This window comes from Setaria viridis, chromosome 2, assembly GCF_005286985.2.
Source record: "Setaria viridis chromosome 2, Setaria_viridis_v4.0, whole genome shotgun sequence".
NCBI classification, from domain to species: Eukaryota; Viridiplantae; Streptophyta; class Magnoliopsida; order Poales; family Poaceae; genus Setaria; species Setaria viridis.
In genome coordinates, this window is record NC_048264.2 from 37,099,553 (window position 1) to 37,210,346 (window position 110,794).

The 110,794-nt window shown below is 48.1% G+C and overlaps 16 protein-coding genes across 19 annotated transcripts; 9 read left to right on the forward strand and 7 right to left on the reverse strand.

Annotated features, from left to right (window-relative positions):
* Positions 1–19,830: 19,830 nt before the first annotated feature.
* Positions 19,831–22,958, reverse strand: LOC117846568 (seipin-2). Its single transcript, XM_034727788.2, has 2 exons — positions 21,949–22,958; positions 19,831–20,368 (listed from the first exon to the last, which is right to left on the reverse strand). Exons 1-2 carry the CDS (start codon positions 22,882–22,884, stop codon positions 19,922–19,924), a joined length of 1,383 nt encoding a protein of 460 aa, XP_034583679.1. The 5' UTR covers positions 22,885–22,958; the 3' UTR covers positions 19,831–19,921.
* Positions 22,959–25,859: 2,901 nt separating this feature from the next.
* Positions 25,860–29,336, forward strand: LOC117845551 (uncharacterized). Its single transcript, XM_034726613.2, has 6 exons — positions 25,860–26,184; positions 27,229–27,428; positions 28,052–28,192; positions 28,269–28,349; positions 28,745–28,869; positions 28,946–29,336. Exons 1-6 carry the CDS (start codon positions 25,962–25,964, stop codon positions 28,992–28,994), a joined length of 819 nt encoding a protein of 272 aa, XP_034582504.1. The 5' UTR covers positions 25,860–25,961; the 3' UTR covers positions 28,995–29,336.
* Positions 29,337–30,265: 929 nt separating this feature from the next.
* On the forward strand, positions 30,266–33,442 carry LOC117845548 (transcription initiation factor IIB). The gene is made up of 7 exons (XM_034726609.2): positions 30,266–30,784; positions 31,487–31,511; positions 31,953–32,082; positions 32,184–32,314; positions 32,420–32,508; positions 32,927–33,003; positions 33,078–33,442. The coding sequence occupies exons 1-7, from the start codon at positions 30,432–30,434 to the stop codon at positions 33,209–33,211; spliced, it is 939 nt and encodes a 312-aa protein (XP_034582500.1). The 5' UTR covers positions 30,266–30,431; the 3' UTR covers positions 33,212–33,442.
* A 1,047-nt stretch (positions 33,443–34,489) lies between these two features.
* On the reverse strand, positions 34,490–38,010 carry LOC117845549 (triosephosphate isomerase, chloroplastic). The gene is made up of 9 exons (XM_034726610.2): positions 37,734–38,010; positions 37,606–37,632; positions 37,125–37,194; positions 36,328–36,451; positions 36,040–36,124; positions 35,823–35,955; positions 35,536–35,709; positions 35,226–35,308; positions 34,490–34,782 (listed from the first exon to the last, which is right to left on the reverse strand). Exons 1-9 carry the CDS (start codon positions 37,893–37,895, stop codon positions 34,726–34,728), a joined length of 915 nt encoding a protein of 304 aa, XP_034582501.1. The 5' UTR covers positions 37,896–38,010; the 3' UTR covers positions 34,490–34,725.
* Positions 38,011–38,985: 975 nt separating this feature from the next.
* LOC117845550 (uncharacterized) lies at positions 38,986–41,372 on the reverse strand. Of its 2 annotated transcripts, XM_034726611.2 has the most exons (6): positions 40,975–41,372; positions 40,317–40,437; positions 39,901–40,176; positions 39,686–39,751; positions 39,375–39,407; positions 38,986–39,294 (listed from the first exon to the last, which is right to left on the reverse strand). In XM_034726611.2, the coding sequence occupies exons 1-6, from the start codon at positions 41,250–41,252 to the stop codon at positions 39,202–39,204; spliced, it is 867 nt and encodes a 288-aa protein (XP_034582502.1). In that variant the 5' UTR covers positions 41,253–41,372; the 3' UTR covers positions 38,986–39,201. The 2 variants fall into 2 exon arrangements, with proteins under 2 accessions (XP_034582502.1, XP_034582503.1); XM_034726612.2 differs by lacking the exon at positions 39,375–39,407 and having other exon boundaries at positions 40,975–41,369.
* Positions 41,373–46,631: 5,259 nt separating this feature from the next.
* LOC117845414 (E3 ubiquitin ligase BIG BROTHER-related) lies at positions 46,632–50,595 on the forward strand. The gene is made up of 7 exons (XM_034726452.2): positions 46,632–46,969; positions 47,059–47,431; positions 47,513–47,562; positions 48,571–48,612; positions 48,716–48,837; positions 48,922–49,030; positions 50,226–50,595. Exons 1-7 carry the CDS (start codon positions 46,748–46,750, stop codon positions 50,277–50,279), a joined length of 972 nt encoding a protein of 323 aa, XP_034582343.1. The 5' UTR covers positions 46,632–46,747; the 3' UTR covers positions 50,280–50,595.
* A 2,347-nt stretch (positions 50,596–52,942) lies between these two features.
* On the forward strand, positions 52,943–54,473 carry LOC117846610 (uncharacterized). The gene is made up of 2 exons (XM_034727837.2): positions 52,943–54,094; positions 54,198–54,473. The coding sequence occupies exon 1, from the start codon at positions 52,943–52,945 to the stop codon at positions 54,089–54,091; it is 1,149 nt and encodes a 382-aa protein (XP_034583728.2). The 3' UTR covers positions 54,092–54,094; positions 54,198–54,473.
* Positions 54,474–56,936: 2,463 nt separating this feature from the next.
* LOC117846224 (protein XAP5 CIRCADIAN TIMEKEEPER) lies at positions 56,937–60,606 on the forward strand. Of its 2 annotated transcripts, none has more exons than XM_034727351.2 (12): positions 56,937–57,294; positions 57,771–57,836; positions 57,929–57,993; positions 58,095–58,207; positions 58,769–58,844; positions 58,946–59,022; positions 59,129–59,190; positions 59,290–59,421; positions 59,529–59,582; positions 59,952–60,017; positions 60,100–60,174; positions 60,295–60,606. In XM_034727351.2, exons 1-12 carry the CDS (start codon positions 57,130–57,132, stop codon positions 60,343–60,345), a joined length of 1,002 nt encoding a protein of 333 aa, XP_034583242.1. In that variant the 5' UTR covers positions 56,937–57,129; the 3' UTR covers positions 60,346–60,606. The 2 variants fall into 2 exon arrangements, with proteins under 2 accessions (XP_034583242.1, XP_072147613.1); XM_072291512.1 differs by having other exon boundaries at positions 58,772–58,844.
* A 143-nt stretch (positions 60,607–60,749) lies between these two features.
* LOC117846223 (uncharacterized) lies at positions 60,750–63,015 on the forward strand. Its single transcript, XM_034727350.2, has one exon. The coding sequence runs from the start codon at positions 61,168–61,170 to the stop codon at positions 62,638–62,640; it is 1,473 nt and encodes a 490-aa protein (XP_034583241.1). The 5' UTR covers positions 60,750–61,167; the 3' UTR covers positions 62,641–63,015.
* Positions 63,016–63,648: 633 nt separating this feature from the next.
* Positions 63,649–64,463, reverse strand: LOC117846486 (probable E3 ubiquitin-protein ligase ATL44). The gene has a single exon (XM_034727675.2). It carries the CDS (start codon positions 64,382–64,384, stop codon positions 63,812–63,814), a length of 573 nt encoding a protein of 190 aa, XP_034583566.1. The 5' UTR covers positions 64,385–64,463; the 3' UTR covers positions 63,649–63,811.
* Positions 64,464–66,755: 2,292 nt separating this feature from the next.
* LOC117843742 (uncharacterized) lies at positions 66,756–68,562 on the reverse strand. The gene has a single exon (XM_034724432.2). It carries the CDS (start codon positions 68,161–68,163, stop codon positions 67,147–67,149), a length of 1,017 nt encoding a protein of 338 aa, XP_034580323.1. The 5' UTR covers positions 68,164–68,562; the 3' UTR covers positions 66,756–67,146.
* Positions 68,563–70,313: 1,751 nt separating this feature from the next.
* On the reverse strand, positions 70,314–74,786 carry LOC117843741 (DNA-(apurinic or apyrimidinic site) endonuclease 2). 2 transcript variants are annotated; one of them, XM_034724430.2, is made up of 11 exons: positions 74,520–74,786; positions 74,045–74,153; positions 73,639–73,875; positions 73,431–73,516; positions 73,191–73,306; positions 73,011–73,091; positions 72,485–72,685; positions 72,233–72,384; positions 70,907–71,586; positions 70,641–70,734; positions 70,314–70,549 (listed from the first exon to the last, which is right to left on the reverse strand). In XM_034724430.2, the coding sequence occupies exons 1-10, from the start codon at positions 74,628–74,630 to the stop codon at positions 70,657–70,659; spliced, it is 1,851 nt and encodes a 616-aa protein (XP_034580321.1). In that variant the 5' UTR covers positions 74,631–74,786; the 3' UTR covers positions 70,314–70,549; positions 70,641–70,656. The 2 variants fall into 2 exon arrangements, with proteins under 2 accessions (XP_034580321.1, XP_034580322.1); XM_034724431.2 differs by having other exon boundaries at positions 73,998–74,153; positions 74,520–74,560.
* Positions 74,787–79,561: 4,775 nt separating this feature from the next.
* On the forward strand, positions 79,562–82,057 carry LOC117843817 (uncharacterized). Its single transcript, XM_034724533.2, has one exon. The coding sequence runs from the start codon at positions 79,803–79,805 to the stop codon at positions 81,726–81,728; it is 1,926 nt and encodes a 641-aa protein (XP_034580424.1). The 5' UTR covers positions 79,562–79,802; the 3' UTR covers positions 81,729–82,057.
* Positions 82,058–86,482: 4,425 nt separating this feature from the next.
* On the forward strand, positions 86,483–89,239 carry LOC117843818 (thaumatin-like protein 1b). The gene is made up of 3 exons (XM_034724534.2): positions 86,483–87,092; positions 87,202–87,898; positions 88,248–89,239. The coding sequence occupies exons 1-3, from the start codon at positions 87,041–87,043 to the stop codon at positions 88,492–88,494; spliced, it is 996 nt and encodes a 331-aa protein (XP_034580425.1). The 5' UTR covers positions 86,483–87,040; the 3' UTR covers positions 88,495–89,239.
* A 4,215-nt stretch (positions 89,240–93,454) lies between these two features.
* On the forward strand, positions 93,455–95,838 carry LOC117843819 (thaumatin-like protein 1). The gene is made up of 3 exons (XM_034724535.2): positions 93,455–93,840; positions 93,961–94,648; positions 95,210–95,838. The coding sequence occupies exons 1-3, from the start codon at positions 93,771–93,773 to the stop codon at positions 95,382–95,384; spliced, it is 933 nt and encodes a 310-aa protein (XP_034580426.1). The 5' UTR covers positions 93,455–93,770; the 3' UTR covers positions 95,385–95,838.
* Positions 95,839–102,799: 6,961 nt separating this feature from the next.
* Positions 102,800–106,519, reverse strand: LOC117844882 (protein NUCLEAR FUSION DEFECTIVE 4). The gene is made up of 2 exons (XM_034725707.2): positions 105,003–106,519; positions 102,800–103,484 (listed from the first exon to the last, which is right to left on the reverse strand). Exons 1-2 carry the CDS (start codon positions 106,196–106,198, stop codon positions 103,007–103,009), a joined length of 1,674 nt encoding a protein of 557 aa, XP_034581598.1. The 5' UTR covers positions 106,199–106,519; the 3' UTR covers positions 102,800–103,006.
* Positions 106,520–110,794: the final 4,275 nt, after the last annotated feature.

Genomic DNA, 110,794 nt, shown 5'->3' on the forward strand with positions numbered 1-110,794 from the left:
ACAACCCAAGATAGATGCTGGAGGTTTTCGATTCCATTTTCCACTTTTTTCGGTCTCCATTGAAATCATCAGAATTTGTGAGTTTTTGTTTTCATTTTTATAAAATATTTGCTTAAATTTGGAAAATTTAAATATTTAAAGTAGAGAGTTGCCAACGTTTTATTTTTTTAATAACGTAATGTAGGGGAACCGTTGGTCAGTGAAGCAAAAAAGATGTGCCGAGCACAAGAATAGATCCTAGGACGCCATCTTTTTATTTTTAATAACGTGACGGAGGAGGATCCCGTTGGTGAGTGAAACAAAAAAATGTGCCGAGCACAAGAATAGACTAGGACGCAACCTTTTTATTTTTAATAACGTGACGGAGGTGGATCCCGTTGATGAGTGAAGGAAAAAACTGTGCCAAGCATAAAAATGGATACTAGGACTTACATAGGAAAGCAAGCCGGACCACTAAACTACGCTTCAGCACATGCTCACAATAGCTTAATCAGTGTAAATAAAGATAATTTAATTCAATTTTTTAAATTTTCTTGGCCCAAATCAACTTTTTTTTTCGCTCCCCATTGAAAATCACGAATTTTGCGGTATCTCCGAGGCGAGGAGATGCGCGCGTCTAGCCATAAGAAGAAAGATTGCTGCTGCTCAGACTCAACAGGAGGAGGGGAGTGGCCGTTTCTTCCACGATGCTTCCCATTCCCTCCTCCATCCCTCCATAGCAAAAGCATTCAGGTGGGCGTCTATACTTGTCCTGCGAGATCGTACGCGACACCCCCTTTCGCTGGTACATAGAGGCCATCGTTGTAATGACCTTGACCTCAACTCGGCGGCGACGGTATGGACTTGTGTGCCACTTCAGTGACGAACGGCTCTCCAGGGCTTGTGGCTGTGGACTTATCGAATTCTCAGAGTTAGTTGCGCAGACTTTGGAGGATCAATCAATTCATGCCGCTCTATATATGAATAAATCTGCACAATGATCATGGTGCATACATATGACAAATGGCCGGCCTTCCGATTCTGTTCGAAGAAGTTCAGAAATACACTGTGCATAAGATTGAGCTGGAACTGAGAAGCTCCTGCTGAACTGGCTAGCACATCAGATGTATAAGTGTAGCCAGGAGGATGTGCGCATGAAGATGCTGAGAGAGAACGAGAACGACACCATACGCGCAGTAGCAGTACACACTTACGGTTCCCCTTAGATGATCAGCGGCAGCATGTTTCTCGTAAATAACGCTACATACCAGCAGAAGCATGTTGTAGCTGCGGTGAACCTTTACGCATAGAACTTCTTGGGTCCCAAGCCGTCGTACTTGCAACTTCTCCATGGCCAGACCGTCCACGCCCACCACTACTACGGCTCCTCTTCGCGTTCAGGGGGCCATGTCGCGCGCTTCCTCTCCGAAACCAAGACCCCCGCAGAACGAACAGACAGCTCGAAGCAGATACACACATCGCTGTTGGGCGAAGTCCAGATCCCCAACACCAGACTCGGCAGCAGAGTATCCAAAGTTTGCAGCCCTCTCTTCCCGGACGTCTGGGGCTGTTTGGATCCTTGAACTAAAATTTAATCCATATCACATTAAATCTTCAAAGGCTAATTAGAAGGACTAAACATAAGTTAATTATAAAACTAATTATATAGATAGAGGATAATTCGCGAGACGAATCTATTAAACCTAATTAATTCATGATTAGCACATGTTTACTGGAGCATCACAGTGTCAAATCATTGACTAATTAGGCTTAATAAATTCATCTCGCGAATTAGCCTCCATCTATGCAATTGATTTTGTAATCTAACTAGTATTCGATGTGACAGGGATTAAACTTTAATCCTAAAAACTAAACGAGGCCTTAAGCCTGTCGTTGGGAGGGTACGGACGTATCCACGCTTAGAGCAGCAGCAGCGCGTATGCGTTCAAGGAAGTAGCTCCAAAGACATGTCACCAAGATAGTTCAGCTTTATTTTGCTCCAGCGTGTAGCAACCCATGCCCTGGTACCAAGCTAAGGCCTATTTAGATACCCTGCTAAAGTTTAACATTTGTCACATTGGATATTTAGATGTTAATTAAGAGTATTAAACATAGGTTAATTACAAAACTAATTGCACAGATGGAGTCTAATTCACGAGATGAATCTATTAAACCTAATTAGTTCATGATTTGACAATGTGGTGCTACAGTAATCATTTGCTCATGATGGATTAATTAGGCTTAATAGATTCGTTTCGCGAATTAGCATAAGGGTTCTGCAATTAGTTTTATAATTAGCTCACGTTTAATTCTACTAATTAGCATCCGAACATCCGATGTGATACTGCTAAACTTTAGAAGTACCCGACGCCCATTGAATAAAAAACTCACGGATCCAACTTTTCTCCTCCCCCTTCTCTACCTGCTCAGCCAGCTTTTTGATCCAGAAAACATATTTTAATCGGAGCTCCCGGCGCAAAACGAAGCACCAGACCTAGGGTGCTGCTAGCTAGCATCCCATGCTCCAGCGTAAGCAGCCTCAGAATTTTTCTCCCCCTCCCCGGAGCACATTCATACCCATGCCTCAGTTGCCCAATCAACACCCTCCCCAGTTTTCCCACACCCATTTTATCCATACCCATCGGGTAATTATTACTCACTGGGTAATACTAGCAGCAGAAACAGTGTTGTATTCTCTTTGCGAGCTTGCATAGCCAAGCACGGCAAGATTGTGAACTGTTATTCAAAATCAATTAATAGAAGAAGAGGAAAGATATGGACACAACGAATCGAAACTCCAAGACACAATCCAGTTGAGGAACAAATCAAAACTTTGAATCACGACCTTTCCAAGTAAAATTGGAAAAACGAAAAATATTTTTTTAACGAACCGTACAAGATAGTGCGTGTTTCATGATATAGCAGAAAAATACAAGACTACAGCCCGGGAAGGCCATAGGCAGGAAAAGGAAAAGAAAAGAAAAATAAAACAGACTTGCTCGGTTGGATTGGGACATCAACGCGGGTAGCCACTCAAAATTGCCACACTTGACCGGTTGGATTGGGACGTCAACGCGGCCTAACCACTCCACTCGCCACGGTAGCACCCACCAACATTCATGCTCATGTATTCGCCGAAACCTCCAGGCGTGGTCCTGCATCGACAGGGAACCGATAGAAGCAGACTGCATTGCACCGAGAAGGTCACCGCCATGCGGGACCCTCTAATGTAGTGCCGCTGCAATGCCGCACTCCACTTGACAGAGTGATACCACCGAATCCGGATCTCTCGTAGGGTGCCTAGTAGTCGCCACCACGATAACACAACGCGCGGGGGACTCGCCACATCTCCTGTTGGACTCAACTTCGCTCCCGTCGCCTCGAAGAAACACCACGTGCTGGGGCCTCGCCACGCCCGCCATAGTACTCCACGTCACGAGTTCGTTTCTTTTGTCGTTGTCAGAGTGGTGAGCAAAGTTGCCCCGCTCTATAAGATCTCCGTCGATCAGCCAAGCCGTCGCTGCAGATCGACTTCGCCTCGTTGCTTCATCCGCGTAAAAGCATCCGCTACCATATCAGCAAGTCGGAGAAGTCGCTCGCTGAAAAACAAAAAATATAGCTTCAATGTAGAACGACAGCTAGTGATTCCTAGAGCTGATGCCTCCTGCAATCAGCCAGGACGGAATCCCAAATCCCAGCACCGCGGTGCTACTGCTTAGCGCGGCAGAGCTAATGCCTCCTGCAAGCCGACGAGCGACGCTACAGGGGAGGGGCGAACGAGCTCAGGACGGCGGGCTCGCGACTCGCGAGCTCTGGGCGACCAAGAGGTCCTAGACGTGCGCGACTGCTCGATGGAGCCGAGGACCGAGGAGCGGCCGCACGACGAAGGCGGTATGTATTTTTTTAGCGGCGGCGGTGCTATGAGCTCTGCTTGGGAAGAGGAAAGGCTGGAGACGATGCGCAAATACGGGGATTACCCTACCCACCGGTAAACTAAGGGAGTGTCTACTCGTCACTCGGGTGTTTTAGAGCTCCCAATCACTTGATTTTATTCCTCCGCCTGCCGCCCCCTTTGCCTCCACCCATCCTGCACGGGCCGCCGGCGCGGAGCTCCGATGGGACCCTAGCTCGCCCGCATCGGTCGCCTTACTACTCCTCCCACCGCCTCCGCCGCCATCGTCGGCCGGCGCGGAGCTCCGGCCGGACCCTAGCTCGCCCACACCGGCCGCCTTCCTACCCCTTCCACCGTCGCCTCCCACCACCTCCGTTGCCATCATCGTTCCCCCTGACCTAGCACCGCCCAACCGCCATCCACCACCTCCTGGCCGGCGGCGCCCCTACCGCCGTGCCTCACCGCCCCCGCGCTCGCCACCTCCACTAGACCGGCCAACCGCTGCCGGCCTTCCCTCTAGGGCCGTCGGTGAGCACCCACCCCGGAAATCCCGAACCCCTAACCTCGGCGCCTCTAATCTTGCCGGAATTTAGCCAGAGTTGGAGAAGAGCATGCAGATGGGGAGGAAGAGAAATTCGGTGCTGAGGAGCTCTAAAATATCCAGGTGATGGTTAGCTTTTCCCTAAACTAATGGGGATATCCATACCTTACCCTTTCTTCTATTGGGTAGAGGAACCTGTACCCGTACTTACCCGTTTGAGCGGGCGTGGATTTGGACGAAAGATACCCTTATCCAACGACAGGCCTACTCCCGTTCCCTCCATCCCGGCCTCCATGGCTACTTCTCATCAAACTCTCCCGCATCCTTTTCTTTGAGCATCCATCTCTCTCCTTGTCATTCAAGCGTGCTTATTGCTCCGGTGTTAAATATTCCCTCTGTTCCAAATTATAAATTATTCCAACTTTCTTGGAAGCATCTCGAAGTTTGACCAAATTTATACAATAAAATACTAATATTCATGATACCAAATAAGTACTATTAGTTTCTTCATTAAATATATTTCATAGCATATCTATTCGGTGCCATAAACCTTTATGATCCTCTCTATAATTTTGATCAAAGATAAAATGATTTGACTCTCCAAGAAAATTGAAATGACTTGTAATTTGGAACGGAGTGAGTAGGAGAGAAGCCTGTTGGGGGGCTTTGTATCTCGCACAGAGGATCTTCCACCATTTACATGCTCTGATTGCCTCCATCCCGGTGTATACGAATGAACTCAACCACTGCACATCATGTGCACATAATTGCTTTCATAATAGTGACTTACTACTTATAAGGGCTTGTGCACGTCTCTTGCAACTCAGACAGCGTATGGAAGAATAATGTGGAGAGGTCGTACAACAAAATGAACTAAATAAAAATAATCATACAACTCCACAGGTGTGGCCGTGTGGGCCTTCAAATCAAAGTGAGGTTTGACCGAATTAAGGAGGAATAATGTTGAGACATGAGTTGACAAAAGTACCACAAAACATTTACGTCGTGCCAGAAGTCTTTCTTGGCAATATATACTAATTCACAAAAAAGGCGTTTGTTGTTTAAAAAGTTGCAGGTTTTAGTTGTGCGCATAGTTTCACCAGTCCTGTTTTAGGGACCTTCTGCTGCAGTTTTTTTATTACCATTAAAATAAAACAAACAAATTAAATTTATTATCCATGAGTGTGGCTGTTTGAATTAATTGGCTTAGAGTATCTCCGATAGACTATCCATTTTTGCCTCTCCATTTGACTCTCTATCCAAGTTGGCAAAAAGATTCCTCTCCATATTGAGTTGCTCGTTCCAATAGATTATCCATTTCCCACCCTCCAAATCTCAATAGCTAGATTCCTCTCTAAAAATATACACCCTCCATCCACTCCAACAGTCTCTCCATTTCGCACTACAACAACCTCTCCATTTTGCACTCTCCATTCTAGCAATTACTGTGCGTGGGACCCACACTTTGGCAAGGCAAATTGACTTGTCAAAGGCTTGCCAAGTTTGGCAAGTGTGAGGGAAGTTTGTCAAGCTAGATAGGATGGAGAGCCAGATAGCAACTCTGTTGGATCACGATTTTTTTACTGTGGCAAGTCTATTCGAGTTGCTCTTATGAAACAAGGCAAAGTTCCTTCAGTGCTTTGACCACGTTCTTCTTGGGTTTACATTTTATTTTTCCTCTGGTCTAAAGCACATCAATCAACCAAGGAAAAAATAGGGACAGTGCTCATCTTCCTTTTCCCTCTGATCAAAATTCGGTCCTTCACATCATATGTTATCATCGTTGTACGTAACTCAATCTCCAATCATGTAAATAAGTCAGAAAAAGAGATCCATCATCATATGAAGTTTAGCACTTACAATTTTTTTTTTGACAGAACACGAGATAAATGTAAACTCTTACATACACGTAACCACATCTATCACTCCTAAAATACACGTATGCACACCTTATTCTTGTGAACGCGCACACTCACCGTATGAACACACACCTGCCCACCCTATCCCTATGAACCTATGAACGTTTAGGAGTAATGTGCTAGCGGATCTTGAGATTGACAAATCCACAAACATGCACGCACACCCACCCTAATGCTGGATGCACCATTCTGATCCTGAAGTCTAGTTCTTGGAAGTACTTGCAGCATTATACACACATCATTAAAAAAAATTTGGGGACATACCGATATGAGTACTCTACCGATATTCATCAGGAGTTGTGTTGTTTCAAAATAAAAGAACATTTACTCCGTCTTGGATGTTGTTGCAAAAATAGCCTCTTGATCAATCAAAGCACGAAGACCCAACACCCCTTAGCAACGCTACTTGCCTATCTGGTGATTGTAAGGAAAAACATGAAGACCCAACACCCCTTTGCAACGCTACTTGCCGATTACAGATCCGGTGATTGTAAGGAAAATGGACCTAGTTAAGCCATTAGTAATTTTGGTGATTGTGGGTCAATACTAACCTATGGACTAACAATGTTTGCGAGTATACAAGGTTTAGTCTCATGGATGCGAGTGATGGACTTGGGGAATCAAACAACAATAAGCAAAGGTCAAGAGGACATGCAAAAAAAAAACCTAGAAGACCTTAAAAGCAACCTAAGACATCATAGAAGAGAAGTCGGGACAAAGCACATGAAGACTTGAAGCGAATCCTATTGAAGACAGTGCACTGACGCATTCACCGATTCATACGGTGATGTGTCTAAGTGTCACCGAATCAGTCGGTGACCAAGGATCAGCAACATGGCCAAGGGACTGTAGTCAACGAATGATATGGCGTGAAGAATTCCAAATCATCGAATCAATTGGTGACAAGAAGACTGCAACAAGACTAAGAAGCGTGTACTGTGACCACTGACTCATTCGGTGGGCACAAGGGATCACCACCGAATCAGTCAGTGTGATCGGCTCGGCTCACAATCAGCTCAGATTTGGCTCTGTCTAGTTTGAAGCAAATAAAAGCCCTCACTGATTCATACGGTGGGACAACGGGCAGGGTAGCGATTGAGTCGGTGAAGCATGAAGGCAGCGACACATACATTGACAAGTCTAGCAGGGCACCGAATCAGTCGGTGACCCGGGCCCAAGTGTCAGTGTCAGTGGGCGTAAAAGCCCAATGGCTAGTTGAGGTGGCTCTCACCGATTCATACGGTGACACCTCCTGCACATCACCAAATGAGTCGGTGCTACGCAGAATGTTGCAATGGCTAGTTCTTGAGTTGGGGCTATTTATACCCCTTTGCCCGGCCATTTGAAGGGTGTTAGAGCTTGGAGAAGTTATGGGCTTAGTTCTCGCATTCATACAAGTGCTCTATCCACCAAAGTGCTAAAGAGAAGATTAAGGCAATTAGCATAAGGCTTAGATCTTGATTAGTGCTAGTTTAGGCCCATTAGAGCATTGCTTTAGGGATTAGTCTAGAGTTAGGTGAGGTTTGCACACCTTCTTTGTATCGGTGCTTGCGTACACCAATAGTTGTAAATTCGGGGCTTGTAAGTCTTGCGAGACCCTCCGACCGCGTTTGTAGAGTGGCCGCCGGTAGTTGTGATAGGGAGGAGAGGCCCTAGGCGTTTTGCCAAAAGCTCTACCTAGTGAAGAGCGGCAAGGAGCATCCGGGAGAGACTAGGCGGAGACCCACTTGCATGTGGGAAACGCCCGTCGGCTATCCTACGGAGTTACTTGACCGGGAAGCTTATGCTCTGGCGTGGGCATTCCCTTGAGAGGGGCTCCAACAACGAGGACTAGTGGAAAGCGTTGTTTTCCGATACCTCGGTAAAAATCACCATGTCGCCATGCCGGGAGTTTGCTTTCTCTACCTCATTTCCTTCCGCTTTTTTTCCCACTTACCTTTCCGCGTTACCTTTCCTAGAATTGCCTTGTGTAGTTTATAGGATTGGAACCTAGGGTGCAAACTTTTTTCAGTAGAGATAGCAACATATAAAAAAACTAGTGCACAGTGCACATCTAGATAGAAATTGGAATATGTTTTATATGTGCTTGGAGCCTTAGCTTTTAGAATACGCAATTCACCCCTCTTAGAGTGTCACGGTCCATTCAGTGATGAAGGTCAGCAAACCAGGAAGATCATCAGAACGGTCACTAGCTACTCATTTGTTGGTAACAAGTTCGGACTTGGGGAAAGAAAGTGGCCGTTTCTTCCCCAACACCTCCCGTTCCCTCCGCATCCATCCATGGCTAAGCTAGACTCCAATCCCCCAGACCCTTCTCTTTCGACGTCCGCGCCTCTCCTGCGCTCTTCTTTCATTAGATGTGATCGCTGTGCATGCAGCTGCAGTGCTGGGGTAAAACGGCAAGTGGGTTGAAGCCGATGTTGGGGCAGTTGGAGTGATGTTAAATAGGAGAAGCCCAAGCTAGCGTCCTGTATGTTGGTTATATTGAATTGCTTTGGAGGGGGTCCCTACCTAGCCTTATATATCCGGAGGCAGGGTTACACAAGAGAACTAGTCGGATATGACTACAAGAAGCCTACTCTGTTACAACAAGTATTTTCCTAATCCTTAACTAGTCTATGTTCCTTTCCATGTAGATCACGTCGTCCTGCAACGTGGTCTTCATGTCAGACACGAGTAGATGTTCAGCCCCACATCTAGGAATGTCGAAACCTTCTGGTGGGCTCATAGATGTACATACGACACATGTTATTAGTACCGCTTGGCTGGTCTGGCTAATACGTACTGCTTATTGCTACTAAAAAATCAAATAAAAATCTAAAAAAAATAATTCAGAAAGAGAGTAGCTGAAGAGTTACTCATTTTACTATCCATTAGCATTACATTATCCGTGATGAACAAGACGTGACAGCTATTTTCAGTAGATCAACTCGCTCTTTAGCTTTTTTAAAAAAAAATCGCGTTCAACAAGACATCTTCTTAACACTTACAAGAGACTGCAATATGATGTTCAGACTAATACACGGATCACTAGATAAGCTTGCGCTGAGATATCAAGAGGCGATGTCTTCTTGTCCAGCGAGTTTAGCAATGTGAACAACAGCAGCTTGCAGACAATTTGTAGTGATCGCAAACACATCGGAGAACTGTCTCTATGAAGTGCATGTGAGCGCTCATGAACTCACGCATGCATGGTTGACTTGAAGTTCACTTTGCCATCTGCAGATAAAAACTCTGCCTTTACCTGAGCACAATGGAAGAAGGTACATGACGGAGCAGTGTGCTCTGTTCTGGACGATCCCGTGTAAACATTATGTGCTAAAACATTATTTGCAATGCAATCGAACTGGGGTGCTTCTCTTTTTTTTTTAATGGAACACGCAGAAGATTAGGAGGGTGCTCCCCTGGAGTTCTCAAAAAAAAAGGAAAAAAATAGAAGAAGGTACATGAGATTGAAATTATCATCAGTTCATACAATGAGAACCCCAATGTAATGTGCCCGGTTCAAGATGCAGGCCGAGGAACCACAAAACACAAATCACTCCACTCCCGGTATCTTTTTAACCAGACATTTCAATAGAACGTCTCAATGCAGTTCTGGATTCTGATGCTCGAAGCAATTTACTTCAGTTTTGTGGTTCAGTTGTGAACTAGATAAGGGAAAATTACTACTCCATCAATTTTGTGGGGGCGAGCAGACTGCAGACGGGTCTTCGACTGAGATAATGGCGGACAAGCAGGGGAACGGTAAGCAAAGGCGCCAGAGGTGTGCTCCAGCGGTGCTTTGCTCACCGCCAAGCGGACGACCACGAGAGCTTCGTTGGAGGCAAGCGCAACACTCCGTGACGGCGTCATCCTGCGGCAGCGCTTGAAACCAAGCACAAAAGAATTGGGATACTAGGTTTGGCAGAAGTCTGACTATCATGGAAAAAATGACTTATGCATGTTTGGATACGAGGTGCTAAACTTTAGCAAGGTCACATCGGATGTTCGGATGCTAATTAGGAGGACTAAACATGAGCTAATTACAAAACTAATTGCACACATGGAGTCTAATTCGCGAGATGAATCTATTAAGGCTAATTAATCCATCATTAGCAAATGATTACTGTAGCACCACATTATCAAATCATGGACTAATTAGGTTTAATAGATTCGTCTCGCGAATTAGACTCCATCTGTGCAGTTAGTTTTGTAATTAGACTATGTTTAATACTCCTAATTAGTATCAAACATCTGATAGGTGCTAAAGTTTAGGGGGTGTTCCAAACACCCCCCCCTTAGTAGCATAACAATGTGGATCGAAGCAACATTGGGAGTGGCTGAGAAAATGCAGCACGAGTTGGGGGCATCATGCTGAAATCTTCCCAATTGCCCCTCATTCCCAATGGATCTCGCCAAATCTTCATTGTTATTGCTAGCATTTTCTCTCCTTCTTTCTATGTCTTCTTAATAGTTTGCTGCTATCTAATTGATGCATGCCCCTCTATCTAGGTGAACGTTGCAAATGGTGGTGTAGATGCTTACATTTTATACTTGCCAATAAGCTTATATCCAAGAAGATATCAATTATCAACATTATTTTTTCTAGAATAAATCCATATTTGGCACCAATATTGTATAGATATGGTACTTCAACTATCAATACTATTAAATTTTGACCGTGTAGATGCGGTCCTCAAAGGAAAGATACCGTGTAGATGTGGGTTCGTTGGATCTCAGCAAAATGAGCAGACGCACTCGACCCACTTCCATCCCGTCAACTCCATCTCGAGTCCATCCATGCACCGCAGAGGAGCTCACGGGGCCACCCAGGGGAGCTCCGCCGCCGGCCAGGGCGAGCTCAGGCTCCTCCGGGGAGGGTCTGCTGCCAACTGGGGCGTGCAAGCTCTACCCAAGGGAGCTCCACCACCGGCTAGGGAGAGCTTCGCCGAGTGAACTAGGGCCGCACGGTGTGGGGGCACGGGCGACGGCGGCCGGCGCGGCAGGTAGGGGTAGGCCATCGGGGGAGGACAGCGCGGTAGAGAGGAGGATGTGGTGGTGGATGGCATGGTGGGGAGGCGTTGCAAGGGATCGAAGGATGGCGCGGCAGAGAAGATAAGGCCGGCTAAAAGAAAAAAAGCAAAAAGAAGGAAAATGAGCATGACACGTGGGACCCGTTGATAAGCGTGGCTAATGATGTTAAAATGGCATCCATCCCAACCCCCTCAACCCCTCTAACCAAACAAAAAATTGGAATGGAATCATCCCGACTAGCTAAACACGAGATGGGTTGAACCCAACCTAAAAAAGTGGGACAAACCCAACCTATTCCACTTGGTCCCCAATTAAAACACATAGTATACAATACAAAGACTGCTATTATATTTCCATTCCCTATTAGAACTCATTCAGTCTACCACTACTCTACTCCCTGGAGCGAGGACAGTGGCAAGTATGTCAGCTGAATACAAGTAACAGACTAAACAGTCATTGCAGTTATAAATTATACTCAGTTTGATGGCCTTGGGCTGAGGAAGACCCATAGCATATACACATGTATGTCAGGGGTCTGGGCCCCTATCTGGGCTGGGTCCTAGGCCATCACACTTTTGGTGAATTGTTTTATTTTTTATTTTTATTTTCTGATTTTGCAAAAATAAATACCGGGTAGAAAAAATTGCAGAAGTATAATTATGTCGCCGATTGAAACGGCGGTAAGTAGGCCTACCGCCATGGGAAACAGCGGTACGTAGGCCTACCACCATGGGAAACGGCAGTAGCATTTTGAACTGGCGAAAGGACAAAATCGTGACGCCGCGTCAGCTACAGCAGGACACCGTGGCGCCAGCTCACGAAGAATGAGGCGAAAAGATGATACCGCTGGTTGAAATGGCGGGCGGCCCACCGAGGGAAAAAATTGCCTGGTGAACTAGCAGAATGCTGTCGACACCAGGGGCCCACGAGCCTTCCGCCGGTTGAATTGGTGAGAGCTCCTTCCACCCTTTCAAACGGCGGAAGCGGGTAAATCCCGCCGTCTGTGGTGGTAAGCGCCCCGCGCCTTCAAAAGGCCAAAACTGGCCGGCCCTGCCTTTGATTCAGGAAAAAGAGAAAGAAAGGGAGGAGAGGAGAGGATAGGAGGGGAGGGGAGTGGAGAAGAGAGGGAGGGAAGGGGAGGGGAAATTGAAGCAAAGCTCTGCTGGATCTGCGCTTCGCTTCATGTAATTTTTGAAATCTAGTAGTTTATCTTAACTCATAGTTAGTAGATGTAGTAGTAGCTATGATTTGTAAATGGTGTAGTAATCTAGGTGTACATATTAGTCATGGATAAAGATTAGTTAGTTGGCACAGTAGATTTAGCTTAGTTTACTTACTAGTAATTTTGGGTAAAGTAAATGTATTTTCTTGATATACTTAGACAACTCTAAAATTAATATTATTGACAATGCATGTTTTATGATTTTATATACTCTTTTAGTAATAATTAGTAATTATGTGTTTTAGGTTAGTTTAAATTAATAACATTTAGTAATAATATTTCTTGATGTCGTGTATGTTGACAAGCATGTCTGATAGTTTGTTTTTCCAAGTGTTCTATGGTCCAGGGGAGGTTAGATATGATCTGAAAGGGATAGATCTGTCTGAATTTAAGTCGTTCTGCAAACAAGTAACGAGAGCAAAAGAGAGGACTTGGGGATCAATATGCAACTGGCTATTTAAGACTTTCGAACTTGATAGAGACCAAGTTAAGTTGTTTGTCACGACTGTAGTGAGGTTTTGACCTAACATAATATTTTGGAAGTTGATACCACTTGAAGGAACCCAGAACTTGAGGGCTTATGTAAATACTGCTACTGAGCGCGGTTTACCGCTCATATTGTTTGTTGAAGTGATCCAGAAAGTTAGGTCTAGCAGTCAGTTTCAAGAGGAAGTCGGTGGTGGGGAAGTTAGAGCTGAGGAAGGTCTGGAGTTACCGGTGGTCAAACTGAAGAAGATACTGAATATGGGGTAGAAGAAGCAGATGCAGAGGATAAGAGGCACCCCGTGAACCAAATGATGAGGCTGATGAGGGGGAACACATCATGGGTTAGTTGAGCAAGTAGAGAGGGAGGGAGAAGAGGACCTTCATACCATGGATGATGACTCATCAAATGAGGATGATGCTAATCCTGTCTTATAGAACTGGTCAAGTTATGACCATTCGAACCTAGCAGTAAATGAAGGGGAAAATGTCCCTTGGAAGTATAGGGAGAATGAGGTCTGTGTCGATGCATTGTACCCTACTAGGGATGAGGTGAAGGCAGCTATAAATCAATGGTCAACTTTATCTTTACGACGATAGTTCAGGGTGGTAAAGAGCAGCCCGACAATATATGATGTGTGTTGTGTCAAAAGCAATTGCCCTTTTAGGGTGCACGCATACAAGGGCAAGTGGAAGGATTACTGGGGGGTGAGTAGATTGGTGGAGCATGAATGCGTGCTTGATGAATAGGAAGCACAACACCGCAACCTCACTTCTGATTTTATTGCTCAATACATGTATCCTCAAATAGTCGAGAATCCTAGCTATGAGCCCAAATCGATTATTTGTGCCATCGAGGAGAAGTTCCAGTACAAAATTAGCTACAATAAGGCTTACCGAGCGAAGCAGAAGGTGTTAGAGATTAACTGGGGTACATATGAAGAATCATATGATAACCTCCCTACTCTGTTGCTCACCATATGCCAGAGGAATCCAGGAAGCTACTATGATCTGAAAGCCTATCCATGTGCTCAGAATCCAGGCAAACAGGTTCTGCAGCGCTCATTCTTGGCCTTGGGACCTTGCATTGGGGCTTTTCAATATTCTCACCCAGTCATTTGCATTGATGGCACGTTTTTGACTGATAGGTATAAAGGCACAATACAAATAGCTATTGGGTCTGACGGTAACAACCAGGTGTTGCTGTTAGCGATCGCTTTTGTGAAGAAAGAGTCTAGAGATAGTTGGTATTGGTTCCTGGAGAGGGTTAAGCAGATGATTGTGAAAGATGTACCGAACATTTGTGTTATTCATGATCGGCACAAAGACATTCTACAAGCAATCGAACACATGCAGAATAGCAACGTGGAATGTCGTAGGACAGCGTAGTGGCCGGACTTGAAGAGTAGGTGGTGCCTGAGGTATATGGGGGCAAACTTTCATAGCCAATTCAAAAACAAGACCCTTATGAAACTATTTAAATGGCTATGTATCCAGAATCAGGAGAGGAAATTCAATCTACTTTGGAAGAAAATTGATGACCTTACAAAGAAACAATCTGAAGAGCTAGCTAAGAGGCTGGTAAACAGTGAGGTGGACCACCCTGTGTCTCTGGAGGACGTCGGACTGGATGGTCCAAATGTTAGGCGAAGATAGGGGAGGTCCATTAAGACATTCTCACAGTGGATTGAGCATGAGTCGAAGGAGAAGTGGGCACTACTATATGATAAGGGAGGTGCTAGGTATGGTATAATGACTGCAAACCTAGCTGAGGTGTATAATTAGATCCTGCGTGGTGTCAGGGAACTGCTCCTTGTTGGTATCATGGAATTCTTCTTAGATCGCACCATTAAGTATTTCAGAGACCGGTACGCGGTGGCCAATAAGTCAACGGCCGATAATCATAAAATTTATGGATACAAGATGACAGAGTACATGGACAAGGCGATCAAAAAGGCTCGTAAGCACTATGTTAAAGAAGTGGGTGTCGTTGAACACCGCTACGAGGTTTTTTGCAGGGACATGGGTCAATTAGGAGGGAACCTCCAACACAGGGCTCCACCCAGGAGTGTGCGACACCAGTTACAGACGTAGCAGGACGTCCGGCTCATAAGGTTGCCCTTCCAGAGCCTCTTACATATGACCAACTCCAGACCACAGCAGCGCAGCAGGCGGCAAGACATGGTGCTGGTGCTGTGCGTCACAAGCGATGATGTATTTAGTCCATAGGTCCTTCTTTATCTTTATGCAGATCATCTTTTGTAGGCCAGTGCAGACTACGATGTGTAGGCCGGTGGAGGCTATGATGTCCATGCTCATTCTTTTGCTTTACTATGATGAACATGGTCCCTGGACAAGGTTACTAGCATTCTATATAAGAAACGTCCAGGCATAGTTCGAACGCACTACTAGCACTATCGAACCAAAATCCAACTGTTGCAGTGAGTTTGTTTGTCATTATAAGAAATGTCGTCGTGGAGGGATAACCAACATGGAATTCCACCATGGAATAAGCGCCCCAAATGCCATTGTGGCTTCCGTGCATGGTTGCAAGTGTGGGATGATCGATTACCTCGGGGTAGTGTGGGATGATCGATTACCTCGGGGTAAGAAGGGGTGTAGATACTTCAAGTGTCCCGACATTGATGATGATTTCAAGGTCCGACCGTTCGTTACATTTTAAATTTATTTTCAATGTACGGGTACCTACAACTAATCACGAATCTACATGCAGGTTTGCACATTCATGGAATGGATTGATAGTAAGCTTTTAGGGGAGGTGGGCATAATCCTTCACCAGCTAGAGACCAAAAGGCAATACTATGCTAGGCATACATAGGCTCGAGAGGCGGCACATCTTGCTTAGCTTGAAGCAATAGCGATGCATCCGCCAACAACAGATCCGTTTGAAGTGCAAGGAGGATGAGCTGCAGAGGCGGCGCGAGCAGTTAGGAGCTCAAGAGGCAGCACTGAAATGGCAGGAGGAAGAATTCAAAGCTCGTCAAGCACAAATCCTCCAAGAAGAAGAGCGACATAGGAACATGAAGAAGCAGGATGGAGAATGTTCCTCAAAAAAGCAAGGACGGGGAAACTTCCCCGGTTCACCTAATAGATCATTAGTTGTGATCCACCAATTTACATTACCTAAGGCATGTTATCCAAGGCAAGGTGCCCTTTAGGTTTTTCATGTTGGGCGCCTCACATGCCATTGTACTGTTGTTTCTACTGTAATAACATTGTTTCTACTGTGATAACATTTTGCTTCAAGTACTCAGATTCCACCCTATTGTCAGTACACTGCTCTGGTGCCAGTACAATACTCAGATTGTGGCAATCCGCTGTTGACGTGAACCGTCACTGAAAAGCCTACACTATAGAATGCAGGGACCCTAAACATGAGCCTTTTCAAGCAGATAGGACTCCACACTTATCCCTACGTCCATAGACTTACATAGCATATATCTAAGCCTTTTCAGGATGATTGAACATGATGGGGTACTGAACACAGGGTGGCAACATGCATCTCTATCTCAACTCTCATTATATGGACCTCTCTCTCATATCCTTCCATAAAATTGCGTAGGAGGAAGAACAATGGCATCCGCAAGAGGGAGAGGTCGTGGGAAGAGGGGAAGAGGAGGTGATGCTCTTATTCCCACCATCACTTGGCCAGGTTCTTTTGGCCCAATGGAGTATGAGGAACCCCCTCGACGACTTCCCTCTGCATGATAGGGCTAACTATGCCGCTCCAAACTCCCTTAGACCTTATGATGACCGGCATAATGCATGGCCAATGTGTCACCATAGCGTGGTGCAGTTGTTTGATGGCTACAGTGATGGTAGCCGGCGTTTCTTTCGATGCTCGTATGGCTCGGTGAGTCATGTTATTACTTCATTACTTTTGCTAGACTTTTTTCTTCTAGAAACTAACATCATATTCAGTCTTATCTCGATGAAGAAAATTGCCGCTATGCAAAGTGGGTGGATCCTCCACTTCCTGAGCCAACCCAAGAGTACATCCACTACCTCAAGTGCAAGATCTTTGACCTCGAGCGTAGGGTGAAGGATCTTCAATTCGAAGTTGATGCAAATCCGTGGGCGGTTAACATCGCAGGTGACTTGATTTGTATCGATCCATGGTGCAAGTGCCCCTACCACCACAACAAGGATCGCCCACCATCACCGCCTTCCTCTGGGGGTGCTGGATACTTATGATGTTGGGCCCTCCCAGCTCTCGCAAAGCCAGTTCTACTAGAAAGTAGAGATGGCTCTATCCCCGGCTATTTCAATGATCTGAGGCATGTTAGGTTTAGCAATGGCACATGTTTAGGATAGCATCCATGCTGCACATGCCACTACAATCTATAATTAATTGTTTAGTCTAGAGTCGTTGATGTTCATATGTTGTGCACGAATTTTATTTTCATGTGTTGTAATTTCGCTGGAAACAACTATGCATTTCATGGCTGGGAGTTAATTCAATTTGCAATATTTCATCGAAGCACGCTCTCTCTCCAATTTGGAAGTTTCATATTGCAACCAATAATAACATATTCGGATATTTAATGCTTCTGATCTAACTTACATTTTCATATCTAAGAAAAAAATCATGAAATTAAAATAATAAAATAAAATTACTGAAACTTATAGCCGTGTAACCATCTTACAAGGCTATAGCCGCTCCAACTTGCTATAGGCGTGTCCAGCTCTTGCTACTGGCGGAAAGCAGGCATGAGGGAGCTTACCGCCGTTTCAAACGGCTATAGCTCGTTTGAACTGGCTATAGCCGTTTCAAACGACGGTAAGGTCCTGCCTCATCACCGCCACATGCCTAACCACCGATTCAAACGGCGGTATCTATTTTTATTCTTTTTAAACTGACCTACCGTCATTTGAAACAGCATCCGGCTGTATAGATCTAGTTGTGCTAATTTTTTACACGGGTATTTATTTTTGCCAAATCATAAAATAAAAAATAAAAAAATTCCACTTTTGGTACTAGACCAGATACGGCCCAGGCGAGATGTGCGCCAGCTCTGACTCAGCATGTGTCGTCTGCGGTGCTCGTTTCTTCCCCGACGCCTCCCGTTCCCCCCTCCATCTCTCCATGGCTACTCTCATCGCACTCGTGCTACATCCTTCTGTCCCTTTCTGTCAGCTTGCGCCTCTCCTCTCCTCTCAAGCGTGATCTTGCTTGAGGCTGCCAATAGATCAGATTGGTGTGTATGCAGCTGCATTTCCACTGTGAAATATATAGTAGCATGCGCAGGTGCATTAGTGCATTAGATCTTGCACGGGAGATCCTCCGCATTTACTTTCCTCTAATCATCTCCGGCCCGCTAGCTGTCTTATCTCAGCCTAGACCGGCAGGCTGCAGGAATTGAATGAATTCAACCACACTAATGAAAAACAAGCGTATAACAGTGCAGCATCAGACAAGATTTGAATTTAGATGTCGTGATCGAGTTGTGTGATAAGCCAAAAGAAAAAAGAAGGATCAGATGCAGCTACCATTCCAGTTCCACCATAATAAAGGAGCATGAATTTCGTTGATGCTTTGTTAAGCATGGCTCTAGCACATGGTTTAAGAAACAAAAACAGGTCGGAGATTGTTAAGCATGGCTCTAGCACATGGTTTAAGAAACAAAAACAGGTCGGAGAAACTATCATTTTCTGTCAGCTATGCCACAGCACCCCAGGAACCTGCTCACACAATGCTCATGCTCCTACGTAGGTCCTTGCAATCTGCTCATAGTCCGATCAAATACCATGCTTCCCGGACTCCACTAGCTACTAACTACTTCACCCACTTCATGGCTCTCAAAATTTCTAAGGCAAATGCCCAAGAACGTCAGGAAGCCATTGACGTCAATGATCCAGCTACACGGGAGAGCACCGTCGCAGTGACACGGGCAGCTTGCCAGGGGGTCCTAGGGGTGCTACAGGACAGGCTCGTTTCTCCCTCGACAGCAACCAAACAGCCCCGCCCCCGTCGTAGGCTGTAGCTCTGTTGAACGCAACCGCAGCAGGGACGCCAGGCTTCAAGCAAGGGCTCGTGCTAGAGCTTCCTGTCGCTCGCCTTGCTGAAAACGAAGTCGCGGCTGCATCTTTTCCGACGCCTCCCGTTCCCTCCATCATCCATGGCTACTTCTCATCACACTCCCACATCCCTTTTTTTTTTTTTGTATGTACCTTTTCTATCTGCATTCGCCACTCTCCTCTCAAGCCGTCAAATGACAAGTTTAAATAGGGTAAGGAATTGCTGCCTGCGTCACGTACCATCCACGTTTATGTGCGACGGTGGTTGGGTAATGAACGCATCACCGCGAGATTTGACAGCCCTGTCAACGCTACGATCCAGTGGCAAGACATCAAATACTTGCTGCATGCCTGCATCAGTGGCTAGTGGTCCATTTGCGCCACGTCAACGCGGTCTTCTCATTTATTTTGGAGTTGTACAATACACGAGTTAGGGATGTTTGTTTCTTTAAGTGACTCCCTAAAATTCCTATCATATTGAATCGAATGTTTAGATACTAATTAGAAATTCCTATCATATCGAATCGAATGTTTAGATACTAATTAGAAGTATTAAGTATAGACTAATTAAAAAATCAATTGCACAGATGATGAAGACTAATTTGTGAGACAAATCGATTAAACCTAATTAGTCCATGATTAATTAGTCCATGATTTGACAATATTATGCTACAGTAAACATGTGCTAATGATGGATTAATTAGGCTTAATAGATTCGTCTCGTGAATTAGCCTCCATCTGTGTAATTAGTTTTATAATTAGCTCATATTTAATCCTCGAATATTCGATGTGACATGAATTTTAGTCTGGACTAAAGATCCAAACACGGGTTAAGGAGCAGCAACATTATGCCCACTCCTGGGGAATATACAAGGTCTACAGCACACAAGTGTAAACAGCAATTCGAAAACAAAGAGCCCCATACTGCTCCAAACAAAAAGGGTCCATCTCCAGTTCCAGAGTAATCTCTTGAGAAGAGGGAGTTCAGCCTCAAGCTTCAGTGATGCAGCATAGATCTCCGGGATGCCCGCACCAGGACCAAACTCTGCTCTTTGTCCTAGGATTATCCTGACTCCCGTTGTTGGTTCCAAACCCTCAGTGATACCCCTCATTTTTAGTCTAATAACCTGGGATTCCGAGGAATAGCCAGACAAGAGGGAGACGCTTCGGAGAAATGTCTCTATGAAGTGCATGTGAGCGCTCTTGAACTTAAGCATGCATGGTTGACTTGAAGTTGAGATCACTTTGCCATCTGCAGATAGGAACTCTGCCTTTACCTGAGCACAATGGAAGAAATGCATGAGGTTGAAATCATTGTCAGTTTAAACAATGGAAACCCGAACATGATGTGTCCAGTTCAAAATGCAGGCCAAGGGACTGTAACGAAACACAAATCCTTCCACTCCACCACCACCACCAACAACAACAACATAGCCTTTTAGTCCCAAGCAAGTTGGGGTAGGCTAGAGTTGAAACCCAACAAGAGCCACAAATCAAGGTTCAGGCACATGAATAGCTGTTTTCAAAACACTCCTATCCAGGGCTAAATCTTTGGGTATATTCCATCCCTTCAAATCTCCTTTTATTGCCTCTTCCCATGTCAATTTTGGTCTTCCTCTGCCTCTTTTCATATTACTGTCACGCCTTAGGGTTCCACTACGCACCGGTACCTCCGGAGGCCTTCGTTGGACATGTCCAAACCATCTCAACCGTTGTTGAATAAGCTTTTCTTTTAATCCTTCCACTCCACCAATATCTTTTAATCAGGAATTTCAATAGAACGCCTCAATGCAGAACAGAGGTCATCAAGCATACTTCTCCTATGTTGTTAACGTCAATTCATCTACAATGCTTCAATTGGATATTCTTTTCTTAACAGTTAAACATTGTCTTCAAAGAGATGAGTATGTAGAATGCAAAACCCAACTCCGTATGACCTGTTGCAATGCAAACCCAGCATAATGTGTCCAGTTCAAAATGCAGGCCAAACCACAAAACAAAGTACGAACCATTCCACTCCCGGTATCCTATAATCAGATATTTAAATAGAACCTCTAAATGCAGAACAGAGGTTAAATCATTATCTTATCATGAAGTCTATGCAAATAGAAGATGCAATGCAGAAGCATACCTCAACCTACATAGTTAGCATTAATTCATCTAAAAAGCTTCAATTGGATATCATTCTTTTCTTAACAGCTAACGAATGTCTTCAAATAGACTCGTATGTAGAATGCAAACTCCAATTCAGCGTGACCTGTTCAAAATGCAGGTCACGAAAAGCAGAAAAGAACAGAGACCCTTCTAATCTAGGTATCTTCTCAAATGTTTTTGCAGAACCTCTCAAAGCACAACAGAGTTCACTATTGTTATCTTTTTCATTAGTCAAGTATGCAGCTATGAGACGAAATGCAGAAACATGATTCAGACAACATTATTGCCACCAATTCATTCACAGAGCTCCAATTAGATGCAATTCTTTTTCTCAGTAGCCAATGGACATAGTGTAACCAGGGGAGAAATTTATAGATGGGTGCATACAACGCAATACCCAGCACTACCATTGAAAATGCATGTCAGCGCTGTTGAAAACATAACACAGACCCTTCTAAAGCTGGTGCCCTTTTATCAAACATTTAAACCCCTCAATGAATGATATAATACACAAATGTATCTTATCATTAGTCAAGTATATTATGCAACTATGAGATAAAATGCGGAAACATGCTTGTCTACACACATAAATTCATTTATAAAATTTCATTCAGATGGCATTCTTTTCTCTGTAGCAAATGAATACTTTCAAAGGGAAACATCATGCAAAGCTGCTTTTCACAAGAACCCATAGCAAATATACCTGGAAAACACCAAGCCTCCGGTTGTAATCGGATTCTGGCAGCGTCAGCGATACCTCAAGCTGCATTCGCTGATTCGGAGGCACCAATCTCGGCACCGGCACAAACGCCACCGGGCTAGGCTTGGTGTAATCGAAATTCAGGGTCTCGGTCACCTGAACAGGCTTCTCCACAATTCTTCCCACCAAGAGGCCCCCTCCCAGGAATGCCATAACCAGCAGTGCACACAGAACCACACAGACGTACGCAGCCCAGAGCGACCCCCACACCAGCCTCTGCGCCACCTTCCCCACGCCCTCCCCACCTCCAAACCGCGCGGTCAGAGCGCCCACAGCGTCGCCAGCCACACCGAGCGCCCACGCCCTCGCGCGCCGGGCCAGTCCGAGCGGATCGGTCACGAAGAGGAACCACCATTGCAGCAGCCGGACCGGGAACGCGAGGCAACTGATGAGCGCGCTGACCTGGAAGACCACCGCTTTAATGACGAGCACGGCGAGATACTCGAGAATGCTCGGGGCCGGCGAAGGAGCACGCGCCTCCGCCTCAACATCAGCACCATTGGCCTTCTCGTGCGCTTCATCCTCCTCCTCTTCCTCGTCGGGGGGTGGGTCAGTGCGGGGGGCGGCGCTGGTGGCCTCGGATGCGTCGGGCTTTACAGGCTCGTCTTCGACGGCAGTGACGGTGGAGGCGGCCGCGGAGGCCGAGGGAGAAGGGGAGAGGACGGGGTAGGGCTGCTTTAGAATTTTCGCGCTTCGCGGGCGGCGGCGGAGCGTGGAGGAGGAGGGGGTGTGGGGAGGGGAAGGGGAAAAGGAAGGGGAGGGGAGCGAGTCAACCGCGTCGAAAAAGGTGTCGTCGGAGGCGGGTGAGGAGGAGGAGGCAGTGGCGGCGGAGGGGTCGCCGTCGTCCATCGGCGGGTGATCGGTGGGACGGGTGGCCATGGTGGTACGGGATTGGGGAAACGAAGGAGAGATTCGTGGGGACTGGAAGGGGGAGGAATCGTTGCCGGTGGCGGTGGGAGAAGATGGGCGAGTATTTTCGTTTACCACCTCGCTATTTCAAGTTATTTGTTTCTTCTTCTTTTCTGAAATATAGTATCTGGTTTTCCCAAAAAAAAAACAGATATCTACTTTTCTAAATTTAAATTGGTAAATTTGGTAAAATACTTAAATAATACTACTATGGACTAGTAGAGAGTTAGGGGATCCCTTTATTTCACTGAAAATGAAATTGCTAAGTTTAGCATGGTTTACACAACTCGTGAGCAAACTATGTGTTCACGACAAAATGCTATATGATGTAAACTAAATTTTTTTGTGTTAAAAGCGTTTTCGATGCTGCAATTCGACAGGAGGGGCTTAGCCCACTGTTTTCATTATATAATTGGATGTTGCATTGTTAAGAACTTAAGACCATATGCCCTCAAAAAAAAGAACTTAAGACCATATAAGACTTGTTTAAATCCATAGCACTTTTAAATCTTAGAGATAGAGAATGTAGATATTTCCACTAAATAGTCACAAAAGCAACAAGTGGAACCAAAGCAAAACAATGAGAGTTCATCCAATTTTTGAGAATCACCAGGCAATGCTTTGCATCAGGCCGCATAGGACTCCGAGATGCATAAGATCTCGTACCAGCTTTTCCAGAGAAGAATGACATGTGCCTATACTCCTTCCAAAAATCCCCTCTGCAATGCCACAAAAACTACTAACGGAAGAAGACGTTGGAGAAGAGAAACAGGGCCATCCAAAAATCCACGTGTTGGGCTAGCTCATTGCCGGCACGCCACCTCGGTCCTCTCGCCGCTCCGCGTGTCCTCATGTCATGCACGTCAGGGCCTGTTTGGTTTCGGATCTAGCTCCAGGCGCTCGAAATACGTTGAACGTATGGGAGCGCTGCCTGGTTTGCCAGGACCGCATCTAAAGAAGCCCTCAAGAACTGCAATTATGCGAAATTGAGCCCACAGTCTCATGGGCTTGCCCATCAAGACGTTCTCCAGCAGTCCAGCTCATCTGTGGTTGTTGGATTTAGCCCGTGTGGAGAGTCAGACACCAATACCAGGCCAATTTCACACCCATGAGGCCCTTGAAAACGAGTGGCGATGCTGATTTGATGCTTTGGCGATGCAATAGTAGCCACTTGAAGCATGTTCTCCCCCTCAAAAAAAAAAAACTTGAAGCGTGTTCTGTAATTGAAATAGTTGGTTCAGGATGTATTGTATGCTGTGTCTAGCTAGGCCCATATGGATCCCTCTGAATTTTGTAACAGCTAGCTGATGCTCGAGGCATTCAGAAACCAAGCTGATGAGCAGACGAATGGCAACCGGGCAACCACGCAAACGGATGCTACGGAGTTCGACGGTGCTGCTAGTGTTTTTCCTTGGCAGAACATATCACAACACAGATAATTTTTAGGATGTTGTTTGCCGGTTCGGGAGAGGAACCACTCTCCTACTCCAGAGCCGCTTCTTCTGTATCTTCAGAGCCTAGTGACATTGGGAGGCGATCGGGTTCATCTGTGCCAGAAACATAAAAACGATGCACACTGATACTAAGGCCCTAAGACAAAAGACCGTTCCACACAAATTCTCACGGATCTTCTTTGAGTAATCCATTTATCTTAGCTTGATGACGATCTCAGAAGCTCTATAGCTTTTGTAATTTAGCACCCAATTATATCACCTTGTCCCAAGAGGAATAGACGCGGCTCTGTTTGTTTGAGTTTCATAGTAGGTTCTCGGTGTGAAAAGTCAGAAACTCGTGCAGCTTTCGAAAAGTCATTAGCTTGGAAAAGCTGAGTTCATATGAGAAGCGGAAAAGTCCAGTTTTCCGAGCTTTTCATAACTTTTTTAGCCCAGAAAGCTAAACACATCTTCTAAATGCTAGTGCTGACTTTTCAGAAATAAAAAGCTAGCAGCAGCTTTTCAAAAACCCTCAAAAGATGCAGCTCAAACAAACAGACCCTGATGTTCATCACAGTTTCTTATGGTTAGCCACTTCATCTAGTGGAACTACAATTGGTTATATGAAAAAAAGAGAAAAGTTTGGAGGTAATTTGCCATAGAAGGTACCACATGTATAGCTACCATTTTATCTGAGAGGGAAAAGGAAAAATGAATGGTTACTAGGAGCAAAATTGCTATGAAAAACCCTAAAAAACAAGAATTAGCTATGTGAAAAGGAAGGATATAATAATCTAGACATATAAGTACTATTCTTAATTTCATGACAATCATTGTCTTTCCACTTGCGCCATCTATTTTGAGACTAACTTTGGGTGTTCTATATTTATCTATGATGGTGTGTTTGTATTGATTCCGTGGCTGGCTAGGCTAAGCTCAAGAGCGGGGCAACTTTGGCGTGAGCTTCTACGAAAAACTACAAATGAGTTGCCTAATAATTTGTGGCATGTCGAAACTTCATCAGGAACCAAACAACGACTTAAAAATGCGATTCAAACATTAAACTATTTCATGCAAGAAAAAACAATTAGGAAATTTTGACCATTTTATCTCGAAGGGACAACAAATGACTACTAGAACTATCTATGTGAAAAAAAAAGAGGAAAAGTTCGCGCATGCCATAGAGGGTAAAAACCACGTGACAAGGAATCTTAACCTCGCTCCTTTTTGTCGCTACCATTTTATCTAGAAGGAAACAATGATTCGTTACTAGAATTGGCTTTGTGAAGAAAAGACAATAATCTGTAGATAAGTTGCCGTGCAAGGTAAAACGTGAGTGAAAACATAAAAAAGAAAACTGGAGGGCCAAAATCTCCTCCAATGGCACAGGCCTCACGTTAACCCCGCCTGCCTCTCCAAACGGCAAATGACCAAATTACCGACACGGCCATAACTCCGCCCCGATCTATCCGTCGCCCCCACCAAAAACACTCGCGCAGGAAGAGAGAGAGGAAAAAAATAAGGCAGAAATAATAATAATAAGAAAACACTCCCGTGTTCTACGACCGCAGGTGGTGGTGGTGCGAACGCGAGGCGCCCGAGGGGGGAGACGCCATGAGGGGGACGAAGCGGCCGCTCGGCGCGGTGACGTCGTGGGTGCGGCGGCAGCCGCCCAAGGTGAAGGCCTTCCTGGCCGTGGTCGCCGGCATGGCCGCGCTCGTCTTCATCCGCTTCATCGTCCACGACCACGACAACCTCTTCGTCGCCGCCGAGGCCGCGCACGCGCTCGGCATCGGCGTCCTCATCTACAAGCTCACCAAGGAGAGGACCTGCGCCGGTTCGTTTCCGCCCGCCCCTTCGGCACCCGTTCCCGATCTGTCGAGATCGCCCGGCCCGTGCCAGCGTCGCTAGGGTCTAGGATTTTGTAGGGTTTGGCCAGTCGAATTAGCGTTTTAAAATACGGGGGGTTGGGAACATGATTTGCAATTTTTTTAACGGGGAATCGGTGGTTTAATGTAGTGTTCATCTAGGAGGCGGCAGGTTGGAATATTTATTCGATCTATTTGGTGCCTGAATACCCCTTAGCTTTAAGATAAGATTTGTTGAGAGGCTAGACGGATGTGTAGCACTGTTATGTTTTGGGGTTCTAATAATGAGGGATTTGGTGCTAAATTACTGATTCTGGTATATTTTGGAGCTGCAAGTCGTGCTTGATTACATTATGCTTTCATTTGACCAGGGTAATTGTATAGGCTTATTGGACCCATTTTGAGGATGGTGTAGTGTGTGATGGTGTTAGCTGTTTCAAAAAGTTCAAAGAAATCGACTGTTGAATCAGTATCGTGTACTTTCCAGTTTTGGTCTTTCTGGCACTTTCAGTATCAATCTGTTTATTAGATTTCCCTCTAGTGAATTATGCATTCTGTTGTCGTATCCAATTGGAGGATCTCTTCATCCAATTGTACAGATTTTATCTTGTATGCTGCAGGCATTTCCATTTTCTCATGGATTTTATATGGGTCAGTTGTGTAGCTACTTGGCCTGGTTTATAATTTAGATTTGAAATTTCCATTATCAGAGGTCTACCGATTTCATTCATGTGCGTGATATAAACTCGTCTGAGGTGCAGAATATTGTGTTTAGCTTGTGATTCTGTTACTTGGTGGACCAAGTCTTATGTTGATCATTTGTTGCTAGTTGCAACCTTACAATTTTCCCCCACTTCTAGCTGTGAAAATTACCCTAAAATTCACCATTCAATTTATATGATTTCTTCAGTATTGTCCGTTGTATGTGGGAAGATGGCCTGCTAATACTAGTCTGTCAGAATTTCCCTTTAGCCACTTTTTGAAGAGTCTTAAGAGCCATTTTCATCTTGCAGGACTATCCCTCAAGTCTCAGGATTTAACTGCGTTGTTTCTAGCTGTTAGACTGTACTGCAGCTTTGTCATGGAGTATGACATCCATACCGTTCTGGACACTGCCACACTTGTGGCCACACTGTTTGTTATTTACATGATACGGTTCAAACTGAGGTCAACTTATATGGTCGACAAGGATAATTTTGCATTGTACTATGTGGTAAGAATTCAACTCATATCTTGGTAATTTCTGGGTTTAGATCAGTAACTGTACTTAGCTAATGATTTCAATTCCTCATACCCTTCCATCTTTTAGGTCATTTGTGAAACGCTTTGACATTCATGTCTGTTTTGTTAGTGATTGGTTTCTGCTGCTTTATGTACTTTTTTTTTGTTACACGCTTCTGTGGACCATATCCGAATAAACTGGACTAAAGTCATGTTGTCCTATCTTGCATTGCAGTCTATGGTTGTTTTTTTTACAATTGATTTTTCATGCACCTCACATAAATCTAGAACTTTGTTTTACCACCTGGGACATTTATCTTTTTTCCCTTCCCTGGGTATTAATAGCTCTATTTTGTTTGTGTGGGTCTTTATTTTGTTGAGAGCTGCATCTCCCAATTTCATTGTAGCATCTTTTGAAGTCATGTAAAGCAATCAAATAGACATTGTGAGTTTATATTATATTTGGGATCTGAGGCAGTGCTTATGATTCTTCTGCTAACAGAAGGCGTTGAACATATATTGCCTAGTTTTATTTGATCTACCACAATATTGCACTACATCTTTGTTTTATATATGCCATCTTATTGTGCTTGGGCTTTTTTTTTTCCTTTGAAGGTGTTACCTTGTGCTGGACTGGCACTACTTATTCATCCTTCGACATCTCACAACATTGTGAACCGGATCTCCTGGGCGTTTTGTGTTTACTTGGAAGCCGTTTCAGTGCTGCCGCAGTTACGCTTAATGCAAAACACTAAGGTAATTTCACCATCATGCCCTTGGGTTCCCTTGATTGCAGGATAATAAGCTGACTTCGGTTTACCATCTTTTGCAGATTGTTGAACCATTTACTGCTCACTATGTATTTGCACTGGGTGTTGCAAGGTTTCTTAGCTGTGCGCACTGGGTTCTACAGGTTCGTCCTTCTCAATAAACTCATGAGCTAATAAATATGCAGCTGTATGATTTTGCAGCAGCATTCAGTTTTCTGTTATTGTTTTTTATACCTAGCAGAGATATTCTGCAATGTCTACTGTCATTCATAGGTGCGTTAGGACTATTATATTTACTGATGCTTGTGTTTTTAGGGTCATTTCTGTTGAATAATCAGATTTCTTGTTTTTTGGGTGGTGAGGGTTAAGCAAATGAAGCAAAATCTAGCGTTCACTGTCTTGTGGCTATTGAAGTTACCCATAGCCATTTAATACATTCAGAATTCCAGTTCTCTAGTGTGTTCATGTTGGTGAAATGCACTTAAGGCAAATGGTATTCAAACCATGTTCATCGGAAGCAAAAAATTCTGTGATGTAGGTTTTGGACACGCGTGGCCGCCTGTTGACAGCTCTCGGCTATGGTTTATGGCCGTCTATGGTGCTTCTGTCAGAAATCGTGCAGACATTCATCCTTGCAGATTTCTGCTACTACTATGTGAAGAGGTACATACAGTATGGCTGTTAAGTTTAGTTGATTGTTAATTTGGACATGATCTAATAAGTGAATGTCGTTGTACAGTCTGGTTGGTGGGCAACTGGTGCTACGGCTTCCCTCAGGGGTGGTGTAAGAAGTTCAGCAGGTTACAAATTCCGCGGTTCACCCATTCTTATGTACCCAGAATAACAGTTATGCTCTAGCCCCCGACCTGCATCTCGTGTCTAATGTGAGACCGGAGCCTCCTTTAGTTGATGTTGCAAGTTGTGACTATTTATGACAGAATTGCTCCGAGGGTCCTCTTAAAAGATAGGTTGTCATTGAGACTGTTTATAGTGCGCGGGCCCTGATACCTAGTTCTTAGTTTCTGTATCACTGTCGTGGTCGTAGAACCAGGTGGTTAATGGTCTATTTTGGATTATAATCTTAGCATGCTTTCTTATCTTTTAGCCCGCAAATAAATTGGGTTGAGCCATGCAGAACTTGCCATGTGAGAATCGTGGGACGAAGGTCATCATGTCGTATTCTCTTGACATTGGGATCATCAGGAGTAGGGATTCCTTCCTGGCCATCACTTAATATTTCAGTACTACTAACATTAATTTTCTAACCGTCTCCTAATGGTCTAGTTGGATATAGGATGGATAGCGGTTGCCTCATGCTTTCTTAGCTTGCAGAGCTCACACCGGTTCCGTTTGCAATTCCTTGTGTTTGTTGCCCAAACAGACATAGCAAAGTCCAAAGGCGTCAGGTGTGCATGAGCAGAAGCCGTGCTCCTCGTGCCGGGACCTCGCGGTCGCGCGGCGCCGTTGGCTGTTGCCCGTCGCGTCCGAAAAGTGAAAAGACGACTGCGATTTGAAGTTAAAAGTTAAAACTCCTGTATGACATGTGGATGTGGATGACTCCTCGAACCCTTCCTCTTTACGACTCGGAGCAGGGGAATGTCGTCGTGAAACCTTTGCCATCGCCATCTCTGTCACGGCAAAAGCACGCGCTCTCTCTGGCCTTGGCTGGAAGCTGCTTGCGGTGCGGCTGCCGCCCAACGCCGGAAGCGGCGTGCAGAGCTTCTCTCTCTGCGTGACGTCGTGAAATCGGTCGCCCAAGGCTTACCGGGTAGAAAAATCCAAAATACTAGGAGAGGAAGAGAGATCCTATCCAACGAAAGCCAACGCGGCAAGCAAGTCGGTCGGACCCTGCCTGCGGCCCTACGCCCCTTCCGCCCGGCTCACTCTAGCCGCGGCCGGATACCCATTCCCAGGCACACCAGCTGCATCGCACGCCACGGCGTCGCAGCCGCAGGCCAGCAGCAGCAGCCACCGACCGACGACCCAAACAGAAACCGGCGCAGACCAAGCACGAAACTCTCGCCGAACTCATAAAAGCCCAACCCAAAACTCCCCTCTGCCCCCGTCCGCCTCCTCTCCCCCTTCCCCCACTCCCCGACGCGCCCCTCCTCTCTCTCCGTGGGCGCCTCCCCGTCCCCCGCCCCCAAATCGCCCCCGCCCCGCACCTTCTCGGAGCGCAGCGCCGGCAGCGCGGGAGGAGAGGGGGGAGGCGGCGGCCGGGCGAGATGAGCGACTCCTTCTGCCCGGACTGCAAGAAGCAGACGGAGGTGGCGTTCGACCACTCGGCGGGGGACACGGTGTGCACCGAGTGCGGCCTCGTCCTCGAGGCGCACTCCGTCGACGAGACCTCCGAGTGGCGCACCTTCGCCAACGAGTCCAACGACAACGACCCCGTCCGTGTCGGCGGGCCCACCAACCCGCTCCTCACCGACGGCGGGCTCTCCACCGTCATCGCCAAGCCCAACGGCGCGCAGGGCGAGTTCCTCTCCTCCTCCCTCGGCAGGTGGCAGAACCGCGGCTCCAACCCCGACCGATCCCTCATCCTCGCCTTCCGCACCATCGCCAACATGGCGGACAGGTCCCCTCCTCGCCTCCCGTCCCGTCCCCCTCTCCGCTCCAATCCTCCCTTTCTTGCTGCTCCCGGCCCGATTCGATTCGATCGAATTATGTGGTCGTGCCAGTGTTTTGCGCTGGATTGATGGTGCGCGCGCGTGTGCGACGCTACCTGATTTGGGTTTTAGGTCCGGTTTCAGGGTTGGTTATGACTGCGGGGTCTAGATTTGAAACATCTGCTTGATCTAAAGTCGTCTAGTGCTTTGCTATATGGTGCCTGGGTGAGGTGCTGGATGATTTTCCCTTGGATCTACGGAAATTTCGTTCTTCCATTAACTGGGAATTGATCTAATACCTTTAATTTCAATAGGGAATGTCAAAAGTTTCATTTTTATTTGGCACACAATAGGTTCTAGTAAAATAGATGGGCTGCTTGCACTTCTGCATGATATTATGCACAGTAAAGCATTGACAAGTTGATCGTGATGGCATGGAGTACCTATACCTGAGGCATGTGATTGGCCTAGTGAAGGATCATTCTAGAGTGGGGCATTTAATACAAGTAAACAAATATCACAACATGTTTCTGATTTGGGTGAATAGATGCACAAGGCTCAAAGCTATGTTCGTCAATAATTTGATTTACTACCAAACCTGTGTGGACCTTTACCGTCATAGCATCTGGATTTCCACAACATGCTGACAGCGAATGATATGTCTTCTGCAGGTTGGGCCTTGTGGCTACTATTAAGGTAAGAAATCTTATGGCTATCGTCCATTATACAGTATTAATTTAGCTGCCTGCATTTTTTATGTAGCTACTTGGTTATACTTGCAAGTGCTAGCTGTGATTTACCATTTTTAGGTGCTGATGAAATGGCGTGTCCTGATAGTTGGCCTATTGTAAAATACTGATACATAACTCTTTGTATGCTCCCTTACTAGGAATATTTGTAGCCCATCAGATTACAACTAGACATTTTACAAATTTTGAGCTAGCGTATATGCTAAGAGTAGGGATCCATGTTCTGTACCATGGCTTTTCTTATCTTCCTGAAGATAGATACACGTAACATTTTTCTGAACACCCATTGTGTGATTGAAGTTGTTGCTGCTTCCAGCTTCCAGTGTTCGTTAGGATGGTAACTCACTGCTATGTAGTGATTATTTGTTTTTGTTTCTTTTTCCTCAAGGATCGAGCCAATGAAATCTACAAGAAGGTTGAAGATCTCAAGTCTATTAGGGGAAGAAATCAAGATGCCATATTAGCTGCTTGTCTGTATATTGCTTGTAGGCAAGAAGATAGGCCTAGAACTGTGAAAGGTACATAGTGTTCTGGAAATTAAGGACTTGCTGGACATTAGAATTCATAACCATACATGCATTAAATTCCATCGTTCTTGTTTTGTGTTGGATTGTTGCAGAAATATGTTCAGTTGCTAATGGAGCCACGAAGAAAGAAATTGGCAGAGCAAAAGAATTTATAGTGAAACAACTTGAAGTTGAGATGGGGCAATCTATGGAGATGGGAACCATTCATGCTGGAGATTTCCTGGTATGTTGGCCCAAATATATATTAGTTTTCCATTTTTTTGTCAGATTTGGTAATTATCGTAGTTCTTAAGTTGGTAGCTAGTAGCTTATAAGCTGACGATTGCAGAGGCGTTTCTGTTCAACTCTTGGGATGAACAATCAAGCTGTTAAAGCAGCCCAGGAGGCTGTTCAGCGCTCGGAGGAGCTTGATATAAGGTTTGGCATTTCAGGCTCTGCTAGCCCTGGTCCATTTCCATTTGATTGTGGTTAGGGCCTTCTGTGGCATGAAAGTTTAGTTTAGCTTTAAGATTGCTGCTTTGGTCTGATTATGGCTTTTGAATCACTGATGCTTAGCATAAACTTTGATCAATTTTAGTCAGGTGACCTAATGAATCATATATGATCAGATAAACAAAGTACTCATACATTCCATTAAAATTAGTTTATGCTCCAGGCTGCAGCACGTAAATCTATTACAAGCCATGATGCAGCTTAATGTTTTGTTTGTATCATCATGTATGATAGACATGCTATGAATCCTGAAATGATAATTCCAACTTGGTCAAATTTGTAGCGCACATTTCTTGACAGATGAAAAAGATATGCTGACACTTCCTTTCAACCTTTTGTGCAGGAGGAGCCCTATCTCAATTGCAGCAGCAGTCATCTATATGATAACCCAACTCTCAGAGGACAAGAAGCCACTTAAAGGTTTGGATTGGTGCCCTGTTATCTCTTCTTCGTATGACTGATGAATCGGTGATAACACTGACATTTTGTTGCAGACATTTCCTTGGCTACTGGTGTGGCAGAAGGCACCATCAGGAATTCATACAAGGATCTGTATCCCTATGCTTCAAGGCTCATCCCTAACACCTACGCCAAGGAGGAAGACCTAAAGAACCTCTGCACACCTTAGGAAGCTTTTTTCTTCTTTTCCTTTGTTACATAAGGAAACTTTTTTCTTCTTTTCCTTTGTTACATAAGTCGGGATTAGATTTGTCAAAGAAGAGTGAGTGATGTTGTCCCTGGTGACTGTACTGGGCAATGTGTCGCCGCCGCGGTTAACTTTATGTGGCCATGAGAACAAAAGTTGTCCTCATCAGATCGAATTTCTTTCCAGTGATGGCAAGTTTCGTACATTACCTTATCTCACCTACCTCCTGAGGCGCAGTTGTCATTTTCGTGTGCGCCCTGGGGTGCAACTGTAGGTAGCAACCAGACTCCTGATTTTGTTGAACTCTCATCTGCATCGTTCTGAAGAAACCATGATGCATCCATCTCTATTCAGATTTTGCACAAACTCTTGAGGAAACAGGGTGTGTGTTTCGGTTCATGTAGCGTTTGTCAGCAGCGGGGGGGTTGGTGGTGTTGTTCAGGTTCAGCAGCCGGCTATCATGCCGTGGGTCATGGGCTCATGGCTTGGTCGGCGGATCGTCGGATCCATCGAGAAAACGGGAAAAAGGGTGGTCTGCGAAGAACCCTCGTTTTGAGCGACGGACGCCCATCCGGTGGATGCGGCACAGCGGCAGCGCGAGGACGACAGGCGCGCGCGCCCGTCAGCGATGGGTTTCTTTGACGCACCAGTGGGGAACGCACTCGCCACTAGCTGACGGCCCTTGGGTAGAAGTTGGGTTGGGTGGCTTGGCAGCCTCACAGTTCACAGGAGTCGCATGGAGCGCGCGCCCGGGTCACTGGGGGTTGCCGAAAAGAAGCCGTCCATGGCGTGGGCGTCCGCCCGTTTAACGTGGACAGCCGGTTGCCTGGCTTGTCCGTCCAGTGGAGCCGCGCAACGTGCTCCAGTGTCGCCTCCAACTTGTGGTGGAGCCTCAGAGGATAGCTAACCAAAGCAGACGGGAACGCTCGTTCCGGGTTGCTCGTCCAGGCAAATTGCTCTTTGACCATGAACAGGTGCTTGATTCAGCTACCAAGTTAGGAAACAGGGCACCATTGGCAGTGACTGCCGACAGTCGGTTCTTATCTGAACCACAATCAGGTCGTAGCCTTTGCATCACTACTTCGACTGCTCAGCAGCTCTTGTTCCATCAAGTTGTGATCGTGCACGATCACGCGCAGGTTCTGTAGAGTTTTGCGTCGTACACTGGCGGCTGCCCAATCACGGCCCTTGGCATCTCGCCATGAACGGCATTCTTTTTGTCAGAAAGATCGCAGCACAAAACATCCCCAACGACACCAGTGAAGTAAATATTATTATTTCACGTAGTATGTTCCTGATCACTCGCTCACGTATAACTGAACTCCAGTCACATACAGAAGGTCTACGGGAACAAAAAATGGTGGCATCTTGCATTATTTCTGTCTTCGTGCTACAAATCAGCAAAACCAGGAGGAGGTGGCTGCGCACCATCACACGGAGCACCTCCCGCAGGCTTAGCTGCCTCTCGTGTGATCACTTATTTCTAACAGGGCGCATCAGGCTGCAACTTTCTTGGCAGTCACTGAGTTGACAATGGTGGCGAAATCAGGGCCCTGCGAACAACAAGAAATTGTTAAGCACTTAGCTGATAGGAGACTATATAACAGTGAAGGTTTTAGAACTAATATGCGGCATACAGAGTGGAGAGATGAATATGCACGCACGGTCCTACTCCCTCCGTCCCAAATTATAGGTCGTTTTGGCTTTTCTAGATTCATAAATGTTTGTATGCATCTATACATACACTATATTTAGGTGCATACAAACATCTATGCACCTAAAAAAAAGCCAAAACGACATAATTTGGGACGGAGGGAGTATTTAACACCACTGAGAACGAACACAAAAAAAAGGTTGCAGGCATAAACCACTACTGAACAGATATTGATGTAGATAGTCCGGTTAAACACCATTGAGATTTGGAAATACATAATAAAAGTTTTATTATGGGTTTAGGAGCTGTAAACATTCAAGATCTGATGTTAATTTCTCATACCTTCAGAGAGGCACCACCAACAAGAAAACCATCAATATCTTCTTTCTTTGCAAGCTCTGCACAATTGCCTGCATTTACAGAACCTGCAACAGAAACATAGGAAAATGATCATATCATAGCCAGTCAGACAGAACTGAAATAAAAACAACAGTATCAGTACAAAAATTTTAGCTTTAAGAGTTAATATTTCGTACTATAAATTAGTAAATCATGAATCCTAAGTTCCATCTTCCATTCTCATCAGTTTAGAAGGAAACAAATCAGAGAAACACATTGATTCTGACATGGTGATATGACATGAAAACCTAACCTCCATAAATTATTCGAACGCTAGAGGCAACATCCGGTGATACGTTGGTCTTCAACCAATCGCGTACAGCAGCATGAACTTCCTGGGCTTGCTCAGGAGTAGCAACTTTTCCGGTTCCAATAGCCCAAACGGGCTCATATGCAATTACAACATCGGCCCAGTTTGAGATACTATCTGAAAGCAGATAAATGTTGGTATCAACACCTCAAAGTCTCAAAATAAATCAATGCTCTAAATTCCTTCTCAAGAAGGCCTAAAAAATTTTAGTAAAGAACAAGAAGTTTCACCTGCAAAAGCCTTCATCTGCTCAAAACATACATCAAAAGTTTTCCCCGCTTCTCTCTCTTCCAACAGCTCTCCAATGCAGGCAATAACCTTAATATTTTGGCTCAATGCATATGCAGCCTTCTTCCCGATAAACTGCATCCGAACAACTTGTTATACAATCTGAAACTATGTTCTGCAAGTACGGATCCATTTGCATATGGTGAGTATAATAGTTACCTCATCATCTTCGCCAATAATATGTCTACGCTCAGAGTGCCCAAGAATAACCCATTGACAGCCGATGTCTACCAATTGTTCTGCACTGTAGTTTTTATAAAGGGAAAATTCTATCAGTGAAGAAGAAGTCAAAATAAATCCGTAGTCATCCATTAACTATCATATAAAGTTCACCCAATAATATAAATGCAACAAAATGCTGCTTTTGTTACAATTACTGTACAAGTAGCTGCAATCTCCATGTATAGAAAAGAAAAGGGTAAAAAAGTTTCAGCACCAATACCCAACCTGATCTCTCCAGTGTAGGCTCCTCCTTTCCCAATCCATACATTCTGAGCAGATACCTCAATGCGGCCAGTTAGTGAATTCTTGACCTGGTCAATATAAATGAACGGGGGTGCCACCACAACATCTGCAGTATTGCCATAACTCCACACATTAGTATGCTAGCCGAATTAATCCAAAAACAAGCAGCAAAGTGCCATAGTATATTCTAAACAATCATATCTACTACATGTGTCTTCCACCACGAGATACTTCGTTCTAGTGATAATTTGAAGGCTATAGGTGAAATTCCATCTAAACTACCATACAATTAAATTGCTCCTAACATGCAGAACCTTACATAGATGTTTTGTTTCAACAGAAGAGCCTGCAAACACTGAAGAAGTGTTTCCATGCCATATGGCACTCATACTGGATCAAGTTAGCTGTTCTTTAAGTTTCTTACAGACAAAAAGGATCCGCAAAGTCGCTAGCAAACCTTATCAGGAGCATTTAGCAAATAACTTGCCTCCTGCTTTCTTTCCCTAGAAAAACTTGAGAAGAAAATCTAAACATGTTGGAATTAGCGATGGATTTTTGCACTTTTGTTGTTAGTACTGTAAAGCATGTGAAGCAAATAAGTGGTACTAGTAAATAAATATTGCAAATATTCAGTACCGTACCCATATTAAAATTAATGGGAACCTATGTGAAATAAGAAAACATTAGAATACTGAATAGCAATCGAATGCATGCACCTGATGTGAACAACGTATAAAAAGGAAGATTGAGATATGAGAAGAAGAGACAAATGGCCTTACCTACATCAGCTTCAAGTGTAGCGGCATTCAATTCAGAGACAAGCTTGCTAATGGAGTCCTTTGTTCCATTCTGAAGTGAGGGAAAACAAGAGAGTAAAAAAAGACATTAAAGACCAGAACTGCTAAGATATTTGACTAAGCTAGGACATTAAACACCGATGACATTCCCTGGCTTCTCAATTACAAGTTTTCCAGAAAACGAAAGATGCAACATGCAAGAAAGTAAGAAACTTAGAAACATTTTCCATATATACCGAACAAAAATGGCTTTAGTAGGCCAAGTTAAGCTAGGCAGCAGAAATGCGATTCTATTTCTAGAAACGGCCATGTACGGAGTAAATCACGGGGTATGGGATGACGACAAAATCTCATCCCGGTCCCGTTGGAATGCCCAATGCGGCAACAGCCAAAAGATCATAGAGTTACAAAAGCATCATCAGTACTGACACCCCCAAGCTGCAGAAGCAGAACAGGCACTTACGCACTTCCAGTTGCCCCCGACGAAGAACTGCAAAGGAGACGCAGCAAGCATTAGCATGAGCGCAGAAATCACACGGGCAGATTAAACACGGCTAGTTAATAAAAACGGCCGCGGCGGCGGCGGCGCACCTTGCCGGATCCAGCCATGGCGACGACGCGCTGCGCGCGGCGGCGGGAGCTGCCGATGCGGAGCTGCTGCGGGGCGGCGGGGGCGGCCGCCGCCGCCGCCCGGCGGGGGTCGGCGAGGCGGGAGAGGTGGGAGGACGCGAGGGACGACGGCGCCGCGGCCATTCTCTCTCTCTGTGTGTGTCTCGCAGCTGCGGTTGGTGGGAGGAGGAGGCGAGGCTCGAGACTAGCAGCCGCCCTGGTGGGGTGAGACTAGCAGCCGCCCTGGCGGGGGGGTTCACGAGGTGGGATGATGCGCGCAGCCGCAGCCACCGGCCAGGGCAGGGAGGGACAAGGGAGGGTCGGGGGCGGGGTAGGCAAGGGACAGCGACCCGTGCGCGGGTCCGCGGCCACGGCTTTTTTGTATGGCCGCCTACGCGCCCTTATCGGCCCACGGATAGGGCACCAGGGCCCCGGACCGGATCCTGCCACGTTTCGCGCCCAGCGGAGATATCAGGGCGCCGCTGGGCCGGCCCAGCTGGACGGCGACAGGCCGTGCGTCGGCGTCCACGTGCGTGTTACGTTATTACGTACCAGGTGGGTGAACAGACCCCTCTCAAAAAAAAGGAGGTGGGTGAACAGACAGTCCCGGAGATAACGGTCCTAGCAGTTTTTCGCCGACGGTGATACTCCGGCGCCCGGCAGTGGCTGGGTGCGCCGTGAGCTGTGTTTCTTCTCCTTTTTGCGGGAGCTTTGTCTCAGATTCCTGGCTCATGAGCGAGACATGCCGTTGTCGCCCATGACTGAGATATGCCATGCTTTCTGAGTTTGTTGCAGTTGCAGTCATGACCACAAACGATGCCAACGTTTCGCCGTGAACAGTGAGCTAGCCATGGACTTGATACGAGTTCTAAGCTTTTATTTGGACATGTCGCCAACTTAAAAGCTCCAGAAGCAGAGAGTGTCGAGCTAGGTAGGACTGGTCATCCGGAGTTTGTCGGCAATTTTCTTGTCAATTTACCCACACGGTGCGCCGATGTACGCCTCATGATCATATTCTGACTGGGCAGAGCCCAACGGCAACAGCTTCAAACAGTTCCCGGCAGACACTACCCAGTTAAAAGTGGTCGCAATTACTTCAAAAAGACCTGTCTCCACAAGCACATACAACGATTAACGAATGGGATAACACACCCAGACAAGCAGGCGCTTGGAGAACAGTTAGCACCAACTTTGATTCGAAAAAGCACTTCATGTTGCATCTTGCTGCGAGAAATTCCACCAACAGGCTCTGGAGATCATGATTACTGCGGACAATCAAGTATTACTACATTGCAAGGAACACCATCAGCATCTTGTGAGACAAACATCTTCATAGTTTTTCTTTTTTCAAAGGAAATCTTCCCTAGTTGACTAGCTATGGAGTTCTGGCTCTGGGGTCAGGATGGATGCACGGCAAGAGCACTGCAACTTCATAAGCAAGCCCATCCTTCTAGCTCGCCATCTCTGCTTGCTTGTTATCTTTCTGGCTTCTCTTCCGCTTCCGAACCCTCTTTCTCTTTGCCTCGCCATCAGCCGTAGCCCCCTGCAGAACAGATGTTTCATCAGTGCTTGCGAGTAGTGATTATGGAGTTCAGACATCAGCTAGAAATCAAGATAATTTACATGTGTTAAGCTGTCTTCCATTCTGTTCTGTCTCTGCAACAAAGTTGATTTTACAATATGAGGACAAATAGATACTCCCTCCGTTTCAAATTATAGGTCGTTTTGATTTTTCTAGGTTCATAGGTGTTCGTATGCATCTAGACATACACTATATTTAGATGCATACAAACACCTATGAATTTAGAAAATCCAAAACGAACTATAATTTGGGACGGAGGGAGTACTTATGAAGCACATGCTTCGGCGGGGGGAGGGGGGGGGGGGGAACCATATAGCTACAAAACAAGGAAACTATGCGGCAAGGAAAATACCTGATTTTGAATAGCTGAGGGCTGGGGCTTTGGTTTCTTTTTCTTGCAGGAGAGTGGGTTAGGACCCTGCAAAAGGATACTTATTAACATTTTGTACAAGAAATAGATCTAGAGTAGCAAACTCGGCCACTGCTGATGCCTACTAGATAATAAACACCAAATACAGTCAACCACAAAACAAAAGATACCAAAAAGGCAATGACTGCAAATATAACCTTTGCTCTGTTCCTTTTAAACTTGCTTTTATCTGCAACACCAAGTGCATTTTTTACAAGAGAACTGATAGGCCTCTCATGTTGTTCTCCGTCACTTCCATTTTCACTGGCTGTTGTCTTTCCTTCTGATGCAGCCTTCATTAACTTCTTATACTCAGATATGTCCATATTGAGACGCTTCTCCTCGTCCAATTGAGCAAATTTGCGTTGCTGAACAGAGGGTTGCTCTATAAACAAGGAGTTCTTCAGTCCGTATATTACAGGAACCCCAGGAATCTACATGGAAGCAAACAAAGTAAATGAGCGAATTGCTTCGACCCAGACAAGATTGCAAAGTACATGGAAGCAAATAAGGAAGATCAGCATCAGCAGCAAGAAGAAGAAGAAGAGAGACAGCAGATGACGATTGTCAATACCTCTCTTAGCTTTTCCCGGAGATCAGCATCCTGGGTGGCAACAAAGAAATGCTCAGGATTTTTATCACCTATCAGTGATAGGACACAATTCACTGCACTGACAACCTTGTCATGCTCACACCTGGTAACACAAAAGAAATCCAGAAAAACAGAAAGTCAGTGCATCGAAATTAGGCTTATATTATAAAACCAATGCCCGTCTGATCCCATATGCAAAACTCAAGCTGGAACACAAGACCATGTCCAGAAATGGCACAAAACTAAAGGCACCAGGTACTCAATTGTAATTGTTATGCCAGTGAAATACGTGACACCTAAAACCAGTGAAAAGGTTCTGTGCCAAACAAAGGCCACCAAAATGCACTCTGAAGTGATCTAAATTCCAATTGCAGCTTAGGTTCCAGACAACAAAAATTGAGATTGAGACAAATTTGCTACACAGGCTCTACGATAGCATGCAGGAACAATGCAGTTTGGTTTTCCGAAGTATGAACCTGATAATCATATTCGTGTAAGTACATTTGTGAACTGAATAGCAAAATCAAATTACCAGGGCCTCAGAGCGATAGAGATACAACCAAGTTGGGAGTGATAAAAAAGAAAGAATGGTACTAGTAGCTGAGAAGGTGGCAATACTGTGGAAAGAAAAGGAACCCACTTGGTTGTGGCGAGAAGCTGCGCGGAGTCGAAGGATTCGGCATGTGACTTGCCAAGTCGCCTGAGCTCTGCGACGATGCACTTGGAGGTGAAGAGGGCTGGCGTCCTGGAAGCCGAGAGGAGGTCGCGGAGAGCATCGTCGGCCGGGAGGAGGCGCTGGGTGAGGAGGTGGTGGACGAAGGTGCCGTCGATGAGGACCTTGTAGGGCTCGCGGAAGCCGAAGCAGGTGGAATAGAACTTGACCGCTTTGCGGTTCTTCGACCGCTTCTTCACCCGCATCCTGACCGCTCAGTTGGGAGCAGACGGCGGCAGCCGGCAAGGGAGGGGACGGCGGGCGGCGAACAGGTCGGTGGAGGCGGCGGTGAACGGGCAGGAGAGCGAGCGAGCGAGCTAGGGCAGGGCTTTGCTTCAATCAATCCCGCGGCTTCTCTGCGTACTGGGCTAAATTGGGCCTCAAGGGAATAAGTGACATTGGAGCCCACTTAGAGTTCCATTTTCGGCCCGAATTGCAGACACGTTTTGAAGAAGAAATGGATATTTCTCGCAACATTTTTTCTCTTTGTGGACTCAACCACAAATATCCGCCTAACCAATTAAACGCACAAATATCCGCCTAACCAATTAAACGCACCAAGTGTACCGACAAATATTTTGTTAGTGAGGAATCAAATGTTAGAAAATTATTTTCTAATAGATACTTGAACGAAAAAATCCAATTCACACAATGACAAAGATGTATAATGGCCTTGTGCCCTGCTTGACTAACGACGAATGACTGATAAGGACCTTTTGATCTCATTTTGATTCTACAAATCAGCTAAAATAAGTTTTCTAAAAACTAAAAACACTAAGAGATACTTTATAATTGGATGGATTGTAAAAATCTGATCACCCATGTTATGATAATCCCACTATCTTCCTTCACCCTATTACTTTGATATTACAGACAACCACCTTATAATCTTAGGATCCAAACAACCTAGCAATTTATAATCTATGATCCATATCATTATAATATATACGAGATCCAAACATGTTCTTAAAATAAGTCGACATGAATCCAAAATGCAGAAATGATGAAATGAAACTTCAATTGATTTTCCGAGCAAGAGTCTGGGAGTTAATCACGAATTCATGAAGACTAGTGTTTTGTGAATTTGTGTTTACTCAAGTACCTTGGATTTTGTTTGTAGTTTCAGGTTTTGTTTGTTTTAACTTGGAAATTGTGATGCATTGCTTCTCACGGGCTAGTAATTATTTTCAAAGTAGAAGGAAAGAAATATGAGAGGGGACATATGGCTTCCCCTATTGATTTATCTATCTATGGCCAAGGGATCGGATTGTAATAATCTAACATGTGAATTGCTGCAATATGATTTCTATACTCCTAAGGCTAATCCCAGTGGGGATTTCATAAAGGTTTCATGCACATTAAATACAGTGACACATCAGCATATGTGATGACATAGCATGATAGTTATGAAGTGAGAAAGGGAAGGAGTTTCATCAGGATGAAACTGTGTATACACCGTTTCCAAGACTATAAAACTTGCATTGGGGGCTATAGAGTTTCATTTCATCTAACCATATCCAATCACATGCCTCACAATTAAATGTCATGGTCATCCTATGAAATCGTGAAATGAAACTATGCACTGGAACTCTCTGTTTCATTCATGAGAATACACCTCATGGGATGATATGGTATTCTTGGAAATAGTGCGATGAAACCTTGCACTGGGACTAGCCTAAAAACGCAAAGAGGCGACGAAACATCGTATGTCACCTTACCCTTCACTCCGTCATCCTGCGCTCCAAGGCGTCCGCGCCGTCCGTCGCCGTGAATCGCGGCGCGGGGAGCATCACCACCCTACGTTTCAAGGAGACACCCCCACCCGCGCCCTCGGACATCCATCGACGCGATCCAACGATTGTAGGCCATCAATTTTCCCCGCGCGTTGCCTCCCATCAATTCGTTCCTCTCTGCCACCACCACGACGCCCTAAATCGCCGACTCGACACCCTCCTTCGTCGCCATGAACGCCGTCCTTGACCGAGTCCCTGACGCCGTCCTCGACCGTAGCACCGATGGACAGTGTCCTCAACCGACGCCCTAACGACGTGCATCGCCACGCCTTCGCCGTGCCATCGACGTACCATCACTAGGAGTGCCTTCGTTGTGCCATCGACGTGCATCACCATCGTCGGTTTAATCTCTACGTAAATCTCGCTGTAGCCCCTGTACTTTCACAAGGAGTGGATGCGGTGGTGGCGGCCCATGACCCGATCCACCCGCACCGCCACAACCCATTGTGACATTCAAATTGAGATCCCCTTTGCGTCCTCTTTCTTTTTTTGTGTTTCTCATAGAAATCCGTTGCTTGTAGACCTTCCTATGTTTTCTCCGGCGAAACTCCGACCATGAACGGCGAAGCTCATTCATGGCACCATCGTGTGGTCATCGTCACCCTGGATGGGAGCCAAGAAGATGAAGATACGAAGATACGGCCTTTAGATTCAAAACCGACGGCTTAGATCATATAGGACTCATACCCCTTCGCGTGTACGTGGTGCACCGTAGACCATACACAAGCAACCCCATCCGCGGATTCTGTAGACCGAGTCCATGAGTCCTAGGATCCCACAAGTCCATCGCCGCTGCCTCCTCCTCCTCCTGTGCCTTCTTTCACTCCCCCGCAAACCACCGTACCAGTCCAAGCCCCCTTCCCCTCCCTCCTTCGCACCTGCATCGCCACCATGTCCTCCTCCTCCTCGGTCGCCGCCCCGGTCGAGCACATCGTGCTCCTCAAGGCCCGCCCGGAGGCAGTCCCCTCGAGCACCGCCGTGGCGATGGTCTCCTCGCTGCAGGCGCTCGCCACGCAGGTCCCGGGCCTGGCCTACATCCACGCGGGCCAATCGCCAATCACCGCCGCGTCAATGTCATTGCTTGCCAAGGCTCCGCTTCCCTAATCAAATGTGGCGGGCGGGTCGCGGGCTGACAACAATGAGACAATTGTGACGGCGGCCTATCTGGAGGAGCTGCTCATCGGGGTTAGCAGCCACGCCATGCTGCAGAAGCTGCTTCACGCGGCCAGCAAGTGCGAGGTGACCCTTTCGATATGCGCATGTGCCGCCATGCGAGGGGCGACAGCAGCTCGTCATGGCAACTACAGAGAGCTGCCGGTAGGTGCCGTAGGAATCCCATCTATGCACTTATCCATTTCTGTTGTTTTTGCATATCTCTATTTGACATGCCGTCAAGGTGTTCGATGAAATTGTAAGCATGATGCATGTGAGACTATCTATTATGTTGTTTTTAGTGACATGGATCGCCCAGCCCTTCTATTATGAAATTCTAAGCAGGAGGCAAATCGGAGCTGAGGGCTGCCGTCCTTCGCCTCCCGTGACCAAGATTGCCTAGCCCGACGAGATGATGACCGTCGCTTTGCAGTCGTCACGAGTGGGCAGCGTCGCCTTCCTGTCCACCTCGACATTCACCACGGGGGTTACTGCAAGGGATCGTTTTCTCCGAGGAAAGTAATCATACTTGAATTCCTCGATTATTGTCTGTTTCCACTGCATTGTGGCAAAACTTTGGACCTTCAGGTGACTACCACTACCAGCACCAGCATCATCGAAGGGAGGAGAATAGAGACTGCATTGAACGGTTGTGACGTGTCCAGGCATTGCCATGCTGTAAGGTTTCTTTAGTTATTGACGTGCAAGAATTTGATGGTGTTTGACAAACAGGATATGGCAATGAATATGACGATGTAGGGAATCCAGGATCCAATTTTAGGCTATTATCATAATTTGAATACAAGGTGAATCTTATTATCATTCTGATAATAGCAAGTTGGGTTGTTGCTACTGATGGGGTAAGAAAATAAATCTCCCACATAGTTGTCAATGTTATGCCTTTTCTTAGTTCTTTCTTGAAAAGAAAAGGTTTCCAGTACTGTTGAAAAGGAGTTGTAATCTGAAACCAGTAGCTATCGCTCATCTAATCATGCTTATTTTAATTGATTTTATTGAACAGAAGTTTAGATTCCTATATGACTATAAAGTGAGCATGCTATTGATCAAATCATTGCGAATTTTCCATCATGCTAATTAAGATCTCTTGAGCTATATTTTATATGTTCTAATCAACGTTACTTTTGTCTTGTGCAGGCAACATGCTTTCTACACCGCAAAACTAAGGTCCTGTTTGGTTTAGAGCTGCTAAAGTTTAGGGCTAAAGTTTAGTCCCTTTTAGTCCCTAAACTGTCAAACATGGTGACTAAAAGGGTCTTACCCTCCGCTTCGTCGTCCCGCGCTCCAGGGCGTGCGCGGCGTCTGTGAATCACGGCACGGGGAGCATCACCGCCCTACGTTTCAAGGAGACGCCCCCACGCGCCCTCAGACATCCATCGACGCAATCCAACGATTATTGCCCTGCTGAATCGAATGTTGAAGATTGTTCAAGTCGCCGTTAGAGCTTGCTAGAAATGAATACGATGTAAAGGTGATTAACTGTTATATATTGTTTGGGAATTGGTCACATGATTGTTCTTTTGCAAGTTGAGATAAAGAACATCCAAGCGTACTGTGCTTGTGTTAATACTCATTGCAAAGTCGTTTTTTGTTTCACATTGGATGCATTTCGTATGTTATTACTCATTCCAAGGTTGTATGACTTAATTAAAATGTAGTGTTGGAATTAGCTGAAACCTTGCAGAAACATAATGCACATGTCTAAGGAAAAAAATGCCTTATGTTTTTGAGTTCGTAGAAGCAAATATTTCACAGGATAATGTTTGATGCTTATAGATGAAATTTGTTTTGCCTGTAGCAACGCACGGGCACGATCCCAGTTAACGAAGAAAACTTGTTCGTTTCAATTTGTAGAACTACAACAACCTGTAAATCCTTAATTGCAACCTATAGGCTGATTGTTGGTATTTGTTTTGTACAGTATGTCCCGATTTCTAAGCATGTTGAAATATACCAAATCAAAATTGGTTCCAATAAAAACAAGTGAACTTGTGTCAAAGGAAAGGAAAATGAAATAAAACATTTGTGAACCCCAAGAATGGTACAATTTTTTTTTTTTGGCTTTGTTACCCCCTCAGATATCGGAGTGATACAGTTACAATCACGCCCTCAGCGGATTAAGTCCCGGTTGAACACTAACCGAAAATTTAGAAATCATAAAGTTTCTGCATTACGAATCAAAAATCATGAAAATACCGTTGGCCGAATTCGGCACGAACCTCCAGGTTGTCACGAGCAGCAGGAATGTTTGAGATTTCCCCAAGGTGAATTCTGAAAGCAATGGTCAGATACATCGAAGACACACGTGGGTCCAAGTACGCATGCCCCACAGGTCGGTGACATGACCTTCCAGGCCGAGTAGGTGAACCCCCACCCGTTCCCTGATGATGTTGTACGGCGCGGCTCCTCTCTCCGTTTCCTCACGGCCAGCAAAACCCTCTGCACTGAAGATAAATACCTACATCCAAGTGACCAGTGGGTCCAGGAAAGAACGGGCCCAACGTGTCACAGAGTAACACGCAAACAACTCGAAGTCGGTTCCGAGGCCCCGTCTTATTAGCTGAACCAGAGCCCCGGTTTAAACCTAAACCGCACGGGTAATCCGCCATCAGTTTACGCAAACGCGACATCATGATTTGATTATTTTCCCGTCGCCTCCCCCCGACTGGCTTAAACTCGAACTCGAGTCGCTAATCCTTTTCCTCGTCACGCCCCGTCTCCGAACCTCGCTCGCCGCCATGGACGATTCGAAGGGGAGCGGCGGCGGGGGCGATAAGCCCAGCGCCGAGCCCAACCCTAGCCCGAATCCGCCCCCACCTGCCGCGGCGGCTGCCGGGGCCGGGGACGACGGTGCCGCCGCAGCCGCGGCCGCGGCTGCGGCCGAGGCGGCGAGGCGGCCTTTCACGGCCCTCAGCCAGGAGGAGGCCGACCTCGCCCTCGCCCGCGTCCTGCAGGAGCAGGTAAGCGGCGGCGAGATCTCGCGGCCTCGGGGACCATTCCTAGGGTTCCTCGACCCCCCGCGATTAACCCGTGCTTCGGATCGGTGCAGGAGCGGGCGTACATGTTGCTTCGGATGAACGGCGGCGGCGGCGAGGGCAGCGACTACGGGAGCTCCGTGGCCGGGAGCTACGAGTACGACGAGGAGGCCGAGGAGGACTACGAGGAGGAGCTGGAGCACCACCTCCGCGTCCACCACCACGAGCACCCCGCGGGCGATGTTGATGGCGAGGGCGAGGGCGCCGAGGGCTCCGAGGGTGCCGAGGGGAGCGACTACGAGGAGGAGTTCGAGGAGGATGAGGAAGGGGAGCCAGAGGTAGATCCCGCGGACTTTGAGGACGACGAGGCATACGCCCGTGCGCTGCAGGATGCTGAGGAGCGTGAGGTCGCTGCGCGGCTTATGGCTCTCGCTGGTCTCAGCGATTGTGAGTACAAACGATTCGTTTCACCCCAGCTCAGTTCACATTTTAGTTGGTTGCCGGTTTGTAATTTTGGCTTAAGTGCAGGGCGAGCAGTGGATGTGGAGCATGAGGAGGATCATGTGAATGATCCACAGGTTGTGATTCATCTCTTATAGTTGATTAACTTTTACCTTTATTGAGAGGGAGAATCACTTGAGTTTGCAATTAATGGGTCTTGAGAAACAAAATGGAAAATGCTATTACCATCTCCTCTATTTGTTGGTTTCTGTGCATATAAACTAGTGATTGCTTCTTCTTTGATTAATGTAAAGACAGATGAAGTAAGTTCCATAGAAGTGAGCATGATTTGCGCCATATTTTATTGATGCAGTTAAAATAATTCTGATTTGTTGTTTATCGATACCATGATACTTCCCTTGTTAAATTGTTGACATTCTTTCCTACCTCAAACACATCTACTGTTTTTCTTTCAAAACCAATGCACTTTGATTGCATAGATTCTATGGGTCTGCCTTTCATTTTTAATTTCTCATTCATATGCTAGTTATTAATTGTATTTCTAACTTAAAACAAAATGATGTTGCAATGTGAATGGCGGCTTAAATGTTGATGGTAAAATAAAGCCACGCTAGCCTGATGCTTCTTTGGAAGTGGTCACGGAGACATTTAAAGTGCTATCTGTATGCGCCTGGAGTTTACCTTTGTTCTACCAAAAAAATAGCATGGATTCATTGCTAGTAAGTTAGATTGCAACTTTTTCCTTGTTTGGCTTCATCATTAAACGATAAGACGATAAGGATTTTTTCACAGTTACCTTTATAGTTCAGGACCTAAATAAGAAACCTTATCTAGTTTGGTGTTTGAGTTACCATGGGGTTTTGCTTACCAAGCCTGAATTATCTATCCTTCTAGCAATAAAATCAAGTAGCAACTTAGTATCTATAATTTTATGATACCTGGTCAGGTTCTACTATTTTTCTTCACACCTCAATCCTCTAGGAATTGTGGCATATTTCGCAACTAGTCCTACAATTTCAATACAGGAAATTTATGTCTTTACTTTCTTTCATACTTAATAATAATCAATCAGCTACAACAAATGATTGACAAACTACACTTCTATATGCTTTTATAAAACCCAGGAGGCATGGCAGGAGGTTGATCCAGATGAATACTCTTATGAGGCAAGTTGCATTTCTTGTTATCTTACCCTTAACTCCCGAAGCTCTTCATTTTGAAGCTCTAAATATCAATATGGCATGTTAATGGTTCTTGTATTGATTTCAGGAGCTAGTTGCATTGGGCGAAGTAGTTGGTACAGAAAGCAGAGGTCTCTCTGCTGATACACTTGCTTCTTTACCTTCAGTGAAGTACAAGGCACAAAATGTTCAGGATGGCAACACTGAGCAGTATGTGCAAATAATTGAAGTTTATAGCTTTGTAATAATCTTTGTTCTGTAGGCAAAGTTCTGATGTATCATTATTGTTGATAGATGTGTAATTTGCCGTGTGGAATTTGAGGATGGTGAATCTTTGATTGCACTTCCCTGCAAGCACTCATACCATCCTGAATGCATAAACCAGTGGCTGCAAATAAATAAGGTATGATGAACCTTTCTTAAGCTCCACATATTTGAATGGCTAGAAAGTTTTACTCACGACCTTGAATGCCACCAGCATGCACCTGGAGGAATTTTCGCATCACAACTAGGTTGCACAGTATTATTATGTTTGCTAGTCAGTTCTAGTCATTCTTTATTTTATCAAAAAGTTCAAGATCATTCTGTTGACCAGTATGCAGGCTCATGGTTATGTACCAATGCCATTCCCTTTTATCCTAATTGTGTAGCTGTTTTTAGTTGCACCCTTTGCGGCCTTGCACCTTTGTTTGCTATTGGGAAAAAAAAATGGTTGCAGATACAATATACAATTTCAATGGTATTGAGGAATGCAGTAACAGGGCACCTTGTATACATTTGAAATAACAATATTCAGTTATTTGCTTCATAGAGTAACACAGTAACATTTGAAAGGTTCAGCAAATTCACAAACCTTCGAAGCTGGTAATGGTATGCTGTATGATATCAACACTTGGGGATATTGTATATAGGTTTTGCGTGCTGTTTTGATAAATACTTCTATAGTTTTATATGTTCAACCACATTAATCTTGGGTACATTTGGATGTTAGTTAAACATCCGTACTCTTTTCAAATATAAGAATGGTTCAGGGACCTTTTGTTCTGCTTAAATCACTCCAGCCTGTCAAAGCATTTACGTCTTTCTATTAGTGTTTTAGCAGTAGTAGCCGTTTCCTGTTTATTCATTCATTGAGCTAATGTTTAGTCAGTGGTGAGTTGTTATACTCTGTTAATCAAGAAAACTTGGTGCCTTCAACAGATTTGTAAGTTTTATTATCCGTGGAAGCTGGCAAAACCGATGTAGTTGCTGCAGAACTGTAGTCAGGTCAAGTTAGTTTTCCTGTCAAATAGTCTGGCACAGTGACAAGCTGTAGGCTACAGCTGTATGCATATTGTTAGCCATTTCAGCATTCCTTGCTATGTCGATCCTTATCTTGCAATGAGGCTGTAGCTTTATACATATTGTTATGTTAGTCTGTTTAATCATTCCTACCGGCAGATCCTGCCATGTTGATCGTTACTGTGAAAAGTAACTCCTAGCATACCATCTGCTTTATTGCTATTTCAACATGTTTTACAGAAACATGATGTGAACACTTCTAACCGTAACAGTATCTGTTGGCCCAAAATTTTACAAAATATCTCTGATTATTGCAGGTATGCCCTATGTGCAGCGCAGAAGTTTCAACCTCAGGCAACAAGGAGGCGTAAGCGTGACCGCTCTCTCATATGGCCATTTTCGGCACTTGATGGGAATAACTAGCGGCGTCACAGTACCATCTGTATTGTTGAAACAAAAGCAGAAAAAACGTATCAGAAACATGCAAGGAGATTGTGTTTAAAAAAAACATGCAAGGAGATCAAGAAATATCTAATCCTCGTTTCTGTTTTTCTCCTGGCTCTGCTCATTGAACTTTCTTTGCCTTGCCGCTATGCTTTATGTTCCCTTGGGACGCCTTATGGCTGTTGTACGATCCATAAGATACACTAATTATATTATATATATTATATTTAGTCATTCTTTTTATTGATCCCATGGTCATCGTATATATCTATTTGTTAAATGTTGGTAAATTTTTTGCTTATCGCACACGTTTCTGCGTAGTGCATACAGGTTGAGTGGTCTCGAACAAGTTGACGTTGTGACTGTGTTGTGGCCAATTTGGGAGGAATCCAACATTATTGAGTGCTTTTACAAATCGTAGCATCAGTCTATGATACTCCCTCCTTACTAAGGGCTGTTTGTGAAGGTTTCTCCTAAAATAGCTTCACTGGTGATGTCAAAACTTGTTAAGAAAAAAAACGGATTTCACCTGACTTCTAGTTTATTTTTTTCTTTGATATGTAAAATAGTTTCATACTAGTGCTTTGATTTGTGCAAAATGGGTGAAACCAAAATTGGGATAAATCCTTCTAAACAGGATCTAATTACTACGAAGATTTTATTATGTATCTAGATATAATGTATGGCTAGTATATAATTAGTTAAATTAGATCGAAATATGGCCCACTGCTCGTGAATCCTACACTTATTAACTCTCCAACTAATGCACTGATGAGATATACTTTTATAAACTAATACACTGACATATTGTATAGATAATTTAAAATTAATGCACTTAGTTGTATAGATACATAAGATGAGATATGCATAGATAGTCTCAAATTAATGCACTTAGGTGTATAGATACATAAGATGAAAATCGATTGCTAGAGATAGATGTTTATTAGGATATGTCGTGGAACTATAGCTACCAGCAAGGATATTTTATAGAGATTTCTGTACGTAAGCACTCCTGAGATCAGCCTTGAGCATTCTTTAATTGCTGTGGACGGTGGAGTGCTGCATGGTGGGTACTGGGGGCGTCTCTTATGGATTTGGATACTAATTCAGTTGGTAAAAACAAAATTACCTGTGAGAATTGTCTTTTGTGGATGTGCTACCCCTGCCATTAGATTGGCATGATAATTGATATCGACGGCCAAAGCCTCACTGTGACTAGCGCTCAGTTACAGCTCGGTTACTTGCATGTGAACAAAGTGAAATTATTTAGCAGCAAGCAGATACATCAACCCGTGCAATGTAGAGGTGGGCGAGCAGAGCCTATAAAAGCAGAGTTTATCCCAGTTCACAAGAGCATCTTCACTTGCCCATTTTCCCCTTCTCTTCAAGAATATTTGCACAAAACACAGATCGATTTGGTCGAGCAAAAGAGATATCTGCAATCGGGTATGTTTTTGCTGTTGCCCTCTAGCGGTTTACGTTTTAGATCTCTATGATGTATTTTATTTCTACATCCATACGACCATAACATAACAGTAAGACTATTAAAAAAACTTGCGGGCACAACGGTCGGACGAACAAGTGTCCACCCAAACACTTCTCGTCTTCCCGCTTCTTGATATGATACGAGGTGGGGGTGGGGAAAACACGTCAATTTCTGTTTCTTTTGAAGTTTTCAGCTAATGAATTTCATGTATACCAATATATTTTTGTAAAATTCTTTATTGTCTTTGGACAAAAGCAAGCTTGGTTTTTGGAAAGATTGCTACGAAACTAAAATTTGCATACATTAAAAGCACGTACAAGTCTTGATCAAATATTGTTGACTAGGTCATCAAAGTTTCCGGGAATAACTTTTTTTCACGGCATCACCTCAAGATTACTATATTCACTCGAAATTAAGTGTACATTAAAAACACAGCAAAGTCTGAGGCTGTATACCGGTAGCTCTTTATTGTCTAGGAAGGAATGCAGATCTCGGCCTTTGGAGCTTAGGGTGACTCTTCTTACTTCTTCCTCTCTCGGCTCGGCTCCATTATTCGTGGGGAGGTGGGGGGCTCAAGCCCCCTGCACTCTAGTGGATCCGCCCCTACTACCGTAAGTTTGTTTGTCGATGTTCTCTTGCCACCGCTTCAGAAGTTTTTCAAGTTTGCTCTCTTTAAATTGTGTCAAAAAGCTCTAGCATTATTGTAATAAGAACTAGGGCACATGCTTCATAAGTTGTTCTGGTGCTCGAGAGATTCCTTTGTGTTCGAGGAGAAAAGAAGTGCTCAACGGTACTTTCTACCAACCAACTTATTTTTTGAATTATCGGTCCGTCATAAATTCTGAGAAATGTTTGTTTTGATGCAATTTTTTATGGGAGTTCTTAAACTTAGCCATCATCAGCGTGATTCTAAACGAGTTGAAGTATCTAGTGTTCTCTGTAGCAGTATAATGTTTATCACTTTTATTGTTGTTCTTGAGGGAAAAATTGCAGCGCCCTTACGCATCACGAAGAATAAGATTTTAGGGGAAAATTCTCTTTCTCGCGGTCACTCTATGCGTCTTCTTGCAGTCTCTAAAGAAAGCAGCTCTCAAACCCGGAGACATGGAGCATCAAGGAGGTTTTGGAGGAAACCCGTCGGGCCACTTCACGCCGTCTTTCCCGACTCCGGCCAACATCGGCGCTCAGGCAAGTCATCAGGCCCCTTTCCAGGCAAACGGATCCGAGCCTTTCATCAGTGGCGCGGGGATGCCGTGGCCCGGTCATCCTAATGCCAACGCGCTGGCGCCGCCGGCGGCGGCCGTGGCGCCCCAGACTTTCCAGCCCGAGAGCCACCCCTACTGGGCCATGCCGCCGGCTGGTGCGCTGAACGCGAGCCCGTTCCAACACTTCAGCGGCGCGGCGGCGCGGCCGGTGCGCGGCGAGGAGCTCGCGGCGCGCGTGGCGGCCATTAACATAAACATCTTGGCGTCCCAGCCTTTTCATCCCAACAACTACACCCACGGCGGCTGGCCGCAGCAGGCTCCGCCGGCTGGGGCGAACAGCTATGGCGGCGCCACGGGCTGGGCGCCTCCCATGCCGCACCCTGCTGGTTGGCAGACGAGCTGGGCGCCTCCAGCGCAGCAACCTGGTGGAGAGGCGATGAGCTGGGCGCCTCCAGCGCAGCAACCTGGTGGTCAGATGAGCTGGGCGCCTCCAGTGCAGCAGCAACCTGGTGGACAGGCGATGAGCTGGGCTGCTCCAGCGCAGCAACCTGGTGGAGAGGCGATGAGCTGGGCGCCTCCAGAGCAGCGCCGGCGTGTTCCGGCGGCGCCTCCGGCCAGCGGCTCAGCCCAGGCGCAGCCGCCGGTGATGATGACGAGCAAGAGCTTGGAGGAGTTCCTCATGGAGGCCGGCATCATCGACGAGCGGGCCGTCGATAACATGATCATTGAAAATCTCATTAAGGATCTGATGGGAGACGGGACGGCGGAGTCGGGCCCAGTGCAGCCTGGCGGCCCGGTGGTTAGCCTCGGGGGGTATGGGCAGCCTCCTCCTTCGGCGGCGGGTTCCTCCTCCTCTGTCTGGGCCGGGCAGAGATCAGATCAGGTTGGCCATCGCATGGTGCGCGCCCAGGAGGAGGAAGAGGACGACGACGACGACGAGGAGGAGGGCCGCGACCCAGAAGCGGTGGCGGCCAGGGCCAGGGCGCGGCGCAGCAGGAGGATGACCAAACGAAAGGAGGCCATTGCCAGAGCTCGCCCCGGAAACTAGCAGGTGCCAATTACTCAGCATCATTTCAGAAGCATTTTCTTTTTCTCTCGATCAGTTTCGTGTTTGGTCGCTGAAAATTGTGTTGCTGGTTTGGTGTCTTTTGCAGCTGCTCGCGGAAGCCAAGATGAGGATCTGGAGCGATCCGAAGTCATCAAGGAGCTGAATTCTTCGTCTATGCCGGCCGTCGCAGTTGTCTATTGCCATTCTGAATAATTTCTGTTCTAGTGTCGTCTTAAGTTATTACTAGCATAAGTTAGGGAGCCTTGCTCAGTTGAACTTGTACCTGCATGGCTCATGAACCTATGGCTGTTAAACTTCTCCTGCTTTTGTTACCTGGATCGTTCTCGATACTAGTTAAATCGCTGTAGCCTTTTACCTGCTATCCGGATAAGCAATGCACATCTTTGCTTTTGCTCAAATTCAAAGTATCGATTTTCCACCCCATTGGTGATGTGTAAACGGAGGGCTCGCCCCGCGTCGCTCCTGCGGACCCCGGCGGACGCAACCGTCGTGCCGCCGCCCCTTCCTCCACCTCCCCACGGCCGCACCGCCCCCTGAGCCAACCGCTGGGGCGCCCTCGTCTCCTCCTTCGTCCTATGGTGGCCGCGGCCGCCATGGCTCCTGGAGGAAGCCGCCGTGAAGCGGCACGCAGCGGGGCCGATGAGGCCGGATCCGGTGCCCACAACGGCGGATTCGCCGTCTCGAGCGGCGGCGGTGGCCTCCCCCAGGCGGGCCGGCACCCCCTGCCTGGCGTGGCGAGGGCCGCGCTGGGGCCGCGTGCCGCCGGATCCGGTGCCCACGGTGTCGGATTCGCCATTTGGAGCGGCGGCGGCGGCCTCCCCCATGCGGGCCGGCACCCTCTGCCTGGCGTGGCGAGGGCCGCGCTGGGGCCGCGTGCCGCCGGATTCGGTGCCCACAGCGTCGGATTCGCCATTTGGAGCGGCGGCGGCGGCCTCCCCCATGCGGGTCGTTACCCCCTGCCTGGCGTGGTGAGGGCCGCGCTGGGGCTGCGTGCTGCCGTATTCGGTGCCCACGGCGTCGGATTCGCCGTTTGGAGCGGCGGCGGCGGCGGCCTCCCCCATGCGGGCCGGCACCCCCTGCCTGGCGTGGCGAGGGCCGCGCTGGGGTGGCCAGGCCTCATGTGTGGGGGGGGCGTCGGCGTCTGGGCAAGTGAGGGGGTGGCCGCGGGTCGGCGGTGAGAAGCGAGACGGCGTCTGAGCAAGCAGTGAGAAGTGGAGGCTGCACGCGGAGGTGCTGCGTGTGGGCTATGGTGGTCGGATGGCGGGCTTGCGGCGTGGAGGAGGCTTGGTGGCACGGTGTTGCGACGCCCCGAGGAGATGCCCGGCAACGATGGGGCAGTGGCCGCATGCGAGGAGCGGAGGTCGAGTGGTGGCGCCTTGGGGCGGCGACCGTAGCGAAGGTGGAGGTATGACGGCATGGTGCGTGGAGGCGCGGCGGCGGTGCTGTCCCGGCTAGGCCGTGGCTGTGGTCCGGGAGTGCCGAATCGTGAGTGTGCAGCGAGGGGTTGGGATGCTCCAGGCGAAAGCACTCGCTGGCCTTTCGTGCTAGTGGAGATGATGTTGGTGCCCTAGGGCGTCGTTTTTCCCCGTTGTGGCGTCATGTTGGAGTTTGAACCCTGCTGCATGGGGTTTCTCTGGGTGAAAACCATATCCAGATCCTAGACGAGCGACGGCGGCATCATTGGCATCGTGCCCTCCTTGGAGGCGTTGTCTCTAAAGACCCGCCAACTCGGTTTGAGGTATTGCTGATCCATTGGTCATGGGCGGCAACAGCTGGTGGCGACAGGCCCGCCACGTGGACTGCGTCGGAGGACGGCGCTTGCGGCAACAGCATCGTGGGACAGCTAGTCTTGCATCGGACCGCAACGGGTTCCTTAGCTTGGCTGGGCCATCTGGTGTGGTACATCATCGGAAGACGGGGCAAGCAACTTCTTTGGCTCACTGACGTGGCGGCGGAGGTTATCTGCGCGGGTGAAGCAACGAGGCGAGGCCGACCTGCGGTGGCGACTCAGCTGATTGATGGAAATCTGGGGAAGCGGGGCAACATTGCTCACCACCCTGACGGCGACAAAAGAAACGGATCTATGACGTGGAGTACGTGTGGCGGGCGTGGCGAGGCCCCTTGCGCGCGGTGTTTTTTCGAGGCGACGAGAGCGAGGTGGAGTCCAACGGCGGATGCGGTGAGGCCCCATGCGTTGTTTTATCTGATGGTGACTGCGAGGCAACCTGCGAGAGGTCTGGATCCGGTGGTATCACTCTGTCAGGTGGAGTGCAATGTTTGCAGCGACACTTCAGCGGAGGATCCCGCATGACGGTGGCGTTCTCGTGTGGTGCAGTATGGTTCTGTCAGGTTCCTATCGACATACCTAGAGGTTTCGGCGACTACATAAGGGTGAATGTTGGTAAGTGTTGCGTAAGCTTCATTTCTACTACCGTCAGGAGGAGTCAAATCCGCTTGAGGGGTGTTTGAGTTCAACGCGTGTTGATGTCCCAATCCAACCGATGTGTTGTTTAGTTGAGCTGAGTGCTATTGCATGATGCGGTACGTGTTGATGACATAATCCAACCTGCTAATGTTTATTGTTGTTTTTTTATTTTGTTGTGTTCGCTCAGTCCGCACTTCATCTTCTTTTTAATATAACCAGCAGTCCTCTACCTTGTTCGTTTCCAAAAAAAAATATCTATTTTCCACCCCTGAATATGGATGTGCAAATTCGACGACGTGTGGTGAGTCGCCTGTTGGGCTGTCATGGGCCTCGATAAGACGTGGCCCAACTTAATAAGGGGTCAAGGTTAAGTCGGTTAGGCCCACCTACCTAAGCACCCGGTCGGCTCGCCGGTGCCGCAGCCGCGAGTCGCTCGCAACCCGACGGCCGACGCCAAATCCCTGTTCCTTCCGCTCTCACCGCCCCGGCGGCCGCCTCCGCCGCCCTCCGTCCGGCCGCGTGCCGCGACTCTACTCTGACCTAGGAGGAGAAGGTCGAAGGGCGTAAGGCTCCCTCACGGGAGGTGAGGAAGATGTCGGGGTTCGGTGATGGGTACGTGGGGACGGCGCAGGACGCGGTGAAGATCCGGCGGCTGGAGAAGCAGCGCGAGGCGGAGCGACGCAAGATCGAGGAGCTCAAGAACAAGTCCGCTGACGGGCAGCCCGGCCTCCTCCAGTTCGGCTCCAGCACCTCCGAGGTTATTGCCATCACGGCCGCTTTCCTGCCCTCCCATCTGCCTCGCTACCAAATCCTATCTAGATCATTTTTGTGCCCACGTAATTTGCCCACTAAGCCACGAATGCTTCTCTTGTAATCGCCTGTAATTTGACCGATTAGTTAGCTTTTCTTGAGTTAGCAAAAGCAGCTTATGCGTCTATAATCAACTCATGCGCGATGTTTACTCTGTTTAATTTACACCTGTACGATTCAATTTCGAGTAGCTTTTCCACGCATCACTTTTGTTGCGGGATTGACAGAGAGATAGTATATTACTATTATCTGTGTTTGCCATATCATAGGCTGATTTATGTCTTCAGTTCTACAACATATATATACAGCTATTCAGTTATTTAAAAACATATTTGATTTTTTGGAAGCAAAATGGCACTGCATATAGTATATATCCTCCTTGGGTTTGTTATGCAAACTAATGTTAAAAGCTGTTACATTCAGATTCTTGAGACTGCATTTAAGAAGGAAACAGTTGGTCTCGTCACAAGGGAGCAGTATGTCGAGAAGGTAATTGGCACTTCATACATAAACCAGTATTTACGGGCATCATCTTCTGAAAAACTGGGATTTTCCATCTCATTTATTGTCCGATTGAGCAGAGGGTTAACATTCGGACCAAGATCGAGGAGGAAGAGAAAGAGAAACTTCAGAAGTTGCAACAAGAGTGAGTTTGAACTTTGAATCCTAGTCTGATAGAACCACAATTATTGCTGTGTTGAGTGTATTCTTTACTTTAACCAAACAATGATGTGTTGTCTTTCTCAGAGAAGAAGAATTGCAAATGCAGAAAAGGAAAAAGAGGAGAGTGAAGGGCGATCCACGCCTATCTTTCTATGACGACATTGAGAACGGAAGTGATGAAGATGATTTTGAGAATCGTAAGCTCCCTCTATTTTTCCCTTACCTCATTTATGGTCACTTCTCACGCACATCTGTTCATTTTTTGATACCATCTGCTGTCTATTGCACTGAACGAGTTTTTTTGCTTTGTTTCACTATTTCTCTACTTTTGTGTGGTGATTCTTGTTTATCATTTCATATCTCATTTGCTAGCATAGCCAGATGTAGTTGATGATTAATATTAAAATGTAATACGTGTGTACAATTTGGTCATGTACTTGTTTCCTCCTTCCAATAATTTGCAGCTCTCAAATTCTACAAGCTTTTTGGTGAAGTATTGTGTTGTCTTGATGCTTTAGGCCAATGAGCATTCCTGTGTTTCTTTTCTTTCCGTAACATTCTTGAGTTTCAGAGCCAAAGCGAATTAAATGGGTATTGTACAGTGCTTAATCTAAAACAGCTTTGTTCTCTTTCAGTGTCACTGGCAATGTGTCTCCGTGTCTTCTGTCTGGACTTGTAAACTATTACTTGAAATTACCCAAGAATTATAGAATTACTCCAAAGCTAATATTAACATAAATTCTTGCTGTTTTGTACAGAAGAAACTCAAAAGAAAAATGGCCCTATCAAACTTGGAAAGGATCCAACCGTCGAGACAAGTTTTCTGCCTGACAGGTATTTCTCTTAGTTCATGACTAGCACTTAGGAGTGTAGTTGATTCTTCATTTCCAAGCTTTCTTTGACCTGCAAGCTGTTTGCTAAGAATGATCCTTCAGAGAGAGGGAGGCAGAGGAACAAGCAGAACGAGAACGACTAAAGAAGCAGTGGTTGTGTGAGCAGGAATTGATCAAAAGTATTGCCACATTCTGATAGCACTACTCACCTTGAATCAATCTATGACTTACATTTTTGGATAATTTTTCTTCCTATACGATTAACCATTTTATATCCCATTTCAGATGAACCTCTCTCAATTACTTACAGTTACTGGGATGGGACTGGACACAGGAGAGTTATCCAGGTTAATTTCTAACCATTACTAAACTAGCTTCTCTTGTCTGGGCTTGCGGTTTTGGGAGTTTGGACTATACGATTAAAACAAAGACTACTATGATGCCAGGTCCGTAAAGGTGACACTATTGGAGAATTCCTAAGGGCAGTTCAACAGCAGCTTGCCCCTGAGTTCCGTGAAGTACGGACAACGTCAGTAGAGAACCTACTTTATGTGAAGGAAGATCTTATTATCCCTCATGTACGCATACTTCGTTTCTTCTCTTGTAATAAGTTACTTGGTACATAGTTTTGTTTAGTTTCATTCAATCCTTTTCTTATTTCATGTTCCCTCTTTTCATTTGACAGCAACACAGTTTCTATGAATTGATCATCAACAAAGCGAGGGGGAAGAGTGGACCGGTAATTCCTTCTTCTTTGCTCGTGGATATTATTTTCTGATCAAATTTCTTGTTTGTTCTGAAGCTTTTTCCTAGATTCTTGGAAAATTTATGTGGTTCCTTTCTGCACTGTGTGTTCTCAACATGTGTACTCCTTGCCTTCTTACAACAGATCCTTTTTTTTTATTTCATCAAGGAAGACTAGCAGTTTATTCTATCTTTCTTAGCTTCACTAATTAGCCATTCTAAGAATATTGGAGCTGAAACCAAAATATTTTATAATCTAATTTGGAAGGGAAGAATTTTTTGCTTACTGATTCCTCTGTTTTCCAGATGATAGCTCTTCATGGCCTAAGAGTTTAAACATTTACTGACTGAATTCTATTGGCAGCTTTTCCATTTCGATGTTCATGAGGATGTTCGAACCATTGCTGATGCAACAAAAGAAAAGGATGAGGTGATGGATGTTTTGCAATGTCTTATCTGCATTTCCCAGTTTGTCATATGTTGCATTCTAAATTCATGTTTGATGACTGCAGTCTCACGCGGGCAAAGTTGTAGAGAGGCATTGGTACGAGAAAAACAAGCATATATTCCCTGCCTCAAGATGGGAGGTTCGACAACTCACTCTCTTATCTTTCATGCTTAAAATTATCCGTTATTCTGTTCACCAGGTTTCTCTTTGGTTTCACAGCAATTTCGTTCATTCACTAATGATTCGAATCGTCTTGCAGATCTATGACCCAACTAAAAAGTGGGAGCGCTACACAATCCATGGGGATTAGAGTGTACAATATCACAGACAGCTAAGTTATTTGTACTTGGGATGCCTGGAAAGAACACGACATGAGAATGAAGTGATGTGACATGAGTGGAATAGGAAGGTTATTAGTGTTGTTTGCGAGCATATACTGCTAAAGCTGTAATTGTGTCATTGTGCTATTTTACATCTTTTGATCGACTGTTGTCACCTAATATTTTCAATGTTCGATTCTACTCTATGTTGTAACATTTTAGTGAATGCCAAATTTTTGCATTTTTAGCTACTTGTTGCAAGTGAAACCTTTACATTTTTTGTCGACCATGTTTCCCATATTATTTTCTGAATGTTTGAGAAAATGTCCTGTTGCAAATTCATCTAACATACTCGATGATTGTCGTTAGTCTGCACTGCGACATCATTGACTCCTCATCTTGATGGATATATACTGTCTAGCTTGCCATTCATTGATTCGCTGAATGGGTTCACGCTTTACGACAAAATATGATAGACTTCGTTGGTGGCATAATTTAAGTTTCATCTTGTTTATGCATTAAATCAAACTAACGGCGCCAAAGCAAGTCATCCTGAATTGTTTGAAATAAAGGCATCCTTTCTCAATGCTGGGAGATGGCACCGTGGCAGCCTAGTAGATGAGTACTTCGCTACATCAACTGCACTTGCCTATCACCTAATGCCCTACCTGACCTGTGGAACAGGTGAGCACATATAAGAATGTCATGAGCCATGACCCCCAATCAGTTGCACTAAGCCACACTAGCATGAGCCATCTTAACTGACTGAAACCTAGACCAAACAGGATTAGGACTAAGATTCCCTCTGCTCCATGCAATGCTCACCTCTCTCCTACCACTACACTGGAGTTGCTCCACAAAGCTGCACCAAACCCTCCTCTACCTCGCTTCAAAAACCCCTACCCCTCTCATTGCCAGCCTCACCACACCTCGCCATGGCTTCTCTCGCCATCCTCCTCCTCTTGGCGCGCTTCTCCAGCTCCATCGCCGTCTCCTCCAACTCCTACATCTCGAGGAGCGCCGAGCAGCAGGTCATCGCCACCGTCGCGCCGGCCATTGTTCCTGACGTCGACGGCCAGAGCGCGCAGCCGTTCCTCACCTCGCCCTCCGGGTCGTACGCCGCGTACCTCCGCCGCGCGGTGGACGCCGCCGCCGGTCTCGGCGGGGACGCGTGCTATGTCCAAGTCCAGCAGGCGGGCGTCGGCGCCGGCAGCGGCAGCTTGTGGGAGTCGGACTGCACGCCGGTGGGCGGCGCCGACGCGTGCGACCTCGCGTTCTCGCCGGTGGGGCTCGAGCTCTTCGCCGGCGGGCACTCGTTGTGGGACACCGGGGTCGACGGCGACCCTGGGACGCTGAGCCTTGACGACGTCGGCGACATGAAGATTGTTAGCAAGGAAGGTGTGACGGTGTGGACGGCGAGCGGCGAGCCATGGACGGGGCAGCAGTGCGGGGCGCCCTTGCCGGTGTCATCGGCACCTTCGGTGGACAGCGTGCTTCCACCGCCGTCGGCCGCCGGCGCGAAGCTTGTGACGCCGCCGTCAGCGACTCTTGCCGGTGCAGGGAGCACGGACTTTCCTTCCGGAGACCAACCAGCGCCGCCACCAGTCGACACGCTGCCCGACTTGCCCGTCCAGCCGCCCGTAGACACAGCGCCCGAGCAGCCACTGTCGCCGCCGCCAGCAGACGCGTCTCCCGACTTGCCGGACCTGCCGTTGCCACCGCCGCCGGCTTACACGTCTCCCGACTCCCCAGACCAGCCGCTGCCGCCACCCCCGCCAGCTGACATGTCGCCGGACGAGCCGCTGTACTCGTCTCCACCTCCTGCTCCGTCTACCTCTGGCCCTGACCCTGACACGCCAGTGCCACCTTTCGGCGTGCCGCTCGCCGCCCCGCCGACCGGCGCCTCGTCACTCCCAGGCACCGCCACGTCGCCTGGCGAGCCAGGCTCACCAGGCGGCGTGCCCTTCTCGGGACCATCGCCTGCGGGCATGCCGCACCCGCACGGGCCGGCGCATCCGCACCAGCTGCCGCTCGGAGCCTCGCCGCCGCTGCCGGACGCGGTGGCGCCGGGCGTGCACGGCGGGGGGGCCGGGAAGCCCGGGGTCCCCTTGGGCCACGGGCAGCAGCCAGAGGAGCAAGGCGTGTTCGGCCAGCAGCCGCAGCTGCTCAACGGCGAGGGACACTCGCTGGAGGAGAGCTCCGGCGGCTGGTCGGGAAGCGAGCGCGGCAGGGTGGCCGCGTGCATGGCCTTGCTCGCTGCGATGACATTGGGCTTTGGCTTTTAGTTTGTTTTTTCTTTTCGTGGTTTTGGGATTGGATGATCATTTCTGTAGTGTTACTCTCTGATGGTCTGATCTGGGGCTACCGGGCTGTGGTCTGTTTTGTGGATTGTGGTGAATTCTGTGTAAAACATGTTATGGTTAGCTGCCTGATTTATCTTGTAGGATAGTATGATGTACCGTATGTATGCTACTGCTTTTGTGCATTATCGTGTATACGTGTCAAATTTGAGCACGATTCGTGAATTTGAACTCCAGCTGTTGTGTTACTAAAAGTTGATTCGTATCCACACTATTCAGAAATGTAATATTTGTACAGGACCACAATGCAGCTTGGATTAATTTCCTAAAGACCAGCAATACTGTCAGTTTTAAGCCTTTCTTACAGTCACAGCGTTTCGTCCATCCGCTCTGATGGCATCAGTGTTCAGAGATTCAGAGGACGGCCAGGCCTCGCCGGCGCCGTCCTCAGCGCGCGCCAGCCGTTGCAATCTGCTCTTTTGGAGCCACGACTGCTTCACGTGCAGTCACCGTCACGTTCAGCACGGCCACGGCGACAACGGTAAAACGTTTGCAGGAGGCTGTAGGTGTCAGTTTCTATCTCTATCTGATGGGCCAGGTCGGCCGGGTTTCCTGATCTGCCATGTGCCCATCATCAGTTCATCACCGATCGCCCGCGCGCTGGCACTACGGCAGCCTGCTGGCGGAGTGGCCCTGCCGGGCAGCTCGGGATCAGGCCAAAACGCACCTGTTTCTTTCGATCGGTGCCTCGGAATGTGATCTCTTTGGTCGTGGTGACGTGCCGCGCAGTTCCTCGGCGCCGCCATTTCTGGGTCTCGAGATGGCGGGTTGTGCGGCAAGCTGGACAGGGATATGCACGATCGAGCACGGATCAGGACGGACACGCCCGTAGCACAGTGCATGCACCAACCATGCTGCTGCTACGTGCATCCCAACGCGGTTCAGCAGCTGGATACTAACTCCCCAATAATCACCATCATTGATCTCAAGAAAAAAAAAACGTTGATCTAGCACTAACATTTCATCTCACTGAACGAATCGATGTTATCATCTCCTTTTGCCTACAACGAGATGCTGCGTTCTTAACAGCAAAGCTGAACACCATTTTACCCGATTGCTACACTACAGGAGGAAGCAAGGCATCGCTACATTCTAGCTAGGGACCTACAGCTATTGCAGGAAGCGCGGCATCGCCGGTGGCGCAGGCCTTGCCGCCGTGCCCCTCCGGGCGGGTGGCGACGGGGGCGCGGCACACGGGGCAGGTGGGCGCGCGCGTGAGCAGCCACCGGTCCACGCACTCGCGGTGGAACCCGTGGCGGCAGGCGGGGAGCACGCGCACCTCCTCCCCGCACGCGTACTCCGCCAGGCACACCGCGCACTCCTCGCCCTCGGCGCTGCGATCAGGGTCCGGCACCGGCACCGCCACCACCACGACGGGGATCTCCTCGAGCGCGCGCTTGGTCTCCTCGGCGGCCGCGGGCTCCGGCGCCCCCGTCCCGCCGTCGGGTCGCCGGGACCCGCCCCCGGCGCAGAGGAAGCCGAAGATGGCGGTGAGCGTCACGTACGACACGCTGGCGAGGAAGAGCACGATCGCGGTCGCCCCGAGCACCCGCTCCAGGTGCGCGCGCTGCGCCTCGAGCGACGGGGCCGGCACCGGCGGCGCCGCACCGAGGAGGCTGCGGCCGGAGGCGTAGTGCTCCCGCGCGCAGCCGCCGCCGAACACGCGCATGGCGATCGATCGATCACGCTGGTCACTCTAGCTAGCACGCGTTCACGCGTGCTGTGTTTGTATGCAGCGTGACACGGAGTTGGGTTTTAAGGGGGCTGCTCGTGTGGAGGGACGCGGAGCACGGAAGGTGGGCGGAAGCTTCGGCTCACTGCAGCCGTTGCCGCCGCCGTCATGGGACGTGTGGGCTTTGTGCTGTGCCGTTTGCTTCAAATTCACCCGTGCTCGCGTTCAAATTCAATTCGTTCCCTCCGACGATAGGTTGCGTGGCCGCGTGCCGTGCCCGTGCCCGCCGAACGCTCGGGCCAACCCGGCTCGGGGACGGCTGGGTCGCGGGACGAGGCGCACAAGCGAATCCGCGGGCCGCCCGGTAGTAACGCGGCGCGTGTACCGATCACCTCGTGTAATGTTGGGAGCGCCTGCATCTTGGTTGGCCGTGAGCAGGGTGGCTACAGTTGCGAGAGGGCGCTGCTGCTCTGGAGATGTGCAGATGCGAGGGAAATTTGCATCTGCCGGTGGGCTTTGTGGCCGTATGGATTCAGCCAAATATGGGCGGCTGAGCTGGAACTGGGATTGAAATTGGCCCCATGACGAATGAGATTCGAAGGGGGGCGGGCGAACCGATCATGATCCGTCCGTCCGTCCCGTCGTCCATCGTCGGTTCCAGCTAGCACGGCCTAGGGCTACGGCGGCGCATGAGGATTCGAGTTCTAACGAGGGAACGGAGCAGAGCGCTCAAATGGTCGTGCGTAGGTGGGTGTTTGATTTGGACTAAAGTCCATTAATGCAGTTGAACAAAGATATTTTTACCCCCGCTACCCACCCTATTCATGCGGGCGGCGCCTGTCTATGGCGCGGGCCTCTGCCTCCTGCGACCAACGTGAGCTCCCGCGTGGTCCGGGAGGAGCGGCCCCCGGCGCGAGACGGCGGCGTCTGGCCACGGGCCTGACCACGACACGCGACGGCATCGACCGTCTGGGGCACGTGGACCCATGTCTGTCGGTGGCACAGGATGGGTCCACCGGATCCGGGTGGCGCGGTCGTGTCGGAGCCGCCGGAGCACGGCTCGGCGGGCGGGGCCGCTAGTTTCGAGCGGCGCGGGGCCAACACCGGCCACCACTGCCCCGCGTGCGGCGGAAGGAGCTCGGGACAGTGGCGCGGGACCGTGACGCCAAATCCAAGCGCGGGGTGGCCCGTACGGGCCGGATCTGGCGCGCCGCCGCGGGAGGTCCTAGCCATCGTCCACGCCATCACAGGGCGCACAAGGCCGGGGGGCACAAGGGCGGGACGGGTGGGATGGGGAGGGGTAGGGTGCGGGACGGGTGGGACGGGGAGTAACGAGGGGCAAGGATGTCCCAAGGTCCTTTAGTCCATTTTTATCCACCCCATATGAACTAGTGGACTAAATACTTTTATCCACATTTTAGTCTACCTATTTGGTATTTTAAGATTATAAGTGGTTAAAATGGATGGACTTTAGTCACCGTACTTTAGTCCATGGTAACGAGCAGCCCCTGAGCCAATCGACAAGTGCAAGAACATTATCTATTGGTCGTGCGTAAATGCCGAACGGAGGAGAAGAGCGCTCAAATGGTCGTGTGTAAAGCCAATACGAGTACAAGCCCAAGCCTTCGGCAGCAACTGGGCTGAGACCGTTCGGCCTTGTGGGCCTAAGAACATTTCGCCCAGGCGCTTGTTGCTGCTGCTGATGACGAGGAGGCGCTGCGACTTCATGGGCTCACGGCCGCGAACGCGAGCTATGTGGTCAGTTGGCCACTGGCCACGGGCGAGCTTGCCGGTACGGGAGGATACCGTTTCGGTTGCCATGTCGCACTCACCATGGATAAGGGCGTGCACACGCAGCTTCTGCCGCTCAAAAGGCAAAATGCCACCACACTTTTGAAAAAATAAAAGAAAAGAAAATAGTTTGGATGTCGATTGATGGGGGCATCAATCAAGTGGGAAGCATGTGGCCGGTGCTTTGCCAACTGTCGTCTGATACCTCGCAGGCCCCTCGTGATTCATGAGCCGTGGTACTGATACAAGACAACTGCGCCGTTGAACTCAAAGATCACGAATAATTTCAGTAATCAGTAGCAACTTGTCTTGGCAGATGATAAACATTTTTCCAATCCCGTGCCAAATCAATTCAATTGCTAACCCCTCATAAAACGCTAGTAAATTATAATGCGTAAGCATGATAGAAGCTTAATGAACATAAATCATACACCATAATCACACTAGTAAATTATAACGCTAGTAAACTGCTGCCTACAAAGTAACGTAACGAGCTGGTATAACCACTGAAATTTGCATCATAATCACAATATAAAAAAATACACTACACTATAAAATTATTATAAGATCTCAAGAATTCATCCGAACAAAGCGAACCTTCCTTCTGTTTATTCCTTTGTACACAATCAAGCCCCCAAGAGCAATTCATCACTATGCACAGTACATGTACTGATGTACACACATTATTAAACTTGAAGAAATAACACGAATCACATGCTCCTGTAAACACACAGCACACTGTACGCTAACTGTTCACATACTGCAATGGCCGTACGCCTGAATCGCTACAGGCAACGACGTACACGAGGCCTACGCTACGGATACACTTGCACAAGACAATACCGTAATGCTCTGCTCCACTAGTCCAACGAGGCCAACGGATTGACCCTGCCTGCCTGTAATCGCGGCGACTCCTCTAATTACTACGAAGCCCAACCGGGAACACGTACCGCTGGTCGATTTCGCGGTCAGGCGGTGCCCTCGACGCGCGCCTTGGTGACGCCGGCGCAGGCGTCGACGAAGTCGCCGTCGATGAAGTCGGTGGAGAACACCTGCAGCTTGTCGCCGAGGCCCTTGGCGAAGACCTCCGCGATGAAGAGGCGCGCGTACCCGTGGATGCGCTTGGTGACCGGCCACACGCACAGCACCGGGTTGTCTGCCTTGGGCGTCACCGTGTTCTCCACCCGGTAGAAGAACCTCCGGTCCGCCACCGGCGGCTGCTGCCCCAGGAACTTGACGTTGCTCTCGAACTTGGTCTCCGGCAGGTCCGTGTCGATCCAGTTGTCCTTGAGGTACCCCGCGCTCCACAGCGGCTCCCCGGGCTTGGGCGCCGGCGACTTGCGTGGCTTCCACACGCAGATCACCCGCCGCGGGAGCAGCTCCGCGATGGTCTTGTGGAACACCGCCTCGTCCTGCGGGATCAGGTTCTCCTCCCCGAGCTTCTCCACCAGGAACTTGGCGAACTCGGGCGGGTCCTCGTGCCCGAACTCTGTGCGCACCTCGAGGATGACCACCTCCTGCTCGGTCTCGCCCAGGAACCGCCTCACGTCGTCGAGCACGACGTCGACGGGGTACGTGGCCAGGATGCCGTGGCAGACGCGGCGCTCCTCCTGGACGCGCACGTCGATGACGCGCGTGCCCATGGACAGCTGCTCGTACACGGACATGGACTGGCACCGCGCGAAGGGGCGGGTCACCAGCGGGACGCCGATCTTGTTGGTGGCCGAGTCGTGGGTGCCCGGCCACACCACCTGGTGCACGCGCACCCTGTCGGCGCCCAGCTCCGCCATCCACTTCTTCCGGTCCGCCGGCCGGTGGTCGGAGCCCGGGAACGTGTCGCCGGACGACGACAGGCGCGTGGCCAGCGCCTGCTTCTCGGTGGTGACCAGCTTCCGCCGGTCGACCTGCTTCGCGAAGAAGGCGCCCATGGCTTCCAGCGGGTTGGTGCCGTTCTTGCCAGAGCTGCTGCTATTGGAGGCGGCCATTATAAATATAGGATCCTCGCCTCGAGCTCTGACCTGGACGACGACGTCGCTGTAAGCTGGGGATCGATTGATTGATAGCAAGACAAACAAGGAAGAATATATCAGCGCGCGGGGTTAGCCAGCCAACATGTGGCGATGGTTGATTTGTAGGGGCTTTGGCCTTGGCTGATCGATCCGGATCGGAGGAGGAACGGGGAAGCGAGGCGTGGTGTTCTTGCGAGCTCCGCAGCTGTTTCCTCAAAGATTTCGGTTTCGTTGGATGGTCCGATTGGCGTTAGGTGAGGCTATGCTGCTGCCTGCTGGGAACCGATGGCAGGCCGGCCGAGATTTTTTTTTTTTTGTTTTGGCTTGCAAGTTACAAGAAGAGATGGGGGTTTGGTTCGCTGCTCACTCGTTCGGACCATGGAGTGCTTGTGTTTTTTATGGCGAGACAGTGACCAGATCGGGGCCACAAGGACAGGGACAGGCGCATCATGGACGGACGGACACGCCGTGTTATTGGCGGCCTGGCGGTTGCTGGAATAATTTGTCGGGCAAATGCGGGAAACTTTTGTGGACGCGGATGGAAAAGTCACCCATCAGGCCGGGGTTGTACAATGGCCTATGCCCATGTGATCTATCGGCAGACATGCTTGGATAGTTGGATACTGGATACGCCGCACCTTGTCAGTGACGCGAGAGCCTCATCTCGACGCGCATGCAGATTTAGCACATGATTCGTTTGCATAAATAGCACAGACGGATTTTTTTTTTCTCAAAACAAATGGTAGACACACAGACGGCCAGTATTGGGAATAACGCTTAAACGCTGCCTGTAGGCGACGGGAGCCTTTGAATGCGAGACGCCAAACATCACGATGCCAATCAAACTGGCACTAATTGCCACGTTAGGCGCACGATCCTTGTCCAGCCTGGGCCACGGGTGCACGGCACGTGTTTCGTTTAGAGCAACACGATGTGTTGTGTCGCGAAGCAAAAATTTAGCCAACTCCCTCAATTAGTAGTGGAGATTCGGGCCTTGCTCAAATTTTGCGCACCATCTCTTGGTTTGATCTCAAAATTTGGCCTTGCTCAGACTATTTGCAAAGCTAAAACGGAGTGGAAATTGGAGCGAGCAACAGATCCTCCCATCTTTCAGAGGCGATTCAGTTTCTGGTAGATGAGGCGTAAACCATACGAGGCTCATCATTCTTATTCCATGAACAGTTTTTTAAGCCCACCACACCATAGAATACCAAAAAGGATCAAAACTAATACTGAGTGGAGTAGCTTTCAAGTCAGCCGGAGCTCAGCTTCCTGCTTCCAATCATTTGACTAGCACGGGTTCGAGTCACAGCTTGTGCTCCGCGTTCAACTGCTTCCAACGAGATACACATTGGACGTACACAACAACACATCCCTCCGTCAATCATGCAACGGTAGTTGGTTACTCGGACTTCCACGTGGACTTACACTATTTCGAGCAATCAAGCTCATCATGCCTTCCACGTGGACGCGGGCTCAGGCGCTCGGCAAAGAACTTTCAGAACAATGCGGAGATCAATGAGGGGAACAGTTTCTTGCCCAGTCCTAAATCCAGGTCAATGTAGGTGCGAGGCCAGATAACACAGAGACACAAGGGAAATCTCTTGGCTCCGATCCAATTCTCCAGTTACTTTGGCTGTGTTATTTTACCTGACATTCTATCCGACCGAAAAAAAAGCTATATCAAGGACAGTGTCAATTCTCCAGTAGAGCTGAATTCTCTGCAAATGGTTGTTGGAATAGGCTAGGACAGTGTCAACTGTTTTGTAATATATGCCATATCCCATCGTTTTGAAAAGGGAAGAAATAAAACCAATCATGGAATGAATGACACCTGGTGGAAATGAATAAATAGTTCTCTTCTTATAAGTATTGGAAAGAGAACGTACCAGTCGCTCTCCCTGCGCAACTGGCACTTTATTTCTTGAGAGAGATGAGCAGCAACACAATAAACTACTAGCGTGATTTATAGTCTTATAATGCCCACAGTGGCTGCCATACGAAACATGGCTACAGGATAAACTTCTGTTGATTTCGTCAGATTTCTCCACTAGTAGTCATTTGTCTATTAGGAATTTGCATAAGCTGGTCGTGAAGATAAGCTAACCAACCAGGAGGGTAAAAAATGAAGAGAATGCTGAGATGCTATTTGATTGTTAGCCAACCAATGGAAGGCCACATTTTGTTAGTGTTACAAGTTTACAACAACCAACTAAATACAGTGTTAAAATATATACCTGCCTAGGGGAAAATTATTGCTGATTAAAAGAATAGCTCCTCCCCACAAGCATATCACAGCATCATCAGCATGTTAGGACAAAGTGATGGACCAGACTTACAGGAAGCAGAATGTCCTGGACTCCTGGTTAAAATTCACAGTTAGCAGTTTGCACAAATCTACATTAAATTGTCCAAGTCTGACAAAAGCACACGGTGCGAGTAAATTCTTTCACCTGAAAGGGGGAACCGTCACAAGCGCTTCTCTTTAGATTTTACAGGTGCCCACTGAAAGTGGCCACAATTTGCTTCTTTATTTGATGCAGGTCCCTTGACAAAACACAACAAGTGATGGCCACAGTAAGATAATAATGCGTTACATTCTGTAAAACAACATTTAACATTGTTCGCAGCCTATTTGATTGTTCAACTGATGTCATGATGTCCACTGAGCAGTAAAATGTGAATATATATGAGCAGTAAAATGTGAATATATATGTACCTGAGCACGAGGACAGACATAGAATAAGCGGCCTATATTAGGGCCCTTCTTCACAGACCTTGGAATACATGGTTCACGATGTCCTTTGCAACGTGGCAGTGTCATCTTCATCTTTTGTTGTATTCTTTGCCACTCTAATGCTGCAGCATTAGACTTGTCTGTCGAAATTGAACAGGATGGTATATTTGTGTTATCCTGATCTTCCGCAGCTGAAGTTGTACACTGCATGTTTTCTGGCAGACTATCATCATTTGGAACACATGTTTGATTGGTATGGTGTACTGTTTCCACTGGAGTAACTAAGGTACTGATGCTGACATTTACTGTCTTTGGCCCTGGTTGTTGAAAAAATGACTTGATTGTTGGTTGAGAGGATAAGTTGCGTTTAAGCTTCTTGTTTGGCACAGACTTGGTGCCAGACGGTGAAGTTTTCTGGCTGTTATAGGAGACGCCACTTAATCCTTCATTTCTCCATTGATCAGGATTTGTCCCCTTACACATCAAACTAGGAAGGTTACCACCTTTTGTAAGATCAGTTATACCAGCTGCCAGTCCTTCCTTAACTATAGCTTTCTTTTCCAAGCCATCACTATAGTAGCTACCATTTACTGTATTCTCAGACAGAACCAAATTTCCATCATCTTGCAGCTCATAAGTTTTCCCCTTATTGAAGAATGATACTGCAAATTGTGACGACACAAGTGGTCAGTATTATGCACAATATACTTTAACTAGCACTCCTTCATGCAAAGTGCACCTAAGTGTAACATAGGGTTAGGTGGTATATACGACCAGAGCACTTGCCTTACCAAGTTACAAACTATGCTGAACTGAATATTCAAATAACAGCCTACAACACTAACTGTAATGCACAGCAAAATACGCTATAGGGGTTTACTTTCTGAAAAGAGACAACCAAAGTGCCAACACATATTAGGAGTTCAGAAATCGACAATGAACATCAGGAAAATGTGAAAGATGATTTGCAAATATCAGTGTTTTATTGACATAATTAATGTATCTGTAAGAAAGCCAAAGTCCTGAAGCAAGTTATGGTTTCCTTTACATGAAAGTGATGAAGGGAGGTTGCTTTAACCAAATTTTCCATGAAAAGAAATATACATAGCCTAAGATGCATGCAAATTATTAAAACAAGATAAAAAGAATATTCACAGATACGTTATGTGACACAGAACAGTTTCATGAACACTGACTTCAGCTACTTTAGCACAACAAACACTACATACAACCTGGTTTTAGTACATCCACTGAAAGGTGCAAAAGCAAGTTACAATAAAAATCTTACAGAGCACTAAATTCACTCACCAATACTCTGCTGTCGTCCACGGACCTCTGGAAGATATCTTGCAGCTGATGGTGGGATATTATGAACTGGAAGTTCAGGAATTTCTTTCAGTAAAATATAAACTGGAATATGATCGGATCCTTCTAGCTTACTACTTCTCCCCCCTTTCCACCTGTAGACAATGGATAGAGTAAATTATTCCAATGTAACACCGCAAATCATGTATATTATCCACTTTTCTCAGAGAAGAATTGATTTCCACTATTCTTTACTTTGACAAACTTTCAGAATTCCCTCTTTTGAAATGATTCATTATCTCACATTCTTCTACATGGCAACAAAAAATGCTATGATCCTCCACAGCATTGCAATGATGGAGACAGGCGCCGGAAATGAGAATGTGGTCTATTCTAGAACCGTAATTATACTCTTCAGCACCAATTTTTTGATTAAAACAAGTATATGCTCCTGTCCTGCATAAACGAAAAGCAGCAAAGTTAGAACAGCGAAGTACAGGTAACATTGTAATTTTGTGGGAGGAATCTACCACAGGTTTATAAGTCAACCATGGAGAAGGAAAATAGAGTAAACTCAAACCTCATTGTTGCAAAGAGGAATCCAATTTGATCAGTGTAATGGTGTCAGTTTTCAGTAAAAATAGAAAAAAAATCACCCCCCGGGAGAGACGTCCCATGGGCTGAATATGAGCAACTAGTAATAACAAATCAAGAGCACAAGCGGTTGCAGTAGCTCCGTAGCACGTTTCATAAACATGAATGAATGAATGGTTTCCAGTACCTTTCAGGGTGTTTCGATCTAAAAGCATCGAAAAAGGGACCTCCATGTTCTCTCAGCATGGATCTCAGCCATTCTCGGAACCTTAATTAGGAAAAGGATGATAAAACAGTGTTTTTATCCCCAAATGCTTCTTAAATGGAACCTAGCAGAAATCACTAAAATTAAGTAAAAAAGGCTTACATTTGCTTCTCAAAACCAGGCAGCGCATCACACCTATCTATTGAAGCAGGAGCAATATTCAAATCACCAACAACAAAGACTCTCTTTCCAAGTGCCAGCAGATATTCCCATCGTTTCTAAGAGGCATCGAAAAAATAAGCAAGTATAAGAAGCATACCATAGACTAAGTAATAAACATATGAGAAACAAAAGTATTGTTGAAATATTCCATACTTATTAAAAGAGATGCACACAGAGTACCTGCAGTATCTTATAAAATAGTAGCTTAAAACGAACCCGCTCTTTATCATCTTCTTCGACAGCTGGGCCATATATGTTGAAAAGAACTACACAGATGGCGCAACACTATCATTACATACGGAGAAGAAATTGTCTATGCAACAAAATAAAACTGAAATAACAGTGTGGCAATTACGTTGTGTTCCTTTCAGGACAACAATCTACTTACCAAAATGTCCGTGATCGGTGATGATGCACCGCCCCTCATTGTCTACCCTTAGCAGGTCTTCTCTTGTGATTTCACCAAGGCCCTCCTCCGCTACAGGAGTTGCAATAACAAAATCCCCCAAAATTTCGCTGTTTCTTGCATAGTCGTGAAGTCCAGTAAAGCCTTCTTCAGCTGCTACTGGCAAAGCAACCTCCTGGCTGGAAAATGCTGATGTTACTCGGCAAAATGTTGCAACACCTACAAAGGAGCCAAGTTTGGTAATTAACTGATTGAGGACATGATATGATGAAAGCCACATTGAACCAATAGAACATCTCCAACTAGAAAATTAAATATGCATCAGCAGGGTGCAAACTAACCTAGTTGGGTGATTCTAAATAACGATAATGGCACCATAACACAATACCAGAGTATGCTCCACGCCCTTTAGCAGAGCGATTGCACGAAACAAAAGCCTCGTATCCTTCAGCCATTATGACATCTGCAGACAGGTCCTGCCTCGACAATTTGGTCTCCTACATACAACGCAGAAGGCATTGATACAGTTTGGCAAATGAATCACAAACCAATCCCCATTTCACCCAGTTTTACTATTTGCATTTGACTGAACAAACGATCCAATAACATCCCACCACAGAACCGACAATTTGATCAGCATTAAACGAGATACACTAATTTTTTTCTGAAATCAAGTGGTAATCGCAATAAACTTCACACTTGCTCATTTGCACTCTGTGTAATATGCAGTGCAATATCGGCCTTCACCTTCAGTGGGGGTCGAACAGTAAGTGATAAGCACAGGCAGGTAGGAGCTACTGAGCTAGGGTTTCGAAACATGGCTGGCTCAGTTCGGCGAGTGGGGAATCGGCAATCGGCCTGACCTGGAAGCAGATGATGTCGGCGTCGAGGGCGTCGAGGAGGCGGCGGAGCGACCCGTGCTGCGCCACCCGCGGCCGCAGCCCGTTCACGTTGTACGTCACTATCTTCACCATCTCCCGCCGCTACGCGGAGGCACGAGAGGGAAACGCTTCGCTCTTCTCGGGAGCGGGTGCGGGGACGAAGAGGCCGACGGCCGGTGCCGCCGCGCCGGTGGCGACGGAGATTGGGGACTCTGTGTGTGCCCGGGTGAAGAGTCCGCGGTCCCGACACGACCCGGCGGCGGCAGGCGATCAGGTGCGGCTCGGGCCCTCGCGACTGACGGCAGCCGTCCGATGGGAGTGGCAAGGCTGAGATCTAAAGTTTAGGATGGTGTGTCCAAATACTTGATACTAATTATATTTGATACTAATTATAAATATTAAACATAGATAAATTATAAAACTAATTGCACGGATGGATTCTAATTTGCGGGACGAATCTATTAAGCCTAATTTGCTAATGATGGATTAATTAGGCTTAATAGATTCGTCTCGCGAATTAGTATAGGGGTTGTGCAGTTAGTTTTATAATTAGCTCATGTTTAATCCTCCTAATTAGCATCTGAACATCCGATGTGAGAGCAACTCTAAGAGTTTCCCAAAAAGTTCTTTCCTAAAACTATATATTGGGGGCTCTTCCATAAATTTTCCCCCAAAAAACATATCAACCGACAGTAAATCGTTAATAATTAGCCCTCAATATTTCAAAACAGGCAACACCATTATAATTAGACCTAACGCGGCACCTCCCTGCTCTCTCCCCGTCTCATTCTTTCTTTTTCTTCCTCCAACCGAAGAAGAACTGAAACAGAGTGCGGCCGTGAGCTTCCCCAATCACGGAGCGGAGCAGAGGACAAAGACCACCCCGGCAACCTCATCGTCAACGTCGTCAATCACCTGCACGGGCCCTTCCTCCTCACCTGGAACGGCATCAAGCAGCGCAAGAACATCGTGGCTCGCTATTTGCAAGGCGAGGGCATGGAAGCCATGGACGGGCTTCCGTGCAGGGATGGACGACTTCTTGTCTCGCTTCGCCGTGACTGACGAGCACGGTGACAAGAGCATACGGCCGCGATGGCGCGACGCGGACACCAGCTTCCTCCTCGCCATGTGCGAACGCCACACGACGCCGTCGGCGCCCTTACGTGGTTTGTCTGGTGAGTCTCCACCGAGCCCGGCCGGCGGGGAGGACGAGGTCGTGCGCTAGATCGCGTCACGTCGCTCTCGCGCCGCCGCGTTGTGGAACTCTTGCTTTTCGCTCGCTGGTTGCAGCACACTGTGGCCATGGCCACCGGCTGTCGCACGATGCATGCAGGCCGGCGTCTGATGAGGCCACATGCACCGTGCCCGGACACTCTCGGCTTTTACCGGCGAAACTATGACCACAGTGCATCCACGTAGGTAGGCTACCTCGCCCGACGTCGTGGCGGCCGCGACCACAGCACGTCCCTTCCAGATGACGCGCTGCAGGAAATTTCGGGATTGGGGAAGAATCGACCCCCCATATATGCGGGGCGACGAAGATGTTTTTAGCGTCCGCGTATGTTTATAGGAGGGATTGGGAAGCTGTTGAAGGTAAATTTTATTTGTTTTTCCTCTAAATAGGTAATTTTAAGGGAGCTCTTGGAGTTGCCACAACACCCCTAAGTTTAACGAGCACCGGTAACGAGCGGTTGCTGTACATGCGGGCGAAAGCGACGGGTGCGCAGTACGCCTACGGCGCACTAGTGCCTGCCGCACTGGCGTCGCCGGCCGCCTCGCCGGTCGCACCTCTCGCCGTCGCGGGTCACTGCCAGCGACTCGGCTGGCTGTGTGCCATTTCTACCACGGCAGAGGTAGCTCGTGCTCGCAGTTGCAGGTAGGCGCCGGAGAACCGATCAATTGCTGCGCTGGTCGCGCTCGCGCTCGGTCGTTGGCAACTTGACACGCGCAGCCTTGGACGGAGCAACCCCGTCCTGTCGTCCTCGGCTCCTCGCATCATGGATAAGAAATCAAGAATCCATTCCCTTCGCTTGCACTGACCAGGCCGGCATGGCACGCGCTTCACTTCCCACTCATCCGTTCCCCTCCGGAGAAAAAGAAAGAAAGAAACGCGCTTGACAGCGCAACGCCGGGACTTGTTTAACAGCCGGTGAGCGATCGCGGATCTGCTCGCCGCTGTCCTCGCAACGATCGTTGGTCCGCACGGAGAAAACCAGTAGCATTAACAACTGTTTCCGCACATGCTGCGATAAGCAGCAGTAGGGTTGTAGCCCGTAGCCGTAATGCCGTGTGGGATCTGAAACATGGACAGAGATTTTTTTTTTTTTACAATTCACGGGTAAACTTAGCCTATACTAGTAGTAGTGTACAGCATCATGTGGGAGACGTGAGACTTTCTTTGTTTGTTTACATGCTGGAGTTCGTTCTGTTTGGCCACGTCCGCCGGCGACTTTTTTCAGTTTTCTCCGGCCTCCTGTCGCCGTCGCCGTCCTTCTCTGTGCGGTACTACGCTCGTTTGGTGCTCTGGGCACGCCGCTTGCATCGTCTTCCTTCTTGCGCTGCGCCCCACAATGAAAAAGGTTGCGGTGGGTGGCGGACAGCGACGCTGCTCGTCCGGAGCTTTGTTCGGCCGTTGGTACGTGCCAAGCCGAAGAAGTGGCGTTGTCCATCCCATCCGTCCGGACATGGGCCTTTTCCGTCTGAAATCGAGGATCAGGATTGTGGTGGTGATGTCGACTTCGGGATTAAAGAACGGCTATGCGCTCCTCCGTTTCCACTTGGCTGGCTCACACTCCACTCCACTCCCTCTCTGTAGGAAGAAATGGTTTAGGAGAGTGTGCGGTTAATCAATCACAAGTTCGGCATATAGTTAGTTATCTTTGAATGCATTTAGATCGCTCAACATGGAAATTGCATGTATGGTTTCTTTGAAAAAAAAATGAAGTAACACCATAATTTCATTTGGTTTGAGAAATGAGTGGTCAAATTTGTGTTCTCCAGATGGTTCCGTTTTAAATGCAATGTTGATTTTCACCTCTGGGCTCCTATAATTTATTTATAAAATAATATAATAGTTTGCCAAAATGTGTGTCGCGTGTTCTTTATGATGAATTAAAAATGGATCGTGGCTATTATTAGGGCTTGTTTGGTAGAACTCTGGCTAAATATTCCAGCTCCAGCTTCTCTAATGGAGCGACTTCTCTAATGGAGATGAAACTTTTTGAAAATGTTTGGCAAAATGACTCCTCCTGTGTTTTTGGAATGTACGGGAGATGTCAATGTTTAAATTATCCCTAACTATTTGATTTGGTTGTGTAGACAACAAAATAATTAGGAATTTAACCAATAATTTCTCTTTTAATTTTTATATTTTTCCGTTCCTTTTTCTTTTTTCTACCTTCCTTTTTCCATCTTACTTCTCTCTGCTTTATTCTTTCTTATCCGTTCATTTTGACTCTTTTCTATCTCTTCACTGTGGCGCACTCGCCTAGCTCCATGGCGCCGCTTTGACCTGCCCCGCAACGCATCGCATCCTCCGTCCCTCGCCATGTGTGCTGCTGGCTACTACCCCACGTCTGCCGCTGCCCCGAGCATGCTGCTCCGTCGTTGCTCCCCAACCACGCGAGGGATCCAATGCTGTCAGGCGAGGCCGGCCGAGCACCGGCCACCGGGCCAAGTGCTCGCGCCGCCGACGGGCTGCGCCTCTTGTTTGCAGCTTGAGAAGAACGACAGTGCGCCAGGTGTGGTAGCGGGGTTGGGTTGCAGTGGCTTTTTTGGGTGTAATTTTCATGAACGTCAGGGGCAATTTAGTAACAGTGCATTAGTAGGAGCCGCACGGAGCCAGTATTTTTTGCTCCGACTGCCTAGTGGTGCTTCACATGGGAAGCTCTTTTCTATTTGTCCATTTGGTAGAGCTGCTCAATAAGCCGGAACTGAAACCTGTCAAAAAGCTTTACCAAAGGAGCCCTCAGTCATTTCCTAATCATCACGAGCCTGATTAAGAAAGGACTCTATTGCTAGGATGGATCGCGAGATTTTTGCAGCGACTAGGCAATACCTTGTTTTTGTCGATGGACAACAGCTCTTGATACAGGTTTTTCCTTTATGACAAATGGATTTCTCCACTTGATTCATTGAAGGAACAAATGGAATTGTTTCATGCTAGATGGCTAATATTAATTTCCATATATAATAGTGACATTTCATTAGCTGTAACCATTCAATGATACCAAACCATTTGGATATCAAGCAGCATGAAAAAGATTAGGCGTGTTTGGTGTGATCTATAATATCTGAAGTTTGTAGCGTACATTAAATAAGTCGAAATCAACCATTCATATGAGAAAATAAATAGTTCTGATATGAAATGAAAATCAGATCTCACGAATGTTGTTGGATCTGAAGCATGGCAAATAAGTGACGGGCTCAATCAGCAAAACACACACACACACACACAAAGTCGTTAATAACAGGCACATTCCCATCTAACGCATCTTATAAACTCTACAAATATGCATCTCAGCATCTGAATCACAAATGCAACTCGTCTGCGGTGTGCCAAACCTGCCTGCCTGCAACTGCAAATGTGCGATGCAGTAACCCGATGGATCCCAGAGGAGGACGGGCAGGACGCCTCCCTCCACGTGGTGCGGCACCTAACATTCAGCCCGGCACGTCGCCAGCCAGAGTGCCAGACCCAGCCACTGCCAGCCAGGCAGTAGCCAGCCAGCCAACCACCCCCGATGCCGCCCGAACCGATGGATTCCATTCCATTCCTCGGCGCGGAGCCGGTAGCCAGCCGCATTGACCCCGCACGCACCGGCACCGCACAGGCGCACACCCGGGGCGAAACCCCGCAAAACCGACGCGAATATAGCGCAGGACACCGCGCCGGGACACGACGGCCGTTGCTGCCGTCCGTCCCGTGGCCTTCGCGGCCTGCAGCCAGCTCAGGCGCGCACGCGCACGCACGCGCGCGCGGCCAACCCGGCCGTCCCCCAAAAAAACCAAAACCAATGCCAAATTAACTCCCCACCACCACCGCCCCGCGGCTCCCACCCCCCCGTTCTCCTCCTCTTCCCTCCTCCCCCTCCTCCGATTCCCCCCAATTTCCCAACCCTGCGGAGGAGGCAGGGAGGAAGGCCGGACCCCAACAGCCCGCCCACCGCACCGCCGCTGCGGACCGGGCCCGTTGCCGGCCGCCATTCGGGTGCCTGACCGCGGCGACAGGGGGGAGCGTCGCGTCGCGTCCCGCCGCCGGCCGAGATGGATGACCTCAAGCAGATCCTGGCGCGGCCGATCCAGCTCGCCGAGCAGGTAATAAAGTGGTCCGACGAGGCCTACACGTTCCGGCAGGAGTGCATGGAGCTCAAGGCCAAGGTCGAGCGCCTCGCCGGCCTGCTCCGCCAGGCCGCGCGCGCCGACCTCTACGAGCGCCCCGCGCGCCGCATCTTCGACGACACCGAGAAGGCGCTCGACAAGGCGCTCGCCCTCGTCGACAAGTGCCGCGCCCACGGCCTCGTCCGCCGCGTCTTCACCATCATCCCCGCTGGCTCCTTCAAGAAGATGACCAACCAGCTCGACAACTCCATCGGCGACCTCTCCTGGCTCCTCCGCGTCTCCTCCTCCGCCAACGACGACGATGACTTCGACGCCCACATCGGACTCCCGCCCATCGCGCAGAACGAGCCCATCCTCTTCCTCATCTGGGAGCAAATCGCCGTGCTCTACACCGGCAACCTCGACGCCCGCGCCGACGCCGCCGCCAACCTCGTCTCGCTCGCGCGCGACAATGACAGGTACTCCAAGCTCATCATAGAGGAGGACGGTGTGCCGCCGCTGCTCAAGCTCGTCAAGGAGGGCCGCCTCGAGGGACAGGAGAACGCCGCGCACGCCGTCGGCCTCCTCGGCCGCGACCCGGAGTGCGTCGAGCAGATGGTGCAAGCCGGTGCGTGCCTCGCCTTCGCCAAGGTGCTCAAGGAGGGGCCCATGAAGGTGCAGGCCACGGTGGCCTGGGCCGTCTCGGAGCTCGCTGCCAACCACCCCAAGTGCCAGGACGCCTTCGCGCAGCACAACGTGATCCGGCTGCTCGTCGGCCACCTCGCCTTCGAGACAGTGCAGGAGCACTCCAAGTACGCCATCACGTCCAAGATGTCCATACATGCCGTGGTCATGGACAAAAAGAACAGCACCGGTTCAGGTTCGGCAGACTTGCTGGATGCCGCAGACCACAGCACCATGAGGTACCCGACGGGGCACGCTTCGCAGAGCAAGAATGAGATGCACAGTTTGGTGCAGTCCACCATGGCTGCCAAGTCTAATGGAGGCAGTGGTAAGCACGTAGCTACTACTACTAATGGTGGTGTTGTGGCAACGAAGCAGCACAATGCGTCATTGTCAGGAACGAGTACAAGGGGCAGGGAGTTCGAGGACCCTGAGACAAAGGCATTAATGAAAGCCAATGCTGCAAAGGCATTGTGGCAGCTCGCCAAGGGCAATGCAGCTATCTGTAAGAGCATCACAGAGTCAAGGGCTCTGCTCTGCTTTGCGGTTCTTCTTGAGAAAGGTGAAGGTGATGTGCAATATAATTCTTCTATGGCTCTCATGGAGATCTGCTGTGTCGCCGAGCAGAATTCTGACCTGAGACGATCAGCATTCAAGCCAACTTCTCCTGCTGCCCGGGCTGTTGTTGACCAGCTCCTACGTGTTGTCGAGAAGGCTGAATATGACGATCTCCTAATTCCCTGCATTATGTCTCTAGGTTGCTTGTCCAGAACCTTCCGTGCTACAGAGACTCGGATTATTGGACCATTGGTGAAGCTTCTTGATGAGAGGGAAGCAGATGTCTCTCGAGAAGCAGCAATTGCCCTGACCAAGTTTGCGTGCACAGATAATTACCTGCATGTCGACCATTCTAAAGCGATCATCAATGCAGGCGGAGCAAAGCACCTAGTTCAGCTTGTGTACTTCAGTGAGCAAGTGGTTCAGATTGCATCACTCACCCTTGTATGCTACATTGCACACAATGTTCCAGACAGTGAGGAGTTGGCACAAGCCGAAATCCTCACGGTACTTGAATGGGCTGCCAAGCAAGCTTACATGATGCAAGACCCGATCATCGAGAACTTGTTGCCAGAGGCAAAGATCAGATTGGAACTGTATCAATCCAGAGGCGCAAAAGGCTACCATTAGATTACCTGCTGTGGAAAGGCATGAAGGAAGAATTTTAAGGCGTTCTTCTTTGGATTGGCCAAGTACTGTATATACATCCAGCAGCTTCTATGTATACTCTTGCTAAACCTTTTTGATCCCCAACATGGCAAAAGCTGTTGAAGTTGCATCTTTGGTTGGGTTCTCGATACAGGGAAGTATTTTTTTTGTTTGTAGGCTTGGATGTTCAGAACTCCAGTTCCTCTTGTTGGTGGTATAGTTTTGGGAGATTAGCATCTTGTACTCTCTTTGGCCTAATGATGTATCGTGTATATTACATTTCACTCGTTAATCTGAAAAATATTCTTAAATCCAAGAGCCTCATAGTTTTCTTGAGTGTGACCTCATGGTTTGCTTTGGCCTTTTCTTGTAGGTTGCGTTTGAATTCAGAAATTTGCTAATTTTGTTTACTGTTCACTTCATGACTATGCACTCCATTCCTTATGCTTAATGCTTAATTGGAGATCCTTATCTTCTGACTAGTTGGCTTATCTATGAGAGAAAATTTCTTGAAACCGAGAGCCTAACATTTTTCTTGCAGATGACCTCATGGTTTTCTTGACGATTTCTTGTAAGTAGCATCTGAACAAAGAAGGTTGCAGTCAACTACAGTATAGTTTACTGCATGTTCAGTTTTCCAACTCTCAATCTCATGTTTTTTATGCACTTACCTATTTGACTTTGTCTCAGCATCTGAAAATGACATTGTTGACTTGTCTCAGCATCTGAAAATGACATTGTGATTAGCACTACCATGCTTGAGAATGTATGTGGCCTCCCATTTATTTCATATGTCATCTTTCATATTAGTGTATTACTGCACATGTGAGTATGTTTATATTGGGGTAATTCTAATGTTGTGGAGGCTATGGCTGGAGGTGGATGAATATTCTTTTTTTTTTGAAACTTGGGTGGATGAATATTCTCATGTTCTGAAATAGTAGCATTTGGCTCTGATTCTCTGATGGCTGGCTGTGGCCCTGTTTTCATGTCATACAGCTAGCTCCATACACAGTACAAGAACAGTATTTTCTTCATAACTTTCATGTGAGACTAATCTGGATGTAACCTGCCTAGTATTTGCTAACTCTTAGTGTGCCCCTTTGTTCAGTCCAGACAAAAGATGGTCAGTTTCTTGTTATGTGATGTGACCTGTTGATCAATTATTGCTGACCAAAAAAGTCTCAACAGGACCAGCAGATCTTTTGTAGTTTCCCTATAATTGGTCCATGGATCCAAGATAGGATCAACTTTTTCGGTGCATGAACCATGTTCAGGTGTTCATCTTTGTCTATATCTTTTTGGTGCATGCATCCATTTTGGATCTCAGTCTCATTCCATAATCCAGCTTTTCTATCTTTTTCCTTGCCATGCAGACCAGGTCCTCCTCCGTTGTCCACAGTAGCAGATGGTCCTATCCCACGGCAGGAACTGGATGTGTACGAGTGCAGGTAGCGTGACCACCATGTGGAGCTCGTCCGTTCTTCACAGTGCCAATGTCTGGCCTGTTCATGATTTGATAGTTTCATGCTTTCGTGGACCCGTCATGCCAACTCGACTATTCCGATCGGTGAGGTGCTGGTCCACCATCTCCGATGAACATGGCTGTGTTCTTGACTGTTTTCTCAACGTTTTGATTGCAGTTTTCAGTTTGACGGTTTCATTTCCTCGAGCAAAGAATGTCTGACTGCCAAAGCCCGGGCCTCTGAATCTTTTATGTCTTATAACTGGGAATCGTCAAATGCAAAGCGCAAGTGGTTGTTGCGGTAGGAGAGAAGATGATGCTCTTGCGAACCATGGGTTAGTTGGCGTGGTTCTTCGGTGGGTGACGCTGATGGTTGTTTGTCTTGATCTGCCATTCGATTGTTCAGTGTGTTGAGTATAATGTAAACGGGGCAGGCCGACAGGCAGCTAATAGGTCGACGTGCCTACCACTATAGCAGATCAGATATGTCTTCACGACTGCTTTGTCATGGTACTCTTGTTTTGTGCCAATGTTCTGCTTCAAGACGGCTGCAGGACCTGTAAGCTTTGATTCTTGTTCTTGGAGGTAGCCACGTGGTTTCGGTCGTACTATACATCCTCTCCTAAACGGTCTTGTCTGTTGTCTGCAAAGTTATACTCCCTATCAGATGGATTGTGATTACATTAGTGTTAAGAGCGTCTCCAATTGTATAAGTTAGCTGATAGCTCATAGTTGATGTGGTCCTATATAGTTTTGAAGATCGTGTTAGGAGAGAGAGTTGTATCGAAAAGTGAGTGAGATTCTTCATTCTACGCTAGTCTCGTACTTATTCTAACCTAGACTATTGTGTGAGAGAGTATTGCACTGTTTAACTGGTAAAACTCTAAGCTAGACTATTGCTCATATCTATTTGACTTCGCATGTTTCTCCGTCCTCACCTTTTCTTTTTGAGTAAATTCTCCGTCCTCAGTCCTCACCTGTCACCTGTTGAAATCACAGCACGATTCGGATATAACACTTGAGCAAGTTAGACTTGGGGCTGACACAATGGTCCACAATTGCATCATCTCCGGAGGGCTTCACTAGTGGGCCGATATTTAATTAGTGCAGCAGTAGTAACTCGGGCTTTCCTTGTGACCACTCAAAGGGCCTGGGCTCGTTCGTGGTGTTCTTTTCGAATGTTGTTGTTGTGTCATCCCGCCGCCGTGTTTCTTTTTACGGTCAAAAGTACGTAGTATGTACCATATATACATGTGATTTTTTAAAAAAAACTGTATGGCTGTATACATGGCAGGTGGTGGGTCCTGGTCTCCTCGACCCTGGTGTAGCGGCTAGCGGGGAGATGATCACACACAAAATAGAAAATACTCATCGACCCAATGATGAGAACACACAGCCCAGCAAAAGAAAGAAATTCTGAGCATAGCAGGAGAATCTCGCAATTGTCTAGTATTAATCCCGTCAGGGAGTGGTTAGAACAATGCACCTTTGATTAAAAAAATTCACGATTTTCCCCCGAAAATGTGGATTGTACGGTCGGTTTATTTTGTCTGCGGCACTCGTAAACAGGGCTGCCGTCCATCTGAACTCAAGGCAAACAAACAATTTGCGTGCGGCTGATTTACTAATAAACAAACAAGTACTCCCTCTGTTTATCTTATAGCACACTCATATCAAAATTCAAACTTTACAATTTTTGATCAATAATTTAGTCAACTATTTTTATTTTTATAATATAAACTTTATATGGTTAGATTTGTAATCAAATGTACTCTCCAATTATTATAAGTTTATAACTATAAATAATAGAATGTAAGATAAATGAACGGTCAAAGTGTAATCTAGGAGACCATGTCAAGTTATATCACGCCTTATAAAAATAAACGAAGGGTGTACTGGCCAAAGTAATCATTGCTAGTTGTTTATAGCAAATAGATTTGCATATAAAAAATTTTAAAACCATATATAACGGGAAGTACATGTGTTTTTTTTTGAATGGGATGATACATGTGTTGATTCGCTTGCATAGCCTTTGTTGATATAAGAAGGATGAGACCATTAGAGCAATTAAAGGGAAAAAAATTAGGTATGTGCACCGTGTTAATTGCAGTTATGGTGATATTTATTATTGTTATTTAAAAAAGACTTATGCCATCGTTGTGTAAATTTGTTCCCTTTGTTCCACTGCGATAGTGCCAAAACTTGTTCAATTTATGCCGCTTGAATTAGTATGCCAACAGTATAAGTAGAGCTTGAGTCTAAATTTTACATAAGCAATGGCACGATGTTTAAACTGTAACTGACATAGTGGCACAAACCTGATTCTTCCAAGATTAAATCATACTACCTGTATCCCAAAATATAGCAACGTTTAGGTTTGCCCAAAATTAAACTTCTTAACTTTGACCAAAAGTATTTTAAAAATAATTCATTTTAAATAGAAAATATTATATGATAGTTGGTTTCGTGTTGAATATGTTAAACTAGCTTTTGTGTTTATGAGTTTTGCTATTTATAGTCAAAGTTTAAAATATTTGACTAAGGACAAACGTAAATGTACTTATATTATGGGACGAGAGATGCATAAACTGAAAAAAAAATACCACGGCACGTAATGCTGACAAAATGAGCTCTAGGTCACCCTGCAAAAAACAAAAAAAGAAAGAAGAAAAAAGTGAGCTCGAAGTCCACCTGTCAGAAAAAACGCATATGCCAATTCCCAACTCACATGAACTAGTGATGATACGGAGCAATTTGGCCCAAAGACAAAACACTTTGTGTAGCTTTGCTTTTAGCAAATAGTTCACGAGCTCTATCTCAAATACAGGAAGAAGAACACGAGCTGTTGCAGGCAAAAAAGGTAGAACACTCCATGGAAATGGAGTCCTGAACTGTCGTCAATAGAATTTGCAACTAAAATGAGCTGCACTTGCGTCTGTCAGAGTGTAAGATGGAAGCAGCGTGTAATTAAGTAGTGATCGCAGAGATGGGATGAAAATGAAATACGACTTTGGGCAAATGCAGATGCCGATTTACGCACACTTGGCGGCGAATTCGGAGCTCCCTCAGTGAGATTCTCCACCGCGAATCCCGCTTGCCGCCCGCCCTGGGATAACGAATGTCTCTGCAGCCCCACACATGGACACGGCGCATCTCCTCTAGATTCACAACGCCCGTGTTCCTCTCCCGGTTCAAAGCACTCGCTTCAAGCTACTGTAAAGCCGAAGCGGATCGGCGATCTAGCGTAAAGCAACCATGGTAAAAACTGCAAGTGATCATCATTAGAAATTTAGAAGTAGAATCAGACGGCGCAGCGGATCGGTAATTATGCATGCTTGGTAGCAGGTTTATCTCTCTTTCCATCTTCCATTCGCAGATGGAGATGGGCGCGCACGGCGCACATGAGTCGCGCTGACAACTGACGCAAACCACGTGGATGCCCCCGATTGGGAGCTGCCCACTCGAACGTTGAGCCAGCTGCATCAAGATTCAAGGCCAGTGCCAGAGGCGCCACGAGACAGCGCTGTCCGATGCAGTACTGCAGCAGCCGGCTGCCGCAGCCCGCTCCTATGGTTGGCGCCTTGGCGGGCACAGGAGGAGTACAGGACAACCTGTTGACCGCTCACTGCGTCACTGACCCCTCTACACGCACCACCGTCCATCACGAGCTCCCATGTCCAAGCTCTCCTCAGATCAGCTCCTCCTATAAGTCGGCGCATGATTGCATCGCTCCCTCTACAAAGTCCAATCAAATCAAGAACGAGACGCTGGGCGGCTATAGCCATCTCTCCTGTCTTCTGATCTTGCTAGCCGTCTCTACCTTTCCGCAATGGCGGCTCATCTGCTGCTCTCGGTGTCTCTCCTTCTGAGCTCACTCACCGGTACCGCGACGACGTCCTCGACGACCTGTCGATAGCCTTTTGCATGCGTGGCGACGCGGGTGTGCAATGCTGCGTGCTTACGGCGTCGTGTGTTGTTTGCTGTGTGCAGGGGCGGTGTCCACGACGTTCACGCTGACGAACTCCTGCGGCTACACGGTGTGGCCGGGGCTCCTGTCGAGCGCGGGGTCGCCGCCGCTCTCCACCACGGGCTTCGCGCTGGCGGCGGGGGAGTCCCGCTCCGTGGACGCGCCCCCGGCGTGGTCGGGCCGCATCTGGGGCCGCACGCTCTGCGCCGCGGATCCGGGCTCCGGCCGCTTCTCCTGCGCCACGGGCGAGTGCGGGTCCGGCGCGGTGGAGTGCGCGGGCGGCGGCGCCGCGCCGCCCACCACGCTCGCCGAGTTCACCCTCAACGGCGCCGGCGGGATCGACTTCTACGACGTGAGCCTCGTCGACGGCTCGAACCTGCCGATGGTGGTGGTGCCGCAGGGCGGCTCCGGGGCCACCTGCGGCGCCACGGGGTGCCTGGTGGACCTGAATGGGCCGTGCCCCGCCGACCTGAAGGTGGCGGGCCCCGACGGCGCCGGCATCGCCTGCAAGAGCGCGTGCGGCGCGTACGGGCGGCCCCAGGACTGCTGCAGCGGCGACTACGGCACCCCGGCGACGTGCCAGCCGTCGGCCAGCTCGCAGTTCTTCAAGAACGCGTGCCCGCGCGCCTACAGCTACGCCTACGACGACGCCACCTCGACCTTCACCTGCACGTCTGGCACCGTCAGTTACCTCATCACGTTCTGCCCTAGCATGTCCAGGTAAACACCCATCCTAGATAATGCAAAGCTATTAAGCAATAGTACACGCCATCAATTACTAGTAGCTAGAGAATGCCTTGTTGTACTCTTGCGTTGCGTACCAGACACTGCTTCGATTCTGGAAAGCCCAGGCAGACGCGAATCATTGGCACGAACGTGCATGGCCATCAATGAAACAGATGTTTTGTTGATCGATGATCATGTACGCATATGATCACCCGTAGGTTTAACGTTTTGTGCCACTAAAATGATATCCTAACAATGTACATGACGGTTGGTACGATAACAGATCCTGTCACGTCCATGTCCGTTGTTCCCGCTAACCAAACTCTTGTTTCCACTGCACCAGCCTCAAGTCGTCCGTGAGCAGCAGCGGGGCCGGCGCCAGCACGAACCCGTCATCCGGCGGCCCGGGCCTGCCCCTGATCAACGACACGGTCTCCTTCGCCGGGCGGGGCGACGGGTACTCCTCGTACCCCTACGCGTCCGCGTCCGTGTCGGCGCCGTCGCTGTCGGCCCCATGCCCCCTCGCGCTCGTCGCGGCCGCCGCGCTCACATGGCTCTGCGCCGCCCCGCGCCACCGGCTACGGTTGTAGAGCGAGCGACCGCCCCCACGCCGCCACGCGCATGGGCCGTGGCACCGGGCGCGGTCGCTGCTGCTCCCCCGCGTCCAGGGGTGGTAGGGAGGCAGCGGCCAGCAGGCACGGCAGCCCTCGTGGAGCCGCGTGGCCGCCCATGCGTCGGCCATGTGCCGGCCGGCCCAGACGTTTTGACCTCGGGCCGTAGTGCTAATTGTATAGAGAGAGACTAAAATCATTGTGGATCGGAGAGGGGTAGTATGATTTTTGCAAGCGAAGCAAGGTGGTCTCGGTACAGAGCTTGATATTGTTTAATTAGGATGGAGGGAGTACCCTCAAGATCGAGAACTGAGATTCCTTTTCGAGATGGGTGAATACACAGCAGAACAGAACAGAACCAGGTGGGTTGAGGACTTGGGGAAATGTGTGCGCACGATGGGTCGGTGGATCACAATCACATGACTGGCATGGGATTAGCTTGTTTTCGTGGTCTCCGAAAAACTGAACCCCAGACCATGGATCGATTGGATGTTTATTTTTTTGTTTTTCATTTCTCTTAAACACAAAAAATTTGGATCGTGCCATACTGGCATGGGGTTGGTCTCTGATCCTGGCGCGAGGACGGAGTTTAAACAAGTGCAGGGATGGATCTTGTTGGTTACTGCTTATCTTGCACTCTTGCTCGGCGCCAGCAGAAATGCATTGCCACTTTACCAGTGTGAAATCTGATGGCACAGTTGCACTGACGGGTATTGAGTAGTCACTGTCTGATTCCGATGCGATTTTATGAATGCAGCGTACTACTCGGTACTCCTACAAGGTCGGCAGCAGATCAGATCAGCTCAGCTGGCTGCCTGCCTGCCTCAAAGCTGAAAAAAGGGCTGGGGAGCTATAGGACTGTGTGTGTGTATGTGTGTGTGGCTGGGTCCACCTAATTAGGGCACGCTGCACTGCATGCATGCATTCAGCATTCATATGGCAGACGGCGGATGCTGATTCTTTTGTCCCTTGCACAGCTAGAGCGGAAATATTCACCACCCACCAGTAAAATCCAGCAACCACTGACTCTTTTGACTCCTGTTTGTTGGTACTACTACTGTACCGTGCTTGCAAGGGTCGATGTCGACTTGACATCCACAATTCGCAAGGAAAACTTGTTTGGGAACTGAAAAATGCCAAGGAGTCTGACACGAGCAACAGACAACTGAGACATGGCAAAATATAACAGCTGGGCCCGAGTGTACGTGCGAGTGGCCCAAGTATTGCTGGGCCTCCTCTCTGCATCCACAAGTCCACAAACCAAACATGCTGATGCTGCTGTGCTGCAGTCTTTACCAAGAACTGAAACAGCTGCTCCATGGCAAATCCCAGATCAGCAGAAATGCAAGATAAAGGGCTTCTTTGGCAGGCTCGTGAGGGGCTCCTCGTGCGGAGCCGGAGCCGGAGCTGCGGAGTCACTTTTTTGGGTTCCGCCATGCAGGCCTAAAACGGCTCCGGTTTCTCCCAAATATGCCAAAAAAACGGCTCCACGGTCGATGCCGTTTGGTGCGGCTCCGACTCCTCCGTGCTTCGGTAAGCGCGCGGAGCCAGAGCCGGAGTCCTGCCAGGAGCCCAAAAAGACCCATCCACTCAGCAAAAAAAGCAGGCAGGGGTCCCTGTGGATCAGCAGCATCTAACAGGTAAATTTAGATTATCTCCATCTTGCCAGCATCTATCCACGGGACCGTGGCAGGCAGGAATAGCAAGGAAAGGGAGCGGCCGGATAACCAAAAACAACACATGCTGACACCCCCGTAGCCCCCACCATCACCAGAAACGGCGCCCGCACAGGCCAGAGATCGCCGGACGCGATTGAAAAGCGGATGCACTGAAGACGCAGATGTGCAATGCCGACATGGCAGGCGTAATAGCTTTATATCGCGGGGCAGAAAAAGTGCCTTCCCAAATCTCTCCTGCTTTTCAATCCGGTCCATGAGACTCTACGCACACGCACTCCTTGATTTCTTTTAGCATACAACTTGACTTGATGGTTTTATCGCTTTGCCTGACATGGCATTGCCATGAGGCATCTATTCCATCGCATCGTCTACCGTCGTCTCCAACACTCTCGTTACCTCGCCAGAAGCTCCATTCTACCACACGATCAGATAATCTATCTAGAAACTGGATGATCTCGCTTGCTTTACGCTTATATTGTTTCGTGCTCGAAGCGCATTTGCCTTCCTGTTCCTCCAGTCATGTCGAGATCAATCTGGCACGGCGTAGACTCCACCTCAGCAGCACTTAGGCATTGCCGCATTGACTACAGGTCTTCAGCCCCGTTGCGTTAGAGGCCACGTGAAACAGTATTAACCTAGTACGTAGGGGCCAAAGCATCCTCTTTTCAGCACCCTCTTTTGACGACGATCTGATCTGATCCGTTTATACTTTGCCCCAGCCATGCGTCCAAGAACACAGGAGTTAGCATCGTTAGCAGCAGCATGGACTCCTATTTGGAGGTTTCCTTTTGGGGCCATTTCTCCTCGTCGACAAGCAAAGGATCCCACTGTGCTTAGTCCGGGGTGACAGGTTCTGAGAAGACACAAAACGGGCCAAATGCAGAGGAGATAGGTAGGTTGGGGGTACGCAGGGCTGGGACCCTGCTCGTCGCCAATCGCCATGGTTGACGCTTGACTGGAGCTTTGGCAATGCCAATGCAGTTCGAGAACAGTGGAGACTGACACACGAGATATCCCCTTTTTTTTGCCGTTCCCTCTTTTCCTTTTGTGAGACAGAGGAGAGACGAAGCCGGAAAGGTCCCAGCGGCGAAGCGGCAAAAGGAGAGGAGGGATCGGAGATATACTAGTGCCTAATCTCTTATCCGATATGTTGATCATCTCGGGCGCTTTCCACGGCAGCAAATTGTGTGCCGAGGTTGGTGCGCCCGTCGTCGCTTTTGCTTCCTCCTGAAGACAAAGGGAATCGACCAGAGCCTCCAGGGCCAGGGGAGAAGGAGCAGAGGAAATGGGGATTATGTTTTGCAGCGGACAATGCGTACAGGCAGGTCAGCTCTTAGTTTGTCAGGCTGCCGGACGAACAAAGGTTCAGCTTAACATTGCAAATGCAATGCGTGCATTGCAGCAAGTCAGTTCTTGCTATGTTTGACGCATTTAGGCAGGTTGTTGAATGTTTTATCATTATTAGGCTTGCACTCAGGCGTATTTTTCACATTCTGGCAAAGCGTTGATTCCAGCTTGACTGGCCGAGTGATGCCAGAGCGACTTCTGAATCGGAATTTGCATGCTTATACATAAGACGGACATAAGATTTATTTAGGGCCTCTTATATCTGAAATATGGAGATTCCCACGAATCGGTTCAAGTTGCAAAATGTGATAGCATTTCTCATTCCAAACCAGGCCTCACGATACTAAATACTGAATTTGTAACTGCACAGGTCTACAGACTGAAGTGGGGAACATATCATTTTCAAGTGAAAAGGCAAGAACAGCACCTGTTGAAATATCTCGAAAACGAGCTTTAACGCATGTCTCTGAACGGTGGAAAGAGCTCCACCCGGTAGCTGTCCCGCTAGAGCGATCTCGGAGCGTTACCGCCGCTGCTCTGAGGAGACCGGATCGAATGCAGAGACTGTTCGACGAATCTTTTGACACTGTTCCAGAAAAAAGCAGCAACCCTCGACGATCCAACGTTGCACCAACGCCATCGGTGCTGACTCGTGCTACGTCCTTCCTGAAAACGATGCTCACTACCACGGTAGATGGTACCGTACCGTGTCCCCCGCAGCCGACACGCTCCACGCCAACCACGTTGCCATCCGTGTACCTGTCGTCCTGTTGCGCTATCAGGACAAGCAGCCCCGCAGCCATAGGACCGGCCGACGCTCAGGGCGGCACTGACCGGATTGGAAGTTCAGAGGAGGCTCGTCCAAACAAACTGGAGCGGAACACGCCGGCCTTGTTGTGAACTGAAGCTCCTACGAACCTGAAACCGTGACGCGTGAGACACTGAGACGTGACCAAAGATCAAATCTCTGCGGCGGGAACGGAGGCCTGGCGTCACTCGCGTGCCTTGCAGACGGATCATGTCGGGCCGAATCCGCCATGGACATTTGCGTCCCAAACAGACGCACGAACGCCGCGCAGGCCAACGCCACGGCGAAAGCAAGGCGACCGCCACGCCCGAACGGAGCCAAGCAGCAGACGCCAGACGGAGCCCGCGAGGTGAGGTCACCACGCTGATCGCGAGTGCTCACCCGCCTGTCCACCAACACCGGACGGACGGACCGCGCGGAGGGAGGAGGACTCATCAGTATGGCACCGAGAAAACAAAGGATCGGTAGCGCGGCAAAACGAAATCCAACGCCATGCGGCTTCGTTTCTGGGAGGTCTTTCTATCATTCTATTGGGAGGGTGATAATAATAGATTTTTGTTCGCTTCATTTCTGGCTGACTAAAATTCAGTGCTGTCGGACTAGTTTTTTTTTTTTTGAATTACATGAAACAGTTATTTGAAGTCTAATATATACCGACTGTAACTCCAACAAGAACTAACTATGAAAATTCGTTTGCCTCGCCCTTACATTACATGCAAGCAATGCTAAAAGGGAAAAAGAAAAAGGAACAAAAAGAAGTGTGCAATGCAATGCACCCGAAAAAGCCGGTCTTGCGATAGCTTATCCGTCGTTTATCACGTTACATGCATGAACACTCTCGTAGCCGAGGCATCAGTTTTGTTTCTCTCTCTCTCTCTGTTTCTTTTGAGGAAAAATCGAGTGTGCAATGCACCTGAAAATCGTCCTAAAAAGTGATAGAATAAGTGCACGGGGGGGTAAATAAAGTCGCTTAAAATCCCCAATCCTATCTTTTGAGAGACCTCCGATTAATATCTGTGCGCATATCATTGCTCGCCATGAGGAGGTAAAGGAACCGAGCAAAACGGAGGTCGGCGTGCCGGAGGCCGCTGACGTCATCGTGATCTATAAATGGGCAGGTGTGCGATGGGGGTGAGCCTACACAAGCTAACCGACCCTCCCCTCTCCTCCCACAAGAGCCCGACCCACTCCGCACGGCACGCCCCCCGTGCTGGTGGTAGTGGCGCCAGCCACTTCCTTCCTCCTCCAGCTTCGCCCGCCTCCCTAACCACCGCTGCTCACCCCATATAGTTAGCTGAAACTGCCATTTCAAGTACTTCCTGGTCACCCTTGCCATAATTGATCAGCCTCCTGTTCCTGCTTGGCACCTACATTTAAAATTGCTGGAGCGGTTCGATTTCGTAGCAGATCACCAGTGTCCGATGGCTTCTTTGGTCAGCTCGTCGGCTTCAGTTATTGCTCTGTCGCTCGTGACCCTGTCATTCTTTCAAGGTATTGGGCTACTGGCAATGGTGAATCTTTGGTTTCTTGTTGAGTTTTGAGCTTCCTACGTATTGCATCAATCCATGATGGTTTCTTTACGGATATGGTTTGTTGCGCGTGAAACAACAGGGGCGGTGGCCGGGGTGACGTTCACGTTCACGAACCGGTGCGGCGGCACGGTGTGGCCGGGGGTGCTGGCCAACTCGGGCAGCTCCCCGCTGCAGACGACGGGGTTCGCGCTGGGCGCCGGCGAGACGCGGTCCCTGACGGCGCCGGCTGGGTGGTCGGGCCGTTTCTGGGCGCGCACGGGGTGCGCCTTCGACGCGTCCGGCAAGGGGTCGTGCGCGACGGGGGACTGCGGGTCGGGCGAGGTGGAGTGCCACGGCGAGGGCGCGGCGCCGCCGGCGACGCTGGCGGAGTTCACGCTGGGCGGCAGCGGGGGCAAGGACTACTACGACGTGAGCCTGGTGGACGGGTACAACCTGCCCATGGTGGTGGAGGCGGCGGCGCCCGGGTGCCCCGTGACGGGGTGCCTGGTGGACCTCAACGAGCAGTGCCCCGCGGAGCTGCGCGCAGGGCAGGGGCAGGCGCGGGCGTGCCGCAGCGCGTGCGAGGCGTTCGGGAGCCCCGAGTACTGCTGCAGCGGCCAGTTCGGGAACCCGGACACGTGCAGGCCATCGGTGTACTCGCAGGTGTTCAAGGCGGCGTGCCCGCGGTCATACAGCTACGCCTACGACGATGCCACCTCCACCTTCACCTGCACCGGCACCGACTACTCCATCACCTTCTGCCCGCCGCGCGCCGGGACGCCCAGCAGGTAAAAGAGTTCTTGCTTGGTCCAACAAATCCTAGCCCTCTTCTGATTGAAAAACCAAACACTGCCACCAGATGCAACGCAACAACAGTTTGGGTGTTTTCTTCTGCATTGGGGATTTTTTTTCTCTTTTGGAACAAATTTTTACACTGGGGGTAGGTATGGCGTGGTAGAAGCTCGCGGTTGACACTGACGGACGTAATGGCCGGAGAATATCATACGGGCATCTCCCGGATTGCTTAGAAAATGCATTTTTTTGGCAAAAGAAGCATCGAACTGGGACGGAGAAAGGAGGCGCTTTAAATTGTTCGCCTCGCTTCTTTTGGCGCCACCGCCTTTGTTCCTTCCCCACCTTGTATGGTCACCAGTCCCCTCGCTAGTGGCGGTTGAGTTAAAAGCTGCCCGTGCCTGGTTGGCAGAGCAACCCATGGACACCCGAGAAGAGCTTGGAATCTCACACCCTCACAGTTCATTGACCGATCTTTGTTTATGAGAAATTGAGAATGCTCAATGTTGTATGGTCTAATCGTTCTGATCAGAGCCATGGTGGTGACATTTCTGCAGCCAAAAGGCGACCAAGGATCCCTCGCCGAGGCCCAACGACGTGCAGCTCCAGGGAGACTCGTGGCTGGCGAGCCTGGCGACCGGCGAGATGGACGGCGCGACGTCGACGGCGGTGGCGTCGTTGCGGCTCCCGGCCGCATTAGCAGCGGCCGCAGTCGTTGCATTGCTTGTATGACCGAATTGGCTGCCAGCCCTTGCGTGGCGAGAAGGCGGCTCCTCATCGTCAGCGGGAGCGGCCGGAATTGCTTTGGGAATTCAATACAGGATTGGAGCATGTAGGATGAGGACGTGAAGCATATTCTTTTTAGCCTTTTGTCTTGTGGATAGAGGGGTTGACAAGGTGGCAACTACACCTTCTAGTGCTACTGCAATTGTGTCTGTCAACAAACACGCCCTGCATTAGTTTATTTTCGATCTCTTAAGCAACACATGTCACCCAGTTCCCCTTTTTTTGTATATATACATTGTTTCTTTATTTCCGTCTCCTTTTTTTTTCTCTTCTTGTCACATGCAGTAGTCTAAGTAGAATAGTACAGTAAGATTTAGCCCATCTTCTCGTCCTGTCTTGATGCGTTTTACCTTTTTGTTGAAAGTTTGAGATATGAATGACAGCAACTCCTTTGACCTTCCTTGACATTTGTTCTCGGCTTCTCGCTCACTTCTTATGCTTTCCAACACTGATAGTTTGAGATGTGAATGCAACCAGGATTTTTCATGTTTTTAAACAAAGATAGAATCTTTGGAAAGGAATGGGATTTGATTGATACTGTTAGTAGAGTGATCACCACAATTCATTCAGACATGGTGAGTCAGCTAAAAAGAAAACGGGGGTGCAGATCTTAATTTCAAAGGATTCGGATGGCCCACGGAGATATGATTATCATAAGGAAAAAAGGTGAATAATCACATGTTCATAAACCTCAAAGAAACTAGAGATGGCCCAATAGTAAGTAGTAACCATGTTTTGACAGAAAACTGACAAAATAAGGTAAAATTCAGTCAAAACAGTTAGACCTAGACCTCATTAGAAGCCTACAACATACTAAATGGATTTTGCATGAATAGAGAAATATCAAAGAAAGGACAACGTAAGCTAAAAGAATATGTAAAACACTACGACAAAGTTACTGAAATGTAACAAGTTAAGCAAAAGGAGAACCTGGCAGAGTCATCTTGAAAGCTCATGGACCTTGTATTAACCACGAAAAATTCTTTTGGATAAAGTCTTTGCTAGAGCATTTGAGCTGATGCCTGTCGAATTCATTTCCATGCTCCAATTAAATCTTGAGAAGAAACAAAAAGAAGAACAGATAGTTAGAATGTCAACAGAATCATAGTGTCAGTAAGAGCACTTGTTTATGTTCTTTTTCCATCTCAAGAGCATAAGTGCTAATATGTTCTTTTAGACTACTTTTTGGGTAAAATGGACGATCTGTACATGTTGGATCATATGCTAAGTCTATGGAATATTAATGCGCTTAATAATTCCGACCCCTAAAAATACTGAACTAAGTTTGGGTATTGAAGATTGAAATATTATAGGGTTAAAAAAAGGCACATATGTCTAACATTGTCAAATGCAGATAGACGTCCCTTCATAGTCAGTGCAAGTATTACTGAATGCCATTCTATCTCATAACTTTGGCGAAAGCAACTTTCACAACAGAATAGGTGATACTGACATCCGTTCTAAAAGTATCAACAGCACAAGCCTAGCTGTCTCCTGCATTTTTTCCTAATGTCCATTCAGCACAGTTAAAAAGGCCGATGGAGTCAATCATAGACGCAGTATTGTTGGTCCCTGAAAATATTTTGATCCTTTCTTTTAAGGAACCTCAGCTCGGCATGTTGATGCCTGAATCGAATCTCCTTACAAACAACATTGCATCTTCAGCTACAATGCGCTTGCGGGCATCTTTCACTTTTCTCACTTTTGCAGTCCTGTCAGGCAAAAACCCACCTGTTTTGATTCCATGTACATCTTTACAGTGAACGACTAATGGAATTTCTCCAAAATATCAAACTAGGAGGAATATGCCCTGTGATGTTACAGTAGATGACACCTGGCTTCTTCCTGTTGGAAATATCTAGTTGTGCAACAATTAGTCAAGAATGTCACAAGTATGGTGTATTAACGATATGAAATAGTGACGTGGTAAGATATTTTTGCAATGTTTTCTCACCTTTTGCAAAAGAAAACCTGAGATTTGTACAGGTGTCCTTGTACTGTTATACATCAGATTCGTCATGAAGCTAAGATCAGCAAGAGCATTAGCTATTCAGCATGTTGAAGACTGAAGAGAACCAGCACCAATCCCTTATGCACGTAATATTAGAGTCTTCAGGTCCCTCAATTGCTCATGTAGAATCACGTTTGCGAGTATGAGAAAGGACTGTATATTCACAAACTTGTCATTTTCTATTTTCGACAGACTCTAACCTTGGTGTTAAATCAGTTGAAAGTATCTCCAAGGAAATTTCAAATGTATGCTGTTTCAACATGAGCTTTATGGTGAGGTGCCATTGATGTGCCCTCTCTGGAATAAAGTGAACCAAAGGTGATTGTGAATGTGAATATATTTTTTGGATTGCAGGTTAACGACCAATTGTGAGCCATTAAAAAATGTGGCCAATTTTGATGGGGACATGATAATGATATTAACAACCATGGACCACACTAAAAGTTATGCCCTTCCTCATATTAGCATCAGCTCAAACAAATTGTGTAAAAAATCAACACCACACATTCGGAGCAATATGTCATGTTAGTTTCAACCTGGATATTCCAGATGTAAACAAATTGTGTACTGAGATCAAATGCAGCCCAGCAAATCATTGAATTTGGTAGTTTCATAAGGAAATAGTTGACTAAGAAGGACATAAACACATATTTAAGTAGTAACTACATCTTATTAAAAAGTGTTACCAAAGGAGAAGGGTTTTTTAAGCATAAAATGTTCCTGAATCACTTGCTTCCGTTCATCAAGAACATCTGTCACCAACCTCAGACAACTGTTTGGTGCATGAACATGTAGTTTTAGAACTCAGAAGCAGTGCGTGAACTCTTCTAACCCACCTTATAGGCTTATTTAGAGCTGCTTAGGTAATTCAGTGCACAGGTAAAGGTCAACAAGAGAAAGGATCGGCATATATAGTCAAGCTTGGTATAAACTACGAATGAATCAAATAGCTAAAAAATTTGAAAATCCACAAATTAATGAAAGTTACTTAATTCAGGTGATGAAATTCAAAGATGTATATGCACCAGATTGAATTGTACTAGAACAAGAACAGAAGACACAATACATACTGTATGATGCCCGATTAAGGGGCACTAGTTCCCCACCACAGCTCGCCACCACTACAGTGACGCGCGCCACAGCATAGTCAACTGCAGCGGGAGCAGATGATGTGGCGCCCATTTTTGCCGCCACAACCTGTGGCGCACCACACTGTCACGTGATGTGGCTTGGCTGGGAACCAAGTACGCTGTCAGCGTCAAAAGAACGGGATCCTCCGTGCAGACGATTCGTGCAGACGCTGACCACCACGTCATTCGGAAGGGGAGGGTATGGAATGGACCACCTAACTCCCAGACCCCGGGAGCTTGGAGCCCCCAGGGGACAGCGCGACGAAAGGATTCCGGGGGTGAGTGGGTTGCCTTCGCTACGAAGGAAGAGCATGGTAGTTTACGAGGCGGGTGGCGTTGAATGACCCCTGTCATACTAAGCAAGTCTCCCATCTCTACCTTATCCTGACATATGGGCACATGCGTCCTAAGGTGAAGACCACCGGCCATTATCAAAGAAGCAAACATGCATGCATGCACCCCTACGGTGGCCAAGATGCTTTAGGATAATGATGGCATGCAACATGCATGCATGACAAGACAGTACAAAAACAACTCCTCAACGGCAATACATGCATGAAACCCGTGTGGTCCTAAAGACAAGATGTATCATAAAGGGGTGGCAGCCATGTGCTCCCCCCCTCTCTTCTCTCTCCACCCACTTGCTCTTTTCACCCAATGTGGAGCATGTGGTCCACGATGAAGACTCAAAGATAAGGGGATGCATGCATACATGCAATAAAGAAAGAGTGCGCACGGCATGTCGACACCCGTCAACTGTGGGGGTCAGGTTTCTTTATTTTCCTCTGTGCTTCCCAGTGTGTGATCACTCTTCGAGTATAAAAGAGAAGACCCAGGGCAGGGATAGGGGGGCTTCTTCCTCCCTCAGATTCTAGATCTCAAGAACAAGCTTTCCCCATGTATTCTCGAATTCACACTCTACAACAAAAATACACAAACAAGCAGGATATAGAGTTATTATCCTTCGGGAGGCCTGAACCTAGGTAAAAATTTCTCGGTGCTCACCACAGGTGCTGTTCTAGGAATTCAGAGCGTTCAGCCCCTGACCGAATCTAAAAAAGGTTCCCTCGGAACCTTGCTCCGGTGTTTACACGCCGTCACACGACCTAAGACAATATGCTCTCCAAAAGAGCTTTCGTGGAACAAGTTCTGCAGTCTACACTAAACGAGAGCATGCATATCTATTCAGCCAAGCAGACAAGAATCTCAAGTTTAGTTAGTCAACTATCAAGGCGTATAATCCACTTCTGTCAGGCTATTTGCCTTACCAATCTACCACCGTGCCAACTGCAGCCGATGTTTGCCTCGATGCCCCAAGGGACAATGGCAGGGCCACCGCGCACCTTGTGTTTAGCCAATGCGATTGGAGCAGGACAAAATACAAAAGGCATATCGTACTCAGCAGCCGCCACCGGCGGGCGCGAGACAATTATGTACATGTCGCCTTTCATATATTCTGTCCACCGCGTGCGCGTATAGATTAGTGGGCTATTTTCAACCCAATAATTAGCGCATGAAGGAGTATGTGCCCACTTAATTAATCACGTGGTGGTGAAAAGCCTCCCCGAATGCATGCAACAATTAGTGAAAAGAGCATGCAAAAAAGATAAAAAGGATGACCTGACCTGTATGCATACCAATCTAAAAACTAAAAAAAGTCATAACCCCTAAATCGAACGCCCAAATTAAATTTAGCTACACTGTTATGTTTATTACGACGAGATCTTCAAAATAAGACCCCACTTCACTATGTTTAGATAATATTTTTTAAAAATATGTTTAACATACGGATTAATTAGTTCTAACTGATGCGAACAAATACTTGGACACCACGGACAAATTACTATTTTCTGTGAACAAAAAAATTAAACATGACGAACAATAAAGGTTATGATGCGAACAAAAATGTTGAACATCACGAACATTTGAGGAGTGCAGTGGTAGCTCTTGAATGTCCCACCTAGTAGGTCGTGAGTTTGAATCTAATCTCCTGCACTATTTTGCGCTATTTTTATCAAATTTAACTGTGTATTGTGCCTGTTAAGGGAAAGGGACAAATCAGTCTTCTATACACGTCGAACAAGGAAAAAAACAAATCAGTCTTCTATACACGTCGAACAAATTATATGAACCTATAGAACAAATCAACTATACACATTGAACAAATTATACGAATTTACACAGGAAAAAAAGTTGTGCGCATCGAACAAATTGCATGAACTCATAGAATAAAAAATACACATAAACAAAATAATTTAGTATCAAAGGAAAATTAAAGGATAAAATAATATGAAATAGATATATTGTAATCACTAATGATAAATTAAAAAAGGAAAAAAAGAAGAGAAAAAATAATCAATAATAATAAGTAAACAAAAGGATAACACAAAATAGGAAATTAACTAATAAAAAGGAAAACGAAATAAAAGAGAAAAAAAATAAAAAGGAATGAGAAAATAGTTGTAACCGCAAAATGGTAAAGAAAAGAAAAGAAGAAGAGAGAAGGAAAAAAAAGAAAGGAAAAGAGAACACGAAAAAAGAAGAAGGGATGAAAATAAATAAATAAGTTAGAAGAAAGAAAAAATAAAAAATAAAAGAATGGATAAAGAAAATAAAACAAAGAGACAAGAAAATGAAAACAAAAACAAAGAAAATAAAATAAAGAAAAACGAAACCGAAAAAGGAGAAAAGACAAAAGGAAAACATAGTATTAAAAAGGTCTGTAGTTCAACTAAATCACAAAAGCATTGAGTAGTGCAGTGGTAGCCCAATACTGGTCCTCCAAGCACGTCTCAAGTTTGAACCCCATCTCAGTTACTATTTTTGCGGCCTGTGCTTTCAGACAGCGTGCAAAACTGCAGCATGCGTGTGTTTGGTTTGAGGGTCGAATTGGGTTGGAACGGTTCGATCCTATGGACCCCCATTTGGTTGAAAATACATCTGGGAAACGAGCGGATGCACTCGACCCACATCAACATCATGACTCTCCGTTCATGCGTGCAGGCGAGTTGGCATGGGGAAGGCAGGGAGGGGGCGACGGCCGGCGCGTGGAAGAGGCAGGGGCGGCGAGCGGACGGCGTCGGCGGCTTGGAGGAGCGGGCCGGCGCGGGGAGAGAGAAGAGCAGAACAGGCCGGCGCAAGGAGCGGCCCGGCGCGGTGCACAGGTGGCGCTCAACCGCGGTGCCCCCGGTAGCCTGCAGGTGGAGGAGTGGCCGCGGCCGGCGATGAGCTTAGCGCTGCGATGGGGATCCAGGCAGCAGCGAGGCTGCGGTGGCGAGCCGACGGGCGGAGGTGCGACGCACGACCGACGGTGAGCAAGTTCGGGCGGAGCTGCAGGTGGACGGCGCGGCTGCGTGCAAGGGCGCGGCCACAGTCGGCGAGGCCCGATGGTGGGGCTGTGGGCGGAGGGGCAGCGGCCCAGGGGTCCTCCATGGTCGGGGGGAAGAGGGGCCGTGGCTCGGGAATCCGACCAAATTGGTCCACGCGAGCTCAGGGGTGATCGGCGGTGGCATGGTAGGTTGATTTCTTCTAGTGGATGGCCGGCGTGCTCGGGGGAGTGGCGTCGGAGGAAGACCGGGCGGCGCTCAGTCTGCGTACCCGACGCGAAGATGTGGCACGGGAAGGGGCGAGTGGAGGAAGGATCAAGAAGATAAGGTGAGGTAAAAAAATAGAGGATGGAAGATGGGTCCCGCAGCTGATAGGAGGGATCGTTGCTAACGATGTTAAATAGCATCCATCATATCCCTCTCAACTTCTTCAATCTACGAACATATCCTTCTCATCCAAACAACGAGATAGGTGGAACCTCACCTAGAAAAATATGATAGCCCAACTCGATCCACTCCATCCCCGCTGCCACGGGCACCGCCGTCCGATGATGATTATGCTCGTATGGCCCATTGCCGTGTTTTCTAGGGGCCTTGTCCACGTAGCTTGGTGGTTTTGGGGCCTTAACAGCTGTGACGTCTCGCGTAATGGGCCTAGCGCGTGGCCGGAGCTCTTCTTCGGGCCTCCTTTGCGATTATGTGCACGAGTGCAAGGAGTGAGTTACCAGCAACTGTCCAGTATACCACAGGTTCTGCGCTACGATCAAACCAATTTATATTACACCGTTGCGATCAGGGTACAGTACACTTTTTACAATACACAGCGCCACGAAAATGAAGGAGAACCAACAAAATTTTGTAGCTTTCTCCGTCAGTACTCCAGTAACACTACACTTCGCAAGCAGCACTCTTTACCAGCCAACAGTTCCACAGTTCCATATGGCAGTGCCAAGCAATCGAATCGATCCATCCATCTTGTCCAAAGAATCAAGACTATGAATCCCCTTCCCTTATTATTCACACAAAAATTGACAGGGCGCAACCCCAGAACGCTAATGGCGCGGTCCCGTTCCATCGAGCCTCTCCACAGAAGCATCGAGGCTAGCTCACCCTCTGCGCCACGGCCGACCTGCTCGCCCTCTTGCTCTCGTGGATCTTGGCGTAAACCCGCTTCGTCCTGACGGAGAGCAGGACGTCGATGCCGAACCCGACGGCGCAGGCGACGGCCATGATCAGGAACACGAGGCGGTAGCAGTGCGCGCCGACGCATGTGTTGCCGCCGCCCGGCACCGGGGTGGCCTCCGCGTCGTAGAGGAGGCCCGCCAGCAGGCCCGAGAAGAGGAAGGAGCCCAGGGGCAGGTTGAGGATGAGGATGTTGTAGATGAGGCCGTAGTACTTGAGCCCGAACAGCTCGGACGCCGTCGGCACCGTGACCGCCAGCCGCACGCCGTAGCAGGCGCCGACGACCACCGAGCCGATGAAGAGGGAGCCCGGGATGGCCAGCGCCATCACGATGTAGCCCACGGCCATCAGGACCTGCGAGGCTGCGTTCCACAGCGGGCGTGGGATCGCCCGTGTCCTGAACAATTCGAAATCGAGCATTCGGGTGGTCAGAAACTCAGAATCAAACGAGCAACAAAGATTAAGATTGACAGTTGCAAACATGCGTCGACTGTCTCATTCAAAGAAGTCCAGAGAATCAAAAAGAAATCGACAGTCCCGTAGCAGTGTCAAGTTGTAAAAACTTCTAAAAGGCGAATCCGATGCTCTCGTTTTCCCGTAACCATGACAGTGGCGCACCGTAAAACAAAACAGAAGTGATGGCGCACTCTCTCTCTGAAACATCACCTTATACTGAATCTAACAAGCAGACTGACTACCATTGCCAAGCAGTATCCAAGAGGAAAAGGGCACAATCGACACATGAAAAATTGAAAAGGGCATGCACTTAAACTAATGCAGCAGTCAGTTGCTTTATTCACTTGCCACCGCCTACAGCCATCAGTTGTTTTACTCATCCTTGTTTTTACCGTGATGCACCGAACCATACAATTTATATTCCCAATTGGCTTTTGATGCAGAATATAATACTACACGCACTGCATTATGACCGCCCAAATGGCTAAATAATGTAAATAAATTACACCAACTTGGACGTAAACAAAGCACCAAACGCATATATACTCCTTAAATTCTTAATCAAATTGCCTAAATTCTTTCTTGTTCTCCTCTCGGTCATAGAATGTACTCCAGTATCGGCAGGGCTACTGTAGTACCAGAAGTAGAAACTGACCATGTTGATTTTTTTAATAAAGCGAGTCATGACGTTGACCTGCCATTGTGGGGCCCGTGATCCACGACCGACCCCGTATTGGCACTACTGTATTATTTTTTTTCGCAAAACAATATTGGCACTACTGTATTGGCACGGCTAAATTCTTGTTCTCCGAGTCGGACAATGTCCTCCAGTATTGGCACGGCTACAGTGAAATAGTGAATGCTAGGAGCAAACTGACCATATTGACTGTTCTAGGGCGACTCACGACACTGACCATGGGGGGACCAAGATCCACGACCAACTCCGTACTACGGACACCGGAGCGACGACGAACAGAACTGAGGCGTGGGGAATTTCAATTTCCATTTCAGTTCTATGATCGCGATCTTATCTCATTTCGGCAAAGAGGATTTTGAGTTCAATGATTCCTGATTCCATGCTAATTTGGGGTGGTTGGTTCTTTAGTGTGGATTAAAATTAATGTCACATCGACTATTCGGATATTAATTAGGAGGACTAAACAGATGGAGGCTAATTCACGAGATGAATCTATTAAGCCTAATTAATCCATCATTAGCACATGTTTACCGTACCACCATATTTGTCAAATTATGGACTAATTAAGCTTAATAGATCGTATCGTAAATTAGTCTCCGTTTATGCAATTAGTTTTATAATTAGTCTATATTTAATACTTCTAATTAATATATAAATATTTTTGATGTGATTTTTGATGTGATAGGAATTTAGGAGGTCTAAAGAACCAAACGCCCCCTCGTCGCATATGGAGATGCATAGGAGGGGAGGAGGGTAACGTACTTGATGAAGTGCTCGGAGATGGTTCCGGATGCGATGCGGCCGAAGAATCCCCAGATGCTGGTCATGGAGACGAAGATGGAGACGTCGGCGTAGCCCATGGCCACGCCCATCTGCCCCAGGTTGTTCATCACGGCCAGCCCCGTGCCCACGCCCATCAGGAACGACGCGAACATCAGCCAGAAGTCCAGCGACGTCAGCGCCTGCGCGATGGTGTGCTCCTCCCCGAGCCGCGGCCGCTCGCCGGGCGCCCGCGCCTCCTCCTCCTCGCTCCTCCCCGCCGCCGTCTTCGCCGCGACGAGGAGCGGCGCCGCCGCGGCCGCCAAGGAGTCTGCCTCCTCGAGGTCGGCGTTCGCGGCCTTGCGGGCCTTCACCCACGACTTCCACGCCAGGAGCGCCGGCACGGCGCCGGGGGACGCGAGGAGCACCAGGAGCACGGCCACGAAGACGGCCGATACGGCCCCGCCGCGGGCGCCGATGCCGGTGAGGTCGGCGGCGAGGAGGTACAGCGCGATGGCGACGGCGAGCGAGTTGATGGCGGCGAAGCAGCGGCCGTCCTCCGCCTCGTCCGCGGTGGCCCCGCCCGCGGCGCCTCCGTTGGGGCCCTCGCGGAGGAAGACCATGGCGAGCGCGCAGACCGCGGCGGGCACGACGGCGAGCATGACGAGGAACGACGCGGGGTCGTCGGCGAAGAGCGCGGAGCAGACGTCGGTGAAGATGGCGGTGCTGAGGCCGACGTACCCCTTGAGCAGGCCGGAGACGGGGCCCCTGCTGCGGCGGAAGTTGCGGATGCACGTGACGAGCACGGCGGTGTTCATCCACGTGGTGCTGTTCCCGCCGAGGCAGAGGAAGACGCACATCTGCCAGTAGGGGAGCGGCGCGACGGCCCCGGACACGACCATCCACTGCGCGCCGTAGCCGAGGAGGCCCTCGAGGGAGCCGATGGCGAGGAGGAGCCAGGTCGGGACGCGGTCGGAGGCGAGACCCGCGAGGAGGCCGAACGCCTTGCCGACGTCCTTGGCGACGGAGAGCCCGTTGAGCTGCAGCTGCGTCAGGCCCATGAGCGTCTTGAGCGCGTGCGAGTAGTTGGAGAAGGTGTAGTTGTTGCCGGAGATGCACTGCACCCACACCGCCGTCACAAGCCCCAGCCACCGCCCCCACCGCGTCCCCGCCATTGCGTCCAGCGCCGCCGCCACCATCTCCGCTCCACCCCTCCCGGCCGCCGCTTCGAATGCTAGCTTCTTCAATCCGCCAATCGCACGGGCGGTGCTTGCTTCAAGGTGGCGCAGGCGCCGCCAGACGCTTATGGTGGTTTGGGCGCTCTGCTGCTGCTTGGCCGCGTCGTCCCGGGCAGGACGCAGGAGGCGGTATGGGCTTATGGGAGGGAGGCGGCAAGCAGCGGCGGTGGAGGCGCGTCGCTTTCCGCGCCTGCTGCTGCGTGCGTGAGGCAGACCCGGTGCCTCTGCGTGTGGGGCGTCGGGTTGCGTACGTCTCGGTGTCGTTGGGGGTTTGGGAGGCCCTGGTCGCTTTTTATATAGCCTGACTGTGCCTGATGAAAGGCTGCTTGGATTTGGTGGCGGTACTAGTACGGTGAATGGGGTCAGGCTAATGGCTTCATGGAATAATTTACTCCGGCTTAGAAAAAGGTGCATATGATTTGATGTTTTGATCGTGTTTTCCTAATTCTTTGCGGAGTCGCGGAGAAGATGGTTTTGTGATGACTGTGTGTTGAAGGGGACGATTTGTTTCCTTTGCTTAAGTGCATGCTACTGCGCTTGCGATTTCCTTTGATATTTTATCCTAGTCGGCACGTTAGACCTTTTTAGACCCCTAATCCTAGGCTGCAGGGAGAAAATCCAGCGTCTTACGGTGCTACTACTGTATTATCAGGTACCAAACGCACATGTAAAAGTGTATTAAGGTTTCACTAAACTTAAGAGGAATAATACATATAAATTACCCACTATCCATAATTTGGGCTTAAGAAAAAAAGATAAATAGTGATGGGTGAGCCTTATCACTTTGCACCCGTAACCTGATTTCTTTTCGCCCTTTCTTTACTTGTTCAAGCTCATGTTTTGCATACTACGTGATAACGGCTCCGCTTGTATTCGATTATTTTCGCAGTGCGGTAGTCTACCGCGCACAATCGCGCCAAACGGCGTGTGGTGCTGCCTGCCACGCTTCGATCCCGCTGAGAGATTTGCACCGCGCGCTGCGAAAACGCGACTGCGGTAGAATCGTCGCGGTGCAGCACTGTGCGGCCTCGATACGCATGACCCGCGGCCACGGAAACAAACATGGTCAACATGCAATGTCTATGATTTTAGTGAATTTTTTTTATGTATTTTTAGAGATGCAACTGTGAGCTTGTGGCACGGTAACATTCTAGCTCGTGGTAAGACCAGTTGTTACTGAGCTTGCTTGGTGTTACAGGCTCGTGTTTCATTATAATGATCTTGTTAAGTTAGTAAAATTACCGATGTGATATAGATTTTAATGTTCATGAAACTCCATTAAACAGTCTAACATTAACACCAACTACGCTCCTCGACATGGGAAGGGGAATGTGATTATGTGAGGAGACAAAAGTGCAGTGCAACCTCGTTCCGTTGGTCAACACGCGTTGCGTTGGTTCCTTGGTTTCGCACCGGCAGGTACCCTCGCTTCAACTGCCAGGAACTTCTCCTACTTCCTCTTGCTTGCACTCCGTTCCAACAATCCAACCCTTGCGGGAAGCGAAGCGTGCTGTCTCCCTAGATCTGAGCCCAGCCGATCTCCGATCCTCCTCACCTACGCGTCCTCATAAATGGATGAATCTTCGGAACAAAGTTTCGTCGCAAGCAATCCTCGCAAAGCAATGCAAGTATCCACACGCAAAAACGGCTGCCTGTCATATGGCTGTTTCGGCAGCAATATACACTTTTCTGAATAAACGTAACCGCGCATCGCAGCATGAAAATGGTTGCTTTCTTCTCCAGCGCGCGGGAACCCGTAAGCATCTGAAAAAGACAAGTGTGTTTAGGGCGTGGCGACGAAGGTGTTAAAATCAGACTTTTGTTCTTTATTTCATCATCACTTTTGCTGTCTTTTTTTATGTCAGTTTCTGGTTATTTAGGAAACCATTGTTCCTTTTGGAGCACGACGTACGTGTCTCTCAACAGCTTCGATGCTTGAAAAATGGAAGATAAAATTGTAAAACGACCCGTGAGTCATTTGGAGTTCATGATTTTCCCTATCCATCGTCTTGTTGCAGATGCTCACCTTTTCATCCCTTTTTTTTGAAAAGAACATGTAAGTAAGCACACTCCGCACATCCTGCCTATTTCTGTTGTTTAGAGTTATGGCAGGCCAAGCTAACTAAGAGTCTGAGATGAGCTTGTTCAAGAGTTTTGATTATATTTATCCGTCATGTTATAGCGAAAATACTTTTTGCAAATGGCGAAACTTGATGCGATAAAGTTTACCTTTTTGCCAATACTTTTTGTCAAAGTTGTAAGGATTATACTCATGAAAGGATGAAGTATCAGGATTATCTACAAGTATGCATATTACTTCGATAAAAGATTATATGAGCTGGTTCATAGTCATAAAAGGGACTGGATCAGTCACTACCCTCCCACCGTGGAAAAGGCACGGAGCGCAACGTGATCTGGGTTCTGGTTGGGACTTCGAAATCTGCTGCACATCAGCACATGCGCCCGGCTTGCTGCCCACTATGTCCGCCGGTTTTCTTTTATCCTAGCAGCTGATCGATGATCCGGAGCGAGCGAGAGAGGGGCACGAGGCATCACGCATGCTCCCCAGGTTTCGGTTCCCGCGTGTGCTGGGCGCCTGCGCTGTGCTGTGCTGCGTGCTGCCCGCATGGGCCCGGTCGCGGCCGGTTTGGCCGCCGAGGAAGCCAACTTCGCTAGCGCTACCACCGCTGTCTCCTTCGGCTCCGGTGTGGACCGAGCACGCCAGCTTGTTCAAATCCCATCCATGTCTCGGCGAGCGGACGGCGCGACTGGACACGCTGGTGCTGACCGTGATCTTTTTTCTACGGCTGCCCGCGCCCCGGTTTTCGGAGGAAGCAAAGCACGGTCGGAATTGCGTGCCGGCCCATCGACCGGCGGCCGCCGGCGGCGGCCCGCGGCTACACCTTCCCTGGTTCTCAAGAAACAGACTTCAGGCCGGTCAGAAACACTACGTAGCCTATGCCCAATGGTGGCGTCTGGGCTTGACGCGGAGGTAGATCTGGGAGTGGATTGTGAAGGATCTTTTTGCTAGCAGTAGCTCACATCAAAAAGAGGTACCGTCGGGGGCTGCCTGTCGTGGTCCGTGGTGACAGTGACTGCTGTGCCGTCTTGTAGATCGCAGTTGCGGCGTCAATTCAAGACGTAAAGCCGCAATGAGCGTTATCTTGAACACACACATGGTCAATATCAGGTTTCCGCGAGGGCTGCTGTGAAAGGAGACTGGAGACACTCAGACACTGGTAGTGACAGGGACGGCCCGGAAGAAGCCGGCGAGCATGTCTGGCAAGGACGGAGGACGTGCCTCAGGAGATACGCCAAAAGATCACGTCGGCCGTACACGACAGCGACGGTACTGGTTCGATACATGCACTAGAGTCACATCCAATGTTAAATACCAATGAAGTACTAAACAAATATATTAAATCTAATTAATTTATAATTAGCACATAATTATTATAATATCATATGATCAAAGCACTAATTAGACTTAATGGATTCATCTTATGAATTAACCTCATTTATGCAATTAATTTTATAATTAATCTATATTTAATAATCTAATTAGTACGTACACATTCGATGCGACGCCAAGCAGTCCCTCGATCACACCCGCCGTCTCGCTTCGCGGTAAAAGCGTCTCCCGATATTTTTTCTCCCGGTACGGCCGGCCTTTCGGTGTTCGAACGGCCGGGGGGGTCTTAAATTCCTAACGGGATGCGTAGCCGCAGCGATTAGAAACGGTAAAATCGTCGTTTTGTAATTTCGTCGTGTAAGTTAGGCACAAGCATTATTATTTTACGATTCATCGCTGGACCTCATCATCTCGAAACGTAAACAGCTTGCGAATCGATGGCCATCTGAGAACGTAAACAAATAGTGAACGGATGGCCACCCACCGGACTTTGGGACTTGTGAGATTCTTGTGTACTTGCCGTCGACCGTCACGACGAGGTCTTGGCGGCCATCGCAGCCAAAACGGGGGCACATGAAAGCGCCCGTGCCCAAGGGAAGCTGCGTACGGCGTTTTGATCCGAAAAAACAGAGTGCTCGGGCTCGGCCGCGTTAGACCTTGACGGCAGGAACGATGGCAACTGAGCAGATGCCGATACGTACGGTGCACATGGTCGAGGTGTGGTGTGCGGTCAGCTATCGGCATCGGCTTCCTGCTCAGCTGTAGCGGTAGCTACTAGCTAGGCTTGCACGCTCCTTATCAGATCCTCTGACATGTGATGCGTCGATAAGCCGCCTTCATTTTCGCCGTGCTCAGCCAGAGTATGTGTTTTCGGCGGCGAGGACAATCCCGACACGGCTCTGCAGCCTGGAGTTAACCGTCGTGACCTCAATCGACGCGCCGACCCGGTTTTCTTCCCGGTGGGAAAATGGCGTTCTCCTTGCACTGACAGGCACGCTGCTGCCGTTGCCGAGTGCTAGTCTCTGGCCGAAGCCGTGTTGTCTCTGGCCGTGAGTGAAGTCGCTCACGAGACCGAAAACCGCAGGACGGCGTGGTTGGTTGGTCCGGTAGCCGCGCAACCTGCAATCCTGCAGCCTGCTAGGTAC

Bases quoted from the DNA above. Each gene is read 5' to 3' on its own strand.
- LOC117843817 (XM_034724533.2), top strand. From the start codon at position 79,803: ATGGATGACCTCAAGCAGATCCTGGCGCGGCCGATCCAGCTCGCCGAG.
- LOC117843741 (XM_034724430.2), bottom strand. From the start codon at position 74,630: ATGGTGAAGATAGTGACGTACAACGTGAACGGGCTGCGGCCGCGGGTG. The intron at 73,517-73,638 runs GTAAGTAGATTG...CCATCTGTGTAG, and splicing joins CACCGATCACGGACATTTTG to TTCTTTTCAACATATATGGC. The intron at 71,587-72,232 runs GTGAGTGAATTT...CACAATTTGCAG, and splicing joins TGGACGACAGCAGAGTATTG to TATCATTCTTCAATAAGGGG.
- LOC117846223 (XM_034727350.2), top strand. From the start codon at position 61,168: ATGCAATGCTCACCTCTCTCCTACCACTACACTGGAGTTGCTCCACAA.
- LOC117843819 (XM_034724535.2), top strand. From the start codon at position 93,771: ATGGCTTCTTTGGTCAGCTCGTCGGCTTCAGTTATTGCTCTGTCGCTC. The intron at 93,841-93,960 runs GTATTGGGCTAC...GTGAAACAACAG, and splicing joins GACCCTGTCATTCTTTCAAG to GGGCGGTGGCCGGGGTGACG. The intron at 94,649-95,209 runs GTAAAAGAGTTC...ACATTTCTGCAG, and splicing joins CGCGCCGGGACGCCCAGCAG to CCAAAAGGCGACCAAGGATC.
- LOC117846568 (XM_034727788.2), bottom strand. From the start codon at position 22,884: ATGGCCACCCGTCCCACCGATCACCCGCCGATGGACGACGGCGACCCC. The intron at 20,369-21,948 runs GTATATTTGCTA...CATTGTGCTCAG, and splicing joins GGAGGCTTGGTGTTTTCCAG to GTAAAGGCAGAGTTCCTATC.
- LOC117845548 (XM_034726609.2), top strand. From the start codon at position 30,432: ATGAGCGACTCCTTCTGCCCGGACTGCAAGAAGCAGACGGAGGTGGCG. The intron at 32,315-32,419 runs GTATGTTGGCCC...TGACGATTGCAG, and splicing joins TTCATGCTGGAGATTTCCTG to AGGCGTTTCTGTTCAACTCT. The intron at 33,004-33,077 runs GTTTGGATTGGT...ATTTTGTTGCAG, and splicing joins GGACAAGAAGCCACTTAAAG to ACATTTCCTTGGCTACTGGT.
- LOC117845550 (XM_034726611.2), bottom strand. From the start codon at position 41,252: ATGCGGGTGAAGAAGCGGTCGAAGAACCGCAAAGCGGTCAAGTTCTAT. The intron at 39,752-39,900 runs GTTATATTTGCA...ATCCTTTTGCAG, and splicing joins TTAAAAGGAACAGAGCAAAG to GGTCCTAACCCACTCTCCTG. The intron at 39,295-39,374 runs GTAAATTATCTT...TCTGTTCTGCAG, and splicing joins TGGAAGACAGCTTAACACAT to GGGGCTACGGCTGATGGCGA.
- LOC117843742 (XM_034724432.2), bottom strand. From the start codon at position 68,163: ATGGCCGCCTCCAATAGCAGCAGCTCTGGCAAGAACGGCACCAACCCG.
- LOC117846486 (XM_034727675.2), bottom strand. From the start codon at position 64,384: ATGCGCGTGTTCGGCGGCGGCTGCGCGCGGGAGCACTACGCCTCCGGC.
- LOC117845551 (XM_034726613.2), top strand. From the start codon at position 25,962: ATGAGGGGGACGAAGCGGCCGCTCGGCGCGGTGACGTCGTGGGTGCGG. The intron at 26,185-27,228 runs GTTCGTTTCCGC...TTCATCTTGCAG, and splicing joins CAAGGAGAGGACCTGCGCCG to GACTATCCCTCAAGTCTCAG. The intron at 27,429-28,051 runs GTAAGAATTCAA...TTTCCTTTGAAG, and splicing joins ATTTTGCATTGTACTATGTG to GTGTTACCTTGTGCTGGACT.
- LOC117846224 (XM_034727351.2), top strand. From the start codon at position 57,130: ATGTCGGGGTTCGGTGATGGGTACGTGGGGACGGCGCAGGACGCGGTG. The intron at 57,295-57,770 runs GTTATTGCCATC...TGTTACATTCAG, and splicing joins TCGGCTCCAGCACCTCCGAG to ATTCTTGAGACTGCATTTAA. The intron at 58,845-58,945 runs GTATTTCTCTTA...ATGATCCTTCAG, and splicing joins ACAAGTTTTCTGCCTGACAG to AGAGAGGGAGGCAGAGGAAC.
- LOC117843818 (XM_034724534.2), top strand. From the start codon at position 87,041: ATGGCGGCTCATCTGCTGCTCTCGGTGTCTCTCCTTCTGAGCTCACTC. The intron at 87,093-87,201 runs GTACCGCGACGA...TGCTGTGTGCAG, and splicing joins CCTTCTGAGCTCACTCACCG to GGGCGGTGTCCACGACGTTC. The intron at 87,899-88,247 runs GTAAACACCCAT...CCACTGCACCAG, and splicing joins TTCTGCCCTAGCATGTCCAG to CCTCAAGTCGTCCGTGAGCA.
- LOC117844882 (XM_034725707.2), bottom strand. From the start codon at position 106,198: ATGGTGGCGGCGGCGCTGGACGCAATGGCGGGGACGCGGTGGGGGCGG. The intron at 103,485-105,002 runs GTACGTTACCCT...CGAATTGTTCAG, and splicing joins ATCTCCGAGCACTTCATCAA to GACACGGGCGATCCCACGCC.
- LOC117845414 (XM_034726452.2), top strand. From the start codon at position 46,748: ATGGACGATTCGAAGGGGAGCGGCGGCGGGGGCGATAAGCCCAGCGCC. The intron at 47,432-47,512 runs GTGAGTACAAAC...GCTTAAGTGCAG, and splicing joins TCTCGCTGGTCTCAGCGATT to GGCGAGCAGTGGATGTGGAG. The intron at 48,613-48,715 runs GCAAGTTGCATT...TATTGATTTCAG, and splicing joins CAGATGAATACTCTTATGAG to GAGCTAGTTGCATTGGGCGA.
- LOC117846610 (XM_034727837.2), top strand. From the start codon at position 52,943: ATGGAGCATCAAGGAGGTTTTGGAGGAAACCCGTCGGGCCACTTCACG.
- LOC117845549 (XM_034726610.2), bottom strand. From the start codon at position 37,895: ATGGCCGCGGCGCCGTCGTCCCTCGCGTCCTCCCACCTCTCCCGCCTC. The intron at 37,633-37,733 runs GTGCGCCGCCGC...TCTCCTTTGCAG, and splicing joins CCATGGCTGGATCCGGCAAG to TTCTTCGTCGGGGGCAACTG. The intron at 36,452-37,124 runs GTAAGGCCATTT...GCAATACTGCAG, and splicing joins TACACTTGAAGCTGATGTAG to ATGTTGTGGTGGCACCCCCG.